Source organism: Medicago sativa, chromosome 7 (assembly GCF_051527215.1).
Source record: "Medicago sativa cultivar Bolivia chromosome 7, Bolivia_mono, whole genome shotgun sequence".
NCBI classification, from domain to species: Eukaryota; Viridiplantae; Streptophyta; class Magnoliopsida; order Fabales; family Fabaceae; genus Medicago; species Medicago sativa.
The window spans coordinates 56,113,525-56,231,306 of NC_140755.1; the positions used below are offsets into that span (position 1 = coordinate 56,113,525).

The window sequence follows — 117,782 nt, forward strand, 5'->3', positions numbered from 1 at the left end:
CATCCGCAAGCTAATGGGCAGGCCGAGTCAGCAAACAAAGTCATTCTGAACGGAATCAAGAAAAAGCTAGAGGCGGCCAAGAGTCTTTGGGCAGAGCAGCTACATGAGGTAAGTATAGTGGTTAAAATTAATCTAAATTAAACTCATTTGTCTTGGAGTATGCCACAAAAAGACTACAATGAATGCCATGTCCACGTAAGTACAGGTATTATGGTCGTATCACACTACTCCGCACTCCACTACCAAGGAAACGCCCTTCACAATGGTTTACGGCGCGGACGCCATGCTTCCTGTGGAAATAGATACTCCCACGTGGCGGCGAGACACGTTTTCAGAAGAAGGTATCGTATTGTTATTAGACCGTCTAACACATTTTTCGTGCAGGAAAACAAACTTTACTTCAGATGAATTAACAGAATTGTTTCTCCAATTTACGTATTTATTTCTCTGAAAAAGCAAATGAAGTAGGTATGGCAGTCAGCATGGATATCATTGACGAGGTCAGGGAGCAAGCCCACATCCGAGAGTTCGCCGCCAAACAAAGAGCAGCTCGCCGCTACAATTCTAAAGTGGCGCCCAGGGAAATGAAGGAGGGCGATCTGGTACTGAAGCAAGTCGTCGCCCCAACAAGGATAGGCAAGCTATTTCCCAATTGGGAGGGCCCCTATAGAATCCGAGAGAAGTGCTCGCATGGTGCATACAAGCTGGAAGAGTTAAGTGGATAGGCTATTCCCCGCACCTAGAATATAGCTAATCTACGCCATTATTATAGTTAATATCTTATTGATTTATGAATAAGGATGGCATAAAGCCACCACTATGAATATTGTTATTTCTTCAAGTTATTGAAAAGAACATAAGGTTAGGGTAGCACTCTTTTCCCCTGCAAGGGCAGGGGTTTTTAACGAGGCGCCCTCTCCTTTTCAAATATGATTGCCTCTGCACATGTTACTTGTTATTTTCATTTTTAACAGACCAAAAGTCAAATAGAAAGGCGACAACGCGATACAGATGAGAGCAAATTATGCAACCACCCTGTAGAGGGTTCGACTAAATAAGTCGCCAGCAACAAATAGGCGGCCACCCTAAAAAGGGTTCGACTAAATAAGCCTCCGAAAGAAATAAGAATTATGCGACCACCCTGTAGAGGGTTCGACTAAATAAGTCGCCAGCAACAAATAGGCGGCCACCCTAAAAAGGGTTCGACTAAATAAGCCGCCGAAAGAAATAAAAATTATGCGACCACCCTGTAGAGGGTTCGACTAAATAAGTCGCCAGCAACAAATAGGCGGCCACCCTAAAAAGGGTTCGACTAAATAAGCCGCCGAAAGAAATAAGAATAGGCGGCCACCCTGAAAAGGGTTCGACTAAATAAGCCGCCGAAAGAAATAAAGATTACGCAACCACCCCGTAGAGGGTTCGACTAAATAAATCGCCAAGCAACAAATAGGCGATCGCCCTAAAAAGCTCCGACTAAAAAACCGCGAAGAAAGAAGAAACGTAACCGCCCTAAACGAGGTCAATAAGATAAATCGCCAGAAAATCAAATAAACTGCGAATGATAACAAAAATGGCACGCCATGAAGAGAAACTTACACCAACAAAAATACTAAGGCACCGCAACCTCCAAGGTCGCCATGATAACATCGCCTTCCGTACAGAAATCATAGACAGTCGAAAGAAAAACTGCAAACATAAACGAATGATTTTTTCGACCAGCAAACAGTATAGAGGTCGTCAGTAAGACACAACAAAATTCGGGCAAGATCAATCATCCTTGAAACAAAATAAAAATAACCTAGGCCGCCAATACAAGCATTGTTTAAGCAAAGAAAGGTAAAATTCGCAAAAGTATAAATATAGTTCGCAAAACACAAGTCAAAGACGCCAAAACGCATTGTTCAAAATAAAGGCGCTACGCAGAGCCGCCATAGTTAGTTACAACATGAAATTCACTCATCATCTACCAATTTACCATCCACAATGATTTTAAAAGGATCAAGCTCCTCCATCTTGGCTTCTGGATTAAAGAGTAAAACTTGTTCGGTAGCCAGCTTGAATCCATTCTGAAAATAGAGAGCTAAAGAGCGCCTCCCCTCATCAACCGCCAAGTTAGACTTCTTCAGAACCGCATCCTTCTCATCTCTCTCGTTCTTAGCAGCTTCCTTTGCTCGTCTCATCTCCTCCAAAGCCTTCTCTGCAGTCTTCTTTTCCTTCAACGCATCCGATAGTCGCCCCTCCAAACCAACAACTTTGTGCTTCCATTTCTCCACGTCCTCCGCAGCATCCAGTTGTTTCTTCTCCAATGCTCCGTACTTCAACTCCCAAGCGTGAGTCAATAGCAAAGTACGGAGGACGGCTGTGCCAACGTCGGCAACCAAGTCACTGGACTTTGCCTTCACCGCCGCTTCAACATCAACCTGGGCAAAGGGAACCTTCTCTGCCATATACCTTCGAAACAAACAACCAAGCTCGTTTAGACTATAATAACCAAAGTCAGGATCCAGAAAACAGTAAGGAAAGAAAAGTTTACCGGCGGAAGTCAAACTCTGAGTGCCAGAACGACTCCATGGCTTGGTCGTTCAGAGAAGTACCCCCAACGTTGACACGCGCCGAAGGGCGACTACCTCCTGATCTGGCGCCCTTGCCGGTCCTCGCCTTTTTGGAAGATGGCGAGTCAAGATGAACAACGGCGTTCCCATCAGCAGCTACCTCCGGCTCATCAGTTTCGGTACCCCCAACATCACCCTTCGTAGAAGCCTCATTCCTTTTTAGCTTCCTCAAAGACATTCCCGCCGGATCACTCGACACGTACCCTTCAAGATTCTTGCTTGCCTCCAACTCCGCCAGGTACTTCCTCATCTCCGCTCTAGTTAAAGGCAGCATCTCTTCTGCAAAGAAAAAAGAAACAAAAAAGAGGAAGGTCAATAAAAGCAAAATAGTAACCAGCAGAGGAATACGACAAACAAAGCCAAGTAGGACACTCACGCAAATAAGCCGTCAAGCGTTTTTCGTCACCTTCCCTATTCAATAGTTCATGAATCTTGGTCAGAGGAACCTCTTCAAGAAATTGTACCAAGATTCGTTCGTAAGGAGACATGGCGTCCAAATCATATCCCCCCACCGCCAGAGGATTATTAGTCCACCGAAGAGGAAACTTGGGCTTGCCATCCAACAGCACTGACGAAGTTGAACATCCAGGCGATCCCTGAACTCTAACAAAGGTATCGCGCCACTTCTTCTTAAAGTTACAGGCGTATTGAGGAAAAAGTCGTTTCCCTGAATGAGCAGAAATGGCGATCCACGTACCTTTATTGACGTCTTTCGTCCCATAGAAACAAAGGAACGCGCCAACTGAAGGTTCCAAACCTAATGCCTTACACAATATCTCAAACCCTCTAATAAACGCCCAACTATTAGGCCGAATTTGAGTCGGAGCCACGTTTAAAAACTTCAAGACGTCCATTTCAAAGGGCGTGAACGGTATCTTCACGCCAAACTCTTCAAGCACGGTAGTATACACAAAGTACGACTCATCACCCTCACCAGCCATCTCCTGATCACAGACTCGTTCGTCAGGATCGCAAGATAACAACACCACATCCTCTTCACTCTCAGTTGCGGAAATATCAAACTTACTCCTAAATAGATCTAAAGCCGAAACATCAACGTATAACGACTCCTCCATACGCACTTCTTCCGCAAAAGGAACCATTTCAACTGAGCTAACAAAGGAACCCTCGTCTTCAGATCCTTGCAAGAGTTCTCGAGGTGGAAGGCTGTCCTGGAAATCGTCCTGTCTACACTGGGTTACTGGAGTAGCAGACAGAATCACACAGTCAATATCCCTACCCGAATCAACGCTAGAGTCACTAGACAAGTCACTAAACAACTCCTCTCCGTGTAACCCGAAATAGTACTTATCCTAGTTAATAATCCCATCTGGCCCAGTGGCATGTCGCAAACATTCCTTCCTCAGCTGATCCCTTTCGTTTGGGTCAGTAGGACAAATTAATTTACCATCCTCGTCACAATCCCTAATTAAAACCATCCCCCTAGAAACTATGATCGCGCTAAAGTAAAAATGAATATAATACAAGAAGAAGTGATGAGAGGACGAAGAATACCTGTATGGGAGTTTAGCACGAATCGTCGAAGCTTCGGGCAGCTGGAACAGCGAAATGAAGAGGAAGAGAAATGGAAAGAAATGTTGGAAAGCCAAACACAACCTTCTTATAGGGAGGCGAGAAGTTCGTTTCGGGAAGCGTGTCGCAGACGATTGAGTGGGATAGGTCATAGGATCGTGACACGTGGCGCTCATCAGTGAAACAGAATACGAAACGATCACCGGTAAGTTAAACGCGCCGTGAAAGTCTATCACGCCCCCGGGCGTCGTAAAGTCAGACCCTCAGCGTTCACGAATTCATAACGCAACTCAAACACTTCGCCTTGTCCCAAGACTCGTGCTTGGGGGGTTGTGGACCGTCATAACCTTCTTAGAAGACTTGCTAAAACCTCCGGGAAGTCCAGTCCTATGTCACCATCACTTCGCCTTGTCCCAAGACTCGTGCTTGGGGGGCTGTGGACCGTCATAATATTCCTAAAGGCTCAAAATCCCTCCATAAGGACCTGGACGCCCTCCATAAGGGCCTAGGCGCCCTCCTGAAGGGCCAAGTCGCCCGCTAGAAGGGCCAGGACAACTTCAGAAAGGCTAACCAGGACCAGGCGCGTCTTCCATGAGGGCGCCGCCTCACTTAGTCTCCAGAACCCTCTAAAAACACCCAAAATACGTAAATACCCATGTTGCTTGGGAACCAAGCAACCAAAGCCCAAGCCCATAGCAGGCTATAAATACCTCTCTTGAGAGCAGTCTCAGATCATCTAATCATCAGCCTAAACCCTAGAGTCCTAGTATTCCTTACCGTACTTTTTGCAAGTACAATATAGTTCTCATTAGATTTCATAAATAAGAAAATACAAATATATTCTAGTAAAACAAATATATATTGATATACATTTTTATTAATATATAGTCCATACACCAACATATACTTTATTTTTAGTAAAACTTAGGCAGTTCCGAAACTTTGGTTAATGCTTTTTGTAAATTTATCATTCGGAAAGTTTGGTGCTGTTTTATTTCTATTTATCATTCACACATTTTGGTTCATATTTTTTATATTTATTATTCACAAATCTTTGTTATGTATTTTTTATATTTATCATTCACAAATATTTGTCCCGTGTTTTTTATATTTATTATTCATAAATATTGGTCCTATGTTTTTTTATATTTATCATTCACAAATCTTCGTCCTGTATTTTATAAATTGATCATTCACAAATTTTGATCCCGTGTGTTTTTTATAGTTATAGATAACAGTTTCTAGTTTTTGACTTCCACACTTGATATTTTTAAAACACTCATCGAGACGAATCTAAGAACGTATTATATAATATTATTTATCTTTGTTTATTATTAAAAAATATGGTCAAAGTAAGTTAGATAAAAATTAAATATTTTCAAATGGGTTATCTATTGCGGGACGAAGGGAGTATCAACAGTCACTCTCAGTTATTTTTTATTTTTATGAGAGAAATGAAAAAATAAAACAAAACAATACAATATATAAAAGACTTTTTTTAATACAATATATCATAAAATTTTTTATTTTTTATTTGTTATGAGCAACAATTCCTAAAAAAATACTTTATACAATTATAGAAGTAAAAATAAATAAATAAATAAATAAATCAATGCCTAAAAAACAGAAAAGAAAAGAATAGATCCAGACGAGTTAGTTCTTTTCTCTCATACCTGCACCAATAACAACAATCAAATGATCTTCTTAAAAAAAAAACAATCAAATGATAAGATTAGATCTAACTTTTTGTTTTGAAGTAAATATACAATACAATTTCTTCTCTTCCTTCTTGTTTATAGATCAATGAATCCGTTTATGTTTTTTGGATCTGATATATATATTTTCATATTTTATCTTCAGTTTTTTTTGTTTAGTAAAAACAAAAAACTTTTCTTTTGATTAAAATAAAGAAAACTTTTTTGTTTGAAAAGAAAAAGAATTTTCTTTAATATTCTTTATAATTTAATAAAAAGACTTAAGATTTGGTAAAAGAAGAATAAGTTTCCTGCAAAATAAATTAAATAAAATGTTAGAAAACACTTTGATGGAGAGAAAAAAAGTAACATAGCTGCAAAAATCTCATTAGCTGCAAAAACACTTTGAATGAGCTTTTGACAATTGGGTGTAGTTGCATTACTTTGCATTAATAAATTAAAAAGGTGCATTACTTTGCATTAATAAACTAAAAAGGTGTTTTTTAGGCGGAATAGACATAAATAACCTTGTATGTGGGAAGTGAAAAATTTATTGAAAAACTGGGTATGGGTAAATAAGTAAAAATGGTAGATATTTGTTTCTATATTGAACTAGTCAAGATACCCGTGCTACAGCACGGGTAGCGCGGCTTCGCCGTGCTGTATGACCGCGGCTTCGCCGCCTGTCGCGTCTCGGTTGCACTTGACATAGTGATTTTTTTTGTTCATGGTGAAAATATGTAAAGTATTTAAAGCATAATAATGTATATATTGATCGGTAGTAATGAAAAATTATAAAATAATTAAATTTTAATATGAACAAATATATATTAAATTTTAGTATTGACGATATTAAAAAAACTAATAAATAAAAATAATCATAGTTTTTATTTACTAATATGTTTTAGTGTGAAAAATACTAATTAAAACTGATCACTCGTTATAGTTACTAAAATGGGTCCCGTGTTACAATTGTACACTCCAACGGGTTTTTTATTGATACATTTTAAAGAAAAAACAACGAAAAAAATTGAAGCATGATTAATCATAGTATATTATAATTTTTTTTGTTTGTTTTAGTATTGACGATATTAAAAATAAAAATAAAAATACATTTCACAAATAAACATATACTAACATATTCCCGCATAAAAACATATAGTGAGATATATTTTTATTAATATATAGTCCATACACTCATATATATATTTATCAATATATAGTTCCCATTAGATTTCAGAAATAAGAATATACTAATATATTCCTGTAAAACAAACATATACTCACATATATATTTTTATTAATATATAGTTCATACACCCACATATATTTTTTGAATATATTAATAAAAGGCTTAAATAGGTCTTTCGTCCCTGCAAATATAGGTCATTTGAATTTTCGTCCCTGAATTTACTAATCCTTCCAATCTGCCACTGCAAAATTTAATCATTTGACTTTTGGTCCTAATTAGGTATTTTTGCCGAGGTGGCTGTCATTAGCGACATGGTGCCCATGTGGCAAGTGATGATTGGGTGAGGTGGTTGGCTTAAATAGGTCTTTAGTCCCTGCAAATATAAGTCATTTGAATTTTCGTCCCTGAAGTTACTAATAAGATGTATATAGGACCATTTTTCAAATGATTAAATATTGCAGTGGCAGATTGGAAGGATTAGTAACTTCAGGGACGAAAATTCAAATGGTCTATATTTACGAGGACGAACGACCTATTTAAGCCTTAATAAAACTTAGGCAGTCGCGGTGTTTAAATAGAGATATTAAAAAAATACTAATTAAAACTTATCACTCGTTGTAGTTACTAAAATGGGTCCCGTGTTATAATTGTACACTCCAATGATTTTTTCAGTGATACATTTTCAAAAAAAAACGGAAAAAATTGAAGTATGATTAATCATAGTATATTATAATATTGTTTTTGTTTTAGTATTGACGATATTAAAAAAGCTAATAAATGAAAATACATTTAATAAATAAATATATACTAACATATTCCCGTAAAAAAACATATAGTGAGATATATTTTTGTTAATATATAGTTCATATACTCATTTGTATTTTATCAATATATAGTTCCCATTAAATTTCAGAAATAAGAATATATTAATATATTTCCATAAAACAAACATATACTCATATATATTTTTATTAATATATAATCCATACACTCACATATATTTTATTAATATATTAATAAAACTTAGGCACTCACGGTGTTTAATTAGAGATATTAAAAAAATACTAATTAAAATTGATCACACGTTGTAGTTACTAAAATGGGTCTCGTGTTACAATTGTACATTCCAACGAGTTTTTTAGTGATACATTTAAAAAAAACAACAGAAAAAATTAAAGTATGATTAATCATAGTATATTATAATATTGTTCGTGTTTTAGTATTGACGATATAAAAAAGCTAATAAATAAAAATAATCATAGATTTTATTTACTAATATTTTTGAGTGTGAAAAATATTAATATGCGTCCCGTGAAAAAACATAATTAACGTATTAATCCCTCCGTTTCAAAATGAGTGTCGCTTTAGGCTTTGACGCACAGATTAAGAAATGAAATGAAATAATCATTGAATATACCGCTTTTACTAAATTGCCCTTAATTTATAAGAAAAACACAAAATTAAAGTTGCATTGAAAATTGTGTGAGAGAAAAGTTTGAGTATTTATTGAGGGTAAGTTGGAAGAAAAAAATTAAAGCTGTATTGGAAATGTAAAGTGACATTCATTTTGAAACAAATTTTTTTAGCCAAAGCGACACTCATTTTGAAACGGAGGGAGTATATAATAGTGTTATCGTAAAATACAAAATCATATTATGCTATAACAACAACACTTGTTAGTTTCCTCTATAAAAAAAAAAAAAAAAAAACTTGTTAGTAAAACCGAATTGAAAATTAGTAGAGAAATGGAGTTGAAAATGAAGAGAGAAAATGAAAAATGAAAAAAAGTTGGTAAGAAAAAGATAAAAGATGAGAGTGAGATTGAGAGAGAAAAATTTATTATTAAAAAATAAAGGTGAGAGAAAAGTTTATTATTAAATAAATAAAGATGAAAAAGAAAAGATTATTATTATAAATAAAGAAAGATGAGAGAGAAAAGTTTATTATTAAATAATGAAAGGTAAGAAAGTGGGTTTTAGTGAAGTGAGTTTTGATAGTGGATTTGACAAAAATAACCCTAAAGTTGTAAATGAAAAAGTTTGGAAGAAAATTAGGTATGTGTAGTTAAGTAATTTTGGTAGTGTATTGTTTTCATATATTGTAAGTAGATAGATAGATTTCAAACTTTCAAAAGTTTGAATTAGATAAAAGTGGGAAACATGAGTTTGAATGAGCTTTTGACAATTGGGTGTAGTTGCATTACTTTGCATTAATAAATTAAAAAGGTGCAGTACTTTGCATTAATAAACTAAAAAGGTGTTTTTTTAGGTGGAATAGACATAAATAACCTTGTATGTGGGAAGTGAAAAATTTATTGAAAAAATGGGTATAGGTAAATAAGTAAAAATGGTAGATATTTGTTTCTATATAATATAATTAGATACATTTAAACTTGGTCCAAGTGTCTTGTATTTTTTTTTTATCGAGACTCAACAAACCAATTAATAAATTTCTCTCTCACTAATAGTTTAATAGTAAAGTTATAATTAAAATTTTACTAGAGATTATATTTAAAATCCGAAGCATTTCATAATCATAACTGCTACAGTTACAAGTCAATGATCTCCACTTATTTTTTATGATTCTTTATTCTATCCTCATTCAACTCTCCTACCCCGTGTGTCTCGTGTCACCATTTTATAATCCCTTGTGGCCAGAAAAAGAGAAAGCTGGTTCATTTATTTATTTTCATAGGATGGTACTGTGTAGTAGGTATCAATTTAGTGAAAATTAACAACTGAAGTCCTACTATTACCCTCATGACAATGGTTAAGAAATTTACAAATAGAAATTTTGTCTTGAAAATATAAAATATTATTTTTGATAAAGTACTAACGATTACACTTCTTTTTCATAAAAACTTAATTATTTTAGATGCTTAACCATTATCTTTGGTGCACTGATTAACATTCTCCTAAAAAAAATATCTAACTTGTAAATGTGAACAGACTTTTTACTATAACAATACTAGACTTGAATATCAACTCACAGGAATTGAACCAGACTTCCACCTCATAGATTTCAAAAGCAACAATGGAATCTCAACAATCCCATAACCAACTTCATGTAGCTTTTCTTCCATATCCAACTCCTGGCCATATGAATCCTATGATAGACACAGCAAGACTATTTGCCAAGCATGGTGTGAATGTTACAATCATTGCTACTCATGCCAATGCTTCCACATTCCAAAAATCCATAGACAGTGACTTCAATTCAGGATACTCCATCAAAACTCAACTTATTCAGTTCCCTTCAGCTCAAGTTGGTCTTCCAGATGGTGTTGAAAATATCAAACATGGAACTTCACTTGAAATGCTTGGTAAAATCACCCGTGGAATATGGATGCTTCAAGATCCTGTCGAGAGTCTGTTTCAAGATCTTCGACCAGATTGTATAGTTACTGATCAGATGTATGCTTGGACCGTCGAAGCAGCTGCGAAACTAGGTATTCCAAGAATTCATTATTACAGCTCAAGCTACTTCTCTAACTGTGCCTTCCATTTGATCATGAAGTATAGACCTCATGATAATTTAGTTTCTGATACGCAGAAATTTACGATTCCTGGTTTGCCTCATACCATTGAGATGACTCCTCTGCAGCTTCCTGATTGGTTAAGGGCAAAGAATCCTATCACTGACTATTTTGAACCAATGTTTGAATCAGAGAAAAGAAGTTATGGAACGCTGTACAATAGTTTTCATGAACTGGAAAGTGATTATGAAAAACTTAGTAAGACTACATTGGGGATCAAATCTTGGTGTGTAGGACCGGTTTCAGCTAGGGCTAACAAGGATGATGAAAAAAAGGCCGGTAGGGGACACGTAGAGGAGATCGGAAAAGAGGAAGAGTTGCTAAATTGGCTTAACTCGAAGCAAAATGAGTCTGTATTGTATGTAAGTTTTGGAAGTCTAACTAGGCTTGAAAATGCGCAGATTGTAGAAATCGCACACGGTCTTGAAAATTCAGGTCATAATTTTATCTGGGTTGTAAGGAAAAATGAGAGAGATGAGAGTGAAAACAGTTTCCTACAAGATTTTGAGGAAAGGATGAAAGAAAGCAAAAAGGGATATGTCATATGGAATTGGGCACCGCAACTTCTGATATTGGATCACCCTGCAACAGGAGGGATTGTGACTCACTGTGGTTGGAACTCAATTCTCGAAAGCTTGAATTCGGGTTTGCCAATGATCGCATGGCCAATGTTTGCTGAGCAATTTTACAATGAAAAGTTGCTTGTCGATGTTTTGAAGATAGGGGTCCCAGTTGGAGCAAAACTAAACAAGTTTTGGAATAGCACTAGTGAAGGACTGGTGAAAAGGGAAGAGATAGGTAATGCTGTGGAGATTTTGATGGGAAGTGGCCAAGAGAGCAAAGAAATGAGGATGAGAGCAAAGAAGCTTGGTGATGCTGCAAAGAGGACTATAGAGGAGGGTGGACACTCTCACAACAACTTGATTCTGTTGATTGATGAGCTGAAATCATTGAAGAAATCTAAGTCACTTGGTGAGAAAGCAGATTAGATAATTCAAATGAAGGAGTAATGTTTGATGCTTCAGTAGGTGTAGTTGATGAAGGCTTTCAATAAGATGAAACACAAATCCAAGTTTTTTTTTTCCAGCTTTTTTTTGCACTGAAATGATTTTAAAGGATGTTAGATTTTACTAAGCATCTTTCATATTAAGCTAAGAAAAGAGGTGATGATGAATCAAATTTTGTTGTCTACTTTGGTTTGCTTTATAATATTTATCATTTCATTGGTCATATTAATTTATCACTACAAATATTTTAGTTTTCTATCAGGCCATGGGCTTCTATATATATACTATATAACTCTTGGTCAAGATAAGTGGTAAGTAATGGCTTCTGTTATCCACATTAGGAGACAATTAATTGAAATTTGAATGTGATGCTCACAATTCTGGTTCAGATTTTAGTTAATGAAAGATTATGGTTCCACTCAAGAAAAATGGACAAGCTTGTTAAGTATGTTTGCATGCTTCATGCCATTTGATAAAGCATATGATGAAGTCTGTTTAACTGTTTTATTTTCCATAATCTAGTACTAATTTAGACCCAAAAATCTTATCTCCAAACTTATAGCTAAGACTACCCTTAAGTACCATATCCACCGCCCACATACAATTCCAACTTGATTAGTAGCAGTACCAATGAATGAAGGTGTTCCCATCTTTTTGACATAATAATGCAATTTTATAAAAATAGTTGATTAAATTCAGTATTATATACCTCATTTATTTCCTTGTTCACGTGCACACATGAATGAATGATGTGAAGCAGAGGGAGGCAATGGTTGCTAATCAGTAACACATAGAGAAATGAATTAATTCTTTGTAAAAATAAAACCATAGGGAATATATACCACTTGTGTTGCTGTCAGCTTCAAACAAAATTATCTCCAAATTCAATAGTATCTGATTTTTTATTTTTTTTCCAACAAGATAACATTGTGAACCTTCATATAAAGTAATGAGAATTCAAAACTCAAGATCAAGAATAACTTTTAGGGTAAACTTACACAACAGTTTACTGCCAAAGTTGGCAGATACATAAATCCAACTTTTGTCAAGGGATTTAGGGTATAAGAAGCATATAAAAGACAATTTCTGGCTATAATTCTACGTAAACTGAATCAAAATTTGAGCAACTTCAAAATGCAAACAAAAATTGGAGCTAGTGCTAAATTATTTCAAGCAAGTTCAAACAAGAATCATTAATCTGAAGATGTAGGACTTGGAATACCCTGCAAGAAGGAAGCCCTTGTTGTAAGGTCGGTTGAAAACTGTCCTAAAACAGCAATAGTTGCAGTACTACTTCCAAACTTTTCAATACCCCTAGAAATCATACATGTGTGGCTAGCCTCTACAACAACTATCACATCGCCACCTATCAACGGCGAAATTGTTTCAGCTATCTGTCTGGTAAGCCTCTCCTGAACTTGAAGCTTGAAACCGTAAAAATGTACTATCGATTGTAAAAGAGATTTTCCAATAGGACTAAATCCATCTGATAGGATGTAACCTATGTGAACAACACCATGAAATGGAAGTAAATGGTGCTCACATTGTGACCAAAATGCTAAGTTCAGCTCAGAACATATTTTCTTGTCATTCAATTCAACCTCCTTATTTGTGTTTAAAGAAGCTATCCCACCATTGAGAAAACCATTCAACTTCATGTCAAAGTTGCAGTTTTGAAAGTTCATCAACCACTTCACAAATCTAGTTGGAGTCCCTCTAAGCTCCTTCCTCAGTGGATCTTCTCCCAAAGATTTAATAATTGAAGCTACTGCAGTGACCATTGCAGGGTTGACAGGCCCGGTTTTGGAGGAAATTTTGGCGGATTGAGAAGAACACCAGCTCATGTCAGATGATCCTCTAAAATTGATTTTTTCCATACTGATACCTCTAAATTTGAGGAGACTAAAGAAATCAGTCCATTCGTCTGCGTTCTTGTTTTCGAAAACCCCAGAACCAGCGGAAACGAGTATCTTAACCAATCCTTGGTGGTTTGAGTCGAGAAAGACTGATTCTACGTCTGGAAAGTGGATGTGTGTACATTGAAGTATGACGGCAACACCATCTGGCTTTATTCCATGATGCAAAGCAGAACAAACTTCATTTGCAAGACGCTGAGGCTCTTGAAGTCGCTTTGCAAATACATCAGCAACACGGGAGAGTTTGCTTAAACCAACAACTCTTTCACTGGAGGGAACGTAACCGACATGACACTTGACCTGGAATGGAAGCATGCATGACTCGCAATAGGAAAACAAGTCAATATCTCTAACAATCACAAGTCCACCTGCTCCACCAGCATGGCCAACTCTATTATCTAGTCCAGCTTCAGGGAATAAAGCACCTTCAACAATGTCCTTCACCTTTTGCCTGTAACCTAGAAGAAGATAGATCTCACTATTGTTAGTAATGGCAATATTGAAGAATATATTATAATTTTTCAATTCAGTGCAATGTAATGTGGAGCGCCAGTGGACAATAAAAGCCTCCCCGCGGCAACAGCACAAGAGCGCAGAAAAAGAAATGCAAAAGCTGACTAAATGGAAGATAATTATATGACCAGATACCGGCCCCGCAAAACAGATTGACAAATGAACAACTTCCATGAAAAAGACTTAAACCAGTACTTGGTGCAACTTCATGATTCAGGTATGAAATAAAATATCATCTGGGTGGTAATTGCTAAGAAAATGAAAAACGACTAAATGCAATCTGCTTTCATGCTAAAGAACTCCATTTTCCCTAACTCAACTCTAAGAACTTAAAAACCTGATATTTCACAACTCTCAGAGTTCTCTCTAAACTTTCTAACATGAATACCTAGCATTCTTAATTTTAATTTCATGTGGTGGGATTTGCCTCCAGATCTTTTTGGCAAGCTTTCATGCATAATAGGCATGGCCTCCAGTCTAAGAGATTTGTTTGATTGCTTTTGGTTTGATCCTCCCTTGTTTTCTTTGTTCTTTTTCCTTTAATTTAATAATATTTTCTGGTGGGCAGCAGATGATTGATAGGGTCCGAGATGCTAACATAATTAAGAACTGACTTGTCTCTCTCTATCTATATGATACCTTTGCACTAGAAGTTTCTTTTGCCTTAAAAAAACCTAAAGAACTTCAAACATATCCAAGTGTAGAGCCATTTTATTACTGGTCTGCAATATACCCACAGCTTTCACTTGACCTAAAGCTGAAAAATGGAAAATTTATGCTATCAATAGTTCTTCTCTTGTCCTTGCCAGCTCAAATGTTTATTAAGGGGTCTCACAGCTGAACCTCTACACAAACTTGACTCAACACTGGCCCCTAGCTTTGTTTTGAACACGGTTACATTCCCCATTCATGAAGATCCCTTTTAAGATATTCATGCTCTGTCATACATCAGTCCTGCACGTATCTCAAATCATTCCCTGTATTCAGAGAGTACCTTCATGTTTCAAACGCAACAAGATTTCAAATCGATTTTGAATCACGGAAGGTCATAAACAACTTATGAAAGCACAGACACCTCTAGGATTAGGCGTGTCGCGGTGTCCGACACTCCTATGACACTCGTACAACACGTGTCAGACAAGTGTCCTAAATAAGTTGTTTTCTTCTTCACTTCGACACTCCTTGGACTAGTGTCCGACACCTATACAACACTTATGTGAGGCGTGTCGAACAACTCAGACAAATATCTAGATTTATTTCTCTGCTTTCACACACAGTGTATTCAAGAGTTAAAGATGTGTGAGAAATGTTGATCAACGAGAGGTTATAGACATTAAAGTTGATTACAGCGCATTTAAATTTTTCGATAGTAGGTGGATAAATAAAGGCAAAATACTATTGTACCTTGTTATAGAACTTTTTTTAATGAAATAAATTGCTCAAGTTAGATGCGTATGTATGTATTTTGGTTCTTAATTTAGATCTTTTATAAATAAATTAATATATAGGTAGCAGTGTCAGTGTCCTATGTTTTTTACATTAGCGGTGTCGATGTGTCCATGTCAGTGTCGTGTCAGGTATCTGTGTCAGAGTCCGTGCTTCATAGCTTATGATTGCATTCCTGAACAAGGGACCACATGATGCAAGATCCCTCAAACACACACATACCTCCAGCTAGTAGTTTCTACAATCACCTACGCAACCTTACCAATAAAACTCTCAACGATTTCCACTCACAGAGTTGCAAGTTGAGATCACGTCTAAATCGTACTAAACTGAAGAGAAACATATAAAAAAATATACCCTTTTTGGTTAAGCAAGAAATTAAACTTTTCCAAAACAAGATCTAAACCAAATCATATTTATTAGCTGCCTGAAACTTATCAATGGGATTAACTGTAATAACAGACAAACAGAAGCGAGGAAATTTTAAACTCGCCAAATTTTTCTACTTCCATCAAGGAGAATCTCAAGATGGAAGTTGACAAGATGAATTAAAGTATTCACTACTAATGTCCATCCCATTCAATTTTAATCACTCAGTAGAAAAGGACAAACATGCATGTTAAAACTAAAAAGTAGACAAATGCACGTCTAACAATAGACAAATAAATATCCTCAACTATAATCAGCTTTTTCGCTAACGTTTTCAAAGGAATAAGATAGTAAAAGATCCAACAATTCAATATATATCCAGCAAACTAACATGAAAATCACCATATATTAGATCCAAACTTTGATATCAGGCCAAACAAAATTCCACTACTCATAAATCAATCTAAAGCAAAAGTCAAAAACATATAACTCTCTCCCATCACAATTTAAATTTTGAAGCAAATAGAATTGGACACCAAAAAAGAAAAAGCACATATGAGTGCTTGATGTATGTTTGGATCCATTGTTAGCCAACAGTGATTTTGAAGGTTTAAAATCAATTTTTCATATGTATAAGGGTCTGGATTTAGAATTGATTTTAACTTGAAGCTAGGATTTTTAGCTTTTGCCTCCAAACATAATTTTTACACTCAAATTTATCATTCAACTAAGTTTCACATGAATGGATCCAAACATAAATCATTTTATCTTAACTCGTTTTTAAGTCAAAATCAATTTTCATCATCATAGAATCAAACACAAACTTAAGAGCCAAGTTGCTAGAATAAGATGGAAAAAAAAAAAACTTTGTTTTACCTTTTGTTCCTTCACGAAGGGCTTTGGCAACACGAAGTGGTGTCTTTCTAATACCTTCCCTATTAATATCTTCACCGAGACCCATCAACAAAACCTTCACAGCATCTTCAATGGCAGAACCTTCTTTCCCATTGTTCTTCCCATTTTCAAGCTCAACATTGAATCGACCATCATCTAAACAACCCATTGAAACACCAAAAACCACACAAAAGCCGAATCAAATCTTCAAAATTGTATAGGGTGACATGCACCCCAAGATGAAATTTTGACGACGACCCACGTCTGAAAATGCAAAAGGGTCGTTGAGATCGGTGTTGGGAAATGGAGATGATCAAGAATAAACAGAGAGAGAGAGAGGGTAAGAAAAAAGGAATAAAAAAAAAAAACAAGGGGTTGGTGGTGTGGTTTGGCTTGGTTTGGTGTGGTGGGTTGGTTGGATTTGAATTGTGTGGATCTTACATATTTGCACCTTGTATTGGTTTTTTTTTTTTTTTTTTTGACAAGACAGAGGTATTGGTTGAAAAGAGGAAGGAATAATGAGTAATTAGCCAAATACCCCCCCGAAATTGCAAGGCGCGTCAATTACCCCCCCTGCAGTTAACGAAATATCAATTACCCCTCCGAAATTGATAAACGTTAGTCAATTACCCCCCTCCGTTAATTTCCTCCATCCAACATGCTAATGTGGCAGTTAACTGCCCACGTGGCACTGCCACATGGTCAGAAAAGGCATGTCACGTCAGAGGGGGGTAATTGACTATATTTTTTAATTTTTTTTTGAAATTTTTTTTTTTTGAAAATTTTTTTTTTTTTTTGAAAAAAAATATGATTTTTCCTTGCAAATTTATGATAATTGATCACCACTATGAATCTTATTCCTTCTATATGCTAATTTATATGACTAATATATGTCACTGTCATTATTATCACTACTATATAATGTGCTTATACAGAGATAATTCTGTCATATAGTTCTGTCATATAGATGTTCTATGCTTATACTGTCATTATACTGTTCTATGCTTATACTGTCATTATAGGTAGCATACTTAAATGATGATTTCACAGAGATAATTCTGTCATATAGTAGCATACCTTAGTCATAGATTATAAACTTAGACACTCATGCACCTAGACACTGCAGGCACCCAGACACTGCAGGCCGCAAAAACACGCCACCAACCACAAACAGAACTAGCATAACAGGTTCTGTCAAAACATAAGCCCAAATAATTCAAATACAGGGGGGTTTTTGACCATTATTGATAAACTACAGGGGGTTTTTTGACCATTATTGATAAACTACAGGGGGGTTTTTGACACGAACTTGTTGGAACAATAACAACACAAACAACTTAGAACAATAGCAGCACAAACAGCTTAGCATAATTGCCTCTTACATTTGTTTCCAATACACATAAGAAAATACTTAGAACAACAATACATATTTCATATAACTATTGTGAACCAAGAATTTTAATCAAAACTACCAACATACACAACAATACTATCATGTACTTCAATAAAAATCAACATGCAAAGCTTCCATTATCATTTTCATCATTATTAAGCCCTAAAGCAAGCTTCAATTCCCCCTCTTCTGTCCAAATCGAAACACACCATCAACTTCACATTATATAGTAGTGATAATAATGACAGTGACATATATTAGTCATATAAATTAGCATATAGAAGGAATAAGATTCATAGTGGTGATCAATTATCATAAATTTGCAAGGAAAAATCATATTTTTGTTCAAAAAAAAAAAAATTATTCTAAAAAAAAAAAAATTTCAAAAAAAAATTAAAAAATATAGTCAATTACCCCCCTCTGACGTGGCATGCCTTTTCTGACCATGTGGCAGTGCCACGTGGGCAGTTAACTGCCACATCAGCATGTTGGATGGAGGAAATTAACGGAGGGGGGTAATTGACTAACGTTTATCAATTTCGGGGGGTAATTGATATTTCGTTAACTGCAGGGGGGTAATTGACGCGCCTTGCAATTTCGGGGGGGTATTTGGCTAATTACTCAAGGAATAATATATATGGATATTGTACATCCCAATCTAGGGCTCTCTTCTAACAAGTAAAGTCATTTTCATTATTGTCTACAAGTTGTAAAAGTATCTACAATGGAGATCTTCAATCTTGAGGTCTTAAACAAGTATTTAATAGGTACTATCTAATAGGTACTCAACCATTCAAATAGAGACTATTTAACAAAATGTCTAAATGAGTCTCATCGATAACTATTTATCATTTACATTTCAACAAAAACAACTCAATAATGATTATTTTATTAAAAAGCGGTGAGAGGTCCACTTAAAAATTGGGGTCTTAAGAGCATCCACAATGGAGACCCTCACATTTGAGGTCTTAAACGGGTCTCGCATGGACACATCACTTTTTTATTATTTTTTAATAATAGTGCCTAATAGGTACTCAACCACTCCAATTGAGATCCTCTATCAAAAGGTCTAAATGAGTCCCACCAATAACTATTTATTAATGAAAAACAACAAAAATAATTCAAATAATGATTATTTTATTGGAAAAGTGGTGTGGGGTTCACTTAAGATTGGGGTCTTAAGTTAGACTTTGGGTCTTAAAAGACCCCCAATTTTTTCTTCCACATTGGGGGTACCAATTAGGTACCGGGTCTTAAATGGTAAAGACTGTATCAATGTGGATGCTCTAAGTGAGACCCTGGATTTTGAGAGACCCAAAAAAAAAATACTCAATGAAGGTACCTATTAGGGACCGGGTCTTAAATGGTGAAGACTTCACCATTGGGGATGGTCTAAGGGGTGAATTTGGCTTTGCGTCATTTATTTTCTTATATTTATTTTTCATTTATAAAAAGTAAATCGAGCAAAGCCAAACCCGCAAGGGGTGAGGCGGACATGGATTTTACAAGTTTTATCTTTGAATCTCGTATATTTATTTGTTATCCTACACAATCTTTGATGGAAATGCAAAAATGAAAAATTGAAGATCATCTCTGTCCTCAATGGGTTTGAGTATTCTCACCTCGTGGCCACAATGAAATCATTTTTTCAATAAAAAATAAGTTTTTTTCAGCCTCAAACTAATTACTCAAACATGAACTTAAACACTTACCTACAATCATAAATTATTTTCCACTATTTTTCTATTATTTAATCCATTTGGAGTAGGAAAGTATCAAACATCATGTGTATTTCTCAGTTACAACATGTTTACACTGATTAAAATTTGGGATAATAGTGTTTTACCCCCTGTAATATACATCATTTCTGAGTTTACCCCCTATAAAAAAAAAATTAGATTCGGTCCTTGTAAAAAAAATTGTTTCAAAATACTCCCTAGGTCATCGGGCTATACAAAATCGATGATATGGCAGGGGTAAACCGAAATTTGCTCAAATTACAAGGGGGTAAACCAAAATTTGCTCAAATTACAAGGAGGTATACTGAAATTTTCTCAAATTACAGGGGGAAAAATTTGCCATAAAGGTCCAAAAAAAATTACAAGGATGAAAACAAAACAAAAAATTACAGGGTGGAAAATCGGAAATAGTTAATATTAAGGGGGGGTGGGGGGATAAACATTATTAACCCTTAAAAGTTCAAAAAATATCTCAAAAGTATGGATGAAATTTAGAAGCTTGCATGTTGTATATCAACCATAAAAGTCAATAGCGGCCGCACATAGCGTATCGGCGACAAACCGCTACGTTAATCGTCGTAACAGAGCGGAATCAAATAGTGACCGCTTTAGCTGCTATAGCAGCGGAGCGGATAGCGGGCGCTTAAGCCGTTATTTGATTTTAGTAGTAAATTTTCAAATTCACCCTATTTTTAAAACGCTTTTAGGGCATTTTGGAGATTTTGTAAACCCTAACATTTTTCAAGTCCTTCTCTCTTCTTAGGGGTGGGCAAATACGAGTTAACCCGAATTTACCCGACCAACCCGATGGTAGTTACACATTCGGTTCGGGTTAAAACGGACTACGGGTTGGTCGGGTACATTTTACAGGTTATTATGTGTATATTCGGTTTGGGTTGTTATTTTGAGCTCGTCGGACCTCAAATAAACCCGACCAGTCTGGTATTATTATTAATTTAATTTTATTATTAGTTTTTCAGCCTAGCTTGTATCAAAACAATATGTTTCTCAACAGCCCAAAACAAACAAACAAAAAAGTTGTTTTTCCTATGATGTCAAACCCGTTTCTCTCATTCATAGTTATCCTAGCTGCCTCCCTCACTCTCACTCATACACTCATCCGCATAGCACAAATCAGCTCCTTCTTTTGTTTATTCTTCTACTTCCTTAGTTTTCTTTAAATCGTTTTGTTTTCTTTTGCTTCATCTCTTGTTTGGACATTTCTTCTCTCCATTACTTGTGTTAATCTCTAAATCTATTTCTATTCTTTTTTTTTTATGCTAGCTTTATTGGATTTTTGCAGAAAAACTGGTTGTTGTTGCTATATTTGAGGAATGGTTTTATGGATTTATGGTTGTTACAGGAATTTTTATCATCTTCACCAACCCGATAAACCAAATCGTTTCTACCAAAACCCAAAATAACTGAACCCGAACAACTTAATTCAAAAATTGGACAAGGACCAAAACCAGAATTTGCTAATATTACAGGGACCAAAAGCAGTATTAACCATTTATTTTATGAATGTTTACACATCAGCTTTTCTGTCAGTCTCCATTTAAAAGACACTGATGTGGCCGTCAAATTTTCTACAAAATCTAAATCCTAGCCAAACTCATCGAATGGGGGGCTGCGAACACCCAATGAAAATACCCTGATTTCTACGCACAGATCGGGTAGAAAAATGATTTATGGGTACAAAACGGGTAGAGATCATACATGAAAATGGGTAGAAAAACAATTTTTGGGTACAGAGGTAAAACAAACCTTGATTTTTAAGCAGTACCCTTCGCAAAACCAATTTGCACAACAATCACATTCCATTTTTCGTTTTTTCGATTTCTCCCAATTTCTTTCTAAAATCCTAGTTTATAATGGAAGAAGATGAACCAAATAGTGTTATAGACGTTGACAGTGAAAACACTGTGTTTTGTGCCTCTCCAGCAAGTGAACGAGCACATCAACGTCTTTCAAATGGAGACTGACAGAAAGGCTAACATTGCAAACATTCATAAACTAAAATGATTTATTTGAAACTTATAAAACTTAAAGGACTAACTCGGGAAAAACGCAAAACTTAAAGGATCGTCGGATGTATTTCGCCATTTTCTTTTAATATGTTCTTTCTTTATTTGTTTCTGTCTTTTGTTTGATGGTTTTTCTTTTTTTCTTCCTCAGTTATTTTTTTTATTCCTCTGTTGTATCGTTTCTATGTTCTTTTTTTCTTCCTCTGTTTTCTTTTGTTTTATGGTTTCTCTTGTTTTATAAATTTTTTTTAGTTGTTCCTTTGTTTTTTGGTGTTTTGATTTATGAATGTTTCATGAGATTTGAGTGTTGTGTTTAACTGTATATTAAATAAAGGTTATTTTTGTTGAGAAATATATAAGTTTATTTATACTTTATAGTATTATTCGTGTAATTTGTCCAAAAAATAATCAAATATTGATGACCGCTATACGCTATCCCGCTATCCCACTTTTGGGGTTGGCCGCTACGCACCGCTATCCGGGATTGACTGCTATGATATGAACATATAGTCAAAATATCATTATTATAAATAAATTGATAAACCAAATCATAAAAACAACAAACAACATAACCAAGGACAAACTGCATCACTATTCGTTGAAAAATTAAAATTGCTAAAACAAGTAACCACATCAACGTTGTCTTATTTATTTCTCTAAATACTATCGACAATCTTTACCTTCACTCTTCAAAGCTTCTAAAGTTGTCCAATGAATTTGACTACGATGTGGGCTTAAGATATTGCCAATATTGATGCAAAAGCTGTTGAAATTATAGGAATTGCTAATACATCATTTGCAATTGCTTGCAATCTTGGGTATTTGATGTCATTCAAATTCCACCATAACAGAATATCTAAATCGACACTTAGTGGTAAGTCATCCTCTCATGGATAATGATCTAACTCCATTATATATAATGATGTCCAACTCTTTTTCTCCTCTTAACTATGATTCATACTCTTCTAAACCATCATTATCCACACAACTAGATTCTAACGAATCACCACAATTGTCTTGATTGAACTTGTTCAATAGAGTCTGTACATGCAATTTTTCAAAATAGTACTCAAGTAACACCATTTTGTATCTTGGTTTCAAAACAGTAGAAACTCGTTATATTCTAGGTGACACTCCAATATTTATCAAATTCATTTAATGTATGTCTCGAAGAGAACAATGATACTCCAAAACTAGATGGGCACGCAATTGAATAGATTATCACTCATTGTTTACTTTCAAATTCTAAATGGAAAACCGGGTCGGACATGTTACGACATGCATAAAAATTGAAAATTTTAGCACCAACAACATAACAAAAGACATCATCAAATCTCTCAAAAAAAAAAAAAAAGACATCATCAATAAATTCTGATACAAATATTAAACAATTCATGTGTTGATTTCCAACAATTAACCTTAATAAATCTTGCCATTAAAAAAATCCTTAATAAACCTAGATATTTTTTTCATTGTATTTTCGATGATCTAATGCAATTTGTATAAGACAAGTATTTCTCATACGATGTCTAAAAATCCTTAATAAACCTAGATATATATTTTTTCATTGTTTGGATACGGTACATCTTGGACTGTAGATGTAAATTACTCAAATTTCTTGCCTTTGCCATGAGAATTTGTAGATTCTTTTTTCTTGAGAGCATTTTTATTGGCTTCAAGAAACCATGAGGGTGCTCTTTGATTTTCCGTATAATTGTAATCATAGAAAAGTTCATCACCAGCTTCAATGCGTTCCTTGGCAAATATGGCTACACGATAGTCTCCAGCAACAAACATACCCTATACAAAAGGTCAATCATAATTAAATCCAATCATAATTAATTATCCGTCCCATATTATAAATCATTTTAGCAAATAAAAAAATAGAAACTCATTTTTAATATTACATATACTCGGGTGTCAAATTTGTAGACTACCTGTGGATAACAATTGGGTTCTGATGAGTGGTTTGCAAATTTTAACTTGTCTCCCTTGCGATAAGCATCAATACAATACTGAAGAAAAAAATTGATAGTAGCGTTAACATGGTATATATAGTTTGAAAACTTAATATATTGTACCTTGCATTGAATATATGTGAAGGATAAGTTAGATTATTTAAACTTAGTATAAAGATAACAAAACAATAAGAACAACAGAGGTATCATAGCAATTAAACTTAGCATTGATTAATTGATTTAATCAAACTAAAATTTTAGGTGAAATTTTATTAATTTTAGTTTTAAGAATAGTAGAATATAACTAAAAAAACTTCCCTAAAAAAAAAAAAACTAAAAAAACTATATTTTTAATGCCTAAGGTTGCCTTGGTGCCCTCCCTTGAGACCACCCACCACTAATTTTTTTTTTATAATGGCGCAAGAAAAACTATAAAGATAGAAGAGGGTCTGATCTGAACCCTATATAAACAGAAATTACATAGGAGAAAGTCTAAAGAAAATACAAAGACTTGATAAAATAGTAGCATGGTGAGAGAAAATATAATTGATATGAGACACTTGCCTTATCATCCACGTCAAAAAGGAAAGAGAAGTTTTCACGTTCATACAATTTACCACGCTTTTCTGCTTCTTTGTGAGAGATTAGTTCACCTGTGTACTCTCCTAAATACTCATTTTTGTTGACAGGGTTCTGAAATAAGTATAAATTAGTGGTTAGAATTACTTTCATGTCATTCTAAAATGAAAAGTATATAATATCAATACACTCTCAACCACACTCTTTTTCAACACGTATTTTAATTGGTTGAAATTCAAATAGATTCTACAACGGGGTCTATTTGTTGTCCAGTGTAAATCTGATCCTTTAATTACCCTTTTAATAATCATTAATGCTTGCATTGAAAAAAATTGAATGGCCTGGATTCCACTGGAGAACACTTTAACAGGAGAGAATCAATTCTTAAAAAAAAAATAAAAAATCTTACCCTATTTATTATCAATTCTTTTAAGCAAAGTAGTCACTTTTAAAATGCAAATCTTAAAAAAAAAAAAAAAAATCAAATGAGAAGTTGTTTTGAGTAATTTAAAAAAAAAACATTTTTAATAAGTGATTTTCATTATGCTAAACAAACACAAAATAACTTCAACTTTTTATTAAAAAAACTTAAAATTATTGAAGATCAAAATATATTTTTTTTTAAGTATAATAGATTACAAACAGACCTTTATCAAGCCGACACCATATAAATTTCTTAAGATTGATTTAAATTTCAACAAATGAAAAAAGTGTTTTAAAGAGTGTATATTGAGAAGAGTTTCTTTTTAATTGTTTTAAAACAAGTACAAACATCTTAACCTTTAAGAAGGCTCCCCATCCAGCAACATCAGACCTTGCTAAAAAAATCTGAAAAGTAAGGATAAAAGTATAAGAAAATAATGGATTCATGAACTAATTATATATAGATAACTTAAACATCAAAATAATTATTACCCTTTGTTTATTTTTCCCCAAAAGAAGATTCATATTTTCACATTGACCATCTCCACGAGGAACTGGCCCTTCAAACGTATCATCACCACAACTGTATGCAAAATGCAATACTTAAATTTATATAATAATAACACATACAAATAGAGAAAAACTTATATAAAAATCCTAAAATAACAATTATCAAATAGGGAAAGACTAAGTGGAACAATATAAAGGAAGCATCATACTTGTAAGGAATAGCAAGAACTATTCAATATATTATCTTATAACTTTATAGGAATGAGATTCGTTTGTTGTGCATTAAAAATTTAAAGCTAGTATTTCAATTAATTGGAAAATATGGTCTTTACCTAAGGTTTACAACCTGTCGTGTACAATGTGAGTTTCACTCCTTAAGACTTACTAATTGTTACTTTATTACTTATTATGAATATATAATGCAATTCAATATTCTTTAAATTTTAAGCATTTATTTGTATGTGTGTGGTATACACTAGTTATATTGTTCCTGAAATTCTATCATATCATTTTGTCTAGCTATGTGTCATGCATCTTGCAAAAGTGTTATGGAGTCAACTACTATAAACATTGTTGTTCAAAATTTGACAATAGGGCATAAGCATGTTCATGTAGGTGTGGTATAGGAAAGTGAATAGAAAACTTGGCATGATTTGCAAAGTTATATGAAGATGGAAACCACCTAACATAAGGGCAAAATCATTGTTCAAGACTTCTCAATCCAGTAAAATTTTGCTCATACCCCATATTGCTCAAAATAAGAAGAAGAAAAAACCTACAAAAATATAGCTTTCAATAAGATTCTAAAGTAAAAAATAAATTACCTGGCCCAACAATCTTTACACACATCTGGGTCACATTCCCGTTTTGCTGCAAAACATGGACATTGTCGAGTTCTGCATTGACTTTTAACACAAAGACATCCTCTGAATCGATATCTGCATTGCTTGTCACACCTACATATAGAAAAGGTAATCAATCATTTTCAAAACATTGTTTCATCTAAAGAATGTTTGATACTTCAAAACGTATTTTAACTACAAGATTTTCGCAACAAAATTAAATGAAAATTGACATACCCGCAGTATTTCTCAGAACAAGATCCTTTAAGAAGACAAGAACATTCTTTCGTACACAATCCTTGACACTCACAAGGTGTATAGTGAGGCTTATAGGGTTCGTTATCCCCAGCAATCATTCTTTTTCGCCAAGATCGGATGCCTCGAGACTTTGAAGAAGATCTTAACTTCTTGTTTTTCCCTTTTCTCCTACCTCTCCTGGAGCTTGATGGCACCTCATGGTCCTAGAAAAATCACTTTTAATACAAAAACAATTTGATGCAACGGATATAGAGGATTGAGGCATAAAAGTTGTACAAGTTGATACAAGTAAATTCATAGATAAATTTGCACAATTACTTTTAAAAATTGTGATGTTTTGTTGAATATCGATGTCTTTCAAACAAAACTATTTTAAAATTTAAACTCACCTCAAAAAATCAACTTAATCGATGGACTGAAAAATCTTGCCTTACTTGCCTATCAATTAATTTTGCATTTGTGACCTAAAAAATCCCTCCTATTTGAGTGCATGTTATAAAAAAAAAATATAGAAAATGACAGTAATAAAATGGTTCAAGTTTATCAACTCATAATGATAATGTTATTTTTCCTTATGAATAAGGCATTTTAGAACATATCATTGCTCCTAGATAAAATATAAAATTCTTATCTTCAAAAAATTTCAACACATCCTACAAACTACTCATCATATCTTAATAAAAATTCCTAAAAAGTATGATCACAACAATTGAAAAGTTGTTGTAAAAATACCCAATTGAAGACTATATAAAAGCAACATAGAAGCTACGAAAATGAATTTTTGTAATACTCACATTGTATTGTGCAACAAATGTTCCATTTTCATCTATAGATCCATTTGGCATCTCTTCATGCATGTATCTGCCTATTTCCATGCACGTCTTGAAGCCAGCAAGTAAGTTCCGACATATAAGACAACTGCATATCATGAGTTACATATAAGATAAAACATATAAAATGGTTCAACTACATAAAGCAAACATGATACTCATAACAAGTGAATTTACTTAGCTTTATCCTTTAGTTTTTACTTTGTTGTGAATATTTAACACAATTAAGATAATCAACTATATAAAGAGATTACAAATCTAAACATTTTCAAAATTGCTTCATTATACTACAAATGTTGGATCACCATGATCCAACATATATTTTTTGTTTAAAATATTGTTAGAGATCAAAATATTATAATAAGAGTGGCATTAAGGACTATTTTATAACAGTCATTGGTGAGATTTAAATTTCGTTCCTTGAGGTCATAATGTCAAACTCCACTAAGTACTATGTTAGAACTTAATTCTTTAAAAAAAAAACAAGAATAATTTACAAATATATAAGCAGAAGCCTGATAAAAATATATATCGAAAAATTGTTCAATGCTTTCAACGAAAGAAGAGAATTTAATATGCTCATAAAAATTAAATTAAATCATATATAATACAAAATTGATATCCAAGTTAGGGATGCCTCTCAACAGTAAAGAATTGCTCAAAATATGTCTCATCTAACGTGAGACTCTCAACACACCATTCTCATGTAGAACACACTTCATTAGGGACAAAAGTTGTAAATCTACCACCGTCTTAGAGTTTGAGTTAGACTTAATTCAAACCTATAGAATTTACTTGTAAGAGGGGTGATATCTCTCACTTTTAAATACTACCTTTCTCACTAAATATAGAAACACTTTTCTAATTTTTCCCAACAAACTTCTAATTAAGTTACATATTTGTTTGTAATCAGTGATAAATATTATGACGAAAATATTAACCAATTTTCTTTTCTAAAAAGGTGAAATTTGGAGACAATTTCAATTTTCAATAAATTTAATACCACGACCAACTTTTTACTCAATGAGTCTTATATTTAGGGACTTAGGTGGTATTGTTCATTTCATATCTCATTCAATATGAAATTCTCAAATGAGTTCACTATAGGATCGAGATTCCTTGTTATCACTAATTGTACGCACTCACACAGTTAGTAACTACATCACCATCTGATCGAGATTAAACGGTTCGTATCTCAGACACAATAATTTTAATTTTTAAAGAAAATCAAAATCTGTTTAAAATCTGAACTACCCAATCTCAATGAGACAGTTATGCAATCATCGACTGCATGAATGTTGGCAATCAATCACTGCATGGAATCTAATGTCTTCATTATAAGGTGACAAATCAATCCATCACCTCTGCAAAAGTTGTTATCATTCAAGAATTTTTCAAATAATACTTAACAATAAATTAAGTACTACTAAGTGTGATGTGAAAAATTAATAAAGATTGATACCTGTTTTTTCCAAACATCTCTATTCCCTTTAAACATATATCTTTCTCCAAAGGTTTCCATTCTGTGATATTATACATCATAACATCTTGCCCTTCCATTGAGTTGGATAAACGCATCAATTCTATTTTATCAGTGATTTCCTTTGAATTAGAGGGTGCCAATATCTCTTCTACATTCTCCACTGTTTGAATTTTATTATCCGGAAAAGACCCTGAAGTTGAACCTTCTGATGAGATATTGACATCCTTTAACTGCAAATAATAAATATAGAATCATTCATCCAAAACAAATTGGAAAGCAAACATCATTAAATAATTACGAAAATATAACATATTAAAAAAAAACTTATCTTAGAGATGGAAATTGAATTTTGATTTTTAGTATTAGCTAGTCTCACAAACAATTAAAAATTTCAAAAGCAATAATCAATTTGGGGTCCATACTCAGAAATACATTATCACCGAGATTTTGAATGAATTTTTGCAGAGATATTTAGAATATTATAAAAATCTCTCTTAAAAAAATAGAATTCTAACAAAACATGAATTAAATATGAATTTTTAAGTGTCAACCACATAAGAATTCTATAATGTAATAAACTTAATTGTGGAAAAAAATTCAAAATTTCGAATATATAAGTTAACTTAAAAACAAAAACAAAAAAGGGCAACGCAAAAATTTTAGCGGATAAAAATCGAAAAAAAAATTATAGAAACTAAAATGAAAAGTTAAAATATTTATATGGATCAAAAATATAATTAACCCTACAAAATTAGAACATATATAATTTTTTTTTATTTTTTTAAGGGATGGTTTTTTAAATTTGAAATCAAAACAAAGAACATATTATTCTCAAACAAATGAGAAGAATAATACCTTAAGGTAACAATGATCTCCACATACTTCCCTCTCACCTTCTGGTTGCCAAATTGGTTGCTTTTCCCTCTACAAAGTAAATCTATATATTAATTTACTAATAGAAACACAAATTACAAGAAACAAATGTAGAAAATTTCTCCTTACAGAATATATTAATGGTTGAGAACATCCGTGCAGAGGACAATCAAAGATCTGTTGAAGAAAATTAAAAAAGTGTAAACACCCAAGATATTTGATATTAAACACAATAATAATGTTTCATAGACACTCATTTTTTTTTTCATATACATGCAATACTCGATCAAACAAGTGTAAAAATATAGTTAATTAAGTTGAGTAAGGCTCACCTTGATAAAAAAAAAATAGCAGTTGATAAATTAACTTATGGCGGATGATTTTTAAGCTAGTTTATAGCTGATAATGAATAAGTTAAATGATTGAATTTGTAGTATTTGATAAAATTAACGGTTGAATTAACTTAAAAATATGAAATGACATAAAAAAATGTGCATTTAATTAATATCTATTTTTCAATTAAGATTGCAGAAGTAAAATGGAGATAAAAAGTCATAATTTTTAATTTCAAAAATTGTTATAAGCTCATGAAAATGAATTATAAGCTCGTATAAAAATGACAGCGCTGTCAAACGATTCTTTTTATCATACGAACCACGTTGAAACAGTTATAAGTCATAAGATCAGTTTTATATCTTACCAAAACAGACACAAAATCATTGATTCAACCCACATTGAAAGTTGTGGTTAATTCATTTAACTGAATTAACCATAATTTCAACCTTAAATTGAATTAATATCTACACAACTGAATCAACCATATTTTTCAACTGGGCGGTTGGAGGTTGGGGGCCGGAGTGTTTCTAATTGGTGGAGGGAGATAGCGAAGATTAGGGACGGATTAGAGAGTGAGGAGGGAGGATGGTTCGCTGACAGTGTGTATAGGAAGGTGGGGAACGGTTCAAATACATTATTTTGGCACGATAGGTGGTTAGGCGATGACCCTTTGTGTCGGCGGTTTAGTCGTTTATTTGACTTATCGTTGAATAAATTGATTATAGTCGCTGAGGTGTTTTCTCTAGGTTGGGAGGTAGAGGGAGCAGCATGGAGATGGAGGAGAAGGTTGTGGGAGTGGGAGGAGGAGTTGGTAGGGGAGTGTCGCCATTTACTTAACAATCTTGTTTTTCAGACTGATGCTTCTGACAGGTGGCAGTGGCTCCCTGACATTGCAGGGGGGTACACTGTGCGTGGAGCTTACCAAATTCTTACTACCCAGGCTGCTTCTGTACATGATGAAACGAGAGATCTTGTTTGGCATAAGCAGGTACCATTGAAGGTCTCTATTCTAGCGTGGAGGTTGTTGCGGGACAGATTGCCAAGAAAACAGAACATGTTGAGGTGTGGTATTATACAACCCGCGGCCATTCATTGTGTGGCGGGGTGTGGGAACAACGAATCATTAATACATATGTTCATTCACTATGATTTCTTTGGTGCTTTATGGCAGCATGTTAGGAATTGGCTTGGCATTTCAGAAGCTGATCCCTATAATATTCATGCTCATTTAATTCAATTTACTAACGCTATAGGCACTTCGAGGACACGACGTTCATTTATGCAACTTTTGTGGCTATTGTGTGTGTGGATATTATGGAACGAAAGAAACAACAGACTATTCAATAATGTTCAGACTCCAATGATAGAATTGATGAATAAAGTAAAATATACATCTTTGTGGTGGCTGAAAGCTAATAGCGCTGGTTTTGTTTATGGTTCACAAAGATGGTGGTCGGACCCTTTACGTTGTTTGGATATCGAATAATTGTTGTTATTGTTATTTGTACACAGACAGTTTGTAATTTTGGGGTGACCTCTTGAGTACATCTTGTGCTAAAAGAGATACACCGCCGTTGTTATATTCTTCAAAAAAAACCATATTTTTCAATGTGATTAATCTAAGGTGCACAAAAAATGTGTGTACATTACTGCAAACATAATGGCTATGACAATAATTGTGAAAAGATAGTAGTATTTTAGTATTTACCAAGCAACGACGACAGAAAAAGTGATCAAAAGTACTTAAAGCCTCACTCAAACTTTTATCCAAACATAGGCCAGAATTAGATGCATTTTCTCTTGAATCTTTAGAAAGCATGCTCTTTTCTTTGAGATATTTATACCTCTCCTGCATAAAAAAAAAAAAAAAATAAAAAAATAAAAAAAAAAAAAAATTGATTGAGGTTAATATGATATAACTTGGTTAGTACAATTTATAAGAAACAAAACTACAATTCATCATGACTAAGGAAAGATGTTGATTTCATTTAATATATATTTCTAAGAATTTAAATTAATTCTACGAATAACTCTATTAATTACTCATACTTCAACCAACTTACTTATATTAATATTCTCTCCACAAAAACAATGACGCAAATGAACTTTAGCATTTAATAGATTTGAAAAACAGTTCAATATTTCTTCAAAAAAAGGACCAAAGAAATAAACAATTTTTTTTTTATATACGTACTAGTACCGATTAGTCTATGAGATCAGCCATATTTTGCAATCATTATTAAGGTTAGCAATTATATGTCATTCAATTGCATTATTATGTCCCTATATTATTAAATTTTACCTCAATTTCTGCAGTGGTACCTCCAATATAGCTTCGAACAATATTCAACACTTCATCAGTTAAACCATATTCTTCAAATGTCATCCTAATATATTCAACAGTCAAATAGCGGTATTAAAAAAACAAGAAACTTAAAGCATTTGAATGAAGGGTAAAAATGAAGCACACACAATAAGTTTAAATTTTGTGTTAAATCGAAGATTCATATAAATTATAACAGTAAATATTGCAACTATGAACCTAACTCTTATTGTTATTTTATATTTATTCACAAATAAATATAACTTTTAAATTTAAGTATAGTAACATATGAATTTTGATTTACCATAGAAGTTCGTCTTCACCATAAGAAAAGTCACGTTTAACTTCTTTGTTCTCTTCTTCATCGGTATCACTGCATATCATTGTTTCACCTGCATGTTGATCGTAATATATGTTTCGTCTTGCAGAAAATGCATCAGCTTTCGTCATTCTCTCATTTCTGTTTTGTATGAAAGATTTTAATAAAGCAATGAATACACACAAAAAAAATTACACATGCATTGATCAATATATTTAGCATTAAATCTTTGTAAGACTTACCTAAACAAGTGTATCCATGATGTATAATGAGGTATCTTTTGAACACGTTGTAATCCAGAAGTATACTTAAATGATACATTATGAACAACATGAAGGCATTTATTTCCCAAACCTTGTGGGAAACCTTTGTATGTCTCTAATGGATGGTGAATTTTTAATGAATGCATTTGAACATTATCCTTATATCTTGACACTGTTGTCATGACCTTGGAAAGTTCACATTGGAGATTCTTCTTATTTATCTGAAGTTTCTTCTGAGAAAATATATTGAAGATTAAATCAAAGCTAAACAAGATTAACAAAAAGAACCCTTATCCATGTTGCATAAAGAACTAGAGGAAATAAATTTGAACAAGAAATAATAAAGTCCCTCCGCCAAAACACCAATAATGTTAAAAACAAGAAAATGGAAGAGTTCGTCATGAAACCCTAATAACCAACTTGTAACATGATTTAATTTTGACGGATTGTTCTCAGCTTTAGAATTTTCCAATTGCCTGCTAAAACATAAAGAGGAACTCGAACAATAATTCGAAAGAAACAAGTTAACTTAACACTAAGTATATAAATGTCACCGGTAGATCAACTTGATTTCCCTCGATTTACGTCGAAAAAAAATCTCTAACAAACATCATAGCACAAAACTAGATCATTTTAAATAATCGGCTACCCAATTGAACTCACTTGAACTGTTTCCGTCCGCTCCTTTTGGATCTTTTCTTTTAACAATTTTATCTTGTTCATCAAGATTTGAGGATCTTCAATCGTCGCCTCTCCCTGTTGTTCCTGTCCATGAAATAAAATATCACTAATACATAACGAAAAACAATAAAATACACGATTTACACCAACAACTGGAAGAATGAATTTTTCGGTTACCACCCTTTTCGATCTGATCATAAACAAAATAATGTGCAATCATTTGAGTTTAATTTTGAAAAATTGTTACCATATAAATGAAAAACTAAAATGAAAGGAATTAAAGAAAGCAAGAGATCAAAAGTAGGAGAATGAAAACGAAAACAAACTCTAGGTCTAGAGGCAGAAGTTGCGATGTTAGACGCCATCGATGAATCGAGAATTGCACAATGTAACTTTGATAAAAACGAGAAGAATATATGAGAGTGATAACTGAGTGAAGAAAACAATAACGCTCATATAAAAGAGGTAGAAAACAAAACTTGACAACGCACAATGACACAACCTAATGTCAGTATTTAAAATGTTTGTTTTCGAGAAAAAAAAAAGTTTTTTGATAAAATTGAGGTGAATATAAGAGTGACAACTGAGTGAAGAAAACAATAACGCTCATATATAAGAGGTAAAAAAACAAAACTTGACACCGCGCAATGACATAACCTAATGTCAGTAATTAAAATGTTTTTTTTTTCGAGTAAAAAACGGTTTTCAATGCCTTTTGATGCAGTACTTCTTGGGTCACCACTCTAAATACAGAAAAAATAAATCTTCAGAAAATTATACATGTATCTTTTTTTTTTGTGGTGGTCGGGGTTTGAACCCCGAACCTTGCATATATCTATTAATACCATATATGAAATTTAGTATATCCTTTCAAAAAAAAAAAAAATAGTATATGTCATTTTTTGTCAAAAAAAAGAAGTTTATTTACATTGTAAACAATACCATTGGAATTGGTCTTAGTAGAATGTTATGTGTGTCTATCAAATCTGCTATTTGTCATTTGAACCACCACCAAAGAGACCAATTTAAAGATAAATGGAGACAAATTCATGCTTTTGGTAAGCCTTATACCAAGCAGGATGCCCCTAGAGTTCCTCCCCTACTAGGTTGCAACTGGTGAAAGCCACAAATAAACATTCATAGCTATCTTTGATGAGGCTTCCACAAGTTGCCCTAATGAAACTTGAAGAAACCAATAGGAGGAGGTGACCAAACCTACTTGGACCTCATGTCTATTTCCTTCAACTAATATAGGAAAGATGTCACGTATAATTTCATCTGAGGCGACAAAAACAATGGAAGAATTGTGTTTTTTTTTAAAACAACAAATGTTAGTATGTTAGTACTATATGATCAGAGTAAGGTTCAAATTATCGACCTTTTATCACTTCACTCTTTAACTCTCCAACCCCAGCTACCAAGCTAACCTTATATCCCATAAGAAAGAACTGACTTGATTAAGTGAGAACAAAGATTAACTAGGTTGGAATCTTGTTTTCCTCATCAAGAATCACTTTTTTTCCAATTCATTTAGCTCTTAATAAATACATTGGTTGACCCCAATAGCCAATATTATGTGTACATACTATTGGTAATGATTACAAAGCGTTTTAATGTATATAATGTATAACATGACATTGATAATAAATAAATAATTTTTCTTTTCTTTACTTCATTCAGACCAGCCACTATAGCAAATAATTTCATTCAAGTTCCACATATTCCATGTTGACACTTTTAGGGGATCAAGATCATAGCTTCTGGAGAGCAGCATTGATTCTCTCATCAGTGAACATTCTGTTGTTTTCATAAAAATCAAGTATCTCCATTGATATGTTTTTAATCTGTCAAAACAAAAACAAAAATTACCTTAGAATACAATTTGTTATCTTTATCAAACAAATTAATAGAAAACTAGTGCACCCTATGCAAATAATTTACTTACATTTAAGTGATAGTAACCTAGTGAGACAGCAAAATTCAACAATGCATTTTTTACATCTACCATAACTTGGTATTTTTTTACAGCATGCAGAGTGGTAAAATTACTATAGTGACAACTAAGTTTCCAGATAATCTCACTGCAGATTCTTAAATCTAACAATATTGTACCATTCTAAAAATATCAATTCAAGTGGAGTAGATGGCCCGCAAGAGAAAGGCGCCACCCAAGACATTGATTTCAGCCATTCTATTATATGCTAGGCAACAGAAAAGCCACACGGCTTGTTGCAAATCTACTTGCAACCAGTGTTGGTTGGATTGTGAGTCACTTAATGTGATTGCACGATCCCACAATCATTGAAGCCCCATCCATTTGATGATATACGTGGGATCCTGAGTTGCCGGATTGCTGGAAAATTGGTAGGATCGCAGAGATTGCAAGCTGAATCGCCGTGAAACTTTCCTAATATTGGCCGGGTTATCAGCAAAAATACAAACCTATTTTTTTAAAAATTTGGCATGGATTCAGTTTGAGTTTTGGAAAAACACGGGTTTTAAATTTAAAACAAAAAATGGAATATTGAAACGTTTTCCTTCTTCCTGGCGTGATTCCTCTGCCACTGGACGCTGCCTCGTTATTCTCTCTGCAACGCGGCCTCCTCACTTCACTTTTCTGTTTCTTGCCAGTTGCTTGTGGTTCCTTTGTCTGTTGTTCCTCTGTTTTGAGTTATTTATGAACTTATAAATTATGAATATATGGTTACACAGTTATGAATAAGTTCATAAATAACTCAAAACAGAGGAACAACAGACAAAGGAACCACAAGCAACAGGCAAGAAACGCAGAAGTGCTTAATTAAGCTATTTATCCTAAGAGATCTTGTATTAGGTATTGAGTTTGGGCCTAAGGTCAACGAATGTGCTCAATAGGGGAGTTGGTTACATTTGCTGATGTGATTAATTTGTTAGAAGGGAACACCAACTATATGAAGGGGAGTATTGGAACACCAAAACCGATCAACTCTTGCTTGGAATCCAACTCGATCTCATATCTATTCTTTGCTGCAAATGCCTATGCAATTCCTTCTGATTCCAATATAGCCACACCATCGATTGAAGGCACATATGAGGTCGTAGTTCTTGAAAAAGAAAAAAAAAGAAAAAAACATATGAGGCCGTAGTGGCATCCATAATAATTTCTTTTGCATGCCGCCAAAGCTAGTCTCAGTTTGGGCTGGCCCATTAGATCAAGACTGAGAGACAACTCAAAGAAAACTGATTTTGCTTCAAATTTTTCTAGAACCTTTCCAACAATAGCAACGGTGATACAGAACTCTTGTGAGTACACAAGCCGGCTTCGCTGAATTGAATCCATTCACAATCGCATGGGCGGTAGCAACCAGTGCCGCAAATAGACTAGTGTTTGGTGGTTCCAGTGAAGTGGTTGTATGCTCAGTCGATGCATCATCTGGATCTTTTACATTATGTGTTCCTCCTTCCACAGACTCGGAACTCCTGGAGCCAAAGCATGCTCCCATGGTGATTCGTTTACCATTTCCTCCAACGGCAACCAAAGGCGATCGACGACAGGTGACTCTATGGAGGAGCCACTGCCAGATGTCTGACGGTTTTGGCAGTGGTGCTGAAACCACTGGGCCACACAAATTGGCATATCATAAAAAGTAACCAACTCCTCTACTCAACATCACATTTGTTGGACTTAGCCCCAAACCCCGTACCTACCATCACCATGTTTTACATCCTAGTGTTTTTCAGCAATACCATACAATATACAATATATATCTAACCAAAGTTTTCAAACTCAAGAGTTTGCATAAACTCATGGAATCATTGTCAACTCGGAACACAAGTTTTTTTAATACAAAAACAATGTTTAAAACATTTTTACTGTTTCAAATCTTATTTCTTCGCTATTGTAAAGGTTAAGTAAATTGGGACTAATAATGGGTTATAATGATTGTACTTCAGATCAGATGTAGGTTTGGCAGTGGAATAAACCTTTTAATGGGATAGAAATGAAAGTAAACTAATTTTGCATTCTTCATTTCTTCAATTATAAAAAACTAGTGTACAGTCTTGATTTGTTCATTTAGAAAACTTGTTTACCATCTTCACCCGAACATGTAGATTTGAATCTATTAATTTTCTTTCATTTTACGATTTCGTCCAGTTATTCTGTCTAGGGCCAACTTTTGCAACTGCCACTAGCAGGCAATGGCGATTCAAGTTTTAAATTGCAATTCATCATCAAAGCCAAAATTACCAAGTTTCAAACAAATGAAGCACGATGAGAGAAAGGTTAAGAGACAGTTAAATAAGAGGCAACAAAGCTTAGTATATATAATGAATTAAATATGTTTTTCATCCTAATAAAATACTCTTCTATCAAGTTTGATCACTACAAAAAAAAAGTTATTCATGCTTAGTCTTCATTTGGTGATTTCAAGGACTAAATACAGATGAAAATTTTCAACAGAATAACCAAATGGGGGGGGCTTAACATGTATGGAATTTTTGTAGAGACTAAACTTGATAAGAGAATATTTTTTAGGGACTAAAAATATATTTAACCCAGTCGAATACTCACCACATTCATATCAACACGAAGTTCTTCAAACCAGACAGTGGTATCTTTCTCCCTGAGTACACTAGCAATGTATATGCAAGCTAAAGCAATCAGATGTGGTGGATGTACCAGCATTAGGTCCATCTTGTATGTGTCATTTACAAGCCCCCTGTAGGAATTCAACAAAATCAATTATATAATAGAAACTACAATGCCAAACAGCATTTGCAAGATGGCACCGTAACAAAAAATCATGATTAATGGCGATGATAATAAAATGGAGCTTCTGGTTAAAGAAATTCATTATCTACTGCTTCAAATCAACTAAATGATTAATCTACTTCACATTTTATAAAGCAGTGAGAGATGATGCTCACATAGCAACAACAGGAAAGTTGGAACAATTCCGACAATTATTTTATGACAATGATATTTAAGCTCCTTAGTACGAAACATTTGTCTTTCGTAATTAGACATGTCAAAAACAATGAGCCAACATTCATTGTCATAAATATAGCAACTTTATGCATTAACAGGTAAACAATAATTAGTATTAGTCTAAGCTTTGAACCATCTCAGTCTACTTTTTCCATGGGGGGGGGGGGGGGGGGATCCGTTAGAATTTGGCAGTGGGCCCAAACAGGCAATTAGCTGATCAATTGCCCAAGTCCATTATGTAGAGGCGAAGTTATGAAAATATAGGAAACTGGGAGGGAAGGAATATAACGTGGCAGAGGGTGACGGCTGAACAAAGTATGTGACACATTCTGTTATAAGAGGATGTGAAGAGAGAGAGTATCATCGATCATTATTCAATTATAACCTTAGAGGTCGGACAGAGGGAGAACTATCTCTTCTCATCAGAGGTTTGCCCTGATATTACAAGGATTATTCTGTAATAGTTTATTTTTTAAAACAATACTAATTTTCTGTTCTTCCTTAATTTGGCTTGGTCAGACATGCCGGATCTTCGACCGAGAGCTGGTGTTTAAGACGGATGAATCGAACAATTGGTTCATAAACAAAGGGATGCCAAAATTTGTGGGGGACGACCCCATTGAGGAGCAGGAAATTCATTCATCTGATAAGGTACAGTGAGCATTCATAAGGATGGAAGGCTTAGTCATGTTGTGGTTTCAATCTTGGTGCCAGAAGGACCTAGGTGGCTAGGTTGAGATTGGGAATCATTTTACTTGGCTCTAATCATGGGATTTGGAGAGAGAGAGAGAGAGAGAGAGAGAGAGAGAGAGAGACAGATGATGATAGTATATCAAAAGAAGAAGACATGACTAAATTTGAGTCCGATTCTTTTGATACACTATCAACGTCCCACTCTGCATATCCTTCAAGTGTGTGTGTCGTCTCTGTTCCAAAACTTTATGTGCTCTACAGTGTTTTAGGTTCCACTTCTGCTGACAAAACCGCCAGACTTGTACCTCTCGACAATATTCGCTTGCTGAAAGCGACATCCAGGTGGTGGGTGGCTAGTCTAGTATACTGTCCTACTGAAAAGTTATGATGGGTGGGCAGAAAGAGCTTCAACGTTTTTGTTTTTGATGAGATCAGAGGCTCGAATAGGAAACAGACTAGTAAAAGGGCAGAAGTGGGGTTTCATATAATAGATTGGTTTTGATGGAAGCGTGTAACTAATCTCTGGTATTTGCTGATTTTGATGGTGTAGAAATTTGGGGCCTAACTCATCCTTACAAAACCGGCTTGTAAGGTGAGGAGTGTCTCCTCTTTATAAACTCTTATCAAGAGTCCTATCCAACGGATGTGGGACTAAATCCACCCCCTCAAAGCCAACACGAGGCAACTGGGGGCAGATCGCAATAAAGGTGAGATTACCAACACACCCCCTCACGTTCGAGGCGGGATTTCCAACAGATGGTCTACAATCAGACCAATCATTTTTGTCCCTTGGGAAGGATTGTGTTTCAAAGGACAGTAATTTAACCATGCCACTGGGTTCTTTGATTGCTCTTTCATATAAGATGAAGGAAATCACAAATGCTTTGGAAGGAGCTGGAACAAAACCAATAGAAGCCGAAAGTTCCCAAAAGGTTACCATGATGTCTCAGACAAATATGTATGTACTAGCTTAGGCCGAGCTTGTTGCCCGTTTAAATTTGAAGACAAAAGTTTATGACATGGTGAGTGGGAAGTCAAGGTGTTTTCCAAGTGTTATGATAGATAAAAAGCTTTGTGCCATGGTGTATACAAAAAGCATGATAAATGGGGAAAACAATTGAGTACAAAAATATGGTTGAAATTATTTATCTAAAAGGAAAAATACATATGAAAGTTACAGCAGTTAAACTTTATAAAAAGATACTGGATCAGATGTTTTTTAGCCTTATTCAACAAAAAATGCATGGTTTATATGCAAAAATATAATTTAACAGCAGGATAATTGTGTAATATCTCAAGAATCAACGTTAAAAACTCTATTGATGTACGGAAAGAGGGTAATGCTTGAGTATACAGGAGTTATTCTAACCATTTTAGATACACCAAAACTCTAATTCTAAAAGCATTCAAATAAGAAAGAGTGTCTCCTACGTGCATACTAGTTTAGAAAATCCAAACAAACATGAGAACATGTATTGTATATTTTACCCCTTTCCTTTAAAGAAAATAATTCAACAAGAGAAAAAAGAAGTGCAAGGTACTGGTGCTGGTTTCTGATCCTCCAACAAAAAGATAATTTATCTTTGTTTCTTTTCAATAAATAAAGGATAATTATAATGTCGGGCATATATGGTCAAGTAGAAATTGCAGAACAAAAAGTTAAGCACAAGGCATATATTATAATAAAGTGGGACGAGGAGATAACTGGAGAATTATAAAATGGGAAAAAATGAAACGAAAACATATTCGAAAACTGTTCTCATCTGTTCAACGCGCATTCTTACCAAGTTAGTTGCGTCATGCTTAGATCATTCAGACCTGCATCCTGAAGCAACCTGGAGAATTATAACTAGAGTAAGTGAGAAATTATAAATAAATGTAATCTTAATGAAAAAAAACGAAGGACCATTTGAGACATTAACAGTATTTGATACAGACACAATGAAAAACTAAAACTGTGAGAAACAACACAAACTAAAAATGCAACTAAAAGATGAGTTATGGTCCAAGTCTATGTGCAGGGTTGCGCTCAGGAAATTTGCACATAAACTTTGATAATTAAAATACAAGTTTTATCTAACACCATCAGGCTCCTCTAGATCTAACTCATGTTTCAATATTTTTTTTAACTTTCAGGGTTGTAGAATTCTAAAAGTTTGAGGCGAGGAAGTGAGAGATGGCTGGAATCCAGTTTTATAATTCATCTAACAAATTTGCGTTTGATATTAGGTAAAAATCCTGTTATAAAATTCATCTATGTTGGCTTCAACATACAAAATGATCTCGTTATGTGAAAGAGAATGATTGCACAGACCACAACACTAGCAAGACAACAGAATCATAGAATTCCACTAGAAAGGCTGACCAGGGCCGGCCCTGGGCATAGGCCGGGGGTGCGACGGCCTAGGGCCCTCACCGGTAGGGGGCCCTAAAAAATAATTTACAATAGGGGTGTTCATAGAAATATTTGGTTTTTTGGGGCTGTGTATAGCAAAGATTACTGACAGACCCAAACATGTTGAAAGGCTGTGCTGAAGCCTGTTGAAGTTTATGGTCCTTTTGTCTCAATTTGCTATATATACCCCCTTATATACTAAGATTTCTATATACACCCTCCCTATAAAATTTTTAGTTTTTCTTAATAATGTGCCAAAAAAATTATTATTGAATAAATTTGTGATATTTTTTTGGGCCCTTTGTTTCTAATAATGTGCCTCACTAATATTAAATATATTGGTCATATTTATTATTCAAGAAATTGGGAATTTTATAACAAAATAAATTATATTTTAGTTGAAAATAAGCCTACTAGAGAAATTAATCTTAATGCTGTCTTTCAAATGTTCCAAAAAATTAAATTATATCATTATGCTAAATCATGTGAGATGAATTTAGGATCATGTGACCCACTCATCTTTTTCTGTTTTTTTGTTCTTTTTTGGTAGTAAAAAGCAGGGAAAAAACGAAAAGAAGACCTGATAAAATCACAACAATGAGCTAAAAAAATTATGATGCATTATGTAAGGGGCCCTTTTCTCATATTATGCCTAAGGCCTATAAAACTCTAGGAACGGCCCTGAGGCTGACGACATGTAGCTGACCCTATCCAGTGGCAAAAGACTGTTAGCAGGCCTCCTATTAAGAATGTTTATATGAGGTGGAGGCCCAGTGTAGTTTAAGGATGGCATCATGTCTGTCACTCGGTTGTTATTGTGTTGGTTAGAGACTAGGCTCTCTAATTCCTAGAGCTTAAAGTTGGTTTTCTAGAAGTTAAATTCTGCATTTGTAATTCAGTTTTCATATTTCCCTTCTGTTTGTAACTGCCTCTGCGGATATTACCACACAAAGACGTTAATAAACAGTGTCTTTATTCAGTATCTATATTCTTAGAATTACCAGAATCTATCAAAGACTTGACTGTTGCTACTGTTGTTGAACAGTTGATTGTAAAGCGAAATGAACAAGAGTTTGGTCTTTTGATAATGTTGGCAAAAGGCAGGGTTTCACTTGGGCCTCGGTAAGGTTCTATGGGAGGCTCCTAAATCAAGGTATCACTGGCTCACCATAGTTGCCATGAAATCTTGGTGGTATTACGTATACTGTCTTACAATGCATATTCCTAGTTGTAACCTTGTCTTTGATATTTTAAATCTGATGAGTTCGCCAACCAAATGGTTTATGGAAATGCTAAATATTGCAGATGAAATTTCATGATAAAAATATGAATTTGTTACACCATATCTCTCTCTTCACTTATCTTAAAAAGAATTCACTCCTAAATATTAAAGAAAAATAGATTGTAGCCATATGAATTCTGGCTAAATATTAAATTAAATAAAAGGAAGTCCTAAATATGAGTTGGTCATATGAACTATAGCTAAATATTAAATAGAATGTGACTGAAACAAAACATACTGTATGTCTGGTAAGGTCAAAATAAAAGGGTATTTGTGCAATTTGTCCTTACCCGGAGAGGGAACGGTATGGGTGGAATACAACCAGGTAATAGTTCAATGCTTCTAAAATCTTCATCTCCATTTCAAGTATGTCCTTGATTTCGTATCTATACTTATCATCAGCATCTGCATACGAAATTGTGCTTTCAGAACAAAAAGGAAATATACTAGCAAGAAACAACTTCGAAAACAAATAGATCACTTTTAAGATCAGAAGTTAACAAGAGGAAAGATAAAGCAAATTTATAAGGCTAACTAACAGCTTACATAATTTCTTAATGTAAAATACAAGCAGCCTAGCTTGCACTGTGCTTTCTTCGGCTTTTGATGCAAGGTACAAGCATGCTGGAGCTACAAGGCGTGGATCATATTCTGTCATACTCTTCCTTAGAACAAAAGAAATGAAGAAAACTCTTAGATGAGATGCTATTTGTTAAGTATAGTTTATTTATTAAGCACATACTATTTCCAAGGTCAGATGAAGATAGCATTATTATGGTTATGAGATGAATTGGACAGCCAGGATATCCAAACAAGACAAACATATAGATTCAATTTCTAAGAGTCAAAGGTCAACTTGTTACTTTTCCAATTTCAAAATTCAGATTCAGATACAGTTTAAACAGAAGTTTTATGCTTATAAATACAATGTAAAATACTCGTTTGATTATGCATATTATCTTCTCATTTCTATAGAAGCATGAAACGAAAAAGCAATTTATGAACCTTAAACTGGCAACAATACTGACTCAAAACATCATAAATACAGCATAGAACATACAAGCTATCCTCCATCTAAAAACTAAAACAAGAAGTTCTTATGATCTCAGGAATGTTCCCTTTACCACAGACTAACAAGGTTATAACACATACCTTGTGTAAACACGCCTCATGTATGTAACAGCAGTAGCAACAACCCTAAAAGATTGACCAACATATTAGATAGTACCATAACAATTAAAGTAATAGACAAAAGATTATCTTAAAAGTTTTGGCAAGATGATGAAAATATATATCACTTTTTTACCAGAAAATTTAAGAAAAGTTCAACTCTTTTACACGTTCATATATGCTTATCTATGGGGGACGAAAAGACGTCTTAAGTTCCTCAACCATTATTATTGACGACGATATGAATGTTATAGTTCCTTTACAAATTTGAATTATTGTCATTTAAATCTAATGAGTTTCGTCTAGTTTCAAAATTGATCAAACCTAGTCAAATTTGCAAGAATCAATATAATATCCCAATGTTACATAAATAACCAACTTCCGATAAACATAGATAAAAGCCTGAATTCTACAGATAACTTCATATTCTGTTTCTCGAAGGACTTTTGGTCTCAAGGAATGCAATTCAGGCATTGTGACTACACACATTTTAAGCCAAAAAAATCAAACCAGTATACAAATCTTTCTCTAGTAACCAAATGTATATTTCGTTACTCCCCAATATTAGGACATGATAGATTACAAACACAAAGGAACAAAGTTGCACATATTCAAGAAATACAATTCACACACACCTTTGCCTCACTTTTACTTGTTGAGCCAATTTCAAAATATCTGCACAAGCAAGAAAAGAAAAGCAGGGAACTCAGCAAAGTTAAATACTAAGAACCACTTTATGGAGAATCACTTTATGGCAAATGAAAGACATCAATACTAGATTCCCTAGTGATTTACTTTCATGAAGTTTTGAATTTCTAAGTCCAGACGCAAGAATAAGAAAAGAAAAGTATAAAAAATTCCCTTTGCCTGTTGTGGCCTCATAAGAGCCAATGCAGTCTGCTATCACAGCTGGATACACAGTGAAACGTCGCAGGTGTATCATCGTTATAAGAAAACACAGTTTTCAAATGACACGTGGCCCGCTTTGGGAAATTTTGCAGTGTTATTGATTGCAAACGACACTCGCCCTGTGATGCGAGATATTACAGTCATCGATTGCAAATGGCGGACCATGGCAGAAGCGAATAAACCGCCATTAAACGCCATAGCGTATCCTTCACAAATTTACCATGGCAGTTGTCAAAAAATCTACCATCGCAGTCCACCGTGGGCGATATTTGACAAATATTGACTTCCTATGTACAGCCACGTGGCGTTTCACTTTCCCCCGGGGCATTTTTTTTCGCAACAGAAAGTACACAACTTTACACGAGCTTTACTACTTACTACACTAGTAAAAAAAAGTAAAATAAAAAATGAAATCGCTTAATTCAAACATATAAATTTCACCCTCCAAAACCATTCTCTCCAAAACCCTCTATCCAAACAACGAAATCGAAGATATTCATATAGATATACAAAAAGTGAGCATACATACAATTGGACATATGCATCTTAATGAGCTTAAAATCCTCAAGTGTGACACCCTTTTCTTTATCAATTGGATTCACCATATCCACATCTTCTTGATCCAAAAGATGCTTGCTGCAAGATTCACACAACACCAAATGAATAAGAATTCCAAATTATAACACAAAAAAGGAAGAAAAAAAAAGATTAAACATACTAATGAGATGATGTCCAGAAATTGGCAGCCATGATTGAATTCTTCAAAGATCAAAGAAACAACAATCCACAGATTCTCTCAAAAAAAAAACAATCCACAGATAAAGCAGAAACGGTGGAAAATCACTGTCCACATAAAGCAAATCCATTAATACAATTAAATAAATATTGATCTCAATTAAATGTTACATATGCTTTAAATGAGATTGGTCTCGCAAATTATTCAGTAAGATTGGAGCTAAAAATACTCAAAACAATGCAATAATAGCTCAAAGGATGCAGCATCAAATTTTAAGCAAAATTTATTGTTAAAGATAAGAAGAAGAAAAATCTAGGTGTGTTCTATGTGTTCTTGGTGTGTTCTTATGGAGAGAGAGAGAGAGAGAGAGAGAGAAACGTACAGAGAGAGAAACATAAGAAGAACAACAAGGGGAAACTAGTAGTTCGTGTCTTTTGTTTCTGTTCTTAAATCTAGGATCATTGATTATTGCGTTTTCTTTGTTTTGTGAGTTAGCAATAACTAAATAAATTAACTCGGATTTATCTCGAGTTTAACCAGAGATACTAAATTCGAATCCAATCTTAAGATTAAATCTTTTGAAAAAATATTTTTATCATTTATTGCGGTTTTATTTTGTAATGAAATCGTTATATAAGGTTTAACTAATAATATTTTTTGGCCTACTATTGGCCAAACCACCTGGGCACTAGGTCGAATGTGGGTGGGATCATTTAGTCATGCTTCATAATTGGAAAAACCAGCACCATGGAAATACATGCCACTCAGCCAAAGAAAGATAATGGAGAGTTGGCCGAAATGAGCACTAAATACTTTTCGGGAAATCTCCTCTAAATATATGTAGTATGAGATTTTTTTTAATTTATCAAAGACAAATATTTGTCTTGTAATTGTGCTCTTATTCGTAATGCGGAAGCAATGAGTGATATTAATGGGGTAAAGATTTGCAACAATACGCCTATTGTATCATATTTACTCTTTGTAGATGATTGCTTCTTGTTTTTCAAAGTCAACACTACTCAAGTTGTGATTGTAAAAAATATTTTGAATACTTATGAGAAAGTATCTAGACAGGTTGTGAATCTTCAAAAGTCTAAAAAAATTTGTAGTATGAATGTTTCGAGTATTGTTCACAATACCATTGCTAATATTCATGGAGTTTGTTAAATTTTGGGGCCTAACTCATCCTTACAAAACCAGATTGTGAGGTGAGGATTGCCCCTACTTATAAACACGTGTTCGGGTCATATTTTGTCTGATGCGAGACTTTTTTAACACACCCCCTCACGACCATCACTATTTGGCTTTGTTTGTTGACATAAATGGTGGGTGACCCGATAGCGGAAATCTGATAGTATGTGGCCCAGTGGATCTTAACGGAGACTCTAATACCTGTTGAAATTTGCGGCCTAACTCATCCTTACAAAACTGGGATGTGAGGTGAGGATTGCCCCCACGTATAAATACATGGTCAAGTCATATTTTGTCTGATGTGAGACTCTGAATAGAGAGTTCGAGCAGCCTTGGGTATTTGGCAAGTATCTTGGTTTGCCCTCTATGATAGGCATAAGTAAGAAAGTAACTTTCGGCTTTATCAAAGATAAAAGTTGGAACAAAATAAACTCAAATTACAGACTCAAATATAGAAAACATTACAAAAGTTCTGAAATCATAGGCAATCGTTCTAATACTCCTCCTTTTTGCTACTAAAACCTACTGAAAATGACTGAAAAACATAAATGACTGAAAAACATGCTAAGAATAACGTAAGATGACTTGTCATCAGTATGTTATAATTGTTCTCATTTTTATGTCGACGATACTAATAAAAACTCTAATTTTAACTAATTATTTAGTCACAAACATTTGTCTCTGTGTATGATTTTTATAATAATTTTTAATTAGTGTATTATAATAAAAAAATAATTTAATGAATTAGTGATAAACAATTGTCTCGTGTATGAACTGTATGTTCCAACGACTCTCATTAGTGACTCATAGAATGACAATATAGAAATAATGAAGTGTGCAAAAGTTATAATTAAGGTTTTATAATTGTTCCTCTTTATTATGTCAAGGATATTAGTAAAGGGCTAAAGGCTAATGGTTTGGCCCCATCAACCCGACCCATTTTTAACAACTTTAGACATAATAGATGTATACAATTGAAAATTTGGGTGGAGAAACTCTGCTTAAGGTGGAGTCTTTTACAAATGGGACTAGGAGGAGACATGGTGGATCCAGGATGATACAACTATGAAGTCTTTGTTTGTCATGCTCCAGTGGAGAGCAAAGGGATCCTTCAAGAGGACGGAACACATTCCAGGGGTTGAAGAAGGTATGGTATGCCTTGTGGGATTCTACCATGGATGGTTGGAAACAAAGGGATCTTAAGAAGGATGAAGTTAATCACCCCAGGGATGAAGAGGTAATGGTCAAACTTGTGGAACTACCTAAAAGACCTAGCATACTTTAGTGTAAGGATTTTCAATAGGATGGATGACATTCCAAGGGTTGGATAAGTAAAGGCGAAAGCTTGTGGGACTAGATAATGTAGTTGTATGGAAGGATAAGGATCATACTTGGAAGCTTGTGGGACTACCAAGGGTGGTTGGATGCAAGTGGAGGTCGGTCGCTAGATCGAGGTTTGAGTGGGGATTTGTTTGCCTATATTTTCAATATTTGTTTTCGACAGGAAAACTTGATAGTCGAAGTTAAGTTTCACTCTTGGTGTTAATCTAGAAACAAGTTACTTCGACAGATTGTGATAGTTTTGGCATATTCAAAATCATTCAGTTTCGACAGTGGAAATTCAAATTGTATGCAAAGAAGGTCAAAGGTCAAAGACACGTGGAGGCATGTTGGATTTTGTTAAAGACTTATAGTTTTTGTTGTGTATATATACGAGTTTTTCATAAGAAACAGGGTTCATAAATCAATAACTCAAAATACCTAAGCCATAGTGAGAAACGGTAATAAGAAATGTATGTGTGATTTGATGCACGAGTTTACATTAATGCAAATCATAAAGTTTTTCTTTTAAGTTGTTTTAATTCCATTTCTAAAGTTAGTTATACTTGTTTTAATTCTGGAAACACTGTCAATTATGTCGAATAAGATAGTTATATTCATCTTTTTCATATAAAAACTCATGAACATGATGAACATTCAATCCTTTTATGGAAAACATTTGCACAATATGTCATCAGATTTCTAGTTTGATCATGCAAGCAAGTAATTTAAAAATAACGCTTGTTTACCAAAAACACATGTAAACAGGCTTATAAGTTATACCTGATCGATTTTGTCTTTACCAAAAACTCTTTAAAAAAAGGCCTTGAGGAAGTAGGTCATTTATACTATATATAAAGAAAATAATCTCTTTTAGCTTTTCTGGGCTGATTTTGTATGTTTCAAAAAATGCATTCAATTTTCAATACAAATAACACATGTAATAAATAGATAAGAATAAATTAAAAAATTAAAAAAATTTAACAGATATATGTTGAGGAATGCTAGGGTCACACACTCTAACACACTCTTTGACACACTCCAATAATATTATGCCACATCACCCACTCTTATTATTCCTTTAACCGGCTAACATGCTATTTTGGTTGCTTCCTAAAAAAAATGTTGTTTTGGTTGCTAAATATTAAAAAAAAATGGCAATATTTTTTTGGCTTAATAGCAGTTTTAGCCCCCTAACTTTCCCAAAGTTGCCATTTTGGCCCCCTAAGAAAAAAACTAAAAAACGCCCCCTAAGTTTTGCAATTGTAGCAATTTTGGCCCCCTAAGGCAAAAAAAAAATAATAATAACACATGACACCTCACTTAGGGTGCCACGTCAGCGTAGACCGAGTCAAAATTGGCCTTGGGGGCCAAAACTGCCACAAATGCAAAACTTAGGGGGCTATTTTGTAGTTTTTTTCTTTCTTAGGGGCCAAAATTGCAACTTTGGAAAAGTTAGGGGGTTAAAACTGCTATTAAGCCTATTTTTTTTTTCTCAATTCGTAACATCCACCCCCTTTTCCATTCTCAATTTCAATACCGTCGTGATAGTCTGTCATCATCACCACACCATTATTTTCCATTCTCAATTTCAATACCTTCCAACTGTTTTAATTCACTTTCATTTTCATTTTCAATCTCAATTTCTAACAACAACCCCTTTTTCCAATTTGTGAAATTGCAACGCGAAAGAAAGACGGGTGGTGGTAAATCCGGTGATGTGTGTCGAAGCAGGCACTGGAGTGATGGGTCCCAAATTGGGGATGATGAGATTTTTTCAATCTAACAAAGAAATGTTTCGTCTTCGAGGGTTTTCAAGGTCTCTCCTTTTCTTTGCAAAAAAAATAAGAAATAAAAACCAGGGTAGAAAGACGGTGGAAGCAAAAATCAGTTTTTTTTTTAACTTGTAGAACCAGTTGTTGGTTTAATGAAATAAAAATAGTGTATGAGGTGGCAAATTATTATTGGAGTGTGTCAAAAGAGTGTGTTAGAGGGTGTGCCCTAACATTCCTCATGTATGTTTGATTTTTTTTCCTTTATCATTTAAAAAGTGTAACAAACTAGATGAGTATATTTATAATTACTTTTTCATTATCCCAATTTATACATTAAAAAAAAATTTCTATAATAAAGATTGTTGTTGGTGTCACTAAAAAAAAATTTAGATTATATTTTTTGTTATATTATTAGTGTAACTGAAATAGATAATCATGGTTAGTTTGATTATAACTTAAAACAACAAACATTTATATCTTTTCCTTCAAAAAAAAAAAAACAAACATTTATATCTTTTGTTTTAATCAAAATTTCATAAATAAAACTCACCATAGGTCAAACTTGTAATTTTATTTTTCGTTTTAAGGTCGGATAAAAACAAATTTCCTCAAAAGTCGACGATTATTTAAGCCGGTTTATTTGGGGGAAAACAAATATAAAAGTATTATTGGACCCAACATAAAAATTTAAAACCCTAGCAAACCCCTTCCTCATCGCTCCTTTCACCGCTCTCTTTTCTCAGGTAAATCGCTTTCTTTTCTCAGGTAAATCGCTTTCACTTCTCTTTGCGTTTTTCCTTCTCTTTTTCCGTTTTCAGCAAAACAATTTTTTTTACTTAACTTAATCAATACTGTGTGTATATAGAAGCATAACACTTTAGATACTTTTATTAAACTGGGTCTTTATTACATTTGAAAATAACGAATTTTTACTCTTGTTACTACGTTAAAGTTTTGATTTTTATGCTTTAACCTAAATAATTGATAATGAGAAGTTGGTGGTTTGATTTTGCAGTTGATTGAATTCGAAACGATTGTAATGGCAATTTCAAAGCAGCAAGTTCCACCAACACCTGATGTTGTATGTATATCTATATTCTTATTGTTTTTCATACAATGTTGTTGATCACCTATGAAGCACGGATACGGATACGGACACGACACGGACACTGACACGAACACTGACACGCCGATACAGCTAATAATTTGAAAAAATCACATAATTAAGTGTAATTACAAGTGTCGGTGTCGTGTCCCCGTCGGACACCGGGACACGCCTAATCCGAGGAGTGTCTGTGCTTCATAGCCGATCACAGAAAATAGAAAATAGCGGTTTGTTCAAATTCTGCTATGCTGCAATGCTATAGCGGCACAATGGCCGTAGTTGACAAAACTTTGTACAAAATAGTGTTTAGCTGAACAATAGTGGTCTGTTCAAATTCTGCTACCCTATAGCGCTTTAATGCCGCTATAACTACTAATTGACAACATTGGTCTGCTACATGTTTTCTGGTAATGATAACATAGCTGATTGTTTTTTTAATGTGATTGGTTTAGGTTGGTCGTGCCTTTGTTAAACAGTACTACTATTTGTTGCATGAAAGCCCTGAGCTTGTGCATCAATTTTACAAAGACGTCAGTAAGCTTGATCGTCCTGAACCAGATGGTATCATCAGTATCACAACTACAATGGCTGTGAGTTCTCTTTCTCTATATGTGTGTGTGTGCGCGCGCGCTCGCGCGAGTGTGTGTGTGTGCATATATCTGTTTATGTATCTGTTGCCCGCTCATACATCCCGTGTACCCCTGTTTCTTTGTTTGCATTTTCATATATACCTGTATTCATATCTCTGATAGGTTCGTATAATATGTCATTTGACATTGATGTATTGGTACCGTATTGTAAATTTGTAATACTAATGGATCTTCTCTGTCCCCCATATGCATTTTTGTAATTTCTTGTTTACTTCAGAGTTCAGACCTCCAAAATTGCTCTGTATAGGTAATGCAAAGATGTTGTAACACCAGGCCCCACCTAATTACTTGGTGATGCCTTTTTAATTTATTTCCATTGTATGATCCTCTAAATGTCCGTTTGTAACTCAGATTCTAATAAGCATGGATTCATTATTAGAAGTGGTTGAATTTGAAAACAATGAGCTTAATATTAATATCTCTCTCTAAATTTTATATCTTAACGTATCCTATTTCATTTCACCAAGCAGGGAATTGACAAGAAGATACAGTCATCAGGTTATAAAGAACTTAGTACGGAGATCATATCCGTGGATGCACAAGAGTCTTATGGTGGGGGAATCACTGTCTTGGTCACTGGGTTTATGATAGGAAAGGATGAGATTAAGCAGAAATTTACTCAATCTTTCTTCCTTGCTCCTCAAAAGAAAGGCTATTTTGTTTTGAATGATGTTTTCAGATATGTTGATGAAAATGAAATCAAAGAACCTGATCATGATATTGGAAATCCTGCCTCTCCTGACAATGGTAATATGATGCGTAAGGTGTGATTTTATTAACGGTTTTTGTTTCCTTTGTCCGTTAACTTAAGTTGCCTATTTCCTCAACCTTCTTTCAGTGTCAGATCCTTCTGTGCTGGAGACACAAGTTCCGGAGCAAATATCTGTGATTGTTGAGGATGGAAATTGGGAAGAACTAGACATATACAATCCAGAAAATGAGCAAGTGTCTGTTGAAGAAGAGGAAGCTCCTGCTCCTGTGGTTCTTGATGAAATTCCTGATGATTCACAGAAGGTGGCTGGATTGGCTTCCCAAATCGAAGAAGTGCCGAAGAAGTCATATGCCTCTATTGTAAGTCTATGTTCTAAAATTCCCTCTTCCTTTCTTACTCTTTCGAGACACTCACTGCTTTACCATCGTAAATGTCACTTGTTATATTCTTAACTATCACACTAGTTGAAATGCTGAAATTTGAACTGAATGATACTTTAATTGTCATTTTATCTAGAAGAGTAATAACTGCTACTGCTACTGTTACTTATTATTGAGATTGCTTCTGTTATATTCTTGCATGTCAGGCTAAATGGCTAAGCACGCTGATGCAAAAGATGAATTTAAAGATTTGAAGATGAGATTGCTGGTGGACAGTAGGTCAACAATTGATCTTGGAAAGCATTCAGTTGGTCATGGTAGGAGAAAGCATATAGAGACACGATTCCATTTTCAGATGGATTAAAGGGTGTGTATTGGTGGATATATTTCAAAGTTAGTTAGTATGTTAGTAGATAACTTCCTCTAAAAAAATGTTAGTTAGATAACTTGTTTGATACGAAACAAGTTAGTAAGTGAGATTACTTGTGTTACAGATAATGAGTTAGTTTAGAGTTTGTTACTTACTCACTTTGTATAAATGACATGGTAACAACTAATTCGTCACCAATTAAGAATTTTTTGATTGTTCATCAAAAACCTCACTCTCAATCTCTTAATAATAATATCTAAATCCCAAAATCTATCATATTGTTCTATGAATGATTTCATCAAAACCCTTTTCTTTCAGCTCGTCCATTCTCTCAATAAAGTCGAGCATTGTTTTTTTAATGCTTCAAGCTGTTCCAATTTTTTTTTTTTAAAAAAATTATCCAACAAATTTAATTTTTCATTCTCCATTAATTTGTAAGGAAAATTAAAGAAATCTTAAACGTTATTCTCATAACTTTTTGGAGTCAAAAAAGTTATTACAATTGTACTTATTGATTAAAAAATTTATACTGAGAGTGATGATACACTTGGGTACACACTTGTTGAAGTTGAGAGTGATGATGGTTTAAAGAAAAATGAAAAGAGAGTAGCTCTTGCATAGATGCAAATAATATATGTCCTTTATGTGCAGCTTCAGCAGAAACTACTCTGCATATCTTGAGGGATTACTGTCATGTCAAAGGATTATGGCAGAGTTTCAATTTTAACTTCTCTCAGTAGTTAACGTTGGACACTACAAATTGGTTGAATTGGTACCTTAAGAGTTAAGCCATTGAATGGTCAACATAGTACCACTTCCCACTTGATGTTTGGATTTATTCATCGATGCATTTGGCAACACAGGAACCAAGATTTTTTTATTTTTTTTTTCTGATAGTGATTTTGACACTCGGACTATATGTCAACAAGTTAGTTAGTATGATGGCTGAGATAACTCCTACAGCAGACCATAATTTTTTCCACACATACAGAAAAATTATAACAATGATCAGATTAAATAGAAAACACCAAGTGTAAACCAGATTAAGTGCAATACCGACGGCACTTTAATTAGCTCAAATCAAAGAGCGGCTTATGGAGGAGTGTTTAGAGATGACACGGAGCTTGATTAAGCGGTTATGCTCGTAATTTGGGAACTTGTTCGGTTCTCATGACCGAACTTTGGAGCATTTTCTCAGCTCTCCAAGTTGCTTGGGATAACGGTTATGGATGTAGTCTGACTTAGCAGTTGCAGATCATCTAATATTCAAAGGTTGTCTTCCATCACATCTTTGTTCTTGTATTGTCCCCCTCTTCGACCACCTTAAAAAGGGCGAGTGGCAGGTGTTAATCGTTCACATAATTTATAGGCAGGCAAACCAGATGGCTGACTGGCTTACGGGTTATGTACTTTCTCTACCCGCGAGTATCTTTTATTTTTCTCATCCTCCGCCAAGTTTTGTTAACCTTTTATGACAGGATGTTGCATGAGTTTATTTTAATCATCGTGTCCGGTTGAAGTTTGGCCTAATAGCCTCCCCCTTTATAAAAAAAATGTACATAAAGTCATGTCTTTTCTTCTTCACCTGTGTATATAACCCCTTGGAATATCAGAATTCGGAGGAAGAGTTGTTTTTCATGAGTTGTCTCAATGGTCAGTGTGGTGGGTGGTTGCTAGTAATTCTACATGAAGAGAGTAAGTGATGTGAAGATGAGACAAGAAAAATAAAATCCACTAAAGTAAGCTCTTTGTTCACAAAAATTATCCCACCAGCAACACGTTTAGGAGCTCATTTTGTTGCAGTGTTATATTTTATCAAATTCAACTGTGGAGAATACCAACTAACCAAACATTTTATGGCCAAGACTTTGCAGCGGAGAATATATTTAAGGATTAGAATTTAGATTTTAGATACGGATTTTTTTATTTGATAAGAACATATATTAGGATTTATTTTCTATTTGATAAATAGATTGACTTAATTGCCACCCATAACCCAGACAAGAGACCCACCAAAATCAAACACACTTTTTTTTGTCTGAAAATGATCACACATATTTGTTTAAGATCATATACCTCCCACAATCCTTTATATAAGAGGTTTATAAGTTAGTTTTTTCTTAAAAAAAAAAGTTAGTTTTGATTTTTTTTTTTTAATTACAAGCGTGTCATTTAAGTTTCTTTTTTAGTTAGTTACAAATTGATCCTAACTCTTAGAATATTGATAATATTACCAATTTTTTCAGTCAACTTGTTAAAAAGTATTTATGAATCGTCTAATATTGAGATAGTAGGTACAAAAGTTAACATTAAACGTCGACATAAACACTTCTTAACTGAGTTTGATGAAAATAAGATCATTATGTAGATATTTTCTAACTTAAATGATCGGTTTGTAACAAAAAATCTTAAAAAAATTTGTTATGAACATCTAACTTAAAAAATCACAGATGATATTTGACTTTTTTAAACGATCATATATGTTTATTAAGTTTCACGAATTTCTCCCCTACATTCTCAATCCCCCCATCCTTTTATTTGTTAGTTTTATTTAATATTGAGCTGTCATTTGTCTAAATTATTATACAATTCAAACATGAAGTCTAATATAATTTAGAAGAGAAAAAATAAAACACGACGGAATTCAATTTTTCGGTTTTCTTTTGTTACTATATATCATTGTACTATTAAGTTTTCATCACCGCTTAACCAACATTAATAACCATCAGAAAACTCGTGAACACACAATTGAGGTTCTCCTCCTCCTAACATATATATATATTTTTTATATATTTTTATGCATAATATACACAGATCAATCATATAACCACTTGCTTAAGGGACTACTTGAAATGGAACAAACCCGTTGCATACTACTCCCTCCGTCTCATAATTATTGTCTCTTTAGCATTTTTTCTTTTTCTCAAAATAATTGTAACTTTATAATACCAATGCAGCATTTATTATTTTTTTCCACTATTATACCCTTATTTATTGAATTTCATCTAACTTAACTACTTCACTAACTACAATTAATGAGGACATTTTAGTAAATGCTTCTAATTTTACCATTGAAATCAACACAATTAATCATTTCCTTAATAATCGTGCACAAACCTTAAACGACTAATATTGTGAGACGGAGGCAGCTGTACTTATACACGGCAAAAACCTCCTTCCTATTGTACTAGAAACTTAAATGCACTGCAGATGCAACATTCTTATTATTAGTAAAATATAATGACATTTTTTGGACTGACATGCATTAGCAATAATAAAGGGAAATTAATTACTTTTAAATAAAATACGCACTTTGCGGGACCCATCTAATTCAGAAGGTTGAAATTGAAGTGGTTCAACTCTTTAAAATATTCATCAGAATCTTAATCTTAATCTTAATCTTAATAATATACAAATGTGAAGCAACAAATAGCAAAAATTTTTGCATCAATCCAATGTGTCACATTCTCAATCCACTACATGTCACATCATCATTAAAAAATAATTTTACTTTTGCCATTTTAAGCATTTACACAATACAAACAATAAAATATCATTATTACACATTTTCCCTCTCCAATTTAAAATTCAAATTTCAAAATTTTTCAAATCATTCTTTCCCTCCTACTTTTTCTCTTATCCCAACAAACATTAGTTTCTATATCCTTTATCTCTCATCCACTCTAAACTTCTTTCCTTTTTTTCCTCACTTTCTATCTCACACACAAACTCAACATAACTTTCTCTTTCTTCCTCACACTCACTCACGTTTCTCTCACCCTCCCTCCATGAAACCCTTTTCCCTCTACCATCTTTCTTCATTTCCGGTCAACTCCGGCCGCCTCACAAAAAAATAAAACCACCATCATCTTCCTCTCCTCATCCTTTACAAAACCCACTCATTTATTCCTTGATCGGAACAACAGCACCGTCGACCACCGTACCGGAATTCGCCGCGGCCGTGCCGGGAAAGAATGACGAAGCAATATAACAGGCGGCGGAAGTAAGAGTTCCAAATCCTTTTTTCGTTTTTTCTATTCCTGTTCTAATGTTATGTTAAGATTATAGAACTACTCTCACTCTCTGGTTTGTTTTTGGTACAGTTCGAAAACGAGACATCAAATAGATAGTTCTTTCTCTGCCTGCCTTCAACAGAACTGGGTCTATAAGGTACCACGTACACTCCTGCATTATTCTCTGGATTTTCATTTATGATTTTAGATGTTCTATTAATTTCGCAACTATCAATTTTTTATTTGGATTTTAATCGATAGTTATTCTTCTTCCTTTTTCGCATTTAGTTTATGATGTTTTGAGTTAATTTGTTTGTGTACAGCTTCTTTCAAGAAGAAATCAAAGAAGAAGAATAAGCAAGTTGATATTTGAATTTCAAAACCTTAACCTGTTTTTTTATCAGATCCGAAAATACCCATCTCTGTGATGAAATTTGTTTTCATTTTTTATTTAATTATCATATTATTCATCTCTGAGTATTGATATTGTTTGGTTTTGCAGTTTGAATTTTGAATATGTTGCTAACTGATGTATGATATTGTTTCCCATAAATTTACAGAATGAGACAGCAATGCACACTTCCATGACAGAGGTAATGATTCATCCATTTTTATTTTCAGATTTCATTAGATCCATTATGTTTTGAAATTTGACAAAAAAAAAATTATAAGTTAAATTCTATTTATCTGGAAAACTACTCACATCATGTTTTTATTTGCATGTGTAGTCAAAAATTGCTACTGATGAAATTGAAGAAATAGGTATGACATGTAACAATGCCAGATTTAGTTTTCTATTCGAACTGCAAAATTTTAATTGATTATTGTTTTTGTTTTTTAAATTACAATGAGTTTTTATCTACCTATTTTAATTTGATTGATTGAACTATTTGTTTTTTTGGTTTATTAGGAGAGAAAGATGATGAAGATGGTTTTGACAAAAATGATTTCAAGTCAATGATGAAATGAGGTAGGTTGTTCTCTAATTTGTTTTATAGGTTTTATGAAAATAGATATATTGATGACCATATGAATTAGCTTTATTGAAATGGAAACAATTCTTTGTGACTTTGTCATCATGTATGCTTATGCTACTATGTTTTGTTACATGATAATTGGGACTGATTTGGGGTTTGGGTTACATAGGATTGAGTTTATAATAGGGACTGATTTGGGGTTTTGGATTATATATGAGAAAGTTGATCATAACCTTAATTTGATTCTCATAACCTTAATTTGATGTCTCTTAATGATATATTTTGCTGTCATATTGTGTATATGACCTAAAAATTTCCCTATCCATTTGGTTCTTATGCTTTGTGAATCAACCCCTTTCTAAGAATCATTTTCCAGGACAACAATAATCTGCATGAGGATTTCATGCTATTAAGGTAACTTTTATGATTTTTTTGGAGTAATAAAACTAAATGCTACTATAGTTTTGTTGGTTGTTGTTTTGGTAGAAATTATAGTAGTGGTGACATTTTCTGGATGCACTGATAATGAATTGTAATTGCTTGCTTAATGAGCAGGCAAATTTCTTGATTGAGGTGAATAAGGCCAAAAGACAGAAGCTGGATTTCAAGGTTTGTTTTAGGAGAGCTTTAGTTTGATTGGTAAGGCCAAGAGAATTAAGAACTCAAATTTACATTGTTAGATTTTATCTTTATGTTTGTATGAATTTGTAGAGAAAATATAAGTTAAATATGTCCAACTTCTTCATGAATTTGGCCACATGTTTCTGTTTCTTTTGTTCATGTTATTCAAATTGGTGTGGTCTATTCTTTTGTCCAACTTCTGTTTCTTTTTGTTTATGACTTTTGTTAAAGAAATGGTTTTTGTTTGAGTTATTGTGATCTAATGAAGTCAAAAATTTTAATTTTATTGAATTTGTTTTATTTTTACATTGTTCTGAATTTGATTTTTTTTTTTTTTTGTGAAATTGAGCACTCAAGGTGTTTGAGAATACGTCTAAATAAGAAAATGAATGATATTGTTAGTTTTAGTATTGATATAAAACAATTTGTGTTTTGATTTTTGCAGAAGACAAATGTGGATGTAATTTCAGAATCTCACATCTCAACAGTTTCAGGTTTCACTCTGTCCTGTTATATCTCTTATGAATATTTGATATATTTGAATGGCTGGTTTTTTTTATTCGTAAGGTTCCAGGTTTCACTATCTGTATTGGGTTGAAATTTTTAAGAGTATGTCAGAAGCCAACATCCTTTTTAAGTGTTTATTTGATTTTGTTGAAGTCTTGAATTATTTAAACAAACAATTCTGGGTGTTTTGTCAATTTAGAACTATATAAAAAAGGATTGCTTCTGTTTTCCTTTTAGTTTTTACTTTTGAGGAGGAGAAAGAATTTGGTATGCTATTTCTTGAGATGGTTAAAAGGTTTCTTTTGTTGGTATAAGCCATAAGATCAAAGTGTTTTTTGCAAAACTGATTTAATAGTGAGTCTTATAATTATATATCTTTCCTGTTCTCTATATCAAAGACTGAATACTAAAAAGAAAAATTGAAGTAGTCTTTTAGCTTCATTTTAGGGAGTAGGGATGAATATGAAGTAGCAATTAGTTCTGAAATCTCAATATTAATAGGAAGAGAAAAAAATATTGAAAGGGAGTGAACTTAAAAAAACAGTGTGTTTTTGTTTGGAACTCAATATTAATAGGAAGACAAGAAAAATATTGAATATGGCCATTTTAATGTGTTTTTGTTTTGATTAGCTCATGCCACTATTATTGATTAGAGTGAACTTAAAAGATTTGTTTGTTTGTTTGATGAATTTACCATAAAGAATATCTTCTAATCAAGTGTAGTGTAGTTACTGATTACTAATTATTCATAATTGAAGTGTGGTAATTGATGAAAATAGAACTAACTGAATGATAAGATACAAGATGGACTTATTATGAATATATTTTCTTATAATTCTTTTTAATAGTTTAAAAAGAACTTGCAATCATATTTGACATTGTGTTATACGATATAGTTTCTTTTGATCTGCACATTTTATGCCACGAACACTTAAGTTGTTAATTTCAAATCAGTTGTATTAGAAGAAGCTAGCTTTTGTTGCTAAATCATGAGAAATTAGAACTTTTAAAGTCAACCAACACACAATACATGCCAAAACAATACTGACAAACTTTTGTAGAATGCCACCAGTTTCAATGAATTTTTTCATCATTTTTCTGCAGATTAAATCAGGATAGGGACATAACTCACTTCATCTAGACTGCATTGGTTAGATGATTTGAATTTTGAAACTCAAAATTTACCCCTTTTGCTTTTCTAAGAAATTATCATATAGAATATCTCATAAAACTTTAGGTATTGATTATCATATAGAAATATCATATAGAAATTTTCCATCGTGTTCCAACGGTAAACGTTTCTCTCCCTCAATTTTTTCTTCTGTCACGTTTTGCTCTCTGTTAATCAATACCTTTATGTTTTCTTTGTTTTTAATATATTGGTGTTCTTATACAGGTAGACAAACCTAGCGACGGGAATGAATGAGGAAGCTATCCCAACATGCGGCGGAGGTAAAAATTCCAAATCCAATTTTTCGTTTTTTGATTCTTGATCCATGTTCGTGTTCAATTTATAGAACCATTCTTTGTTGTTGTCAAAAGCTGCTCTGTATATGTTCATTATTAAAACTTGCTATGTATATGTTCAGGTGCTTAATAGTGGAAACTGTTTGAAGGTTTTAAATAACATTGAAATTGTTTTTGTCCAAAACAGGTTAGTTGTGAGATTGTTGATGCATTTTATATTGGTTGTGATGCGTAAGCTTTAGCCAACTAATTTTGTGACAGGAAAGCAATGACATTGGTTTCTCACCAACTTTTGCCCAACTAATTATGCTTCAAGGATGTAGGTTCACCATCTCTTTGACACTTTGGTTTATTAGATATGTGTGAGACACTCGGTGATTTCTTTTTCTTTCTCTGTAGCATATCTAGAGCTTAAATCCTGTGAATCAGGAAGGCCTGCTTGGATCAGGTTTGCAATGTTATTCTTCAGATTCTGAGGTAATTTTAGTTTCATATGTTGAGGACTATATGCATTGATTTTGAAGACCTATTATTGAGGATCACTTATTCGTTCTACTATAATTTTCAGGTTGTTGGCAGGAGCATTCAATTTGGAAGGAGCTGAAAGGAGCATTAATATTGGGGTTTAAGTATGTTAGTCTAAGATTTTTGTCAAATTCTGAAATTTCATGTTATGATTTTTACCAAGTGACAAAAAATGTCTTTGTTGAATTGTATGACTTTAATTTCATGTTCCATGTTCTCAACAGAAATTGAACCGTCACAAAGATATTTTGGATGAGTACATTTTTTTTATCACATTCAAAGTTTTTTTTTTTGTTGAGGGGCAGTTACCCGCAAATTTATTTTCAATAAAATTGATGCATATGGCTATGTCATAATCAAACCAAACATCAATTGAAGTGTTTTGTTTATTTATTTAACTATTATTATTAAGTGATTCATTACACTGTTAATTTCTACTTTTTGTTTTGCTCATTTTTCACATTGTACTTATTGGTATTATATAATAACTGTAATACAAAGGGTAAATGAAAAGTTTTTTTTTTTGAAGCAAGGTAAATGAAAGGTTATTGTATATGAAATCACTGTGCAATCACAATTACAAATGTTCAGACTGCTACATACACACAATTTGAAAATTTAAAATTTTTCACTACTTTCTTTTTAATGAAATTGGACCATATTTCAAAAACTAACCGATAACAATTTAAAATTGTTCCAATAATCTACAATGCATTTTATAAGAATTAGTCAAACACATTATTATTCTTTAAACACGGGGATATATAGATAATCTACAATACATTCTATAAGAATTAGTCAAACATTATTATTCTTTAAACACGGGGATATATAGATAATCTACAATACATTCTATAAGAATTAGTCAAACACATCTTTAAACACGGGATATAGGTATTTGATTTAAGACTAAAGTTTTATAAGACAAAGCAATATTTTGCTCCTACTCCTTATTTTTTAGTCCATTAATCCAAAAAGATAGTAGTTGTAAACATGCCTTTAGTTCAAAATTCAATTAAATTACATGACAAACTTCACCCACAATTCGAACTCAAAATTCAAATATTTACACTTTCAATCTCTCACTCTTTCTTTCTTCTTCTTCTCTCTCTGTATGTGACACAAATCATATCGAATATTCTCTAAACATATTCAATGCTAACCTCAAACAAATCAATATTTCCTATACATGGGGGGCTATAAGTATTTGATGGTAGTTCGAAATTTTATATTTCTCTAAATATGGGAGGCTATAAGTATGTGATTTAAGTCCAAAATTTCATATTCTTCAAACATGGGGCTATAGGTATTTAGTTTATGTTACTATTTATCCAATATACATTAATCACACGCAAAAACCTTTGTTTTATTTTGTAGATTACTTTCGAGCTATCAAACGATGATGCATCTATCTTCAAGAAGGATTTTTTTTTGATTAATTGCTCTTCCAAGTTTCGACTACTTTTTTGTGTCACTTATAATGTATGTAGTCATTAATCATTATTGGTCAGGGTTATGTAATTGCTTTAAATTAAATTGAACTATATGTCAAATGATGACATCTTTTATTTTGATGATGACAACATAATCTGATTTGTCTAACGAGTGCATTATATGTTTTTATTTTGGTGGTACGTTCAGAGTAATAATTTGTTAATGCCATAAAAAATCTTTGTTCGCCCGTGCGTTGCACGGGTGGAAATACTAGTTGAACTAAACTGAAAAGCCAGTGGATGACAAATATTCTTAGTTTTGTTATGACACACGCAAATCCTTTACTAGCTCGTATTATGGCTAGACCGTCTAGACTTTAGGTTTAGTCACCACATATGGATTTAAGCCTAAAATTAATATTTTTTCCTTTTCAGTCCAAACTTGATGGATACAAGTCATACTCAAATTATATTGTAAATACTACAAATATAGTATTGCAATTATGCGTCTCCCATTATCTCAACTTTTTCTCATAAAGAAGAAATGTTGTATTTACCATTATTTTACTATGAGTGAGGTGTGTCGTGCTTAGTTGTGTCCTCTTAACATGAATTTGAACAGAAAAAATAAAGATTGGAGGACTACAAAATTAAAAGGAGAAACATTTTGGGATCAATATGGCTAAAAGATAGAGCGGAATTAAAATCTCACGATTTTGATGTTTAGACGATAAAAAGAAGTTATCATGTTATTATAACTCAGATGATAAAAAAACTGCATATGCATTTGATATACTACGGTACAACTTGAATTTGCGTGTAGATTTCACCGCCAGCTGTTTCAATTAGAAAAACAAAAAAAAATTAAGGTTAAAAAGTCATTTTGTCCCTGAATGTGTAAAAAGCAGCCACAATAACTGTTGACATGTATTAAAATTTCAACATAGTCATTGACTGTGCACAACGTTAGTTAAAATAGTATTTGACGGTAAAATGCTCCAATAATACTGTCATATATATGTCCTTCAATACACTTATTATCATATCAATCTCTATGAGAAAAAAGTTACTATTAGCATTGGGGGACTATTTTAAAGTCAGATACAATTATGAAATTTTGATATATTGATAGACTATTGTGGCTGCATGTTATACATTCAGAGGCAAAAATGATTATTTGCCCAAAAATTAAACAATTAGACGCAGTGATTTACAAACTCCAAAAAAAAAATTGTACAGAAGAATTCAAATTCAATTATAAACGAAATATATTTTTGTCGGTCTTTACCTATCTTTTGTCGAACTTTGTATCATCAGAACTCATTCCAAGATAAAAAATAAAATAAAAAAAAAACAAAAAGAAGTTGAAAAGTCGAATTAATTAACCCAATATATTCGAGGGCAAAAATGGAAATAAAATAAAATAATAAACAGGTATTATTGTATTGACCAGTATATAAAAACCCGCTCGAATTCTATTCTTTTTCTATTCATATTCTTTCTCTCTCTAAATCACACATTCTGCATTGCTCTCTCTCTCTCTCTCTCTCTCTCTCTCTCTCTGTGCAAGATCCACAAACCCTAGCAAACCCCTTCTTCAGAGAGAACAACACCCTCTCGCTCCATTCCTCTTCAACCACTCTCTCTTCTCAGGTAAATCTCTTCTTCACAATCGCTTTATCTTCTCTTCGCGTTTTTCGTTCCCATTTTCCGTTTTTAGTAAAAAACTTAACTTTTTACTTTACTTTCTTACTCAAATCATTGCTTTTTAGTTCTTATTCTTGATTTTACCGATTTTGTTGAAGTTAGGGTTTTGTTTTTATGTAATGTGAAATTTTAGTGTTACTTTGTTATTTGTTAGATCAATAATGTATATAGAAGTAGAAAAGTTAAATATACCTTTTTTTTTCGTTTTTATTAAAATGGGTCTTTTTTGTTTTTGGGAATAATGACGTTTTACTCTCGTTACTAGGTTAAAGTTTTGATTTTTAGGGTTTATTTTAGAGCATTGATGATGAGAAGTTGGTGGTTTGATTTTGCAGTTGATTGAAACGATTGCAATGGCAACTTCAGAGAATCAAGTTCCTCCGGCACCTGATGTTGTATGTATATCTATGTTCTTATTGTTTTTCATACAATGTTGTGAATCGTGGGTAACGGAAAATAGCGGTTTGTTCAAATGTTGCTACGCTTTAGTGCTATAGTTCCGCTATAGGCGTTATTTGAAAAAACTTTGTACAAAATAGTGTTTAGCAGAACAATAGTGCTATAGTGACGCTATAATCGCTATTTGACAACATTGGGATGATACATGATTTGATTTCTGTTAATGATAACATAGTTGACTGATTTTTAATGTGATTGGTTTAGGTTGGTCATGCCTTTGTTGAACAGTACTACTATATGTTGCATGAAAGCCCTGAGCATGTGCATAGGTTTTACCAAGATGTCAGTAAGCTCGGTCGTCCTGAACCAGATGGTATCATCGGCATCACAACTACAATGGCCGTGAGTCCTCTCTCTCTCTCTCTCTCTCTCTCTCTCTCTCTCTCTGTTGCACTTTATAGCTGTCTATGTATTGGTTGTCCTCTCATACCTCATGTGTAGCCTTTGGTTCTTGTGTGCATTTTCATATATACATGTATTCAATATTCATATCTCCAATTGGTTTGTACAATATCTTGTTTGACATTGATGTAACCATGTTGTAATACTCTTGGCTCTTACTCTACACCCATATGCCTATGCATTGGTGTAATTTCTTGTTTATTTCAAACCTCCGAACATTGCTCTGGATATATATTGAAAAGATGCTGTAACTCCAGACCCCACCTAATTACTTGCTGATGCTTTTTAAATTTATTTCCATTGTACGATCCTCTAAATTCCCATTTGTTAACTTAGATTCTAATAAATATGGATTGAGTGTTAGAAGTGGTTGAACATGAAAACAATGTACTTAATCTTAATATATCTCTCTAAATTTTATATCTTAATGTATCCTATTTCATTTCACCAAGCAGGAAATTGACAAGAAGATACTGTCAATGGGTTATAGTGAACTTAGTGCGGAGATCCTATCTGTGGATGCACAAGAGTCTTTTGGCGGGGGAGTCATTGTCTTGGTCACTGGGTTTATGATAGGAAAGGATAACATTAAGCAGAAATTTACTCAATGTTTCTTCCTTGCTCCTCAAGAGAAAGGCTACTTTGTTCTGAATGATATTTTCAGATATGTTGATGAAAATGAAATCAAGGAACCTGATCATGACATTGGATCTCCTGCCTCTCCTGAGAATGGTAACATGATGCTTAAGGCGTGGTTTTATTAAGGGTTTTTGTTTCATACATTTGCCTGTTAACTTAAGTTGCTTATTTCCTCAACCTTCTTTCAGTGTTGGATCCTCCTGTGCTGGAGACACAAGTTCCAGAGCAAATATCTGTGACTGCTGAGGATGGTGATAGGGAAGAACTAGAAGTCTACAATCCAGAAAATGGGCAAGTGTCTGTTGAAGAAGAGGAAGCTCCTGTTTCTGAGGTTCTTGTTGAAATTCCTAATGATTCACAGAAAGCAGCTGGTTTTGATCATGTTCCTGATGATACACAGAAGGTAGCTGAATTGGCATCCCAAATTGAAGAAGTGCCGAAGAAATCATATGCCTCCATTGTAAGAGTCTCTTCCATAAATTCCCTCTTCCTTTCTTGCTCTTTCTAGACTCTTACCGAGTTTTCATTGTAAATGTTAGTTGTTATATTCTTGACTCTATTACACTGGTGAAAATGCTGAAAATTAAACAGAATGATACTTTGATTCATTTTATCTAGAAGAGTAATAATTTCTAGAAGAATACTTATTATTTTCCTCTGTAACTGGTGGATCTGTTGTAGCTTAAGGTAATGAAAGAGGCTGCTGCTCCGTCCTCCGTAATGACAGCTGCTTCTGTGAGAACTTCTAATAAGATTCAAGAACAGCAGAGTGCTGCTGCACCTTCACCATCCAGTGTGCCTGAAACAAATGGTTCTAGTATAAGTACTAATGAAGGTGGAAACAATCAAGAAACTGAAGGTCTGGTGAACCATATATATATGTATATGTATATGTATGAGACTATTACTTGAATAGTTCAAAATTCCCTGCGTTTATCATAGTGATATTTATTGATGTGTTCAATTGGTTGCCTTTTGACAGCTGAGGGCTATTCAATTTATTTGAGAGGGCTGCCTGGAACTGCTACACATGCCCTTGTTGAGAATATGTTCAAGAAGTTTGGCCCTATCAAGAGTGGCGGTGTCCAAGTTAGGACAGCAAAGGTATTTCACTTGGCGATTCCCTGTTTTTTTGTTTTTTTTAAATGTTTGCTGCTAGCTAATAACTTTTTGGCATATTAATGGGTTTATCAGGGATTTCACTTTGGTTTTGTGGAGTTTGAAGAGGAAAGTGCTGCGCTAAGTGCAATCGAGGTATTTTATTGGATTTAACTTATCTTCAGAAATTCTATATTTAATCATGATTTTCGTTAGTTTCTTCTTTCTACAAATCCACAGGCACATGTTGCTCCTTTGCCATCTTGTTCTACAGTGAAATTGAGTTGTACTTCAGTGCTTGTTAATATGATTGTTGTACTTTTCTTATGCTTCTGAGTTGTGGTTATCCTTTCTATTCATTTGCATGTAGTGTTTGTGTGGTGCAGATGAAATAGAAAGTTTTTGCTCCACTAAGTTCTCATTGTATTTGGCCCTTAATTTTCATGTGTCCTGGCTGATTTTAGAAGTTTTGTTCATTACCACTGGATTATGTTGTCTTTAAGGCCGTAGAGGGTTAAATCCTTTTTTTATTTTTCATTTTTACACTTCGATGCTTTTTTATTTGGTTTTTGGAACTGTTCTGTGTGCAATCGTCTGATTTGTATTGGTATACAACTGCTCTTTATATTTTATTCTTTAATTTGTATCTTTATTTGGTAGTCAATACTTTTATCTGCATTTCAGGCTTCACCAATTCTGATCAATGACCGTCATGTTGTGGTAGAGGAAAAGAGGTCAACTAATCGAGGCAAGTGCTTTTTTATTTAGTACTGGTTAATTTCACATCAAGGTTCCAAATTACTATTTCTGCACATGATAACTATGAAATTTATTGGGTTCGTGTATGGATAGCCTGTTCCTTGTTTGCATGCCATAAGTTGTAAAGAGATTTCTCTCACACTGGACTCTATTTGACTATTAGTTGAAGCATTACCTTCAATAAATTTCTGTCCACCATTTCTCATAATTACAGGGTAGCCTCCAAAGACATTATGGAGTTGATAACTTCAATAAAATGTTTTTAAAACTTGGTTGTGTTGTTTTAAGCGTTTGTTTTCCTTTTGTTCAACAACTAGTGTAGATTTGAAGTCTCAAAGGTATTGATTTGGTCACTTTTTGATGGTTTATATTATTTCTAATTCTTAATTTTTCAAATCCTTGTACACTATTGAGTGTTTTAAATCCTTGTACACTATTGAGGGTTTTAAAAAGGATACAAAATGGTTATTTTGTTTGTCTGTTGCATATTGCCTAGCACCCAGCTACAAAAAAGCATATTACTATATGATATTTTTTTATTACAAGTTTCTGTTTTCCAACTTTGTTGTGATAACTTTTTATTATGTTATATTTTGTGGGGTTCATTGGTTGCTTGGTCTTGTAATAAATTTTTCAGCAATTATTATACTATTATTTTCAACTCTTATTATTGTTTTTAAAATTTTTGCTTTGAATTTACTTCCCAGAAAGAAATTATTTCAGAGGTCCTGTATTGCCAAACTTTTGGCATACAACTAGGGTTCTACTTAGCGTTGCGTCGATTATATTGAATGTAGATGTCAGCTGTTTGCATTTTCTGTTCAGGTTATGGCAGAGGGCATGGAAACTATGGAAGGCCACTCAGTTTCAGGGATGAGGGAGCAAGAGGGCATGGAAACTATGGAAATAGCCGAAGTTTTGGCCGTGGAGACTATAACAGTCGTGGAGACTATAATGGCCGCGGAGACTATAACAGTCGTGGAGACTATAATGGCCGCGGAGACTTCAATAGCCGTTCAGACTTTAATGGAAGAGGGGAATATGGATATGGGTATAGGAATGGCAATCGGGGAGGTTTTTCTAGTCGTGGTGGCGATGGATATCAGAGAAATGATCACATGGGAACCAGTGGCCGCATGAATCGTACTGGCGGGTCTTCTGTTAATTCAGCACCTAAATCTACCACTGCTCGTGTTCCGGCCTCTGCTTGAGGAAGCTATACATCAAAGAGTTAGACTGATTAGTAGTTAATTACAATTTGCAGCAACTGAAGGAATTGGAAAGAATTACATAGCAAACCTTTTTTAGATAAGTTGATTTTTACGAGATTCCCTTTTTTGGTCATTTTGCTTATATTGGAGGTCTTGGGAAAAAAGTAGTTTTCAATTTCTATTCATTACCTAATGAATCTAGCGGTAGTTTTTTTTTTTCCCCAGTTTTATGAAAATATATATTTGGGGTATCATTTTTTGGTACATGCTAGTATTTGGTAGTTTGACTTGATATGTTTGCTACCACCATGACTTTGAGGGAATGATCCTGTAAAACTCTAGTTAAATCTGAATGAAACTTCCCTGTTAGTTCTTAAAGCAGAGGGTACAGTGGTAGTGTTTCTCAAATGGTTGACCTGGCACGGTGTAGGTCATGAACGAATTAATTTTTAATTGCTTTCACATTGCTTTTTTCAATACCTTTATATTGCAATTAAAAATTCTACTCTATACTTGTTATTTATAGATGTGATCTCCAACTCAAATGCCAGCTTAAATATAAATTCCATGTCCACTTGCTGAGCTTTAATTAAGGGCAAATTATATGATACACTGAAAAATTTGTGTGTACTGGTACACCATCTTTATATTAATATCTAACTGAGTTGTTTTTTTGGAAGAAATTTTTTTAATTTTAATCATTTAACTTTTATAATTAATAAATCTTATTTACTAGAAGTATTGATGAAATAAAATTTAATTTTTCTGAATTTTTATTATTTTGAATGATAAAATGTTAAAAAATTAGTAAAAATATTGCTCTTTATTTCATAAAAATGATGGTCAATTTATTGATTTAGGAAGCAAGAGTCAATTTATGTGATTGTACCGTGGAAGTTTTCAATTAAATCTTTGTTGTTGGGTTATATTCCAAGATTGATTAAAATTAGCCTTTTTCCTCCCCTCCCCCCAAAGCCCTCTCTATCTCCCTTCAAACTCCCACACTGAGTGAGGAGAGTGTGACAGAGAAAGGGTTAATTTTTTTTTTTTTAAAAAAAATTAAGCCATTTGGGAATTATAAAATAAATTAAAAAATTGTTTTAAGGAGCTTGAGGAGGTGTGGGAAGGTCTTTCAGAATGAGAAACTATAATTTTCTGTATGATCTTGGTAAACTATATCTCATGTGATATACTTCTCGTTGAGTGGATAAGTAATATGGCTCATAAAATTTCATTATACACATTAGACACATATACTTCATCTTCTTGTTTTTCCATAATCATTCACGGGGAGCTCAAATATTTACGTAAGATGTTTAGACTTACATATATGCTCCATTTCTCCTTTAATTTTGAGTTATCTCGTTGCTTTGTGAGCTTACGTTGCCTAAGATCTTTTTATCATTTTTTGATAAGGTGTATAATTAAGAATTTAATTTATTTTATAAAATAAATTTGTTCTTCTCTGTACATTATTAAGCTTAACTTTTCACATTTAAAAGAAACTCGAGATACTCTCGATTTGCAAATTGTTCATATATAAAACAAGATGTTTGTTATCTTCAAAACAAATAGTTTAGACATATATCAATCATCTTGATTCCAACATAATATTTTCCACGTAATAATTCATATTTCTATAGTTAAACTTATCTTTTATATAGCAAAATTAATACTTATTTTTTTTACAATATTTCACAAGAGTAAAAGTCAATGACTTTCCTCTACAGTATCTATATCAGTGAGTTTAATATAAGGTTGAGTTTATTCCACTATCCATGCTAAATTACTCTATAGTCTCGTCTTATATTCAAAGAAAATTGGATTATCCGATTTGTTGCCACACTCCATTCAACATGATATAATAAAATAGAGATTTGGTTATATGCTTTATGCCTTTGTACCTAAAACCTTAAAGAGGAAATTGAGTAAGAAGATAATTTACGAATTGCAAACCAACCAAGAATTCTATAGGAAGGCTGCATTCCATAAAACTTGGTTCAGTTAAGTGTTTATTTGCCTACATTTGCTCTGAATGCAAGGGGCCACTACCACTGCAAGCACACCAATCTATGGAAAGTGCCAAACTTGACTCTATCTGAGTGTGTATAATTTGATAATAGCACTCAAAATTAAGTTCTAGATGTAGCTGACAAGGTTGAAAGGTTTGGTTAAGTAGTAGTACTATTAAAATAAAGGTATTTCATTTTTCTAACTTAGAATGATTGACTAGGAAAACCTGTATGTTGGGGACGAAGATAATGTGTACATGTATTTAATAGGCTATACATGTATATTGAGAAGGAGGTCCAAAATTCAAATTTGAATATATGATCTAATTTAAGAAAAGAACAGAGCTGCATTCTATAAGGCTTCATGATTATGGTATTTTAAGATCCTTCAACTATTTGATTGTTGGTGTTTTTATGATTCCTTTGTTTGGTGCCATGTTTTGTTTCTATGTTTAGTCAAGCGTAAGGCCATCCACAATGGTGGGTGTTTCACCTATTTAGCACCATGTTAAATAGGAACCTCCATTGTGGAGTATAATATTTGGATGCCTAAGGAGAAGGGTGACTATGGAAGCACCATCTCTCTCTTCACTTTTTGTGGACCCTAATAATAAATCATAATGAAATAAATAAATTTTTGTTGAAATGTAATGATATAGAGTTATTTGTGGGACCTATTTAGTAAATTCTTGTGGTGTTGGGTTGGAGAAAATTGGTTCTTAGTAAGTACACCCTCTGGTCACTATTATAAGCAAAAGTTTGTATTTTAGATTCATTCATTAAATGATGCATGTGATCTATAATAAAGACTACATACATCATTAATTGAATGAATCTAAAATGCAAAATTTTGCTTATAATAGTGACCGGAGGGTGTACTATTGTAAAATGAGTGATGTGGACAAAGGGGTTCCATTTAAGCACTTAAATCGGGGTGTTCTGTTGTGGATTGTCTAAGTATGCTATCATGATGTTTAATGTAATGCCTCAAGAGTGTTTGGCTTTTTGGAACAGAACAAATGGTGACAAAATTTGATACCACTTATAATCAAAATGTGCCTACAGAAGTCAAAGATTGGAAGAAATTGATTTGATTGCTAAATTTTAGATTTTGACTTATCTCTTTATATGTATTGTAGTACAAGGCTTTGTATATGGCAGAAGAATTCCCCAACCCAACACTGTTGTTTCAAATTGTTTGTATAAATATCTGTTTATCTTCGAATGAAATTATTTTACTGTCAAAAAGAAAATTGATAGAAATAAACAGCTGAAGCCAACTTTGATAGGGACAAAACAACCTCAAATTAAGCAAGTATTGTTCAAGATCAACGGCAAATGTAACATAATATTATTGCTTAAACGTCAATGATATAAATAAATAAGAGGAAGACATGTTCTGATTACTATACTAAAGTATTTTACAATTAGAGAACGAAGCAAGAATTTTTCTTGCAAAACTAGAACCTTAGCTAAACGTATAGGCATTGTATAGTAAAAAAAATAGCCATAAAATAACTGCTGCAAGCATATGACACAGCATCATCATCATCGCCAAGTGAGAAGAGAAGAAGCTTAACCATTTTTTAGATACCAAAATTGCAGGCCTGAACAAACTCTAATTCGACGTCAACATACTTTGACCAAAGTGGCTTGAACTGAGTCATTGCAATATCAAGCCATGGTTTCATGTTACCATTGAAATGCACCACAGCTGCATTGTTAATCTCATCCATGCTGATGCTTGGGTTATAACCAAGTCCCAGAACATGCCATGATTTATCCAGTGGCTTCGTTGTTGAGTAATATGTGATTAGACCAGGTGGTAAGGTTCCTAATTTCCATAATGTTCGGTTCTCATTCTGCAGCAGCATGAACATATCATGTTATAATACATGGATATATTTGCATTTCTATTTAAAATGGTAGAATATGAAGTAACTTTGATGAGAATAAGACTAGCATACATGGACAATGATTTATAGTAAAGAATTTCAAGATGCAGCCTCTGGAACCAATGCTAGTGATATGATGATTAACATGACGTTCATTTTAAAGTATCAACCAAGGTTTCAAATCACGATCGATATGGTGGAAAGTCGGAAAAAATTGAGATTACAGCCACATAGTAGTCGCATCAGTGTTGTCAATCATTCATCGCGGAAAATAACACTTTGTTCAAACTACGCTACCCTACAGTGTTATATCGTTGCTATAGCCACTACTTGACTACACTATGTACTTAATCGCGTATGGCAGAATGATAACAGTTTTGTTCAAATTCTATTATGATATAGCAGTATAGCACTACAACAGCTATTTGACAACACTGAGTCGCAACTGTTTTTAAAACCTTGGTATCAATAGGAAACAAACAGGGTTAAACGGTGTTATTAACAATCTAAAACCTAGGATTGTATTTACTACTATTACTACATGCTGTTGAAGAATGCAGAAAAGTTGTGGTAAATAATACAAGAATAGGATAAATATGAGCGTAAAAGTCTTACCAGATTCTGCCAGTAATGATACTCTTCTGTGCATTTTACCCTTCTCCAAGCATCCAAATCAAAGAAATTCATTCCATAAGCCCATGCACAAGCCTTTGGATTAAATTTAGCTTTGATCAATGGATGCGAGAAATTCATGTACTGTGCATATCTATGAAATGATCCAAAACATGTTTCTACAGCTCCATTCACCTTGCCATCCATATCAATCTTCCATAACCCAGTAAGGTCCTTCTGAACTACTATGTCATCATCCAAAAATAAAACTTTATGCAACTTAGGATACATTTCTGGCAAGTAGAATCTCAAATGATTCAAAATGGACAAATATTTAGGATTCCTGAACTTCATATTTGTTGTGTCCTTTGTGGCATTCTCGAGCTTGTTCTCAAAGTAAAATTTCTGCAGGTTAGCGGATTCCAGTTGTCGAAGGACCGGCACATAAGAAGAATTCAGGAATTTGTAATCTTCAACTGCCTTAACCTCAATGTGAGCTCCATTGTAATCCTTCAACTTGAACATCACTTGCATAGCTCCCAAATTCATTTTGTCGGTTACAACATGAAACACGTGCTTCCACGGTTCCTTTGCGTTCTTTGTTGCTGAGTTAACCACAACAGACGCGGCTACAACATTGTCAGAGAACAAGGCGTAGTGATATAGATTAGGATCTTCAACTTCCGGAGGAATAGGCTTCCCCTCATCGATATACTTCTCCGGATGAGCAATCCGTTCTTCCATCAGCCTCATTGATAGACAATGCAAGCTCTTTGGAATTGACTTAGCAGCAATCAAACTTGAGAAAGCACCCTGCTTTTTCGCCTTTGTTAACTGCTCATTTACAGCAAAAATAGTATCCTTCAACTTCTGAATCTTCAGTTGGTTATCAAAGGACTCTTTGGCTTCACCAATCACCTGGCGCGTAGTTTTAATCCGCTCCTTCACTTCCTTCTCCAATTGGCGAACCACCGATTCATCAACAGGGACTGCATCATTGCTGAAAAGATTCCTGTATCGAGGTTTGCTCATCAAATCCGAAAAGTTCCGTGATAGTTCTGCGAAAATCCTAACAAGCTTTGAGCTCTCAAGCTTGAGCTTTCGTGCATAAGAAGCATACATAAGAGCCAAAGACTTATGATCCTCAGCTTGCTTACGGATCTGATCCAACCGAGGCTTGAGCGGATCCGTTTTCAGTGCCAGAACAGATCTCCTTGTCGAGTCAAATCCATGAGCAACACCACCATCATCAGAATCCTAGTACAAAAACCATAACAACAGATCAACATAGCTTCATGAAATCTTTTTCCTTTCCTAGATAAACTATATCATAAAATAACAAACACTTTCCTTTCCAGTTACATATTAAACAAACTTAAACACATTTATTTCCCAAAATAATCACCAAACATCATCCTAGTTGAAAAACACAACAACAGATTAACCTAACTACATCAAATCTATATACTATCCCAGAAAAGAAATGCAAAATTTTCCATATTTATTTTCCTGATAAAATTTAGACGCATCAAACCCTAAATGGTTCTAGAGAGAATCAGATCCGACCCATTTGAACCTAGACAGTAAGATCCAAAAGTAACACCACCCCACCAAATTTTTCCTCAAATTAAACCAACCCAGAAACAAAAAAGACAAAAATTAACAAACTTTAGCAAAAAAACGAAATCACGACCCTATTTCCCGGGAGAAAAAAATCAGAAAACAAAAAGGTTTGTCAGAAAATAAAGTGAAAAGTAAAACTTACCAAGTTTTGTTGTTGATGATGATGAGAGGAATATGATGAATTGACAGTGAAGAGAAAAGAGAGAGTGAAGAAAATGCAGAGAGCGATGAGAGTGAAGAAGAAGGTGAAGGGTCGGATCCTGAAGCGAGGAAAACGAGGATTAACCATGTTTTGTGTTTTGTGAATGAGAGAGAGTAATGATGATGGTTTGATTCAGAAGAAGTAACACTTGGTTACTTGTTCACACTCTCCAAATCTCAGAATTGTTTATATTATAAATAACAGATTTTTGTTTCTCTCTCTCACATACAGTCTTTTTCCTCAAGTGTAGAGGTTTTATAAAGTGAGAATAAGTTGTAGAATTAATAAGTTGTAGAATTAGATAGCTGTATAAAAAAAGATGGTCGTTCAATAAGCACATAGAAATTGCTCACTCAACTAAAAGAATGTGGTTGGAAGCTAGGATTTAATCTAATTTTATATATAATAACAGTTGATCACCAATTATGATTTGATTGGAAGCGAAATTGAAGTGTTTATTGAGTAATTTTCAATAAAATAAGACAACGACTTTCCTAACTCTCTTATTTGTTCAACATAACCGAATTTAACTTTTGATAGACATATTTTTCCGCTTAAAGGAGAATCAGAATTATTTTCTTGAAATTTGGAGAAATTGATTGCGGCTCAAGATTATATATATATTTAGGGAAATGCTACCTTGTGCACTCAAGACACAAATTGAGAAACCAAATATAAAAACTTAATTTTGAAAATCGTGCATTCAATGTTTTAAGTTTAATAATCTCTTATTAAAATGCACTTTATATTAAATCACTCTAATAGCATCTCACGTGATTCTACCAAAGCTTTTACACGGTTGAAGCAAGCTTTAGTATCTGCTCCTCTATTAAGTTTACCTGATTTTTCAAAGAAATTTATTGTTGAAACAGATGCTTCAAAGAAAGGGATAGGAGTTGTGCTGATGCAGGACCATCACCCTATAGCTTATATCAGCAAAGCCCTTGGCCCTAAACAACAGGCCATGTTAGTATATGATAAGCGTAGGCCACCCATCACCAAGGTTTACACCCGAAGGCAGCGAGTGAACCACCAGCAACAGGGCACTCAACACCCAAGGGATGCAAGTCAGCTAACAGTCACGACCCACCCCAAGGGGTGCAGGGTTAAGAGATGCGACTCAAAGAGGCATGACCATTGGTGTAGAGACACATCCAGTGGGGCCAAGAAGGGCAACCGAAGAAGGTACAACTGGTGGAGAAAGGACGCAACCCTTAAAGCCAAACAATATCAGTTCTGCCAGTGGTTACCGAGTATTATATCCCAAATTATCTATATAAATTATATATACATTTTGTTCCTTTAATTTTAATTCCTTTTGTTCCGATCCTTATCAGTATATGAGCGCGAGTTGTTGGCAATTGTTTATGCAGTTCAGAAATGGGTGCTTATTTAGCTCATGCCCCATTCATTATCAAAACTGACTAAAGAAGTATTAAACACATTTTAGAACAAAGGTTAAATACTTCTTTTCAGCAGGCTTGGGTAGCTAAACTTATGGGGTTTGATTTTGAGATCCATTACAAAGAGGGTGCTCATAATTTAGCTGCGAATGCTCTTTCTAGAAGAGAAGGTGCTGAACTACTTCCTATGATGCTCAACTCTGCCTCTACTGACCTTTATGGTTCTATTAAAGCATCAATTTGTCACTGACGTTACTGCTCGTTTCAGAGATGCTTATGAAGATCCTCTATCTTCGTTGCTACAGATCAAGCATGTTGAAAAGGTTCAGACCTATATTTATAAATTTGAGCTAGGTGTCACTCAGGTAATCCTAATTCCTGAACACTTTCCATGTGTAAAATTAATTAATACACCAAACCTTGTTTATAGAGAAAAAAAAGTAGCATTTCGGTTTCAAAAACAAAAAAGTAGAGTTGATGGTGTAATCCCAAACCGCTTTTAACACACTCAAACAAGCTATGACAACAGCCTCAATCCTAACCATTCCCAATTTCTCCATTCCATTTGACCTCGAAACAGACGCTTCTGGAAAAGCCATGGGCGCCGTCCTGATGCAAAACAACAAACCCATCGCCTTTTTCAGTAAACAATTATGCCCCCGCCTCCTCCGTTCCTCCACCTATGTAAGAGAATTACATGCTATTACTACCGCCGTTAAAAAATGGCGACAATACCTCTTAGGACACCCTTTCACCATACACACGGACCACAAAAGTCTCAAAGAACTCATTTCTCAAGTCATCTAGACTCCGGAGCAGCAGGTATATCTTTCTAAACTCCTTGGCTTTGATTTTAAAATTTTGTACAAAACTGGAAAATCCAATGTTGTTGTTGATGCCTTATCAAGGATAGAAAACGAGAACCAGTGTCTTACCCTCACCATGCCTCACTTCGTTTTCCTTGATGACTTACGCACACAGCTCAATAACACAACAGAGTTTACATCCCTTTTAACCCAGATTCAATAAAACCCCCACCAATTTCCCCGAATACAAAACGTACCAAGGTTTAATCTTTTACAAAAACAAAATCTGGCTTCACACATCCAACCCATACAAAATAAAACTCCTCAATGAATTCCACAACTCCCCTATAAGCGGCCACATGGGCTTTCAAAAAACATACATACGCCTCTGCGAAAATTTCTATTGGAACGGTATGCGTGAAGATGTCAAAAATTGTGTCCCAATGCCTCCCTTGTCAAGCCACCAAATATGAAACCAAACGCCCAGCTGGTTTCTTTCAACCCCTACCTATACCTATTGCAATCTGGGAAGACCTCTCCCTTGACTTCATCACAGGCCTACCCCATTCCCATGATTTCACAGTCATTCTTGTAGTTGTTGACAGGTTCTCCAAAGGAGCACACTTCGGAGCTCTTCCCACTAGCTTCACCGCCTTCAAAGTGGCCAGTTTGTTCCTTGACATCATCTGCAAATATCACGGCCTCCCCCGCGGCTTGGTTTCAGATCGTGACCCCATCTTCATCAGCCGTTTCTGGTGCGAATTGTTCAAGTTATGCGGCACCCAACTACGGATGAGTACATCTTATCACCCGGAAACGGATGGGCAAACTGAAGTTCTCAACCGAGTCTTGGAACAATACCTTCGTTCCTTTGTCCATTCCAAGCCGTGCAATTGGCATCAATTCCTCACTCTTGCTGAATTGTCATTCAACACATCAACACACTCCACCACATGCCTATCACCTTTTGAAGTTACCTGCGGCAAACCACCACCCTCCATTCCCAATACTTACTTGGTTCTTCACAAGTGGAAACTCTCAACACGCACACAGACCCTCACAATCCTCCAACGCAAACTCAAAAAGGCACAGGAACGTATGAAGTTTTATGCTGACCAAAAACGCCGGAATCACAACTTCTCTGTTGGTGACTTGGTTTATGTCAAACTACGACCCTACCGCCAACAATCTATCACTAGTTCCACTTACTCCAAACTCTAAAAACGCTTTTATGGTCCTTATAAAATAGTGGATCAATTCGGACTGGTAGCATTCAAACTTGATTTACCCTCCCATTCCAAAATCCACCCTGTCTTCCATTGCTCTCTATTGAAACCTCACCATGGTCCAATCACTACTCCAGCAGATGACCATCCCAATACAAATATTAACAATCACCCCCTCATCCAACCTTTAGCCATACTGGATACCAAAATTAAAACCTTGTTTTATAGAGAGAAAAAAAAGTAGCATTTCGGTTTCAAAAATAAGGATATACATTCTCAAAGAACCAAAAGTCATGCATTTATACCAATTTCCAAAGACACAAGTACAGGTCAAGCAGAATGAGTTTCACCACCATGAATTTTGACCTTTTGATACACAGTAACAAACAAACCAAAACCAAAGTTGAATATTAAATCAACTTCATTCAAAGACAAACAAACCAATAGACGACTAACCTCAGATATACTAATTTCCAAAGACACAAGTACAGGTCAAGCAGAATGAGTCTCTGTCTCACCACCATGAATTTTGACCTTTTGATACACAGTAACAAACAAACCAAAACCAAATTTGAATATTAAATCAACTTCATTCAAAGACAAACAAAGGATTAGATGACTAACCTTAGATTGATGTTGATTCTCAATATCAACCTCCTACACATACACAAACAAAACAAAGCAAAAATTCAGCAGTTTGAATTGCAATTCCAGTAGAAATTAACAATTAAATAAATTTGATTCAAGTTCATAAAACAAACCTGAGTTCTATCAAAACACCAATAAAAATACCAAGCAAGCAGAACAATGACCAAAGTTCCAAGAGAAAGATAACGTGTCAACAAGGTAAGTTTATGGGTTTCATGAGAATGAGCGACTTCAGTAGCTGCGGGGGTAGGAATGTCTTTGTCTGAGATGTCTAATCTCAGACAAAGAAGATGCATCACATAGTTAATGTTAAACCCATGGCCAACTGCAATAGCCACACTTTCGTAGAATCCGCTGTTTTCAAGAAACATCCCTTTAGCCGGCGCATCCTTCGAAAGTAAGTAGGCAATGGATACGTTCATAGTCACTCTAAAAGCGATTATGAAATTAAAGGAACAAACTTTCACTTCATCATATTTGAAGTAATTGTCTGATTGAGACTGATTTCTACACATAATCAGTCCTCCAATAAAAGGTGCATTTAATGTTTTATTTCATATACACACTAAAATGTTTTTTTTGAAAGAATATACACATCAAAATGTGGAAAGATGCATTTAATGTTTTATTTCATATACAAACCAAAATGTAATATGCTAAAATGTTGAAAGATGCATTTAATGTTTTATTTCATATACAAACCAAAATATAATATGCTAAAATATTGAAAGATGCATTTAATGTTTTATTTCATATACAAACCAAAATGTAATATGCTAAAATTCTAAGGAGTATTTAATTATAGAGGTTGAAAAAAAAGGTTTTTTTTTGTCAATTTAGCGTACCTATTTTTTTAACTTTTTTTTAGAACTATTTTTTTAAGTATATTTTTACATATTATATTAACCAATCCTATTTTATGAGATTATCACCTTTTATTATTTAAACAAGTTATAATTAATGTATCGTGTGTCGATTTTATATATTAATCAAATCATACTACATGTTTATATATATTTGCATCATATTTTAATTTATTTTTATTAGTCGATGTCCCTAAGAAATTAAAAAGGGAAATTATTTTAGACGATGTCTTTAACGTGTAAATCTTATTTTTCAATCCAATGACAGTTTAACATGTGTCGTTATTGTGTTTGTGAACCTATCGTATTGCATCTTATTTTTTATTTTTATATTGTATCATAATTTTTTTTTTACAAAAACGTAATAAAGGATTTTGCTACAATTTTATTTGGTCAACCGGTTATAGAACCCTATTAGTGACTAAATCAACAACATAATGGAATATAATCACGCTAAATCAACAAAATAAATCCAACTTTATTACCACAATCAGAAAATAATAAAGGATTTTGCTTTAACTGACACTTAAAAACATTTGCAACTGAAAAGTGTGAATGCCTTAGCTTTGTAGTGTCTGAACACGTGAGTTGTTTTTTTTCTTCATCCAATGATATTTTAACATGTGTCATTATTATGTCGTGAGCCAATCATATTTCATCGTTTTGGGTTTATTACATCATATTTTTTATTTTTATATTATTTATAGCTTTGTCTCAATTATGAATAGCTTTGTCTATAAATATTGCTTATGACACACACATTTTTCACATCACTTTTAAAATACAATACAAATTTTCGAAAGTCTTCTCTAAACCCTTATTTTCTTTGTTTGTTGCACTGATATCTATTCTCTTATTTTAAAATTACTTTCCATGGCTCTTATTCCAAACTTTTCATTGGTTCTTATTTCAAAAATCAATTCAATTTTTATTGTTTATAATGTTAGATTTTGGATTGTATGTGATTGAAAATTGACATAAGAGGAATCAATTAATTATGTTGATTTCAATGGTAAAATCAATATCATTTACTAATATATCATTATTAATTGTAGTTAGTGAAGTAGTTAAGTTTGATGAAATTCAATAAATAAGAGTATGATAGTGGGAAAAAAGTAATAAACAAACCAAATTTTGATACACAGTAACAAACAAACCAAAACCAAATTTGAATATTAAATCAACTTCATTCAAAGACAAACAAAGGATTAGATGACTAACCTTAGATTGATGTTGATTCTCAATATCAACCTCCTACACATACACAAACAAACCAAAGCAAAGATTCAGCAGTTTGAATTGCAATTCCAGTAGAAATTAACAATTAAATAAATTTGATTCAAGTTAATAAAACAAACCTGAGTTCTATCAAAACACCAATAAAAATACCAAGCAAGCAGAACAATGACCAAAGTTCCAAGAGAAAGATAACGTGTCAACAAGGTAAGTTTATGGGTTTCATGAGAATGAGGGACTTCAGTAGCTGCGGGGGTAGGAATGTCTTTGTCTGAGATGTCTAATCCTAGACAAAGAAGATGCATCACATAGTTAATGTTAAACCCATGGCCAACTGCAATCGCCACACTTTCGTAGAATCCGCTATTTTTCAGAAACATCCCTTTTGCCGGCGCATCCTTCGAAAGCAAGTAGGGAATGGATACGTTCATAGTCACTCTAAACGCGATTATGAAATTAATGGAACAAACTTTCACTTAATAATATTTGAAGTAATTGTCTGATTGAGACTGATTTCTACACGTAATTAGTCCTCCAATGAAAGGTGCATTTAATGTTTTATTTCATATACACACTAAAATGTTTTTTTTGAAAGAATATACACAGCAAAATGTTGAAAGATGCATTTAATGTTTTATTTCATATACAAACGAAAATGTAATATGCTAAAATATTGAAAGATGCATTTAATGTTTTATTTCATATACATACCAAAATATAATATGCTAAACGAAAATGTAATATGCTAAAATATTGAAAGATGCATTTAATGTTTTATTTCATATACATACCAAAATATAATATGCTAAAATGTTGAAAGATGCATTTAATGTTTTATTTCATATACAAACCAAAATGTAATATGCTAAAATTCTAAGGAGTATTTAATTATAGAGGTTGAAAAAAAAAGTTTTTTTGTCAATATAGCGTACCTATTTTTTTAACTTTTTTTAAGAACTATTTTTTTAACTATAATTTTACATATTATATTAACCAATCCAATTTTATGAGATTATCACCTTTTATTATTTAAACCAGTTATACTTAATGTAACGTGTGTCAATTTTATATATTAATCCAATCATACTACATGTTTATATATATTTGCATCATATTTTAATTTATTTTGATTAGTCAATGTCCCTAAGAAATTAAAAAGGGAAATTATTTTAGACGATGTCTTTAACGTGTAAATCTTATTTTTCAATCCAATGACAGTTTAACATGTGTCGTTATTGTGTTTGTGAACCCATCATATTGCATCTTATTTTTTATTTTTATATTGTATCATATAGTTTTTTTTTTACAAAAACGTAATAAAGGATTTTGCTACAATATTATTTGGTCAACAGGTTATAGAACCCTATTAGTGACTAAATCAACAACATAATGGAATAATCATGCTAAATCAACAAAATAAATCCAACTTTATTACCACAATCAGAAAATAATAAAGGATTTTGCTTTAACTGACACTTAAAAACATTTGCAACTGAAAAGTGTGAATGCCTTAGCTTTGTAGTGTCTGAACACGTGAGTTTTTTTTCATCCATTATGTCGTGAGCCAATCATATTTCATCGTTTTGGGTTTATTACATCATATTTTTTATTTTTATATTATTTATAGCTTTGTCTCAATTATGAATAGCTTTGTCTATAAATATTGCTTATGACACACACATTTTTCACATCACTTTTAAAATACAATACAAATTTTCGAAAGTCTTCTCTAAACCCTTATTTTCTTTGTTTGTTGCACTGTTATCTATTCTCTTATTTTAGAATTACTTTCCATGGCTCTTATTCCAAACTTTTCATTGGTTCTTATTTCAAAAATCAATTCAATTTTTATTGTTTATAATGTTAGATTTTGGATTGTATGTGATTTAAAATTGACATAAGAGGAGTCAATTAATTGTGTTGATTTCAATGGTAAAATCAATATCATTTACTAATATATCATTATTAATTGTAGTGAGTGGAGTAGTTAAGTTTGATGAAATTCAATAAATAAGACTATGATAGTGGGAAAAAAAAGTAATAAACAAACCAAATTTTGATACACAGTAACAAACAAACCAAAACCAAATTTGAATATTAATTCAACTTCATTCAAAGACAAACAAACCAATAGATGTCTGACCTCAGATATACTAATTTCCAAAGACACAAGTACATGTCAAGCAAAATGAGTCTCTGTCTCACCACCATGAATCAACACAATTAATAATGGTATATTAGTAAATGAAATACAATATCATTTACTAATGTACCATCAAGTATTGATTTTACCATTGCTTCAACGGTAAAATCAATTAATTGTGTTGATTTCAATGGTAAAATCAATATCATTTACTAATATATCATTATTAATTGTAGTTAGTGGAGTAGTTAAGTTTGATGAAATTCAATAAATAAGAGTATGATAGTGGGAAAAAAAAGTAATAAACAATCCAAATTTTGATGCACAGTAACAAACAAACCAAAACCAAATTTGAATATTAAATCAACTTCATTCAAAGACAAACAAAGGATTAGATGACAAACCTTAGATTGATGTTGATTTTCAATATCAACCTTCTACACATACATAAACAAACCAAAGCAAAGATTCAGCAGTTTGAATTGCAATTCCAATAGAAATTAACAATTAAATAAATTTGATTCAAGTTAATAAAACAAACCTGAGTTCTATCAAAACACCAATAAAAATACCAAGCAAGCAGAACAATGACCATAGTTCCAAGAGAAAGATAACATGTCAACAAGGTAAGTTTATGGGTTTCATGAGAATGAGGGACTTCAGTAGCTGTGGGGGTAGGAATGTCTTTGTCTGAGATGTCTAATCCCAGACAAAGAAGATGCATCACATAGTTAATGTTAAACCCACGGCCAACTGCAATCGCCACACTTTCGTAGAATCCGCTGTTTTTCAGAAACATCCATTAGCCGGCGCATCCTTCGAAAGCAAGTAGGCAATGGATACGTTCATAGTCACTCTAAACGCGATTATGAAATTAATGGAACAAACTTTCGCTTCATCATATTTGAAGTAATTGTCTGATGGAGACTGATTTCTACACGTAATTAGTCCTCCAATGAAAGGTGCATTTAATGTTTTATTTCATATAAACACTAAAATGTTTTTTTTGAAAGAATATACACACCAAAATGTTGAAAGATGCATTTAATGTTTTATTTCATATACAAACCAAAATGTTATTTCATATACAAACCAAAATGTAATATGCTAAAATGTTGAAAGATGCATTTAATGTTTTATTTCATATACAAACCAAAATATAATATGCTAATAAAATGTTTTTTTTTGAAAGAATATACACACCAAAATGTTGAAAGATGCATTTAATGTTTTATTTCATATACAAACCAAAATGTAATATGCTAAAATGTTGAAAGATGCATTTAATGTTTTATTTCATATACAAACCAAAATATAATATGCTAAATTGTTGAAAGATGCATTTAATGTTTTATTTCATATACAAACCAAAATGTAATATGCTAAAATTCTAAGGAGTATTTAATTATAGAGGTTGAAAAAAAAAGGTTTTTTTTTTGTCAATTTAGCGTACCTATTTTTTTAACTTTTTTTTAAGAACTATTTTTTTAACTATAATTTTACATATTATATTAACCAATCCAATTTTATGAGATTATCACCTTTTAATATTTAAACCAGTTATAATTAATGTAACGTGTGTCAATTTTATATATTAATCCAATCATACTACATGTTTATATATATTTGCATCATATTTTAATTTATTTTTATTAGTCGATGTCCCTAAGAAATTAAAAAGGGAAATTATTTTAGACGATGTCTTTAACGTGTAAATCTTATTTTTCAATCCAATGACAGTTTAACATGTGTCGTTATTGTGTTTGTGAACCCATCATATTGCATCTTATTTTTTATTTTTAAATTGTATCATATAGTTTTTTTTTACAAAAACGTAATAAAGGATTTTGCTACAATTTTATTTGGTCAACCGGTTATAGAACCCTATTAGTGACTAAATCAACAACATTATGGAATGATCATGCTAAATCAACAAAATAAATCCAACTTTATTACCACAATCAGAAAATAATAAAAGATTTTGCTTTAACTGACACTTAAAAACATTTGCAACTGAAAAGTGTGAATGCCTTAGCTTTGTAGTGTCTGAACACGTGAGTTGTTTTTTTCTTTCATCCAATGATATTTTAACATGTGTCATTATTATGTCGTGAGCCAATCATATTTCATCATTTTGGGTTTATTACATCATATTTTTTATTTTTATATTATTTATAGCTTTGTCTCAATTATGAATAACTGTGTCTATAAATATTGCTTATGACACACACATTTTTCACATCACTTTTAAAATACAATACATATTCCAAGATTTACATTAAATATGACAATACAAATTTTTGCATATTCTTTAATCTACTGACATTCCATTGAACTTGAACCTGCAATCTCCGGTATTCAGGACTCCACTTTCCCACCGTCACTCGCTTAGTTTCATTTCCGTTACTGCTATTTCTGGTTGCCCGTCGACTCCCAAAATGCGTTTCTTTTCCTACGTTGTTGTCGAGTTGTTTATAGGCTGGGTCAAATTGGGGTAAGCAAGTGGCTAAATTTTATTTTATTTTTGAATTCTGCTCTTCTCTCAACAAGTTTTGCTCGCTCCCAACTGAACTTTCGAAAATGCTCCTACGTGAGTTAAGTCACGCATGTGTTAAATACTTACGTGACTTAACTCACGCTGGAATTAACACCTACGTGAGTTAACTCACGTAGGTTTTGTTTTTGCATATTTACAATGTTTTGGAGCATGAGTTTATGGAATTTGGATAAATGAAAGCTAGTATTATGATTTACGTGTAGCTTCGTTTGTCATCACTTAGAAAAAATTTGTTTACGTGTAGCTTCGTGAGTTTACAACAATAAGCTTCAACATAGAAGTATAACAATAACATGACCTGTGTGATAAGTGTTAAGAGTCCCACATCAGATAGGTGATTGTCTGACAACGTGTTTATAAGTGGAGGTAATCATCACCTCACAAGCCGATTTTGTGGGGTTGTTTAGACCCAACCATGATTTAAGATGATATCAGAGCATCTCCAAGATCCATTGGCCCACCTGCTATCAGGTTTCCGCTATCAGGCCACCCACCATTTTTGTCAACGAACCAAGCCCAATAGTGCTGGTCGTGAAGGGGTGTGTTAAGAGTCCCACATCAGATAGGTGATGGTCGTGTTTATAAGTGGGGCCAATCCTCACCTCATGAGCCGGTTTTGTGGGGTTGTTTTAGGCTCAACCATGATTTCTAAGAATAAGTATTGCTGGCTATGCGTGATTAAAGTAAAGTAAATATGTTTGCTTTACCTTGATGACATCCAACTGAACTTCTAGATTGCAGCTTAGTGCAAGTAATCACATTTGTTAGAATTTGTTAGAAAGATTTATTATCACAACATCATAAAATATATTCATGTTAGTTGCCAATTCAACACAGCATATGCACTTAGCTAACCATTGGTTTGCGCACCATTCAACATCCATCATTATAACATTCATGATGGACCTGCTAACAGTGGCAAAATTGGCGGTGGAAGATAGCTTTTGCAGGTAATGATGAAACATTATTCTACCTTGAATATAAGCAAATGCAACGCAAAACCATGTTATAAGTGGAAGCAACACCATACACTCATGCCCGAACATTGAAACATTGTGAATAAGTGAAAACAAAACCAGCGTGAGTTAACTCACGTGTGAATTAAATCACGCAGGGGCATTTTTGAAAGTTCAGTTAGGAGTGAACAAAACTTGTTGGGAGAAGAGCAGAATTCTTTATTTTTTATGCATAAAGTAACGGGCTAATTATATTGATTTAAGGCCCTACATTTAATAGATTGTTTAAAAGAAATGAATTTTGTTAAAATATATAATGATATTTACCCCTTAAAAAATATAATGATATATATGGTTATTGGTAATTTGTTTTAGGTGCTTAGTTAGATGAATTGGATGCTTATTAGAAGGTATTAATATCAAAAATTTTAAAAATAAAATATGTGTATATGTGTGACCCACTTATAAACTTAAATAGAAAAACTCCAGTGGAGATGGCCTAATACCCGACAAATATTGGTTGGATGGTCTAATCGATAAGAAATAATTTTACTTTATATTCTTATAAATACGCGAATTAAATTCCCACTACTCATTCTTGAGAGCATCAAAACCTAGCTCACCTATATATTTTAAAGTAAAGAAACCTTTTGAATTATAATAGTAACACACTTTTTTTTTACACATTGTCATGTTAGTTGAAAGTGATATATAGATCTCATTAAATATAAGTGGGACTTATGTGATTTGGTAGAATTTTATTTGAAATAGAGAAGAAAGTAGTGATTTAGTAGAATTTTATTTGAGATAGAGAAGAAAGTATATTGGAAAATTTAAGTTCTGTTTAAAAAAAAAGGTTATGTAATTTAAAATTTATTTTATTTTTAAACTTTCAAAAACAAACTTTGAAACTTACTATTGGATTTGTAAAGCACTATATTGATCTAAACTTATTTCAATTTAATTCAAGTGTCAAAATTTTAAGTTGTAGAATTTCGTGTAAAGTTTGGATGTCTTGTAAAATACACCTAATGGATTCAATGACCCGACTTGTAGGATTGTACAACGGACAAGGTTAGATCGGGGTTGTATATGATTAGAACCGAGTCTTAAGAGTAGTTTGGATCAATTTTTAGACCTACCCTGGGCTAAATCCGATGAGGTATGATTTTAATAAAGATGTGACAATACCAAAACAAGATTGAGTTGGTCCCAAGACAAGTAACTAATAAATAAAGGGAAATGTTAACTTGTGCCCTCAAGGCACAAGTTAATGAGTCAAATGTAGAAACTTTTTATTGGAATTCGTGTATTGCATTTAATTTGTTGACTTTTAATTAGTTGAATGCACAAATATTAATGAAATATTTCTATTTTAAAATTGCTTAACATGTGCCCTTAGGACACAAGTTAACATGACCCATAAATAAATTTTGTTTTTGAACAAAATAATTAATCAACGATCTTTTTAATCATAGGACAACACCATAATTCCATGAATCACATATTTTCACTAGCATAATATTCCACTTGGTTTCTATTAGCTTAAAGTGTGAGAGTTAGAGACTTAGTATGTGTCATGTTTCCAATAAAAAAAGTATGTGTCACGTGTCATAAAATATACTCCCTCCGTTCCTTAATGTAACCCTCTTTGCATTTTTCACATTTCTTAAGAAAAGTTGTCAGTGTAATTAATGTGTCTGTTTTGTGTGATAATATTACCAAATTGTCCTTTGTTTGTATGTTTATTAAATTTGATATTTCAAATTTCAAGACAAGTTAGTAGTATTAATTAAGGGTATGTTTAGGAAAAAAATAATAAATGCATCTAGTAATTTGAAAAGAGGTTTACATTTAAGGACAAAAATAAAGTCAAATGGGTGTTTAGATATAGGGACGGAGAGAGTACTTGTTTGAGACTCAGCAAATCATTTAGACTCAATTACTTAGATCCGATACAAAACAAAGCCCAAATCCGCATTTGGAAAATTACTTAAAACACACCTCCTCCCTACGAGAGGGTGCTCAAAGCAAACGATACATGTTCAAATGAACAATAACGTTCACCATCATGACTCCCACGAGTATCTCCTCGGCGATTACATTTCCTACGAATTCGTAACCGCCGAGCACACGTGTGTTAGACAACGGGTCTGCAAACACTCACCTCTATATAAAAGGGATCTTAGCAGTTCCCAAAGTTAGAATCTTCTATCTCTCTGAACCCCCTCATTCTGGTCTCATACTGACTTGAGTGTCGGGGTGTCTGCAGGTACACACCCCCGCCGTTCCAGTTATCAACTGACACGTTCCACCATCGTTCAACCACCGTACAAAGCTGCATCGGTAGTCACCTTCTGATCAGGTACGATAAATATTTAAACTAACTTGGGACATAAAGGGTAATTTAAGAGTTAACTCGAACCCGTCTATGTGTTAGCTATGTCCCTCTGTTTTTGTTCCTGTTTTCTTTTTTTGGTCAGATTTGATCCAACCCATTGCATTCAAATAGACGGGGTACAAGATTGGGTTGGATTTTGTACCCCTCAAACAACCCTTACCAATATTTATTATCAATTTATGTAAAAGAAGATAGATTTTAGGGTTAAATAAGTTTAATAAACTTACTACCGTTAAAAACATATAAACAAGAACAACGAATTACTTGTCAAAAAAAAAAAAAAAGAACAACGAATTAGGTTTTGGTAGGAAATCCACAGAAACATATAAATATACGCGCCAGCCCACTTCATTCACTCACTCTCATCACACACACTGCTATTCTTCTTCTCTCTACTTTTCTCAATTCTCTCTCTCTCATCGATCGACGCATTCTATTTCTTTCTCGCTGAAACCCTAAACCCTAATTTCAATTTTTCTTCAACATTATTTTCTTTATTCTTCTTCTTCGTTTTCTACTATTTTTGTTCAACATTAATTTTCTTTTTCTGTGTTTGTTTCTTTCTGTGCAGATTATGGAATCGCGACACCCTCTCCGTCGTAGAAACCAAGAGAATTTCGATAGGTTCATACCATGTAGATCGGCAATGGATTTCGGCTACGCAATCACCATGGTAACAATGAAGAACAGCGAGCGTAATAGAAAAGAGAATTCATCTGAGTATAGTGTACTCTACCGCCAAAAACTTGCTGAAGCCGCTGATCTTCCCTCGCGCATTCTCGCATTTCGCAACAAACCACTAAAACCTATACAATCTCCTTCCTCTCCTCAAGCCAAACCCTCAAAACCACCTAGACATATTCCTCAGGTATATATATTTAGTTTTTTAGTTTAATTTCTTTACACCAACACTAATGACTGTGCAACAAAGTTTTACACATGCATCCAATCCAATGTTTTTACTCACACTTCATTAAATGAATAAAAAACACGACTTATCCTGTTTTGTTAATTGACGTGGCAACATATCTTGAATGCATGTGTAAACTTTGTTACACTGTCAATGCCAACACCGCTAATAATTTGAGAAAATCATATAATTCAGTGTAATTAATTATATGTGTTGGTGTCGGACATGACACATGTCCAACACTGGGACACGGCTAATCTGAGGAGTGTCCGTGCTTCATAGTTAAAAGTTTAGTTTTAGCATGCAACTTGTTCATTAAAAGTTGAGTTTTTGTGAAAAATGACTGATTTTGCAAGTTCTTCATTAAAAGTGTAGTCTTTGCAAGTTTTCTTATGTGTTTGTGAAAATGATTGATTTTGCAGACTTCAGAGAGAAAATTGGATGTACCAGATATTTTAGACGATTTCTGTTTGAATTTATTAGACTGGGGTTGCCGCAATGTCCTTAGTATTGCCCTTGAAAATGATGTTTATCTTTGGAATGCTTCAAATAAATCCACTGCAGAACTTGTTAGTGTGGATGAGGAAGATGGTCCCGTCACAAGTGTTAGCTGGTGTCCTGATGGAAGTAGATTAGCCGTTGGTTTGGACAGTTCGCTTGTCCAAGTGTGGGATACCATTGCTAATAAACAGGTAAGTAACATTGTTTGATCTTTAGGTTATGTTTGTGTTCTTTATATTCATCATTCTGAACATGTGAATAATGCGTTTTTAGTTTCTATCATTATAAGAAGTGAGTGTACATCCCTGTTACATAATCAAGTTAATGATTCAACACCTAACAAATATTGCCCTTTAACCATTCCTTCTTTGTATTGTTTCAAACTTGAAATTGTTATCTAATATTCTCATGTTTGTGTGGTTTCATTTTGGTGTCTGCAGCTAACCACATTGAAGAGTGGACACAGAGCCGGAGTGAGTTCACTGGCTTGGAACAACAGTCATATTCTCACAACAGGAGGAATGAATGGTAAAATAGTAAATAACGACGTTAGAGTGAGATCTCACATCAATTCGTACAGGGGACATACTGATGAGGTTTGTGGCCTCAAGTGGTCGCTTGATGGAAAAAAATTGGCGAGTGGTGGAAGCGATAATGTTGTTCACATATGGGATAGGTCTGCGGTTTCTTCAAGTTCACGGACTACCCGTTGGCTTCATAAGTTTGAGGAACACACAGCTGCTGTCAAGGCGCTGGCTTGGTGTCCGTTTCAGAGTGATTTGTTAGCTTCTGGTGGAGGTGAAGGTGATCAATGTATTAAGCTGTGGAACATGTGCACGGGTGCACGCTTGGATTCTGTTGACACGGGATCAGAGGTATGCGCTTTGCTCTGGAACAAAAACGAGCGCGAGCTTCTTAGCTCACATGGTTTGACTAAGAACCAGCTTACCCTTTGGAAGTATCCTTCCATGGTGAAGATGGCTGAGCTTAACGGTCACACCTCGAGGGTGTTGTACATGACACAGAGTCCAGATGGGTGTACCGTGGCTACTGCAGCCGCGGATGAGAGACTGAGATTTTGGAATGTCTTTGGAACCCCAAAAGCAACACCAAAGACAAATCATGAGCCCTTTGCTAATTTCAACCGTATCCGTTGAAGATGATTGATGCAAAAGACCAAGATTTATTGTTCTGCTCCAGCCGAGAAAATTCAGTTCGTCTCTAGAACTGCCATCCTAAGCGAACTTGCAACCATCTTGTTGTTTGTGACTTTGTGTTAACCTAATTTTGCAAACAACTTGTTATTTCTCTAAGGTTAAACTTGCTCCTGACCTGACATTTTCTGCTTTTAAATGTAAAGTTTTTCTGCTTGGCGAGAAGTCGGATCAATCGAGATTGGTCCTGGTGGACACCTTTTAACCGGAAAATGGTTGGAGGAACCCATGGTGGCAGCATATGCTTGAGTCATACATCCATTTCAGTCTCATATCAATCTTTCTCTCTTTGGTTAAGAAGTGATATTCATCATGGTTGCTTTCAGCTCAAGAAAGGGACCCTTAATCTTAAGTTCAAAAGCCATAGTTGATGCAGCTTCATGGTATTGTGCTATTCATATTGTATCCTTGATGCTTCTAACCATATTATAGATCAACCACCTCTTGTCCGAACGACCATGTTGCAACGAAATCTATGTGGTATGTGATAATGTGAAGGTGAGATACTTAGCACAAATAGTGATAAGTGTGACGACCCTTTTATTGTTGAGAATAATCCTCATACACGACCCTGATGATGTCTTCCCTGGCCTTGTTATCAACCCTATCCATTGAAGATGAAGAGTTGTGTAACTGGTGCGAACCGAGTTGCAGTATATAAATGATAATCCCACCCTTTGGTTTACTTGGTAGTCCTACCCTTTTTGGTAGTCCTACCCTTTGGTTTTTTTGATAGTACTACCATACCCTTAGTTTTGTATTAGATAGAAATTGTTTAATTGTTTTTAATGGTCTCCCTATCCCCGTTCTAGTTTTTATAGGTACGCAAATGTATATAGACTTTTTTTATTTTTTTTTATGGGAAGATACATACGTTTATACACTAAGCAAATGTATACATACAAATGTTCATACACACATGACTTGGAATTAATGGATATAATTTGATTTTTTTATTTTTCACTTTTATTTTTTATCTTTCTGTTTTTTATGTTTTGGGAAAAGGCTCACATCTGCAAATTGGCTTGTTGTATAAGTAAAGTAAATGGATTTAATGAGCTTGAATTTGAAGTCTTTACATTTATCTGTATTTAGGTTAATTGTGATGCACAACCTTCAGGGTGTTCATTGTGTTCATGGTAATGTTCCTTTACGGTGTCTTTTTTTTGTGGGAATCACAATTAGCTTAAATGCAAGGAATTTCAGGGACCTCACTAGCAGTCCTGTGTTATGACTCTTATCATATTTTTGGGTAAAAGTTGCAACTTTTTTTCTAATTGAAAGTGGGATCATTTATCAAAGAACAAGCCAATGGCCTGTATTGTTTTTTTTTTCTTTCCACCTTTCGTATCATTTTCTTCTTCTTCTGTTGCATAGATCACATTGATTGACTGAATATTCTTTGTTGTATACATTACATTGATTGACTGAATATTCTTTTTCTGTTGGTTGTTGTACATTTATACCACTCTCCCTAACACAATAAGAAGAACACCCTTCTTAACAAAATATAAAAAGGTAGATTCAGTGAGCTCAAACATTGATTTTTCAAGCCATCGCTAGAGGAGCACTTGCCTCCAGCTCATCATCCTACAGCTGTCTCCAGCTCTTGTAACCTTGAGACCACGAAAGGTGTGATTTTGATCCCTTTTTGCTTTTCAATGCATGCATGGATGGTTGATATTTATCTGTATTCCGTTATATACATCTGTCATGGTAGTGGTGTTGGTTGTTGTGTTTTCAGCCTTTAGACGTTTGTTGTTTGTGTTCTGTTCACCAATGTAGTCAGGGTCGAGTTTTTATGTACTATCGGTAGGCTGGTGAAAGATCGTAAACTCTAGGGTCGTAACACGATTCGTAAGTAGGATCAGTATGCTATTGATAGAGTTGAGAGAAAACAGATTAAACCAAGGAAAAACAGAGGAAACCAGCCCACTACTTCTTTTGTTTGAAGAAAACAGAGAAAAACAGAGCAAAAACGAACTAGTGTTAAGTCGAAGCACGGTTGAGGTGCCGTGGCATGTAAGGTCATACGATCCTACGAACCGGCACTTAACCCTGACTACACTGCTGTTCAATATAGTTTTTTTTGAATAAGCTGCTGTTCACTATAGTAATTTGCTGTCTCTTATGTTTCAGCTCTTGTGCTAAATTCTTGATTCTGAGTAATAAACTTGTTGGCTTAGAAAATAAGTGAATAGATAGGATGAAGTTGGATTTATCTTTGAACAAATGTCTATTTCTATTATGGTATAATAAGCAGAGTGCAGTTTTTCCTGGATTCAGTAGCATTTTTTGAGACACTCATATCTACGTGCACCAACCATTGTTTTCAAGCATGTGGCTAGCTTGCTGAAACCATCAACTCCTTAGTATGTGAAGAAGGGGTCTAAAGTCTGTAATAGTAGTGGGTTTGACTAAATGTTAACTAAAAACCTAATGTTAGTGAATCTAAATCGTTTTAAATATTTCAATTACTTAACAATGTGAGCTATCAGTCTCATAATAAACTTGAATTTATAATAATTTGCTATGCTTTAAGCTTATACTTGTATTACTTTCGGCTTTTGTTTTGGCATGTTGCATGTATAAAGCTAATGTTTGAAATTTTGTTTAAGCCTTATATTAGTTATTTGAGTTAGTTTACCATTTTTCTTGGTTTTGTTAAAATGCAAGCTTTGTTATTTTTCCTTACGATTCTCTTTCAATGAAATTCATTTTACCTATAAAAAAACTATTTATATTTCACCCCCTCATAAAAATAAGCTAGCACTTGTCACATCGCAAGTAGATCCGTCCCGAGTCTTCCATCATTTTTCATGTTGTTGTTGATTCAACCTTGTAATCTCGTTTACATATCGTTGTTATGTGGTAAGAAAAAGGGCATATCCTCATGTCAGTATAACTTATAGAGCAGTTGTATTTCTAATTGTGTTTTTTTGTTTGTGTTTTCTGTCTATTGGAGTGAGTTGCACAATTGAACTTAACTTGATTAATGATTAAAGATATATATTATAACGCTTATATACCTGAGTAACGGTCATTAGTAGGGAATGACTGAAAATTACAAAATTGGTTATAACTATAACTTGTTGAACCAGCTCTTTAACTAACTGAAATATACTCCTTAAATTGATAGACACATCTAATCTACAACTTTGCCAACTCGCTACTAGATGGCATCCCCAATCTCAATGATCCTCACATACCACAACTTCTCAAGGTTGCTGCTGAATTTGCATCCAGTGCTTGTAAAGATATTACCAATCTGCGTTTTTTATCTTCTGAATGTCAAACTATATCTAATATTTTATTGAAAGACCATCACATATGCCGCCATTAAGATACAAATATATTCTACATTTGTTTAACTTGATCCCTCCTTTGTGTCTATATATAGTGTGTGTGTGTGTGTGTGAAAAATATATATCTTTTATTGCGATATTGTAAAATTTGTATTATATAAATTTGAAGAATGTTGTAAAAAGATGCAAGTTGGGGTGGACCGTCTCACTTTTGATTTTAAGAATGGTGTTCCTTACCGCAAATTATCGAAGAGGGGTCCTTCTAGCTGTTGAAAATGTATCGACGAGGGGTCCGGTTAGCTGTTGAAAATGTATCGAAGAGGGGTCCGGTTAGCTGTTGAAAATGAAAATGCAAAATGATGAAACCAAATAGCCATTTAAGTTTCTTGATTGAACTTCAAGTAACTTTTCATCGCTGTTTCCTATCACCATATTGTTATTCTTATTCCGATGTGTCATAAATTTTTTAGGACATAATATGCAGCTTAGTGTGAGTGGGATTGAACATCTCTACAACCTCAGAATCATGTATATGTGTGAGTGGGAGCAATATTTCATTCAGAGTCCCAAAATAACCTTCCTCTAATCTGGATCTCTTACCGGATTTGGATCCCATAAGAGATCCAAATATTCATCTGTGAGTAACTTTGGAAAGGCACCTCATGTTACAACGAGGATAAAGAAAATTGTCAGGTTTGATGATGATGACCTCTTCCATCTCTTTTCAGCAGCACCATACATACATATTATTCTAGTCAACATGTTATTGGAGGTAATGGATGTATTTTATTTTCTAAATATAAACAAATACTTTTTTGAGCTGGTTTGATGTGAATTGACTCTTAATTTTAACCTATGATCCCTTTTTGCAGGAGTAATCAAAATAGCACGGCATTATAGACTTTTTGATAAGCTCTTCTCTTGAACACTTTCTCCCTCTTATTGTCATTATGAATGAATAATGAGTTGTTTTATAAGTTAGTGCATGGAATTTGTTTGGTTCAGTCATGAAATTATAGGAAACGCCATTGTACATGTTAATAGCTTGGTGAAGTTACATAAGTTTTGGAGAATTAACTGTGAACCATGTTAGGATTTCTACAAAATCAGTCGATATGTCCGAGTGGTTTAAGGAGACAGACTTGAAATCTGTTGGGCTTCGCCCGCGCAGGTTCGAACCCTGCTGTCGACGTTTTTACAATATTCAAAATGGCCTAGCGGCAGAAACTTTTGTTTTAAAAAAAGTTAGGATTTCTACCGTACATGTAGAGCTGTCAAAACGGGCGGCCCGGCCCGACCGGGTAACGGGCTTTTTAGGGCCGGGCTAAAAAGCCCGGTTTAAATATGGGCCGGAATAATTGAGCCCGAGCCCGGCCCTATACGGGCTCCCGGGCTAACGGGCCAGCCCGAGCCCGCACGTATTTACTTTTTTTTTTTTTTTTTTTCATTTTTTGGTTCAACTAAAACCTTGAAGGACCATATGAAGTCTTCTGCAACTGATGGTAAAATGCAACAGTTTAATGCACTTAGAAGAGGAAGATGTTTAGTGCACTTAGAAGAGGAAGATGTTGAACCATGCAAGGTCGTTAGTGAGGAGGAGAGTGCTTGCAGTTGCCGCACAAAAATGTTGAAAGAAGTTGGTGGTGGAAAGAGTGAGGGGGTAAAAGACTGTATAGATAACAATGGATTGGAGAAAGCAGTTGACGTTGGTGGTGTAAATGAATGAAACACCAACCATGTACTCCAAGTCCAATTCTCTAAGTTCCAATTGGTAATATAATATTAAATGAAAATTAGTACAATAGAAAAGGCCTGCACGTGCCTTACAAATTTTAAAGTTCCAACATTGGTAATGTAAATATAATATAGTAGTAGTTTAAAAGAGGCATTGGTAGTAGAGTTGCGCAAATAATTATTTAGGATTTTGGATTTGCATCTTGGGTTTTGGTTATTGATTGAATTTAATTAGCAAAGCTAAGCAAATCTGTAGAAAGATTGTCTCCTTTTGTTTTTATTTTAAATTTGGCTAGGAATATGGAATTAAGTTACTTAAGGACTCAGTTCCCTATGTCTAATTAGTCAATTAGAGTTGAATCGAGAGTCATAAGTCAATGTAAATCAAGTAGTGGTAGTTGAATTAAAAAGAGAAGTTAGAAATGAAATTTGTTTTAACCATAAAAGAATTTGGTAGACAGGGGAATACTGAATTGAATTCAACACTTTTAAGTTTGAATTATATTCAGTCCAAATATATCTGATATCCACTTTTTACTGCAATTTTACTGAACTTCCATTGGTTTTACTGCCATCTTAAATTATTGATGACCTGGCACTAATTTACCTCAAATTACAAACTGGCCTCCTTAAGTGGGCCCCCTGCAAGTGGACAGTAGGATTGGACCCCTCGGGCTAGTCGGTTTTTGAGATGGATACCGAGTTTTAAAATAAAACACTCAAATTACAAGTGTTAAACAGTTGCTAGATACCATGTTCAGCATAAGAGATCTTGAAGCAGTAACGTCCAAGAAAGAATTTTCCTTATGCCAAAGGAAATACACCCTTGACTTGGCTAAAATATGCAGGGTTATTGGCTTCTAAACCATCTTCCCCTCCATGGATCCTAGTTTAAAAGTTCATTGTAAATATGGCCTACTGTCATTTGATTCTTCAGTATTCAGAATATTAATATGTAAACTCTGACATATGTTATTTGCAGATTAAGCCAATTCCACTCTTCATTTACTGACACACACCGCAAAGCTGCTTTACAGATTCTGCATTACTTGAAGAACAACCCAGGCAAAGGCATCTTCGTCTCTAATGCTTCCAATCCTCATTTCAAGGGGTTTTGTGACTGACTGGGGCTCTTTTCCATACAGTAGAAGGTGAACCACTGAATTCTGCTTTCTTAGTAGCTCTCTCATTTCATGGAAAAGCAAGAAGCAATTCATAGTTTCTCGTTCTTCCTCATAGGCATAATATAGAGAACTGGCTAATGCAACTTGAGGCTCAATGGTTGCTTTATCTTCTACATGATTTCAACAGAACATTCTACCAAAGTGCTTCTATACTGCTGTGACAGCATTTCAGCTTTGAACATAGCTGCAAATATGGTCTTTCACAAACACACAACACATAGAAATGGATTGCCATATAGTTCACGACAAGGTGTTATCCAGAATGTTACAACTCATGCCAACCGCTTCAAAAGACCAACCTGCATATTTATTAACAAAACCTCTGCACCTTTGGTATTTTCCACACTCTACTTTCCAAACTCAACATGGTTAATATACATTCCTGCTTGAGGGGGGGTGTTAAATATACTATTTAACCCATTTGACTTAGTCTTAGCTATCTCATATCTCATAATTAACTATATTTTATTTCAGTTTTAGTTGTTTTGTAATCTTCCCCTTTTTACCCTTGGTGATATAAAAGATTCAACAGAATGAAGAATATTCAATAATCTCATTGTCAATTGCATTTTCTCTGATCTTCCATGAATAAACATTTCTGCATTCATTCCACTTTGCACTTGAGTCAATGGTTTGATCTCCTTGTGTTGGCCTAAATGCACAGGGCTCTAGTTCTAATGGTTGTTTTTGACGTTCTTTTCTTCATTCTTTTATGTCTGTATTTGATTTTGCGGTGACAAAAAATAATTTTAAATAAATTAATTTTGGGTCATACTAACTTGTGCCCTTAACCATCCACAATGGTAAGGTCTTAACTATTTAAGACCCGGTACCTAATAGGTACCCCCATTGTGGAGAAATTTTTTGGGGGTCTTCTAAGACCCAGGGTCTCACTTAAGACCTCAATGCTTAAGTGGGTCCCACATTACTTTTGCTTAAAATAATCAATGTCATTGTACTATTGCTTTTCAATTGCAATTTACCTTGGTTTTTTAATGTTATTGGTGGGTCCTATTTAGACCTTTTGTTGGAGGATCTCCATTGTAGTGGTTGAGTACCTATTAGGTACTATTATTAAAAAATAATAAAAAAGTGATGTGTCAATGTGGGATCCATTTAAGACCTCAAAGTTGAGGGTCTCCATTGTGGATGGGCACAAGTTAAGAACTAAACAAGGAAATGAAAATTAAATTTTGTATTAAGAAGATAAATTTTAAAACTTTTTAAATGTTGAATGCACAATTTTCAATACTATACTTTTATAATTGGTTTTCTTAACATGTGCCCTAAGGGCACAAGTTAATTTTTCCCATTAATTTTATATAAGATTAGTACCTCAAATAGCGTTGTAATTTGGGTAAGGTTTGAAAATGATGTCGTCTTATTGGCAGCAGAATTCAAAATAACTACTTTGATGCTACTTTGCTCTTATCCAACCTCGTAATCACATCTTTTAGATTTTCTGATAGAATGAAAAGACATCTTAACCGTTTTCTTGCATTTGATGTGTTATTGTTAGAACAAAAGAACACGTTTTATGATTTATTTCTTTCTTTTTCAAATCAACATAATGTTACAATCACAATTTTCAACTCCCAGTCCCACACAAGAACCAAACATGTGTGAGGTAGCATACATGTGGTCCTCAACTAATTATTACCAAAAGCATGCATGTTATAATGATATTTCTTTTAATAGTGCAAAGGATTAAGCTCATCTAATGATGAAGCAGAGACATAGAGTTTTTATAAGATTCCTCTGGTTGCTTGAAACATAGTCTTCAGTCTTCACTGCAGACTTTGACACTTGGATGACGAAGCATGAATGTGTCCCCATGACAGATACAAGAAGCTTCCTTACTTTATTACTCCCTCCGTTTCAAAATGAGTGTCGCTTTAGCCAAAAAAATTTGTTTCAAAATGAGTGTCGCTTTACATTTCCAATACAACTTTAATTTTTTTCTTCCAACTTTACCCTCTCCAACTTTTCTCTCACACAATTTTCAATGCAACTTTAATTTTGTCTTTTTCTTATAAAGTAAGGGCAGTTTAGTAAAAGCGTTATATCCAATGATTATTTCATTCTATTTCTTAATCTGTGTGCCAAAGTCTAAAGCGACACTCATTTTGAAACGGAGGGAGTAAAATCGAAGAAACTCTTAAAATTTGAGTTAGGTCTAATTTAAACCTATCAAGTAGGTCTCAAACTCTCTGCAGTATAATTATCACGCGATTACACGAGGTAATCGACCTCGGACATTGATTTGAGATCAAACGGTTCATATTATACAGTTAGTAAATAACTATTAAATGATCTCGGCCATTGATTTGAAATCGGAAAGTCGAGATCTATATTTACATGCCAAGAAATCCAAATCCTACAAAAACGGTTTGTAAGGTGAGGACTACTCACTGATCACCACTCATAAACACATTTTCAGATAATCTTATTCAATGAAATACTTCTCAACAGAAGCATCATTATATAATTGACATGCAAAATATTTACTGCTCATCACCAAACAAATACACAATTTCTAAGTCTAATCAACAGTTACAAAACATATAATAAAATAAAAATTTAGTGGTTATTCTTCTTTCCATTCTTGCCTACATGATGCAACCATCCAATACCTTTCAAAGCTTTGGAGAATTTGACAAGGTTAGGCCTTCCCATTCCTAAATTCATCTTCCCTGTTGAGAATTTCAAAGCTTGTAAACAACATAACTTAGCTCCTACCTCCTCTTCCCCTAACTCATCATCACTAAACTCAACTTCACTTAATTTCTTCCCTTTCTTTGTGTTACTTTTCTTCACAACCTTGTTTGATTCTTTCTCATATGTCTCCCAAAGCATATCCATTCCTTCACTTCCATCACCATTGTTGTGTCTTTCCTCAAAAAGCTTGCAAGCCAATGTCCTTCTCCATTCTTTTTCCACTCTCATTGAACCAAAACTTCCAAGATTAGAACAAACTTCTTCATTATTCCCTATACCTTTTCCACCATACTCCCAATTGCTTTTTGGACTTCCAAAATCTTCATTTAGTCTTTGAGATTTCACTTTCACTTTATTTGCATACATGTCTCTATTACCCTTCACTTTGGATCCATTTTCAATGGACCATAGTGTTTCTTTGCTTTCTTCCACTTTATTGAATTTAGTATCCAATATAGGCTTGACTACTTCTTTTTCTTCCTTTTCACAAGACACATTTTCTAACTCTGCATATTCTTGAAACAAAGTTACTAAACTCTTCACATCTAACACTTTTTCTTCCTTAATGGATTCAACTACTTCCACTTTCTCAACTTTGTTTTCTTCATCCAAGTTCACTTTTTTCTCTTCATCCATTTGACAATAAACCTCTTTTTCTTCAACTGAAAACTCTTCATCTACTTCTTCAAACTCTTCCGAAAAATCTTCAACTGATATGATTTTGTCTCATGAACTTCAAAGATTGAAGCTTGGAACATAACCAAATATGCTTCCAACTCATTAAGCAAACCAATTTCCTCATCTTTATCATCAGCTTCAAACCATGCTAGAAAAGTTTGCAAAATAGAAAGAAAAAAACACCATTTGGACTCATAACTCTCAACACTACTAGTACTAGTACTTTTGCTACTACCCTTATGATGAACAAGGTTTGGAGTGAAAGTAAGAAAAGCAACAAGGAGAAGAAGAGTAGTGGTAATGAACAAAGGAGAAAGAAAAGATAGGAGTTTAAGGATATATGGAGAAAAGAAGAGAAAATAGGAAAAATATAAAGGGTGAGAAAATATGGAGAAACATAAATGGAACAAGACAGTGAAGAGGTTACTAGAGAACTCATTGTTCTTGTTGGAAGCATTTGAGAAAGATAACTCACTCATGTTTTTTGTTTTTCTCAAAAGCAAGAGAGAAATAGAAGAAATGGTTTGGTTTAGTAGAAAACTAGCACTATGAATGGATTTTGTGATGATTTTTGTCTTTGCTTTTGGAAAGAGAAGAAAGTGTGAGTGCGGCGTGAATATAGGGAAGAGATTGGTAAGAGAGTGTAATATTTATATATCATAATAAATAAGGAACAACACTTGTAATTGTATTGATTTGTGATGAAGAAAAAGCAGCTTTAGAAACTTTTCTTCTTTCTTTCTTGTCTATAACAACCAACAAACAACCATGTTACTATACCCACCACTTTTTTTGTTGTGCAATCACTACAATAACAGCTAGGAAGATTAATCACATATGAATGCCTTAACCCACATTAATATGAATGAAGTAAATGTCATAAATATAATAAAGGTTTTAATTTGTCAAAAAAAAATAATAATAGAGGTTTTAAAGTTTTTAGTTGAGACGTGGTATCACAATTTTTTGTTGGCCTCAAATCATTAACTTATTGTTGCTTCCGACGCTTCTCAATAAGTGTTCACGAGACAAACCTAGTTTGACAGTGTAGTCAGGAGACATGTTATATTGGGTTCATGAAGTGTTGGTCGTTAGTCTCACATCAAAATACAAATGAACTATATGTTTAATATATAAGAGAGGCAATTCAAATATCCATTGTGTTAAAATTTTGGTGGCTATGTGATGACTCGATCTTAAGTGGTTATGAATCATTAGTCTGTTGTTACTTCCGAGACGCTTCCTCACACCATATTTGCACAATTGGTATTTATAGACTTATACATTGATCCCACTAGACTACCTCTGCAATTATTTGACCAGATTGAGTATAAGGGTCTATTTGGAATTTCACATGGGAAGCTACTCAATTGTATGCCCATGCATGCTCCCCTCTTTCCAGTTAACTTTTTTTCCTCACCAGGACCATATGTTTGTGGTTACACTTTTACTTTATACATATAGTCTTCATACACATTTTTTTGGTTTTACTTTCTCTATGTTTTTCTTTAAAATGTTCGACCGGTAATTTTTTTTAACATTTAACCGTTGATATGGACCAATAATTGTTCCTCTCTGTAGCCAAATAAACAATAAGATTCTTCTTTTTTCTTTCCGGACAAAAAACAGTAAGATTCTTTTGTCGTTTATAGCAAAAGAAACAATTATTGAGATTTTAGTTAAAATATAAGGTGCTATTAAAAAAAAAGAAGTTAAAATATAAGGTTAAAATCAAGATAAAAAATGACACACTATGTGCTATAAGCTTAAACACTATTTAAAGTACAATATATAAAAAAAAAACTACAAGCTAATGAAAAACAATGCTATAAGTTATCCACTATAGGCTCATAACGTAATGAACATTAATAAAATGGTCTATTTTTGTCATATAAACTCCGAAGTTATAAATTATCCGCTATAAACTCAAAAATTGGCCTTGCAAACAATTTATTTGCCGATTAGCCTTGTGCTTAGCTGATAGTCATTTGATTGGTTGATTCGCTATAAGATGATAAATACGCTATGAAATAAGCATTTGTTAGTTTATAAGGATCACAGAGACCTCATCTTTCAAATTTCTTTTGTCTCTTAACTCACTAACCGAGCTACCTTATATTAGAGCAAAATCGCTTTCAGCCCTAATTATGTTAAATGATTTACTCAAATAAATCCTTAATTATACATAAACACTCTGAAATTCATCTTGCCGTAAAATCATAACTGCATACTCACTTTCCTTGTAACTAGGAAACAAGAAATGGACTGACGCAATGTATCACCAAATTAAGCAGAACAAACACTCAATTTATAATAAAGCTCAAGAAGCAAAAATAATAATTAATAGAGGAAAATGTAATGATGCAACCATAGTAGCAAATGTCAACCTCCACCAGATAAAAATCATTATTGCCTTTAGAAAAGGTTTTTTAACCGACAGAACAGAAACAAAAAAGCACTCAACCAGTGGAGAAAGTGCAAAGAGTTTCAATTCAATCCCAAGCAAACTAAAAGCACAATTGGTAAAAAGAGCAAAGAAAGGAGGACCAATGCACTACCACGTAAATGACGCAATCTATCACAATAATTTTTTGAGTAGTGTTAACATGCAATGAATATATCTCTTTAACTAAATGATTTGACTAAAGTGGTTAACAGACTCCCTTTAGGGAGAATTGTTCCATCGAACTCGGGTTTAGGTTCTGGTGGGAATTTTCTTGATCACATTTTATTTAATTTTCGATCAAACTTCAAATTACTAAGACATATTTTTCCTATGAACGAAATGGTTAAAAAAAGCCTCTCTTCAGTGGAGAAGCTTAGAATCAAAAGTCAAAGGACTACGAACAACACTCAAATATTTATATAGTAGTTTGCTGGTTTGTTTTAAGTCTTTTGCTATGTTAAGTGATCCAGTTGGACCTAAGATGATTGACTTGTTGTCGAAGATCCCTTGTGTAGAGGGATATCTACGCCGTCGTCCATCGTAGTTCGTCGTCTGTCTGTCTTCACCGGAGGATGGTGGTGTACCTGAATGTGCTCCGACGCTCAAGTCAGTGAAGACTTAAGAGAGTGTGACTAACAATATGGTAAAGAGTGAGATACATGACCCAATAATGTGTGATGGACGAATTGACAAATGCACCTAATTGAAACAAGTAATAAAGTACTAAATTATTGTCTCAACATGGATTGTTGTTCAATGAAGCAATTAATGAAATTTATTTGATTAGAAAAGCAATTAAAAGAGTTTATGGGTTGCAAGTTTTGAATTGTCTTGCATAATGCGAGATTATGTTTCTTTGATTCAGATGATTATCGTCGATTAAAGTTTCCTTGAATACCCTCTACTTTCTTTGTTAGAATTAACTTGGTTTACTATTAGTTATGACCTAGCCTTGATAAACAAAAGTTCTAATATGAACTGTGATGTAACAGTAGAAAGTTCTAGTATTTGTGCCTAGACAAGGGCTATAATTTTGACTTCCCTTAAAGATAAATCATAACCCTAATAATCATACTCATATTTAATTAGAGATTTTAATTAGAAAATGAAGAATTTACTACTGTTCTTGTTCGGGTGAAGACATGATAGTCAGTCCTATACCTTAACCTATGGATCAAATCAACCGCTAGTTGAAAAACATTAAAAGTGTCCAGAACATATACAAATTAAATCAGGCAAATTGAGTCATAAACTATATAGAAACTTTATTAATTGAATCCGTGAAACAAGTAGAGGTTCATCGCAGAGCACACTAATCAAGAGATGTTTAGTTACACATGGTAACATACATCATTACAAAATAAGAGAAATGAATACCCTAAAGAGAACAAAAGGAGGAGAAAACGCTCTGCCTTGAAGCCCCAATGCTTGACCCTTACCTTGTACCGCCAAACATTCTGAATGAATAAAAGTTTGTGCAAGGGTCTATATTTATAGGCATAATTACTTCTAGGTTAACATATGATTTTTGGGCTTTTTCCTCTGATCCATCTTGAAAACAAGCAATTAGTGTATTCTACCTGCATCAAAAGCTCAGAGGCACACATCACAATGTGCAGGGCCACATTACACAGCGCCAAAGCGTAGTGGTGCACATTAAAAGCGCAGGGGCATGTTACACAACCCATCAGGGGCGAATTCTACAGTTTTTTTGTCCTTGTTTGAGCTTTCTTCCGTCTTGAAATTCCTTGAAACTTGGGATGAATTTTCGCTAACTTGTATTGTCTTCAAATATCTTCTAAAAAACTTCATTATTTAAATCCCTTGATCCTTCATGTGGTGTCTTGCTTTGCCGGGTTGCATGATTTAGCAACAAAAATATTCAAAACAACTATGAAGTTGCATGATTATGGATGAGACTGAATTACAACGACTCAAATAAAAATAATACAAAATGTTCCTCAAACCATGGACAACTCCTCTAAATGACCTTTTATTTGTCTTCAAATGCAAAGATAATAACTTAAAACATAGCCTAAAATATTATATGATGCTCCGTACTCACTGTGCATGGGTATTTATAAGGAATAAGTGTGGTTTTGGCTATCAAGCCTTCACTGGATAGGTGTCCCTGAGGGACAGGTGTTACCATTTGAGGGGTAATTTATCATTTTATCTGGATTGGCAAGTCAGGATCTGTTGGTCATGAACGTTATCTAGTGGGATGTAGGACTTGTCTTTGGGTCCCGAATCGGGTTCGGGTCTAACTGGATTAGATCGTATCCCAGTCCAGAACAGTTTCCCCCTAAGCTGTAGGGTGAAGGAGTCAGGCTTCTACTTGATAGAAGCTTTTGAGGGCTTGACCTTTAAAATGGTGGCCCCTCCTCTTGGAGCTTTAAAATTTTACCTGGCTGCTTCTTTGGCGTTTCTTGGGTGGGGTCCGACCCCATCGTCTTGCAGGACCATTGGTCCGCTATGGGTGATATTTTTCCCCCTATGTGGGTAGATGATTTTTCACGGGAAGATTCATCGAGTCCTCCTTTCTTTATGTATGTGTCTTCGACGACCCTTCTGGTATTTTTTCGATCCCCGGGTCTAGTGATCCTCAACGTACAGTGTTTTTATCCCATTGAGTTAGTGATTCCTGAATGAGATGTACTTTAATTTTTGATTTAAGCGTGTGTGGCTAAGTGTGGATTCCATGCGTTTCCTCCTTCTTCTAAACTTTGGGCTTCCTTTGAAGTCCGTTAACAATATGGGAGTGCAAGTCCTTCAGTCATTCCAGATGTGGCATTTTGTTAACCTAGTCTAACATATGTAGTAATTATCATATCAAGCAGTCTGATTGCTTTGTATCATAATGTTCTCCCGTAAAGGTGCAATTATAGCTTTAACATGATGCCTCGTTTAGTGGAGGGATCTCTTCCATTGGATGGTGATTTTTTGCTTCTTTCCCTTTCTAAATGTCGGATCCTTTTGAGATTCAGAAGGACTTTCTGTTCCCATTTAAAGGGTGTTCCATCATTTACTCCACACTCACAGTCTCACTCTCTCTCTCTCTCTCTCTCTCTCTCTCAATATTTCTCTGTTTTCAAACTTATCTGCATACTCCTTATAGTGGGCTTGTGTGTTTATTTCTACCTTTCAATTCTTTATGATTTCTTCTTGTGGCCCGAGGTAGAGCACTCAATGGGCTAGGGTACCGACAGGGTTTGATGGCTAATATCGGATAGGAAGAGAGAGATGAGATTTATAGTGAACCCAAGAAAGGAATGAATCTCATCGAAGAGGCCAGAGTAAAAGCACAGAAAGGGAAGCGTCCACAAGCTTGATGTTCAAATAGTGGTCAGCCGCGGCGCTCTGTTTACTTTGAAACCAGTTTTTGATGGTTGGCTCCTTTCTAGCCTCCTCGTCCTTCTTTTCCCTATATCTTTTTTTTAAAGGAATTAGGTCCTTTCACGCTGAAGTTCATCTATTCTTCGAATGCATTCCTTTGAATTACTAGGATTCAGTTACGTTTTGGTTCTTCCAGGGTTGATTTCAGGGCCCCCTTGTTTTATCTTGGTTTTCGGGTGTCAAACATTGATTACGTTTGAACCTTTTAAACCGGTGATATCTTATTTTTTCTTGGGAAGGGAAAAAGTAAGCAAAACCCTTGAGAATCGAGGTCCGGGAGTTGTTTTCGCTACGGGAAGGTGTTAGGCACCCATAACGACTATAGTAACCTATAGGAACCGTCTTTAATTTCTACGCGCGCGCTTTATTTTTAAATGCTATTTCGAAATGTTATTTACACCTAAGAATTACTAAATGAAGAATTGGAGGGAGAAGAATGTTTTTGGAGTTTTATTTTAGTTGAATTGAAGGAATTTTGTTCCTTGCCTACGTACCCGATTAAGGGATCAAATCCACCGTAGTTCTCTCTCAAAAAATGTTTTTGTTTTTGTTGGTTGATTTTAAGTTTGAAAATGGATTTTGAAGAATAGAAAGAGGCCTCAAGGGCATGAGATTAGGAAATAGTGAGGTGGAATTAGTGAATTGCAAAATATGGTCAAAGTTTGATTATTTTCATTGAAATTTGATTAAGAAAAATGGAAAAGAAAATACAATGGGATATTGGATCCCAAGGTTTATTTGGGAAAGATTTGAGTGAAGTTGTTCACATTTGTTTGGAAAATTGGTTTTTTCTAAGTAAGAGTCCTAGGCATTCATCTAAACATACAATCCTAAACATACATCTAAACATGCATATTCTAGCTACTTAGTGATGTGTGTGCATGTGTCGGTGCTTGTGTCGGTGTACATCATTAGAGTCCATTGTCCTTTACATCATACCCTAGATACATTCTATGGCCTCTTTGCCAAGAAATTAAAAGCATGAAAGTAAAATATTACAAAAAGCTCCTAAATGTTTACATTCTAACTTTTGGTACAAATTAAATTGCAAGAAAGAAAAAAGGGATGAGAATGGGATGCAATGATGATGCTTATGGTGAATATGAAATATGAAAGGAAAAGGTTAGTAGCATAAGGCAATATCAAAGAAATGAAGTAAGAGAAATATTAGAATGTAAAAGGTAGAAAATAAGTGCAAGCATGGATAAAATTTGTCCATAAAGTGCAAGAACCAAGTGACCCATAATTCTCACATTCCAATTACATTTTAAAGGTTTGGGAACAAATTTTGGAATGAGAATTAAGGCTACTTGATCTACTTGACATTTTAAAACAAGTTTTGAAACACATTTGCATTATTTAACTACTTAATGACTTGTAAGCTAAGTAACTCACCAAACTTCACAATTATGCAACAAAATTAAACACAAACAGTAGCTAAACTCTTATGGATTCAAATGGCATAGGACACTAAAATTCAACAAGCAAATTGGATTGAAATCAAGCAAAATTTCACTTATTTTTAACACAAAATATGACCAAAACACCAAGAAAATTAGCACCTTACTTTTTAACCAATTTTAACACATGAAAATTATCACAAAATGCTACAAAAATGTCAAGAAGCCTACATGAATTTTTTTGGAATTTTTAAAGGTTTTTGGACTAAAAATTACAAGGAAATTGCTAGTTTTAAAAAAAACAAGAAAAAAAGCTATGTATATTATTTATCAAGATTTGTTATGCAAAAAGGTTATGAAGCATCAAGAAAATTATCAAGAAAGATGTAGAAATTTATTTGGAATTTATTGAAGAAATTTTTTATCATGCAGGAGGTGTAAAAAGTGGAAACAGTGTGTAAGATAGCAAGAACAATAGGAGAAAATGCAGGATTTGCAAGAAATAAGCCCAAGCCCGTACACAAGAGGAAAACGGATCACCAGAGAACACAGGGATCGTCGGATCGATCCAAATGGATCAGATCCAAGATCCAACGGCCAAAACATGAGGGAGCACAGGAAGGCGATGCACGCGCGCGCGTGCGATTGGATTAGGGAGTATATAAGCAAATTCAAAGGGAAAACCCTCATTTCCCATCTCTTTTCTCTCTCTAACCGTCTGCAACTCTCTCCCTCACTTTCTAAACTCTTCGACCGGAGAAGATGAGGAGTGGTGGTCCGGTGCGGTGGTCGGCCGGCCGAAGTGGCGGCGCCGCCGCACCGGAAACTTGAACCTTCGTTTTTTCGAAAAATTTTTACACTAAAAGGTTCGTCTTCATCTCCTCTACTCGAATCCGTGCTTAGAATTTCAAAGACGAGTCGAACGAAGCCTAGATCTAAACTTTTAGCAAAAGCTCTTTTACAAACAAACAAGATAAACGTGATTTTGGACAGATCGGAGCAAGTACCTCTGTTACGACGAAGTTCTTTGTTGGATTCGTTCTTGTTCGAACTCAACTCCTTCTTCTTGCTTCTTTTTGCTCGATCTGGCTTCGGTTGTTGTTGTTGCTTGATTCACGAACCGTTTTGCTTGATTCACGAACCGTTTTGCCTTCGTTCGTTCCGTCTTTTGATCTGTTGATGATGTTCGTTACAGATGTGCAATTGATTCGTCGTTATTGATGACGAACGTGATGAGCTTCGAATTTGTTTGGATGATTTTCGGTTTTTTGATTTGATAGTGTTGTGATGATTTTTGACTCGGATTGTTGCGTGATTGATGATCCTGAGTCGTTGATTCTGCGTTGACGATTATGTGTTGATGCAGAAGTGATTTCTGGAAAAATTGGTTAGGGTTTGTTCTTGGTGTTCTTGATGAGATTCATCAAGTTCATGTGAATTTTTGATTGTTTGATCTGAAAAGTTGGAGAGAGAAAAAGTGAAAGTGTTTTTTTTGCTGATTGTGCAGAAAAATGATTGGTGAGAGAAAAATGACTGCATTGACTGTATTTATAGGCCTGTTGACTGAACCTTTGGACCAATTGGGACCTGACACGTGGCGTAACTAACTCTTGGACTAATGAGGGACTGACACATGTACTGGACTAATGACTTGGACAAAAATGGACTAAAATGCAAATTTAGAAATTTAGGACTTAAAATAAAATAAAAATGAATTAAAATTGGGAATTGGAAAATAACGTAAAGTGAAACAAATAAAATTGACAAAACGGACTAAAATGAACCAATGGCCTAAATGAGGTACTTTAAAGTAACCTCTCTCTGCCGAAATTTCGTGTGAAATGACCAAAATGCCCCTGGGGCTAAAAACGACCAAAAAGTGACTCAGATGAAATTTAAAATGGATTTTAACAAGGAATTGAGACAAGAACTTATTTAAACCAACTTGAAAGTCTCAGAGACAATTTTTGAGATTTAAACAGTGGCTTGACACTTGAAATGACCAAAATGCCCCTAGGGGCAAAACTGACCTAAAATGACTTCAAATGCAACTTTTGAAATGGATTTTGACATAGAATTGAAGCAGGGACTTATTCAAACTATTTGAAAGGACTCAAACAAAATTTTGAAAGACTGAGAGAAATTTTGACATAGGAAATGACTAAAATGCCCTTACATGTAAATTTTGCAAATGGAATTGAAATGAAGTGCAGAGAAAGATGCAATTGATCAGAGATAGTTCAAATAACTGGAAATGCAAGAAAAGAAAGATTGATTAGTATTTTTAGGTCCAAAATTAGGGTATAACAGCTGCCCCTATTTAAGTTTCTTTGTCCGGAGAGTCGAGAGACGAAGTCTTAGAGTTGACGGGACGAAGATACTTAAATATTAACATTTGCACTGTTTTTGGACGTAAAAATACGCTTTCAGATTTTCAAAATTATGAATGCTATGCAATATTTGATTATGAATGCAAGACAAACAACTGGAGTCTATGGAACCTATCATGTCACTGGGGATTCAGATAGACACTGACAGGGTAGACAAGCCAGGAAGTAGAAAATAGGGTACAAGTTGTTCTTTGGGTCGAACTAGTCACTTGACCGAGGAATACAAAAACAAGGGATAGGTGCAAGCTGTTCTAGGGATTGAACTTGGCACTTGACCGGAAACATAGACATATAGGCAGATACAAGCGGTTCTTTGGATCGAACTTGACACTCGGTTGAAGATACAAACAGATAAGCAGACACAAACTGTTCTTTTGGATTGAACTGGCCGTTTGGCTGGAGACATAGACAAAAGGGTTGATACAAGCTGTTTCTTTGGATCGAACTTGCTTGTTGGGTTATCACCACATCATGTGGGAGAGTACAGACTGTTCTCTTAGAACGAACTTGTCGTTTGACCGATAACAAAGCATAAGCTGGGTACAAACTGTTCTTCAGATTGAACTTGCCGTCTGACTGATAACAGAGCATAAGCTGGGTACAAACTGTTCTATCGAACTTGCCGTTTGACCGGAAGCATAGGTATACAAGTAGGTACAAGTGGTTCTTTTTTGGATTGAACCCGGCACTTGACCAGCAATGAGATACCAATTGAAAGTCTGGCTTAACAAGATACCAATTGAGGGTAAATTGTTATTGACTTGATTTGAAAAATAGACATGACCATTTTTGTTGGCCCAAGAGTAAATTGAGAGTAAATTGACATTGATTTGAGTTGAAAAATTGACATGACCATTTTTGTTGGCCCAAGAGTAAATTGACATTGATTTGAATTGAAAATTGACATTGGCAGAGACATAGACATAGACATTGAAATTGGAATTGAAATTGACATTGACATGGAAATTGGAATTGAATTTGACATTGGATATTGGAAAGTTGCAATTGACATTGAGATTGGATTGAAATTGGAATTTGACATTGAAATTGGATTGAAAATTGACATTGACGTTGTCATTGGATGTCAACATTGGAATTGAAAGATTGACATTGACATTGTCATTGGATGTCAATACTGGAATTGAAAGATTGACATTGACATTGTCATTGGATGTCAATACTGGAATATGAGATTGACATTGACATAGTCATTGGAATTGAAATTGGAAATTGACATTGGAATTGGATTGAAATTGGAATTGAAGATTGACATTGACATTGTCATTGGATGTCAACATTGGAATTGGAGATTGACATTGACATTGTCATTGTATGTCAACACTGGAATTGTTATTGAAGTTGAGATTGCTTTGAATTTTGACAATTGAAATTGAATTGGATTTGACAGTTGAATTTAAAATTGGAATTGACAGTTGGAATTGAGTTTGACAGTTGAAACTTTGATTGAATTTGGCAGTTGAAAGTTGGATATGCAACATGTATGTATGATATAGCAAGATTATTGGATGCATGAGCACGTAAAATGCATGATTATGCATGTATGAATGCTTGAAATGCATGATTGGTTGGCAACTCGGCAGAGAAATTTCACAAAGGCAGACAAGACATTGGAAGATTGGGCACGTAGTGGCTCGTGCTGCAACATATTCACGGGGGGAAAAACCTCTTTGGAGAGACCGTCGTTGAGACGTATCAAAACCATGGCTGAGGGCAATAAACTTGTAGAGGAGGGAACCTTTGGAAGATCCTTGGATACAGGTTGCCATTGTTAGGCGTGTCAGTGTTGGGTAAACATTGGATGTTCGCATCTGTGGTCAATGCTTTTCAATGTTTCATTCTTTCATTTTTTCATTTTCAAACCCCATTTTTGCCTGAACCGCCCTTTCGGGTTTTCGATTCACCGGGGGATAAGATTCTTTCCATTGCCCCATTTTTGCCTGAATTGCCTTCATAGGTTGTCAATCAGCGGGGTGCTCATTTTTGCCTAAGCCGCCCTTTCGGGTTTTCAACTTAGCGAGCTTTTTTATCTTCATTTTTTCTCTTCATTTCATTCTGTTTTTTCATTCTTGCCATTGACCACAGATCATCCCGGGGAGTAACCTGCTTGTAACATGTTATTGAAATAGACATTGATATTCATTCATTCATGCATGTTTCATTGAAATGTACCCTGTTGCTCAGGTTTGCTTTCAAAATAGACAGAAAAAGATTTTTCAATTTTCAAAGATGTTTGTTTCGGATATTGACATTATCAAATAGAAAGGAAATGTTTTGTATAAAGCATTGAAAGTAGAAAGAAAAATAGAGTTTCAAACAATAGAAAGGCTCAAATTGATGTAGAAGAGTGAGAGTCAGCCAAAGGCATGACTTCACGGATTTACAAAGCTTGGAAAATGGTAATTTTATTGGTTGGTGATACATTGAACACGATGACCGCTACATTTCATAGAAATTTTGAATTCACAAGTACAGAAGCCTCTGATGAAGACGATCATTGACAGTTGCAGATGTCCCAAGGGGTGATGGTGATTTGCCAGATATAGTTACTTGTCTTTTATTGTCAAACTCATTTTTGCATGAACCGCCCTTTCGGGTTTTCGGCTCATCGAGGCGCTCATTCTTGCCTGAGTTGCGTACAATCTCAGCGAGCTTTTTCATATTCATTTTTTTGTCCCTAACTTTTGCCTGGATCGCCCTTTCGGGTTTTCGATCCACCGGGAAGCGCATTTTTGCCTAGGCCGCCCTTTCGGGTTTTCGACCTACCACGCTGTTCTTTTCTTTCTAGACAAAGTATTTCTTGACTATATCGGCATTAACTGGATTTGGAAGCTCAACACCATCCATGTGTGTGAGAATCAAAGCACCACCAGAGAAAGCCTTCTTGACGACATAAGGACCTTCATAGTTAGGTGTCCACTTGCCCCTTGGGTCGGGTTGTTGACTTATCCTTCTTTTCAATACAAGTTCGCCTTCCTTGAATTCTCGAGGTCGGACTTTCTTGTCAAAAACATTCTTCATTCGCACTTGGTACAACTGTCCATGAGCCATAGCATCCATACGTTTCTCTTCAATCAGATTCAATTGGTCGTACCGACTTTGACACCATTCAGCCTCAGTTAACTTTGCTTCCATGATCACACGAAGAGATGGAATCTCCACTTCCAGAGGGAGAACTGCTTCCATACCATATACAAGAGAGAAAGGAGTTGCCCCGGTTGAACTGCGCACTGTAGTACGGTAACCATGCAAGGCAAAAGGTAGCATTTCATGCCAGTCTTTGTAAGTAGTGACCATCTTCTGAACAATCTTCTTGATGTTCTTGTTAGCAGCCTCAACTGCACCATTCATCTGAGGTCTGTAAGGAGAAGAGTTGTGATGTTCAATTTTGAATTCTTCACATAAAGCTTGCATCATGCTATTGTTCAGATTGGAACCATTGTCAGTGATGATCTTGTTGGGAACACCATATCGACAGATGATGTTATTCTTGATAAACTTGACGACCACTTGCTTGGTCACATTTGCATAGGAAGCAGCTTCAACCCATTTGGTGAAGTAGTCAATTGCCACTAGAATGAAACGGTGTCCATTGGACGCTTTTGGTTCAATTCTTCCGATCATGTCAATGCCCCACATAGAGAAAGGCCATGGGGAAGATATAACATTGAGGGCATGTGGAGGCACATGAATCTTGTCAGCATAAATTTGACATTTGTGGCATCTTTTAGCATGTTTGTGGCAATCACGCTCCATGGTTATCCAGTAATAGCCGGCTCTTAACAATTTCCTTGACATGGTATGACCCGAAGCATGGGTCCCAAAGGTACCATCATGTACATCATGCATCAATTTCTCAGCTTCTTGTTTGTCGACACATCTTAACAAGACCATGTCATAGTTCCTCTTGTATAGGATTTCTCCGTCCAGAAGGAATTTGCTAGCCCATCGTCTCAAAGTCTTTTTATCCCTGTTGGAAGCACCAGGTGGATATTCACGATTCTGCAAGAATTGCTTGATGTTGTAATACCAAGGCTTTTTGTCATTCACATCTTTGTCAGCTTGATCTGGCATTTTTTCAATGGTAAACACATGAGCGGGCCTGTCAAGACGCTGCACTTTGATTACGGGCACATCATTCCAGTGATTGACACGAAACATGGAAGACAGAGTAGCAAGAGCGTCAGCCATTTGATTTTCATCCCGAGGGATATGGTGCAGCTCAACCTTGGTAAAGTATGTCAATAGACGTCTTGCATAGTCACAGTAAGGGATCAGCTTCTCATGATGAGTCTCCCATTCACCCTTTATTTGATTGATGACAAGTGCAGAATCTCCATAGATGTCAAGATGTTTGATTCTCAGGTCAAGGGCTTCTTCAATGCCCAAGATGCATGCTTCATATTCAGCTATGTTGTTTGTGCATTCAAAAGTTATTCGAGCAGTGAAAGGAATGTGATGCCCCTGCGGAGTTACAATGATGGCTCCGATTCCTTTACCGTAGGCATTAACAGCACCATCAAACACCAATCCCCATTTGCTATTGGGATCTGGCCCTTCATTGATCAGCGGCTCTTCACAGTCTTTTGCTTTCAGATACATAATCTCTTCATCAGGGAAATCAAATTTAATTGGCTGGTAATCATCAAGAGGTTGACAAGCAAGATGCTCAGCAAGGATACTTCCTTTGATTGCTTTCTGAGCTTTGTACACAATGTCATATTCAGACAACAGCATTTGCCAACGTGCGATCTTTCCAGTAACAGCAGGCTTTTCAAAGATGTACTTGATTGGATCCATTCGGGATATCAACCAAGTTGTATGATTCACCATATAATGACGCAGGCGTTTGGCAGCCCAAGCTAAAGCACAACAAGTTTTTTCAAGCATCGTATACCGAGTCTCGCAGTCGGTGAACTTCTTGCTCAGATAGTAGATAGCATGCTCTTTCTTACCAGTCTCATCTTGCTGACCGAGAACACAGCCCACTGAATCATCTAACACTGACAGATACATAATCAAAGGCCTTCCTTCCACTGGCGAGACAAGGATAGGTGGCTCCAACAGGTATTCTTTAATGCTATCAAAAGCTGCTTGGCATTCATCATTCCATACAACAGGCTGATTCTTTCTGAGCAATTTGAAAATTGGTCCACAAGTAGTAGTCATGTGAGATATGAATCTTGAAATGTAATTCAAACGTCCGAGGAAACCTCTGACTTGCTTCTCAGTTTGAGGGGCCGGCATCTCTCTGATGGCTCGGACTTTGTCAGGGTCGACTTCAATGCCTCTTTGGCTGACAATGAAGCCAAGCAACTTTCCAGATCGTACACCAAATGTGGACTTGTTAGGATTCAACCGCAGCTTGTACTTTCTCAATCTTTCAAACATCTTTTTTAAATACACAACATGCTGCTCTTCATCACTTGACTTCACAATCATATCATCAACATACACTTCAATCTCTTTGTGAATCATATCATGGAACAGAGTCGTCATACCTCTTTGATAGGTAGCACCAGCATTTATCAAGCCAAACGGCATTACTTTGTAACAGAACGTTCCCCACGGAGTGATGAAGGACGTCTTTTCTCTATCCTCAGGAGACATTCGTATCTGATTATAACCAGAGAAACCATCCATGAAGGAGAACACTTTGGATTGAGCAGTACTGTCAACAAGCACATCAATATGAGGCAATGGGAAGTTATCTTTCGGACTGGCTTTATTCAGATCTCTGTAATCAACACACATTCGAACTTTCCCATCTTTCTTTGGTACTGGTACGATGTTGGCAATCCACTCAGGGTATTCAGCTGTCATGAGGAAACCCGCATCAATTTGCTTTTGTACTTCAGCCTTGATCTTAAGAGCCATGTCTGGACGAGACCTTCTCAACTTTTGCTTGACAGGAGGACATTCAGGTCTTGTCGGTATCCGGTGTTCCACAATCTTGGGATCTAGACCCGGCATATCTTCATAGGACCATGCAAAGACATCTGGATAATCATGGAGAAGCTGAGTAATCTTCTTTTTCACTTCTGGCTCAAGTGCAGCACCAATCTTGATCTCTCGTTTGTTTTCTTCAGTACCCAGGTTGATAAGCTCAATCTCTTCCTGGTGAGGCTGAATGGCTCTTCTTTCTTGCTCAAACAGTCGAGTGATCTCATACGGTATCTCTTCATCATCATCATCCTCATCTTCAGCTTCATATACAGGGAATTCAAAATTTGGAGGAACCATAGGGTCATTGTGTTCAATGGGTTTATTATGGCTCAATCT

General features: G+C 34.3%; 8 protein-coding genes, 1 long non-coding RNA gene, 1 other non-coding gene and 2 pseudogenes across 20 annotated transcripts; 7 read left to right on the forward strand and 5 right to left on the reverse strand.

Annotated features, from left to right (window-relative positions):
- The first annotated feature begins 10,018 nt into the window (after positions 1-10,018).
- LOC146906927 (soyasapogenol B glucuronide galactosyltransferase pseudogene) lies at positions 10,019-11,796 on the forward strand (annotated as a pseudogene). The gene has a single exon (XR_015020716.1). The product of XR_015020716.1 is annotated as a soyasapogenol B glucuronide galactosyltransferase pseudogene (transcript).
- Positions 11,797-12,515: 719 nt separating this feature from the next.
- Positions 12,516-17,134, reverse strand: LOC146906928 (GTP cyclohydrolase I). The gene is made up of 2 exons (XM_085731132.1): positions 16,694-17,134; positions 12,516-13,947 (listed from the first exon to the last, which is right to left on the reverse strand). The coding sequence occupies exons 1-2, from the start codon at positions 16,878-16,880 to the stop codon at positions 12,767-12,769; spliced, it is 1,368 nt and encodes a 455-aa protein (XP_085587258.1). The 5' UTR covers positions 16,881-17,134; the 3' UTR covers positions 12,516-12,766.
- A 6,083-nt stretch (positions 17,135-23,217) lies between these two features.
- On the reverse strand, positions 23,218-33,095 carry LOC146906929 (histone-lysine N-methyltransferase EZA1-like). The gene is made up of 15 exons (XM_085727132.1): positions 32,847-33,095; positions 32,590-32,745; positions 32,265-32,349; positions 31,671-31,811; positions 29,756-29,803; positions 29,609-29,677; positions 28,733-28,983; positions 27,235-27,358; positions 26,420-26,643; positions 26,165-26,296; positions 25,323-25,413; positions 25,188-25,235; positions 24,393-24,521; positions 23,808-23,885; positions 23,218-23,670 (listed from the first exon to the last, which is right to left on the reverse strand). Exons 1-15 carry the CDS (start codon positions 33,047-33,049, stop codon positions 23,476-23,478), a joined length of 1,974 nt encoding a protein of 657 aa, XP_085583258.1. The 5' UTR covers positions 33,050-33,095; the 3' UTR covers positions 23,218-23,475.
- Positions 33,096-35,022: 1,927 nt separating this feature from the next.
- LOC146906930 (cyclin-C1-2-like) lies at positions 35,023-46,121 on the reverse strand. Its single transcript, XM_085723385.1, has 10 exons — positions 46,085-46,121; positions 45,685-45,809; positions 45,496-45,602; positions 44,693-44,732; positions 44,040-44,084; positions 43,434-43,552; positions 43,178-43,292; positions 40,995-41,045; positions 38,101-38,248; positions 35,023-35,392 (listed from the first exon to the last, which is right to left on the reverse strand). Exons 2-10 carry the CDS (start codon positions 45,714-45,716, stop codon positions 35,300-35,302), a joined length of 750 nt encoding a protein of 249 aa, XP_085579511.1. The 5' UTR covers positions 45,717-45,809; positions 46,085-46,121; the 3' UTR covers positions 35,023-35,299.
- A 4,494-nt stretch (positions 46,122-50,615) lies between these two features.
- LOC146906931 (nuclear transport factor 2-like) lies at positions 50,616-53,432 on the forward strand. 2 transcript variants are annotated; one of them, XM_085723386.1, is made up of 6 exons: positions 50,616-50,731; positions 51,004-51,069; positions 51,546-51,683; positions 52,214-52,490; positions 52,582-52,814; positions 53,042-53,432. In XM_085723386.1, exons 2-6 carry the CDS (start codon positions 51,028-51,030, stop codon positions 53,087-53,089), a joined length of 738 nt encoding a protein of 245 aa, XP_085579512.1. In that variant the 5' UTR covers positions 50,616-50,731; positions 51,004-51,027; the 3' UTR covers positions 53,090-53,432. The 2 variants fall into 2 exon arrangements, with proteins under 2 accessions (XP_085579512.1, XP_085579513.1); XM_085723387.1 differs by having other exon boundaries at positions 50,650-50,753.
- A 3,367-nt stretch (positions 53,433-56,799) lies between these two features.
- On the forward strand, positions 56,800-61,588 carry LOC146906932 (uncharacterized). 6 transcript variants are annotated; one of them, XR_015017537.1, is made up of 12 exons: positions 56,800-57,208; positions 57,309-57,375; positions 57,721-57,811; positions 57,947-57,980; positions 58,129-58,188; positions 58,572-58,609; positions 58,751-58,834; positions 59,262-59,310; positions 60,720-60,775; positions 60,978-61,109; positions 61,190-61,267; positions 61,359-61,588. It is a non-coding gene; the product is annotated as an uncharacterized LOC146906932 (long non-coding RNA). The 6 variants fall into 6 exon arrangements; XR_015017536.1 differs by having other exon boundaries at positions 57,779-57,811; XR_015017533.1 differs by lacking the exon at positions 58,572-58,609 and adding an exon at positions 60,913-60,977 and having other exon boundaries at positions 57,779-57,811; positions 61,052-61,109.
- A 2,648-nt stretch (positions 61,589-64,236) lies between these two features.
- On the forward strand, positions 64,237-69,401 carry LOC146906933 (Nuclear transport factor 2 (NTF2) family protein with RNA binding (RRM-RBD-RNP motifs) domain-containing protein). Its single transcript, XM_085722655.1, has 10 exons — positions 64,237-64,401; positions 64,791-64,850; positions 65,119-65,256; positions 65,772-66,048; positions 66,144-66,415; positions 66,637-66,814; positions 66,938-67,059; positions 67,150-67,209; positions 67,738-67,801; positions 68,638-69,401. The coding sequence occupies exons 2-10, from the start codon at positions 64,809-64,811 to the stop codon at positions 69,021-69,023; spliced, it is 1,539 nt and encodes a 512-aa protein (XP_085578781.1). The 5' UTR covers positions 64,237-64,401; positions 64,791-64,808; the 3' UTR covers positions 69,024-69,401.
- A 2,952-nt stretch (positions 69,402-72,353) lies between these two features.
- On the reverse strand, positions 72,354-75,531 carry QUA1 (Nucleotide-diphospho-sugar transferases superfamily protein). The gene is made up of 3 exons (XM_085730866.1): positions 75,308-75,531; positions 73,546-74,799; positions 72,354-72,897 (listed from the first exon to the last, which is right to left on the reverse strand). The coding sequence occupies exons 1-3, from the start codon at positions 75,452-75,454 to the stop codon at positions 72,622-72,624; spliced, it is 1,677 nt and encodes a 558-aa protein (XP_085586992.1). The 5' UTR covers positions 75,455-75,531; the 3' UTR covers positions 72,354-72,621.
- A 14,433-nt stretch (positions 75,532-89,964) lies between these two features.
- On the forward strand, positions 89,965-98,988 carry LOC146906935 (cell division cycle 20.2, cofactor of APC complex-like). Of its 4 annotated transcripts, XR_015018116.1 has the most exons (6): positions 89,965-90,474; positions 90,939-91,208; positions 91,458-92,633; positions 93,750-96,308; positions 96,409-98,421; positions 98,510-98,988. XR_015018116.1 is itself a non-coding variant. In XM_085724463.1 (3 exons), the coding sequence occupies exons 1-3, from the start codon at positions 90,181-90,183 to the stop codon at positions 92,172-92,174; spliced, it is 1,281 nt and encodes a 426-aa protein (XP_085580589.1). In that variant the 5' UTR covers positions 89,965-90,180; the 3' UTR covers positions 92,175-93,187. The 4 variants fall into 4 exon arrangements, 1 of the variants encoding a protein (XP_085580589.1); XR_015018114.1 differs by having other exon boundaries at positions 93,722-96,308; positions 96,409-98,988; XR_015018113.1 differs by having other exon boundaries at positions 96,409-98,988.
- On the forward strand, positions 92,544-93,187 carry LOC146906936 (uncharacterized; annotated as a pseudogene).
- On the forward strand, positions 96,646-96,728 carry TRNAS-UGA (transfer RNA serine (anticodon UGA)). The gene has a single exon. It is a non-coding gene; the product is annotated as a tRNA-Ser (tRNA).
- A 1,886-nt stretch (positions 98,989-100,874) lies between the features above and the next one.
- LOC146906938 (acidic leucine-rich nuclear phosphoprotein 32 family B protein) lies at positions 100,875-102,555 on the reverse strand. Its single transcript, XM_085726122.1, is given in 2 exon segments — positions 100,875-101,886; positions 101,889-102,555. Coding segments are annotated over 2 exon segments (1,293 nt in total). The 5' UTR covers positions 102,330-102,555; the 3' UTR covers positions 100,875-101,034.
- Positions 102,556-117,782: the final 15,227 nt, after the last annotated feature.

Excerpts from the sequence above, each read along its gene's own strand:
- LOC146906928 (XM_085731132.1), bottom strand. The coding sequence starts at position 16,880 with ATGGGTTGTTTAGATGATGGTCGATTCAATGTTGAGCTTGAAAATGGG. Across the intron at positions 13,948-16,693 it reads CCTTCGTGAAGGAACAAAAG|GTTACAGGCAAAAGGTGAAG; the intron begins GTAAAACAAAGT and ends ATCTTCTTCTAG.
- LOC146906929 (XM_085727132.1), bottom strand. The coding sequence starts at position 33,049 with ATGACAACAGTGTCAAGATATAAGGATAATGTTCAAATGCATTCATTA. Across the intron at positions 29,804-31,670 it reads TTTTCTGTCGTCGTTGCTTG|ATCTTTGATTGTCCTCTGCA; the intron begins GTAAATACTAAA and ends TTTCTTCAACAG. Across the intron at positions 26,297-26,419 it reads TGTTCTGAGAAATACTGCGG|GTGTGACAAGCAATGCAGAT; the intron begins GTATGTCAATTT and ends TTCTATATGTAG.
- LOC146906930 (XM_085723385.1), bottom strand. The coding sequence starts at position 45,716 with ATGGCTGCCAATTTCTGGACATCATCTCATTA. Across the intron at positions 45,603-45,684 it reads TTCTGGACATCATCTCATTA|CAAGCATCTTTTGGATCAAG; the intron begins GTATGTTTAATC and ends TGAATCTTGCAG. Across the intron at positions 41,046-43,177 it reads CCATACCGTTCCCTCTCCGG|GTTGCTTCAGGATGCAGGTC; the intron begins GTAAGGACAAAT and ends ATAATTCTCCAG.
- LOC146906931 (XM_085723386.1), top strand. The coding sequence starts at position 51,028 with ATGGCAATTTCAAAGCAGCAAGTTCCACCAACACCTGATGTT. Across the intron at positions 51,070-51,545 it reads TTCCACCAACACCTGATGTT|GTTGGTCGTGCCTTTGTTAA; the intron begins GTATGTATATCT and ends TGATTGGTTTAG. Across the intron at positions 52,491-52,581 it reads TCCTGCCTCTCCTGACAATG|TGTCAGATCCTTCTGTGCTG; the intron begins GTAATATGATGC and ends ACCTTCTTTCAG.
- LOC146906933 (XM_085722655.1), top strand. The coding sequence starts at position 64,809 with ATGGCAACTTCAGAGAATCAAGTTCCTCCGGCACCTGATGTT. Across the intron at positions 66,416-66,636 it reads AGAAATCATATGCCTCCATT|CTTAAGGTAATGAAAGAGGC; the intron begins GTAAGAGTCTCT and ends GATCTGTTGTAG. Across the intron at positions 66,815-66,937 it reads AAACAATCAAGAAACTGAAG|CTGAGGGCTATTCAATTTAT; the intron begins GTCTGGTGAACC and ends GCCTTTTGACAG.
- QUA1 (XM_085730866.1), bottom strand. The coding sequence starts at position 75,454 with ATGGTTAATCCTCGTTTTCCTCGCTTCAGGATCCGACCCTTCACCTTC. Across the intron at positions 74,800-75,307 it reads ATCATCAACAACAAAACTTG|GATTCTGATGATGGTGGTGT; the intron begins GTAAGTTTTACT and ends TTTTTGTACTAG. Across the intron at positions 72,898-73,545 it reads ATCATTACTGGCAGAATCTG|AATGAGAACCGAACATTATG; the intron begins GTAAGACTTTTA and ends ATGCTGCTGCAG.
- LOC146906935 (XM_085724463.1), top strand. The coding sequence starts at position 90,181 with ATGGAATCGCGACACCCTCTCCGTCGTAGAAACCAAGAGAATTTCGAT. Across the intron at positions 90,475-90,938 it reads CACCTAGACATATTCCTCAG|ACTTCAGAGAGAAAATTGGA; the intron begins GTATATATATTT and ends TTGATTTTGCAG. Across the intron at positions 91,209-91,457 it reads ATACCATTGCTAATAAACAG|CTAACCACATTGAAGAGTGG; the intron begins GTAAGTAACATT and ends TGGTGTCTGCAG.